We start from the raw sequence: 125,591 nt of genomic DNA on the forward strand, positions 1-125,591 counted from the left end.
CTGTGTGTGTGTGTATGTGTGGCAAAAAGTTATCTTGCTTATCGTAAAGGAGGAAGTGGGAACCAGGTGAACAATCACAAAGACTTTTAATTAGACACAACATAGAACTGCTTTTCAGCATAACCAAATATTGACACACACACACAGCTCCGTGTGCTCTCTCACTCCATTGGCTTTTCAGCCCAACATGCGGAAATCACTCGTTTAGTGGCTGCGTGCATCTCTCTCTCAAACTGGCATTTCCGGTTCCTCCTTATCCCCCTCCCGGCTGATTTGGGTAACTCAGAGCCAGGCATCCATCCTTACAGCCCGGCCAAGCCCTCCTCATCACATTATGTTTAGCATTGTGGCTGATTTATTTGTTTTATTTGACAAATGTACAAAGAAAAAAAATCTAAAGTGGGTTAAAGTCTCACCAGTTCATTTTCATGTGTTTGTTTGTGAGTGAGTGTGTATGTTTTGCACTGAGGATGTTTTAGAGTCTCACCCTGTAATTTCTGTCTGTTTTTTCTGCATTGTGGCTGATTTATTGATTGTATTTGACAAATAAATAAAATGTATCAGTTTTTTTGGTCTTTCCCATTCATTTTCAATTGACCACAAATTCCAAAGGTGACGCTTTTTTTTTAATGATCACTTAGACTTAACGAAACAAGCCCAATATATATTTTTAAATGTATGTTTAGATGCTGACTTTTCCTCCATTTGCCAAGTCTTGTACTGCTCCTATAAAGGAAACCATTTTTATTACATTTTAGACATTTATTTTGGTCAAAAATGAGCTAAATCCATAGAAGGGTTAAAACAGAATACATTTGCTTATAAAGCAAAATGACCAGATATTTGGGAAAATCAAACAAAATGTAGTTGTTTATGCTGATAACAAGAAAAAGCTATTTGTCAATGGGGTCTGAAAAAAAAAATCATTTATTCAAAGGGAAAACAAGTTTATTTTTTCTACCCCATTGGCAAATAGTTTTTTTCTTGTTTTAAGCATAAACTCAACCAAATTAGGTTAGATTTTTCTTTTTCAAAACAAGACAAAATATCTTATGCCATTCTGCTTTTCAAGTAATTTTGTCTTGTTTTAAGGATGTTTAGATATTTTTTAGACATGTTTAGACAAAAAAAAAAAAAAAAAAACTGCAAATATCAATTTACTTTATAGTCTCACACAAAGAGAGACATACAAAAGTCCACCACAGCCCACATTTGGAAAGTGTAAGTCAAAGACCCTCCTATGTGTATAAAGGGCTCACTGTTGGCTGCTTCTTAGTAGATTTCTTACAAAGTTTCCAATCAAGACTAAAAGACATCAAATCGAGCAACTGGAGTGAGAGCTTTGATAAATGGCATAACTGTAGTTTTGTCAGTAATAACCAGTACTCCAAAAAGCTCAAATGTTTAGTGACCATCTGGTTCAAAACAACAGAACCTTGCATGTGGATTGCCTCATCTTGGCATGGTTTTCTCTCTCGCTTGCTCCCATGCCTCTATTTCTTTCCCTCTTTCTAGTATTTCCATATTTCTTGGGGCTGGGAGAAGGATGATGTCATGCCTAAAAACACTCATTGCTCGGAAATGTGTAGTCATGTGCCCATCAGTTGAGTTAGAATGCTGGATGGTGAAACTTTAGATCAAGTTTGGTCTTTCAAATCAGATTGCTTATAGTGCAGTGGACTATGTAATCACTCCATGTAGAAAAGGGATATGGAATGATGCTGAGTCAACAGAGGGAAGTTTCCCAGCCTTAGATTGCTTATGGTTCTTTGCCTCCGAAAGGAAAGTGGAGACAAGTCATTGAGAACTGACTGAAGACAATTATTCATGTTCTGTCATGCACTCGTGTTCTACTTGTTGCATAACTAGTTAGCACAGACTATGTGAGATCATTCTTAATTTTTTGATTATCTTCAACATTATAGGTTTGTTTGTTCCATATTTCCAGAAGGATTTCATAGTTGTCTTTATTTGGTTGCAAATTGGGTTCCTAATTAAATGTCTTGTTTCTAAAATCAAAATGGCTTAAGTAGTTTTTAAAGTATGTTTGAAGTCCAGTAGCCCTACATGTGCTTTTTCATTTCTAAAAAGGAGAGTTTCTTCACCAATGTTTTCCTGGCTTGATGTGCTCCACTTTTCGCCTACTAGCTCTCTTCCACCACAAGAGGACGGTGTTATCCAGAAAACGCTATCAAAACCTCTAAACTACTATGAACTACTAAAAATCCAATGGTTCCATAAAATAGATGTAACACTGTGCATGCTTTCTAGTTGAGATAGTTTTGCCTCTCTATGTAGGGTCTATTAAAAATTAGCCATTTAAAATGTGCTACCTATGTTATTCTTTACAAACTCTTCTTAATTTCATATATATATATATATAAGTCAAGTTAGACAAAAAAATCATGTCAAAGATCCAGACATTTAAGGTCTGGAGCACTGTTTGAACTTTCAGTATATCCAACTCAGAGCCATATAAAGAGAGAGTTGCGACAACTCCACTGACTCCAATGGAACGTTTCTTTTTTTTAACAGCAATGGCGGCTCTTGGAGCCTCTCAATAGTTCCCGGAAGTAGCAGCAAACACCGTAGAGATGCATCAGAACAAACCGTTTGCGACGCACCTTTAAAAGGTGAGACGTTTAAAGAATAATATTATCTTATTCTGTATATTATCAGTACATCTAAATAAAAATAACTTGTAAATTAAAACCTTATAGTTGAGTATTACTCATTAAATTAGGAGATAAGGGATGTTATCGGATAACTAACAGATTAGGAAAGGATTGGAGCTGGATAAAGTTAGTAACGAACACCCTATTAATTGTAAAATCTTTGCAAATACCTCACACATTTTTTTGTTGTTGTAATTTTTATTTATATTTAGATTGCTCCTGCTGACTTGAGCCAACCATTTTTTTCTCCTCTCCATGTCAGTGGGGAAGCCATACATTCGCACACCTTTCTCTGAGCGATTGGAGCATCCCCATGCAGCACAGCAAACCATGGTGAAGACTATGCCATGACAACATGAAAGAAAGGACACATACAAAATGCTTGGCTTGCTATTTAATTTATTAGAAATGTATTCATGAATTGCTGTAAATAGTTATTGCATTTATTTGAATAAAAATACAAAAAAGTAATATCAGTAATATATTATTACAATTTAAAATAACTGTTTTCTATTTTAATGTATTTTAAAATGTAATTTACTCCTGTGATGCCAAGCTGAATTTTCAGCCTCATTACTTTTGAAGTTGTTTTAAAGCTGAATATATTGTGTCTATGAATAAGTATTGTAAAAATTATACATTAGATATATAATATTTATAATACATAAATAATTATATTACTATATATAGAATTGTAAGAATTGTAAACAATAAGCTTCATTTCACTAAATTTTACATTTACGTAACTGCTGCTAATAGTTAATAGTTCATTGGCCCATTGTGCGGTGCGAGCTGGAAATCACCTGTCACCAGCCTGTCTTTGTACTATCTGAAAAGACATAAATATGACATTAGTTACCATGAGATTAGTGAAAACAATGAACATCAGGTAACATAAAAAGGCAACAGAAACCCTAGCCTGAAATAAGTTGAGGCAAATAACGGTAAGCGAACACTAATCCTCAAATATTAGCTGATTTGAGCTTTAAAAAACAACATCGCTGTAACAACATACTCATGCTACATACATATGTTGGTGTGTTACATAAATATATAAAATAAATGCATTTATTGACTACTAATTACCAGAAATCGCAGTTCTGTCACTCTAACAGTTTGGAATGACCGCAAAAGCACTTCCTGGAACTATCTGAAGTCTACGTGAATCACGTGACGATCAAGCATTTAGAACTTCCGTTGTCGCAACTCTCTCTTTATATGGCTCTGATCCAACTAATAGACATCCTACTTTTCTATGCATGTTACTATGAACACACAAAATAGAATGTTGAAGCTAGCATAACAATGCAAATTATGTAAGTGTAATGGTCATAAAAAGTCACATTTATTTAAAAGGATAGTTCACCCAAAAATGTTTACTTAACCTCATGTCATCCCAGATATGAATGACTTTTATTATTCTGCAGAAAACAAATTAAGATTTTTAGAGGAATATTTCAGCTCTGCAGGTCCATACAATGCAAGTGAATGGGTGCCAAAAATGTTATGCTCCAAAAAGCACATAAAGGCAGCATAAAATTAATCCATACGACTCCAGTGGATTAATCCATATCTTCAGAAATTATTATGATAAGTGTCGGTGAGAAACAGGTCAATATTTAAGACAAGTTTTGCTAGAAATTCTTCTCTTAAAATGTCGCTTTTGAAGACATCGATTTTACCACTGGAGTCTTAAAAAGGAAAAGTTCACCCAAAAATGCAAATAAATGGTAGACAGAACTTTGAAGGTCCAAAAAGCACATAAAGGCAGCATACAAGTAATCCATATGACTCAAGTGGTTAAATTCATGTATTCAGAAGCGATATGATAGTTGTGGGTGAGAAACAAATCAATATTTAATCACTTTTTCCCCATACGTTCTCCTCCCTGCCCAGTAGGTGGCGATATGCACGAAGAATGCAAATTGCCAAAAACAAATGAAGAAGAATTTTTTGGCCAAATATATACATATATAAAAAAAAGGACTTAAATATTGATACATTTCTCACCCACACCTATCATATCACTTCAGAAGATATGGATTAAACCATTGGAGTCAAATAGAATATTTTAAGCTGCCTTTATGTGCTTTTAGGACCTTTAAAGTTCAGGCCACTATTCACTTGCATTGTAAGCACCTACAGAGCTGAAATATTCTTTTAAAAATCTTAGTTTGAGTTCTGCAGAAGAAAGAAAGTCATACACATCTGGGATGGCATGAGGGTGAGTAAATGATGTGAGAATTTTCATTTTGAGTTGAACTATTCCTTTAAAAACCATTCTCATATTATGTGTTTTCCTCTCTTTTTTATTTTTATTTTAACTCAACAACTCCCTTCAACAACTGTTTTTATTGAAGAACTTACAGTTCTTGAAACATCTGGACCTTAGAATAAAAAAGGCTGAGAACAATTGTTTGAAAACTTTTTGAATTAAATATCATACATGTATAAAGCTATCAGTTATTTTAACTATATGCTTTTGCATGCTTATCTGTCCAGATCTCTTACAAGCCTACCATCCCAAGTACTGCTGCGCTTGCTTTAACTTGCAGTAATTTCACATGCAAGCCATTTTTAGAACGTTTCAGATGTTTACCTTGATATGGTCTAAAAAAGTAAAGCTAATCAGATTTGACCAATATATGACGTTGAGTCTTATTCGTTTTTATGAGATTGGTGCAAGCGTTCCTGCAGTAGTTGTCTACACTAAGGAGTTGTTAACGTTGAAATTTGAATGAGGCAATGCATCGATACTTACTAGAAAAATATGATCACTTTAGATCTTCACTGCAGGTTTATTCAGAACACCATGAGATAAACCTGTCAGCGTAAATGCCTGATGCGTATCCCACCCAACTTGCGTTACATGATATGTCTCATGTCTGAATGACAGCTTGTGTGTGTGTGTGTGTGTGTGTGTGCGTGCACATGTTTGGATGTCATGTGTAGTAACTGTACATTTGCTTGTAGGGGTGTGTATCTGTGTATGTGTGTGAGCTGAGGTGGAATGGGCCAGAACGAGAGAGGCGGAGTTAGAGTACAGTGTAGAAACAAGCAGTGTTTCAGCATTTCTGTACAGATACACTTTGCACTGTCACTGTTGGAGCACTCAACTGTAAGACTGTAGGCCAAGATGAACCCCTCTCATCTGCTTGGAGCACCACAGCCATATACTTAAGCACTTAGACTCACACACAACATCTTAGACACTCTATAGACAGACTGACATCATGGGGGGATTTCAAAGCAAGAAGAGCTATGAGACAAACTCCCTAAAGCAGAAGAGCGTTAGTACGTAAGTGTTAAATTTGTACTTTTGTTTCCTTATATTTAATTATTGAATTCAGTAGGTTTTATACTATTATGATACATATATATTATTTGCATAAAGAAGATAAGACGTCTGTCACTATGCACTGTCATGTAAATGCACAGTCGGTAACTTGATGTTATTATACCTGTTTGTTTGAAGAACGGATGGCACTATGCCAGATTCATTGTATCATGTAGATTATTTGCTCACACTTCCCGGTGTACGTTGTGATAGCAAAGGTGTGGCCTGTGCTTTATTCTCCTGGAGTAGAATTCTGGAAACTGTCACTCGTTTCTATGCAGGTTTTGCTTTCAAAAGAGATCTGTGATTATAGCAGTTGTCCATCACTTAAACTGGAGTTTTATATCATAAAATGTACATTTCTCTAGTGTATTATAATACTTTGTCTGTGTAAAGCAAACTGTGGCTCTTGTTTAAATAATACAACACTTTTAAAGTACACTGAAATGTTACATGGCTCTATTTTTACTGAAAGAAGTCTAGCTGATTTAAAAACCCTTTATTTACTGGGGGAGTTACTGTATTTCATATAATATGACAGTTCATTGACAAAATGCTGTATTATAGTGTCTTTTTGTGCTTCCTTCAGTCTTGTCTCATAGCATTTGTTTACATCATTTCTGTAATCATTTACACACCCTAATGTTGTTCCAAGCTTCAAGATGCACAAATGACACATCAGCTAGTCATCAGTTCGGCTTGATGATTACATTAGACGGTAAAAGGCAACCCTTTTACAAAAAGCTTCCTTTCATTAACATTAGTTAATTAGTTTATTCAACTTTGTGGTCCCACTTTTATTAGGTGTCTTTAACTAATAAGTACTATCATTAAAATACATATAATACAATGTACTTATTATGTAACTACATTTTGTTCTGCGACATTCTCGCAAGACTTCTACTGGGGTTGAGATACGGTTAGGATTATGATTAGGGGCAAGGTAAACAGTGTAACTACAGATCTAATTAAATGCAGGTACTTTAAATGTAAGTACAATGTGACTAAACATATGTACATAATAAGCACATTCAGATGCTTAAAAGGGATAGTTCACCCTCATGCCATCCCAGATGTGTATGACTTTCTTCTGCTGAACACAAATGAAGATTTTTAGAAGAATATCTCAGCTCTTTAGGTCCGTACAATGCAAGTGAATGGTGGCCAGAACATTGAAGGTCCAAAAATAATATAAAGGTGCATAAAAGTAATCCATACGACTCCAGTGGTGAAATCCATTTCTTCAGAAGTGATATGATAGGTGTGAATGTGAAACAGATCAATATTTACATCCTTTTTTACTATAAATCTCCACTTTCTCATTCTTCTTTTTTTGGTTTGGCGATTCATATTCTTTGTGCATATCACCACCTACTGGGCAGTAAGGAGAATTAATAGTAATAGTTTATAGACATAAATATGAATCTGTTTCTCTCACACACCTATCATATCGCATCTGAAGACATGAATTAAAACACTGGAGTCATATGGATTAGTTTTCTGCTGCCTGTTTGGAGCTTCAAAGATCTAGTCACCATTTACTTGCATTTACGTACATACAGAGCTGAAATATTCTTTTAAAAATCTTAATTTGTGTTCTGCTGAAGAAAGAAAGTCCTACACATCTGGGATGGCATGAGGGTGAGTTAATGATAACAGAACTTTTATTTCTGGGTGAACTATCCCTTTAAAGACACCTAATATAAAGTGTGTCCGACTCTGTTTTTGTTTTTTCTAGTTAATAAAAATAAAATTTTTCGTTGTTAGTACATGTTATTTCATAGTTCATTAACTAATGTTAACAAATCTAACATTTGATTTGATATGTTGAAATTAACATTAACAAATATTAATAAATGCTGTAAAAGTATAGTTTGTTGTTAGTTCACGTCAACTAATGTTGACAAATGGAAGCTTACTGTAAAGTGTTAACGATTCGATTTACAGTCCAGTACTCATACTGATCTCCCGAACTCACACTTTAATACCATTTTCCTTCCTTCGGTAAGCTCAGTTCGGCATGTGGCACAATTTGTGTAGCTTATTTGCATATGCAAATGAATAGATGATTCATAATCTCTTCATGTGTGGGGTGGTTATGGTGCTTTTGATTGTGTAGTGTTAGTTGGAAATTCTCCCTTCAGTATGTGACCCCTAGTTTATCAAATTTGTGCTTAAAGGGGTCATGACATGAGAAACCAAATTTGCCTTGATCTTTTGGTATATAAGAGGTCTTTGTATCATTAAAACGTCCTGCAAGTTTAATATTTTAAGACGTCCTCCCCATTCTAAACGAATCATTTATTTAATCAAGCTCAAAATACAGCTCGTTCTGGATTCATGGTTAGAAGTGACGTGTCGGTTAGAAGTGACGTAACAGCGTTTGCATATGACCGCCTCCAGCACAAGATAACTACGCTTTAAGCGCAAGACAACTACGCTCATTTCAGTATCGCCGTCGCCTCACAAGTGTTCAGTCGATGGACAGCGAGCTCTGACAGAGACTACTTGTGCACAGGAAAATTACGATGCCACACAGATGTGCTGTTCCTGGCTGTGGTCAAACAAAACCTCTGAATAAGCTGCCGAAAGATCCAGGCGTCAGGGAAAAATGGATGCAGTTTATTTTTTGCGGACGTTCCAGTCACGGCAGTGTTAACTTAGCGTTTGTTCTGTACATTTTAAGGATGACTGTTTTGAGAACAAATCTCAATATGATGCTGGCTTTGCCAGAAAACTGTTGCTCAAAGATAAGTCCGTGCCGACTATTCTGGGAACAACGACGACGCAAACTGTAAGTAATCTATTTTAAACTTTAAACTACTTTTTAAAGCGCAATTTCATTCATTATGAATAATCACAGTGTTTTTACTTAGTTTACTTGCATATTGTTCTGGCTGGGGCGTCAATAATTGATACATAGGCACTGACGTTAGCCAATCATAACAGTGGGCGTTAACACTGAAGTCTTAAATGGAAAACGCCCCCAAAACAGACTGTTTGAATCAGAGGATAAGAAACAGGGTGGGAAAAGGTCATAAATCACTAGATTTTAAAAGTTTTTCTTAAAAAAAAATATATTAATACTATAATTGCACCTAAGGGAACATAATAATACAATAAAAAAAACCATGTCATGACCCCTTTAATACATTTTATTGTAATCAGAAAAATCATTTGACATGATATTCTGATTAGGTTAAGTTTACAGTGCTTTTAAGGATTGGATCTTATCAAGATTTGGGTTAGTTGTACTGTAAAAGGTTGTGTTCAATCAAATAAACATTCCTCTCTAGAAATGCTAATACACTCAAAAAAATATTTTAGGCTATTTTCAAGGTTTATCCATTTCAACTGAATAAAAAATGTTCATCTAATTGAATTGCTTAATCTTTAACTAAATAAAATGTATAAATCTTACAAATGTAAAAATGCAAGTTTTATTAATTACATTGTCTTCAAGACAATTAGATGGAGATTTGTTATTCAATTGAAATGGATACATCTTAAAAATAGGCTAAAATATTTTTTTGAGTGACGGGCATTCTTTCTAATTAATGTTTTTTACATTTTTTGAAGGGTTCGAGACAAGTAGTTGCTTTAGGTTGTGGGTTAGAGGGTCACAACTTAAATTATATTCCACATTACTTTGCATGTGATTAAGGATGTACATCTGCTGTAAGGACAATGGCATGCTTGTGTTAAAAAGATAGTTGACCCAAATATGAAAATTCTGGCATTTCTCAACCTTGTGTTGTTCAAACCCATATTACTTTCTTTCTTGCATGGAACACAAGAGATGCAAAGCAGAATATTAGGTACTGACAGCCTCAGTCACCATTCACTTTCATTTTATGGAAAACTATCTGCTCAGGTTTCGTTAAACAAGCTCCATTTAAGCACAAGGAGCAATTATCTTTGTATATATAGCACTTAAAGTTGAGAAGAGCCGTCAGACTCACGATTCACAGCAGTTCTTTTAAATTCAGTGTTTTGAACGTGATGTTGCCTCAGTTCCTGAGGGATTATGGGATCGTAAAGTGTCCAGTCTATCCACACTTCAGAATCTCACTGGACATAGTAGGTCATCCGGGTACTTCTCGCTTACTGCTTCATGAGTGGATTCTGACATACTATTGACTGCTATGCAGTGCTCATGATTTTAGTTTTTTTTAATCTCGGTATAGAGCAAACTATGGCCCTAACTTGCAGTTTTAGTGCTTCAATGTCTCAAATTCAAAGGCTGGACATTTTGGAACTTTGACATCTTTGAGGGTTTAAATAACATGTTTCACTACTTTGCATCTTCCTTGCATGATTTTTTCGCCCAAGAGTTTGACTAAATATTTAGGGTCAGAAAACCTACTGAATATACGTCTTGTTCTCGTTTTCCTCTTGACGCACAAACAATGCCTTAAACACAGTTGAAAGTAAAAGGTTATTCTTGTCTCTATGATAACAGCTCTTTCAACACTTCTGTAATGATTCTGGACACAGGTAGTGACAGGAAAACGAAGATGACGTGATGACCCCAAGTGCAGTTTTTTTTAATCAAACGTGGAATCCAATAACCCTAATATTAAATGTCAATCAAAACTAAACAAAAACATGAACGACTAGACTAGACATGACTTGACATAAACAAAACTTGACTAAAACTAGACTTGACGTGACTTGGCTTGAGCAAAACAACAGTTACATTCACAATACCTGACAAAACACAATGTCAAACATTAGGGCTTAAATACAAGGACATGGTTAACAAGTAAACAAGACAACCAATCACAAGATTAAACTATAAACAAGATAACAAGACTAAATGAATTTAATGAAAAGACAATACTAATAACAAAGTTATCAACCAATGAAAACAAGACACATGAACGGGGAAACACATGACAAGATCACATGAGGGAAACCGGAATCACATGACATAAAACATTTTAAAAATCAAAGACATGAAAACATGAACCAACAGAATAAACATGACAAATTCAGTTTTCATGTCATATTCATTATTCAGTCTGTTTGCTTCACAGTTAAAATAAACACATGTAAACTCTTAACACTACCCTGTCCTTGACGTAAACCTGAATTCAAACTCTATTGTTAAATGTGTTTTTTTGTAATTATTCTATTGTGCAGTATTTCAGTGCAAACAGGTAGACCATTGTCCATAATGTAATCATAGACGCTCATTTTGAGATACACCCTTACTCTGAAGGGTTGTTTTTGGACAGCTGTTCTCTATGCCTTGTGACTCAAGTAAAAATAACAATGATTATTCCTGGGCTGAAAATAGACTGGAACTCGATAAGGCTTTATATAGATTAGAAAAGTCACACACAAATCCTGTTATCAATAGTGGATAGGTGATCAGTTACAGTATTGTATAACATTTTTAGAGTTTAGTTTATCTATCTGAATCAAAACAATGATGCTTCCTCTCTTTCTGAAAATGTCAAGTGTGATTAGGCTAACTGATTTTTAGCAGCAGACTTGGCCATTTTTGGTTCTCATTAGTGCATAGTGGAGTGTAGCCGTTTGAATACATGTTGATCCTGCTGTTTCTGCCATCTCGGAAGGCTTGTTATGTAAGACGCCTCTGCTCTATAATTTGTGTCCTTTTGCCTCAGTCCAGTTCTTTCTATTCTGTTCAGCCATAGACACCTCTTATTTACATCTAATATTTCCTTTCAAGCTTAGTAACTAAATCAGCATGGTTAAAAATGTTAAAAAACTATGTTTTCAAATCATGCAGGTTAATACATTGAGGAGTTAAAGCATGTTGTCTGACTGCAGATGAATGAGTAATAACACGTAGCATAATTATCTTCTTTTGGTTTTCTATTATTCACATTCTGTGACAATATGAAATAGAAAAGTTAGAGTATGCAGTCTTTGCTACCACACTAAAATCTCCCTAGTAGCAGATGTCATCATTCACACTCAACCTAGATTGGATGCTCGGGGCTTAGGAGATCTCGTGCTGAGCCTGGCGCTGAAGACGGGAATATGACGATCTCTAGGTTGCCTGAGAGTGTCATTGTTATGATATGCTATGCTGGCCTGACATCACAAGTTAATAGGCCCTGGCAGCTGTGTCCTAGCCTGAACAAAAAAATACAAAGTGTTGATTGGCTCTCTTGTCCCAGTCAAATTCCCCAAGTCTTTGATTACTTTTTGTACTAAAAGCAAATCATCCCTGCTGAAAATACAAGTTGGCCACCAGCAGGTGTTTTGGGTGCTGGTTTCCAGTATGGGAAGCTGGTGTGCTGGTTTTTACCTGTTTTTAAACTAGCTCAACCAACAAGACTTGCTTGGTCAAACAATTTCAGAAAGAGTGTATTGGTTGACCAACTTCACCAGCTAAGTTTAGCAGGAGAATAACATACGGTCCACCAGCTAGACCAATACCAAACAGGCAATTATCAACATAAACCAGTATGGAAATTTGGGCTGATCTAAAGCTGGTCTTTTCATATAGGATATTAATTTTAATGTAAATGTAACTAATGCTATTTTGCTCTGTTGACAATCATTTTTGGATCAATTTAGACTTTAACAATGGATTCACCCAAGTAACAACAACATCTAACGAGTTGGAACATTGGCTTCATTACATTCAAGCATGTCATGAGGATTTTATAATAGTACTGTTGGAAATGGTGGAAGTGGTTTGGAAAAAGTATACTATCATTGTGTTAATCAGTGCTCTGTGCAGTCCAAGGTACACCCAGAAAACTTAAAATGTGTTCCAATTTCAAATGATTGGAATTCTGCAAATGTTTTTGTCATTCCCTATTTAATGTCTTCTTGGTGATTAACAAGGGAATTGTGTCTTTCTTTAAGCCCGATCGAGGTAGTGCACTCACAGGCTGATGGGTGGATCCACCCAGAGCTTCAATGACTTCGATCAGTGCGCCTCTGCAAATGTGGATTTTGTAATTAGAAGCACAGATGCACACTCCTTCAGGACTTTTCCCCGACTTTTCCCCAAACTGTCTAAGAAACTGCCAAATTTAGGTCAACTTGGCTTGCTTAATGTCCATGAACATCTGCTTTTCATGGTCCAGTAGAGGTTTCATAAAGTTTTGATCTTAAAGTTCACCATATCTTTGCACTCAGTACTCAGGACATTTTGTCAAAGCTCAATCCTTTTGAGTTAAGGCCTCCAGTCTCATTTTGGCTTTATTTTTAGACTGTTGACAGTGATCAAAGGATGTGGTGTTGTTGCAAGATCTTGGTGCAGTATACATCGAGTGAATGCTTGAGCATGGTTTAAATAATGAAGATGAATTACATAATTTGAATGCCAAGTGTACTTTGGACACTGTAGGATTTATTTGTGCTTTTATGTGTGTTTCTAGGCAACTGTGATTTTTAAATGGTGTGTTTTCTAAATTTTGTATAGGAAAATTTAGGGACATTAGCCAGGCCAATTAATTGATTAATTGAAGGCCAATTTGATATTTTTATGTTACCAGCACCAGTTGAAAAACAGGTTGAATCCACTATACAATCCTACAAATGAGCATTGTTGTTGTAGCTCTGAAGTCATACTGTCTAGGTTTGCCTGCTTTTATAAATTCTGATATCCAATTGTCAATATGGTTTGGCATCCAAAGACTTTTCTTTTCCACTTTTTGTTTAGTCTTTTCTTTTGAAAAGTATGTTGGTCTGAGTACAAATTAGTCATGGGAACACTGAGCACCCGAGGGACTCCACTTGGGCATTCCAAGCAGGTAGCAAAGTGTGTGTGCACATGTGTGTCTGTGTGAAAGCAAGAGTGAGAGAACAGGTTTTCCTGGTTGTGAGCCGGAGCTCAAGGCCAGAGCTGGTTAATGGAAAAAGACTGAGCAGCATCTCAGCTCTGCATTCCATACTCTCCCTACCGAAACCATGAAGCCCCCATCTCCCTCCCCTTGAGCCTCAGTTTGTGTTCCCTTCTTCTGATTTTCATACGGGAGAGGCAGTTCTGCTTTGGAAGGGAGCTACCATTCCTACACCACAGGGGTTACTGGGTCAGCCACACCAGAGGAACAAGCAGTCTCAACTCTTCTCCCCCCATTTACTTCTACTCAATAGTCTAATCCTGAAAGGGAGGGGGACGGGGAGTTATCTGGCAGCCAGCTGATCTTTGCTGTGGTATTCTGCGCTCTGAGGCTGAGAGAAAAGTAGGCAGAGTAGACTTGTCTCTTCTTTTTTGCACTCAGATAGAGGAAGTTGAAAGAAAACTGAAGATCTACAGTCGCATGAGAGGTTGCGCATGCAGCAGGAAGCAAAGATGCTTTGTGACAAAAACATGAAGCTTAGCTTTATGACCACGTGAATTCTGCCTGCCACTGAGAAAAACATCTGCAAAAGAGGAGAGTAAAAGAGGGAAGGAGAGAGTGACTCACTAGTTTGGATTCATCCAGAAGGTGTTCCAGTAAAGGTTTGGCAGATCACAAGCAAGAAGTCAGAAATGTCTTGGCTGTCACCCGTACAGTGGGCCAAATGGACCTGGACAGCAGTTAGGGGAGGAGGAGAGGAAGAAGGGGAGACGGATTCAAGGATGGACGATGAGACTTTCACGGAAGAATTGCAAGACGCTAAAACAAGAGATCAAGAGGAGGATGAAAGGTCTCATGGCTGCAGGCAAGTCTAAAACTTTGTGTTCGGTGAACTCCCCACCATGACCAAGGAAATAAGATATGCTCTGCGAAGGGATACAGAGTTGGGGGTTTGGTTGCTTTTCAGAGAGGAAATGGAAATCTGTTCTTTAGGATGTCTTTCCTAAATCAAATTCATACCTTACCCATAGTTAAGAGAACCTATAAACAGATCTAAGATCAGTCCAATCTTTGAAAATCTGCCTTCACTGCCACCTGTTTGAGTTAAATGGAGGTGATAACTGTACGGAATGCTGTGCAGACAACGACGGCTTAACTGTCAGCCACATGGATCAAGCCAGCCAAAGATCAGAGGCTCTGAATGTTGATGTCTGTTGGTGCTCTAGTAATGGTTGGTGAAAGTATTGTGCACGCATGTTTGTTCATCTGTGTGTATGTGTCTGTGGGTGTTTTCGGCAGTATTGGGGGATTTCCTTAGGAAGTGTGCATGGGTCAGGCTTTAACTGTTAGACTAATGTGCTCCTGTGCTCAGACAAAAGATCAGAATCTAACCATTCTCCTCTCCCAGCCCCCCGACAGTGACACGGCTAGTTTCCATGCCTGCAGATAACACTGTCTTTGCCTGCACTGGTTTCTTTTGATAAAGTTAGGAAACGTATTTGTCTATACATAGTTTAACCTTATACATATGTTTTTCAAATGTTTAATTTGTGGTGATTGATGAGGCATTACTATTTTTCGTGTCTTTGGTTAGGGGTTTGAACAAAGCAATAACTCTAATTGCTAGGGAATATAAAATTTTTCCATGTGCCGTTAAGTCTCCCGCATAGTAGAGTGCTCAGCTTTTTAAAGTATACTCTTTTGACTGTGAGCCAATACAGACTCAGACACATGCACACTACGACTGTTTTGTAATACTTTTGCCAATGGTGTGCAAAGATGCAGACTGTCTGTTTGTCTTGAAAAACTAGGCTGCACGCATAGTTTGCACATACTGTGTTTTTGAAAAAATTTGTGTGACGTGCATTGTGCTTGAGATATACCAGCATGTGGAAAACTAAAGAATACTGTGGCTTTAAGTTTAAAAACTTTGGTGTGTAACTTGTCCTCATGTGACTTGTTAAGGAGAGGTGTGCTATTACTTCTCTAAGCATTCTGAAGTATGATTTTTGCCTGGCGGACAGTAAAATAGGGGGTGGAATTCCCATAGACTTACACTGAAGAATAGACCAGTGCCAGGACCACAATATTACTGGGAAGGGCTCTTCTGACTTGGGCCAGTTATACACCCTAGCAAACACCCAGGTAACCATAGCAACACAATAAAAACCAATCAGATAATCTTGGCAACCGCACGACAACACCCTGTCATTTACCCATAACACCATAACCTCGTGGTGGCGAGTTTTGCACAAGGAAGTACCACCACCAATTTCATCATACAATGTAAAAATCTAGATATCTATATTTCCATTTTTAAAATGTTTAATTCATCTGTATAGTCTGGGTGAGAATTACATTTTGCTTTGGTTCCCCTAAGCTGTGTTGCTGACATCCTGTCTATGTGCTGTTGTCAGGCATAATGCTGACATTACTTTTGTTAAAGGATTCCTTTCTTTCCTCACGCCTTGCAGCCTGAGAGACTACTGCCAATTAATCACTACACAAACCTGAACGATTGCCTGAAAGATTAGCAAGATTATGTCTTTTGAATGAGAAAAGACTTGCAAATACACTTATAAAAGCACTCAGGAACCCACCCACATATGATTTAGACGGTTGCTCATTTATGTGAGTCAAGACCTGAGGCATGAATTGTGCAGGATTTTTTTCTTTAATTTTTTAACACAGTGAATTAGCGTTTTAAGTGTGGTTGATTTGTAGTAACAATAGAACATGATTGACATTTTTGTACACCTTTTCATGGAGCAACGACCAACATTTCAGTCTATTTGTTTGTATAGGCCTCAGGTTCCTCCATGGTCTATTGTTTTTGTTTCTGTGAACTGAACAAGTAACGATTACCTTCCTAATGGTACTGTGGGACTGCAGGTGGCCAGTGCAACAGGACTGGGCAGTTCTCCCAGACTTGGGACCAATTTCACACAGCACACACACATACACAACAGATTCACAATTCTTCCCTTTCAGCTCAGGCTCATGCTGTTACGCTCTCCTGTGAGAATGTTAATCTAGAAAGCTCTTCAGTGTATCTGAAAAAAAAAAAAAAAAAATACATGAGCATATATGGAGAGCAAATCATCAGAATAGACTTGTATCTAATGTACCATGATATGCAGAAAGTATTTATGTAGCAGCCAGGGAAACATTGTTATTATTTAATAAGGACGTCATGTGCTTAGACCATTTTTGTTTTGCCAAAGGTTAAAACTTTGAGCAATATGTGCGTATTGTTTTAGTAGGTATTCATGTCTTTTAATGCAAAGTGCTTAAACTGATCCTAGATTAGCACTGTCTACCAGGTTCAAATTAAGCAGTGCCAAATAACTAGTACAATGTCAACTGAGTACAGATCTGAGAACTGTTCTGTGACTAGCCATATTGTTTCTCTTCCCTTCAGTTCAGATTCAGAGGGCCAATTTGAAACACCTGAAGCTGAGACACCTGTCCATCAGCCACTGAAAGAGCCGACAGCATTGGATCATCCAGTTGCTGAGAGCACAGGTAACAGAAAATCTCATATACCTCAAAATGAGCAAGAGACATTGATTAAGAAGGTGTAGATTCAGAAGTGCCACAAAGCACCTGTCACCACACGTGTCTATTCCTCTCATACCATACAATGTTGCCATGACAACAGGAGGAGAGAATGTCTCTCAGTGTGATTTGAGCTGATCTTTTAAAATTCTCTTTTTTGCAATGTATTTTTCATAATAGCATTTCTTGTCATTCAAAAGTAGTATGAGGAAGTCTGGTTCATTTCAGTTGTTCATTTGAAAGAAACAGTAAAAAATAAAAAATCTTTAGAATCTCAGAATCTTTAGCATTCCAACATATTCTTCCAAACAAATTTGTCCCCTACAGTCTAGTGATTTACATACAGACACTTTGCAAATATTTTAATTTGAATCATTAAAAGAACAATTTTTATTTGCGATATGGACATTTAAGATGTTAAAAAGGCCAGTCAAATAAAAACTAGGTCTTAGTTAGAACAACAACAGACTGGCCTAATTCTTTTTGACCTCACATTTATGTGAGCTCTGCACCAGTCAGCTTTGACCAATGTTCTTTACCTGCTTCTTTTTAAATTTTTTTATTTTATCCCCTTTTCTCCCAATTTGGACTGCCCAATTCCCACTAATTAGTAGGTCCTCATGGTGGCGTGGGTACTCACCTCAGTCTGGGCAGTGGAGGACAAGTCTCAGTTGCCTCCGCTTCTGAGACAGTCAATCCGCGCATCTTATCACGTGGCTTGCTGTGCATGATACCCGCGGAGACTCAGCACGGGAGGCTCACGCTACTCTCCGTGATCCACGCACAACTTACCACATGCCGCATTGATAGCAAGAACCACTTAATCGTGACCACAAGGAGGTTACCCCATGTGAATCTACCCTCCCTAGTAACCAGGCCAGTTTGGTTGCTTAGGAGGAGACCTGGATGTAGTCACTCAGCACGCCCTAGATTCTAACTCGTAGTTAGTGGTAGTCAACGTCAGTACTCGCTGAGCTACCGAGGCCCACCTTTACCCGCTTCTTATGTAGAACAATTTGTTTTATTTAAAAGACACTGCAGCTTAGTGTTCTTTAAATGTTCCTCTATCCCATCATACACGTGTCTAGATTGAATGAAGTGTGCCATATTACTGTAACTATAAACAGCTGCTCTTTCCCTGCCTCTTTTTGAGGAATTTATCTGCCCATTAAAACCACATAAACGCTCTAAAATTGGACTAATCACTACCAGTAAGCTCACACATGAAAACACATGTATTTTACATGTATTTTTGTCTCTAGGTGGAGTTCTGATTACGTTCTATATTGATTTCTTCAGTGAGGGAGAGGTTCTGTGTTTCAGTTATAAGGATTTGGCAATATTAGTTCATTTCGACCCTAGTCTGAATCATAACAGCCCGGAGAGTATTAGTTATGTATGTGTAAAGGAGTGGAGGAGGTTTTGAGGTTGGAAAAGAGAGGCCCCTGACCCAGTGTGCTGTAAAACATGATAGCACCATTAAATCATGTCAACTTATTTCTTATATTTAACTCCAATTTTCATGACAAGTTTTGGATATTGAACTCAACTTTATAAGTTTAAAAAAAATTATCTTAAAGTAATCCATTGTCTTGACTACTTGTGAGTTTTGTCTGGGTTTTCAATGTTCATTTAACTTATGTCTGTAAGTTATAATTTGAAAAAGGGGAAGGGGGAGGAGGGGTGATACTGAGCGGGAAATACAGAGAAGTTGCCACCTTTTTGAGTGAGCTGGAGTAGCTGAATTTCTGTTGAGTAACAAACACAAAGGCGGCGAGGTGAGATTGTAGTTTTTCATTTGTGTTGATAAAATGTAATTACATTTCTTGCATGGTGAAAAATTCAGCACATTGACTGTGCTCTGCGAATGTGTCAGCACCAGTTCTGTAAAACATTGGAGAAACCTGGATATTATTTTGATGAAATTGATGTTTTACAACCAGTCTTTATTAGAACCTGTTGTTCTAGTAGGACTGAATTCCCAAGCCAATGTTAAAGCTTGTGTAACATTGGTCTTGTTAAAATACATTTGATATTTTTGAGCAGATAGGTTGTAAGTTCATTCAGTGTAAATAAGGAAACTGGCAAACTTGCCGTTATTAGTCAAGATGAGAAATATATTTAAGAAACAATTTAAAAACATTAGTGCTCTTAACTTAAAATGGCAATTGATATGAATATAGTTTTTGTTATCTTAACTTGAATATGTGAGTTGCAATAGTGAGGAATTGTATGTTTATTTGACAATATAAAGTGAGTTTTCTTGAATTGGTAATGTAACATAGTAAGTTGTTTTAACTCAGAGTATCAGGTTGAAACAACAAATGATCATTAGTTAAACAACTTGAAAAGCGTAACTATTTGAGTTGAAACAAAGGTTATCTTCAAGTTGAGTTTACTAAAGTTATTAAGGAAGCAGGTGAACTTTCATTTCTAAGTTTAACCAACTTGATATGTTTTACAGTGTGTGGGAACAGTGCACAGCTTGGAATTCAGGGGTTTGGTATTCAACAAAAGTGAATACCATGCTTATCAATGGCCAAGGTCATAGGACTGCAGCGGAGAACATCATGTGATTTAATTATTTTCTCTGGATAACACACACAGGCAGACACTCTAAAACACACATTTGCGTTGCATTAAAATAGGGTTAAAATGGGTTAGTTAGCAGGCTTGCTAGCTCTTGCTAACACCCATTAAACTTTCTTTTTGGTAACATTTTAAAATTAGATTGATTACATTATCATTAATTAGTGCAATTGTTAACATGATACTAAAAGCAATACTTTTACTACATTTATTAATACATGTTAATTTCAACATGTTAACATGGGTTAGTGCATTATGAACTAACATGAACTAGCAGCGAACAATAGCATGTTTATACATTACAGTTAACCAAGATTAATTAATTCTGTTTAAAATACCTAATGCATAAACAAATGTCAACGTATAAAATCTTATTGTAAAGTTGTATAGTACCTCTTTCTCTCTATCCTCCTCAGTCAACTTTATTGCTGCCATAGTTCATAAAATGTAAGCAGAGTTTTGTGACTGTTTTAAGAAGGTTTTCCTGAGAGCTGCAGTGTGCTCTGAGCTAATTGAGGCGATAGTGCTTCGCTTACGTGTCGTAACTTAGATTACTCACTCAAAAAGACGGTAACATTTTCCAGCAGAAAGCACAATCCAGTTTCCACCACAGACATCACCATCCTTAAACTGTCTCACAGATGTACACACACACACACACACACACACACACACACACACACACACACACACACACACACACACACTGTGGTACACATATTTATGGCTAGCCATGCTTTCGCCAGAACTTGTGGTTATGTAAACAGACGTCTTCATGTGTCTCCACCCAGGCACTAAATCCTGCTGCACCCGAATGTAAAGTCCCACATAAGCTCCAACTGATGCCTTCCGCACTCAGCAGATGTTAGAGAATATGAAAATGATTGTGTAACGATCATTATATACGGTCCTCCCCCCTTCTTGCCTTAGTTGCCTCCAGTGACTTTGTTAGCATTTAATGTAGTTTAATCTATTATTTACAATCTATTTATCTTTGCTACTGCATAACAATTTCAGTCAGTCATGTATTGTGTGACATTTACAATAGCTTTTGTTTGCACTTTAACATTTTTGTGATCTTTAACAAGTAATTTAATAATGTGTTGTGACAGCATGTGCATGATAAAAATGGACAAAATTCATGAAAAAAAGAAAAGAACGGGCACACTGTTATAAATGCTCCCATGTAATTTAATATAATAGAAAATACAACATTTCGACCACTTGGGACTTCGTCAGGCAGTAAAAAACATCAGGTATTGTGGGCCTATATAAATACTCACAATTGAGTGGGCAGCAAACAAGAAAACAATTATCCATTGAAAACATGTAAAAAGTAAATTATCCTGTCGAAAACAGGAGATCACACAACACCACCAGCAATACCAATCCTAAAAAGTTAATATCACAGCATCAATAATGCATTACAAAATAAAACTTAACAATTAACATTATAGATAGATTAATAACATTCAAGCAAATTAAGTATAAACCAATAACAAAAACAAGCAAACATATGACAGACAAATGTTAAATGACACTCGTTGCACATAGGTTACAATTCATGTTATTCAAGCAAGTAAAAGAATCGTTTCTCAGAATATTTTCTGAGAAATCTAAATGAATCCCTTTTGGACAGAGGTTATTGAGTGTATATATATATATATATATATTAGTCTGTTGACATCACCTCCTCTTCTAGATATCTTAACATGTTCAATCCCTGTGTATCGAAGAGCTTGAATTGATTAAAGTGAACAGCAGTGGGTTTTTTTTATCCTTTAGTCGAATGTTGCTTCTATGTTCAGCAATACGTGTTTTTAAACTCTGTTGAGTTTTTCCAATGTAAGCCAACCCACATGGACACTTTTTCATATTAATGACATTTTTGGTAGTACATTAAATTACTTTTATTTATTTTTAGTTGTTTTCCCAATTGAGGATGACTTAAAAAACTGACATTTTATTGTGAAGTTACATTGGGCACATTGCCCACATCTATAGTTGCCATCAGGGACAGAGAGAAACAAATGTACCGGGCTTTTAGGACATTGGTGAGTTCTAACAACAAACTGTTGTGTATTGGGCTACAACATCCATGCTTTTCAGCAGGATAAGCATTATGCACAACTGTCCCAGTTGACCCGAGTGGCCCAGTTTGAACATACAACCTGTCGGTTACCAGCCCAGATCTTTTAACCATTAAATTATGCTACTCAATTTTAATCAACTTCAAGGCCCAAAATGAATGACAACACTGTATTAATAAAAACTAAAAGAACTTGCTCTTCAAGATGGCATAGAAAGTATAGAATAGGATTGTGAAAGAGAGAGAGAGTGCACTCTGTTTTTACCTGAAAGTTAAGCCACTGTAGAAATGAGCACATCCTATCCATAAATGTAGAGGAAGATTCTTGACCTCTGAAAGTGATGACAGTGACGACTGCAGAGACAAGTGCTGATTAGAGTGTTTTTGGTGTTCTCGAAGGGAAAGGCTTGCTGCCAAGTTAACAGTGAAGGACAATGTAGTAGCAGATGTGTGGGGACACAAATAATAAGAGAAATCTTGACAAAAGCAAGAGGTTTGATTGCACATGGACCCTGGCGAGGACTCTGAGAGCCTGAAAGGTCTGTGGGAGAAATATTGTCACTACAATTCTAAAACCTGTAGTTGTTTCTCTTTCATACAGGCAAGACTAGTTCCCTAAAGTGCTGGTTAGAAAAGTACACGTTCGTGTTTTTCAAAGGATCATAATTCAAAGTGATGTCCAGGGCAAACCAATGTACTAGAGTAAATATATTGCTAAGTGTTGCCTTGCATACAGTGAATGAGATTTTGGGAAGTTTATTTTATCACCATACAACAAGGTCCAGTGAAATGTTTCCATGATTTTCACATGTAGAACTGCGCAATGAGGTTATTACTGGGTCAATCCCCCTAGAGCAACCTGTGGCTGACTGCCTTACTCAAGGGCACAATGGGTGTGACACATGGCTTGCTTCTTACAGGGACTGAACCCGCAACCTTCTGGTTACCAGTCTTGAGCCTTTATCACTTCACCACACAACCCAAATAAAGTGCTACAAGCTAGACTCGAACTCAAGTTGCCCACATGAGCACCACAGCTTAATGTGTTGAAGCGCTAACTGTGTAGGACTACGGCTGAAAGTCCACAAAAAAATTATCTCTGAGACACAGTCTCCTGATCAATGGACATGTACTTTCTTGTATGTAAATATTTTGAACAAATAAAAACAAGCACTTTTCACTTTTCTCAATCAAAGGTCAGTGTGAAGTCATATATCTAATTTATAAATAGACTCCTGTCTCTTAGCAACAGGCTGTTGCATCAAAACTCAAAGATGACTGCCAAAATGATGATTAGTTGATAGGAAGTCTTTGAAAATGGCTATATTAACAGTGATGACATTGTTTCAGATGTAAATTCTCAATGTGTGATGTGTTACACTCTAGTTACAGCTTAATCTGGTACTGTTGATGTGTTTTTTTCCATGTAATGACACAGAAAGGTCAGACTTCTTTCCAGTACATCCAATATATAAGAACTGAAATATCCAGCTCAATTTTTTGCTTAATTGTAAGTCATGTTGTTGAGTTTTTTTTTATGTCTGTTTGAGTCAGAGAATTGAAGACTACACTCTGAACTCTGTGCATCCTGAGTGATGCATTTCCTGCCTTTTCTGTTGTAAGGAAGTCTGTCCTTCAAATATCCTCCATACTTTGAACAATAGAGCATATGTTCTCTAAGAACATGTGGAGGGAAAAGTGGAAAACCCCTAAAAATACTAGATAGAAAGATCATATAAGGTGAAAATACTTATTATTATTATTTCATATTTAATCAGAAATCAGGATTGACTATCAGGATTTAATTTACATAAATTAAAGATCTAAATATCCAAAAACTACTTCTTCTACTGTCAACAGGTTACTCAGAAGATGGTGTTAATCAGTTGACCTCTATCATCACCCAGAACCTCACCCTGACTGAGAACTTTCCTGAGGATGCACCTGCCCCGGTCCAATGGCAGACCAGTGTCGACCCCAGCCTGACACTGAAACCCAGGAACCAGACTTCCTCTGCTGAAATGGACATGGACCAGCCTGATCCTGTTGAAGCAGGTCTGACAGTTGATGCAGAGCCCATCTGCAATGGTCATATTGAAGAACCATCCCCCAAATCACAGACCAAACCAAGACCTCCTTCCCTCAAGGTGAAGGCCCCACTTAATGGCATAGACCCCAACGAGGTGGATGACAACCCGCCGATTCTTCCGAAAGGAAGCTACAACTTCAACTCTGTACAGTTTAACGACAACATCAATCCGTTCGCCACTGGACATTCTAAGTTGCAGAACTCTCCACCTGCCAATGTCAGTATTCCCAAATCAGAACTAACAGATGAAACATCTGCTCAGCCAGTTAAGTTGGAGTTTGGATTTGATGATGGCAAAGCCAAGAAACCTCCACCCAAGAAGCTTGGAAAGAAGACAAGCAGCAAGCTGGCTCCTCCAAAAACTCAGCGACCAAAAGCTGCAGAATCAGCAGCTTCACTGCCAGAGACGTCATTAGAACAAGACAAACCACCATCTCAGAACGTAGTCCCCATGTACGTTGATGATATTCCCATTCCTAAGAAATCCTACAACTTTGACCCAAATCAATGGGATGATCCCAACTTTAATCCTTTCGGAGGAAACAGTAAACTTAGTAACTCAACGACACTCCCTAAAGGATCGTCTAATTTTGACCCTGATAACTTTGATGATTCTGTTGAACCTTTTAAGCCACCAAAGACCTTAGGGGGAGGTGACGTTATTAAACCAATGACAGAGAAGCTAAAGGACAAACACAAACCAGAGGAAACTCTGGAGCAGCGTAAGAAAGCAGGACAGTCACCGAAGAAAAACAAGGACAGAACCATTACGTGAGTGCCAATCAAGATTACTAAAGTAGATGCTGAAACTGTTGTGCATTGCTACTTTTTGTGTGCTTTCTGGTCTTGTCTATAGCTGGCTATTTGAAGTTTACATTTCTGTGAAAAATTAGCGAACAAGAGAGGTTTTCAACTACTCTTTATTCTTAACACATCAATCACGTTTACTTTTCTCTCAGTGTTTTTTAAATTGTTGGTATGCCCCCTTCATTTTCAACATCGCTGTCTGATCATGTCTTTCATGGGGCATAATCATATTTCATAGTTGTGTGTCAGTGTTCAGCCTGTTCTTGAATGACCGTTCCAGTCTACTGAAGTTTACTGTAGTTCCCCCCCGCTGTCCCTTTTTTTTTTAAATGTCTGCCCTTTTCCCTCCTCTTGTCCTCTGTTAAACTATTACATTCCCTTAACAAACTAACTCCTATTTGTGTATGAATGTCAGGAAGCTAAAACTCACTCCTACTTGTTTTCTTCATGCACCTCTCTTTCCCTCTAATGTCTTACAACATGTCCCCCTCTCCACATCCCCTCCTCTCTGTGTCTGCTTCCTCCCTTCCTCACTGTCGTACTGTCCTCAGTACCACTGAGCAAGTGTGGTTTCTCTGTTTACTATTGTAAGTATCCTCTCCTGCCCTCATTTTCTCTTACTTTTACTGTTATCTTTTCTGTCCCACTGCATGTCATGAGCTCTGCTAAAAGCTGAATTGCCCTCTGGCTCCAAATCATGTATCAGTCCTTCAAACAAACAAGGGCAGGATTTGTACTTCATTATTTATTTACTATAACTGTCCAGGCAGACAATTTGATTTAGTCCATGGGCTGTTGATAATGGTTACTGATATTTGACCCTCTCATCATGGTGATCAATATACAGATGGTCTCTTTTCTAAATACCCAAACAGTGTTAATAACAAGCAAACATCAACCTTTGCATTTTAGTTATGTAGGCTCTGTTGTTTTGTAACATCAATTACAGTTACTATTTTTATTTGTAGTTGAATGATTTCTAGAGAGCAGGCCTGGTAATTGTCAGCATAATGCTAAAATATATGTATAGTATGTAATAATTTTAAGGTGCAAATAATTTTTACTTTTCTAGCTGATTTTACAGTGGTCTGATTTGACTTTATACATCAATTGTTGTTGATGCAGCATCACTCAAAAGCAAAGGCAAATGCTATCAGTTATTGAGGCGATTGTAGAAATACCCTATTTTTTATCTTATTATGTGTGACCCATGATTAATTTCTTTCAGAACAAAAGTGATAATAGGCGTTAGCAAGATAAAGTGAGTAGCATTTGCGGATGCATGCAAAATTTCTGAAATTAAAATACTATACAGAATACTAAATTAAATATTACATAAAATATTTAAAACCAGACAATTTGCATTATCCATTGACAAAGCTGCAAACAGGTCTAGGCAGATATTTAGCCATTTTTATCATCCGATAGCAATATTCTCAAAATGACTAAATACGCCAGGATAATATATTGGTCTTACACAAATTTCTGTCTGATATACTTCAGTTTTTACGTATATGCAAGCATATGTGTACAGTCGAATGCTCTAGCCATCCAAAGTATACTCAATTTGATTGTGTGTGCATACACAGGCTGTTGACGCTATAACTGCTATGAGATTCTTGACTTGTCTTTTCAAGTGTTTCAAATCCTAATGATTTTTAAAATAATTTCAGATTCAAAGAGTGAGTCTTGCCACCATATAGACTAACTAATTAGTACAAATAATTCCAGGTGCACACACAGACTATAAAAATCAGGCCGAACACATACTGTACAGTGCTGAATCACTCTGCTGACGATTAAATTACGGCACTCGCCTTGTATGCATATGCTAGCGTACACATAAAAATGTCTCCGGTTACATGTGTAACCTCGGTTCCCTGAGATGATGGGAATGAGACATTGCTGTAAGCACTATGGGTAGTGTCCTTCACATGACCTTGTTGAAACCCTTATACAATCACGCCAATCCTCTGAGTGGCAATGGTGTCTGAGCCTGTAGGCGCACAGTCAGCCTATATAATCGGGTGCTCAGTCACCATTTCTTCATAATTTTCTGACTGAGGGACAAGAGTGAGTCACTCGTTTTATGAAACTCTGAAGTAGTAGTGGGGCCAGCTTTCGAAATGTCTTGTTCCTTTCATCTCAGGTAACCAAGACTACATGTGTAAAAGGAGACTTTCTCTTTCGATTTAGTTCACTCGACATTGCTGTAAGCACTATGGGGAACGATATCCCATCACGCCACACTATGTAATATTACACTCCCAGAGTTATAACACTAAATAGAGATATTCATTAGGAGTCACAGGCCTATGACTTATAAGTCATATTAAAGTGTATTTGTATAGTCTGGGATCTATATGAACCATATGGATATACGTACACAGTATGGTTTACTAACCCTCTCACAACATGGTTGGAAAAGTTGGTTTTTATTTCTTATGAGAGCGCTTATGACTTTTAAAGGGGCAGTTCAGCAGCATATGATTCGTTTGCTTTGTTGATTATAGTCGGTAGCCCACCCGTAATAAGGGCTTGGGCTCACCCGTTTGAATGTAAAAAGCACTCTTTACAGAGAGGACATGTGAGGAGATGGACGCCACGTCTAGGTTATAAAATCTTACGAAATTGTTTTATGAGGATCATCCTGCTGACAAATATATGTCCTGTCAGGACACACCATTTGTCCACACCCATGAAGAGGCCATGCCTGTGGATGAATGCGCTTTGACACCAATAGGAAAATTTGCCAGTGTGAGAGCTTTTGTTTGGAGATGGACATTTATTTTGTGCATCCTCCATAACAAATAAAGAGCTGATCCGACAGCCTAAACTGACGGGTGTGCTCAACATATGTATGCAATACCCTCACGGCGCATAACATATGCATAGATTGTTCTTGATCTGAATTAAATTGTGGGGGATAGATGGCTTGCAAACAAACCACCTGAACCCTGAAGGGCACTGATAAACCTTAGGCATGTAGCCTTTTCTAGGTTTAATGGTGGCTTTTGACAGATCTGGACCAAACTCCAGGCATGAGCTGTTAATCGACAGTACCTGCATGTCACACTTTAAATGAGGCCAAAGCCAATAGGAGTGTGGTCTTCAAGGAAAGTATCTTCAGCTCAACAAATTCCAATAGCTCAAACGGTGAGTTTGTGAGTTTTTTTCAGCACCAGATTTAAGTCCCAATTTGGCACCAAAGCAGGGCGAGGGGGGTTCAAATGCCTCGCTCCTCTAAGGAACTTTATGACTGGATATTGTTTGCCTATTGACAAGCCAGCTTCCAGGGAGTGGTATGCTAAGATAGTACATAAACCTTGAGTGTTGATGGGGTAAGACCAGCATCCAGCTGCTCTTGAAGGAGTCAAAATCTCAGCTATGGGCTAATTCTCTGGGTCTTAACCACGTGAAGAGCACCAATTTGCAAACATGTGGCATTTAAGTGCATAGAGGTGTCTCATGGATGGTGCTCTAGCCTGTAAAATGGTGTTCATCACCGACTGAGCCAATTTTGGTTCATCCAATGTGCTCCGTTCAGAGGCCACACTTGTAGGTTCCACAGCTCTGGCTGGGGAAGCCAAATCATGCCTTGTGCTTGAGAAAGAAGGTTTCTACTCAGCGGTAATTCCCATGGAGGGGCGTCTAATATTTATTTCATTTCCTGAGACCAGGACTGATTGGGCTGTTTCAGCATAATTAACAGAACTGTTTCCATGTCCACAGGACTTTGAGGATGACAGAATGAAGGAGGCGCAAGGGGGAAATGCATACTTGCATTACGCTACCCATTTATGTACCAAAGGGGACAATGGCCGTTTTTCAGGGAGGCGAATATGTCGACTTCCATTTTGCAGAATATTTACCAAATCCTCTATTCACTGTCTGAGGATGAAGTTTCCATTCCCCTGGTAATGCTCCCTGGCATGACAACAGATCCTTTTTCTAGAAAGACAGCCACTAATTCTAGGCGGTTGATGTGCCATGCCCATTTCGCACCTGTCCAGGTGCCAAAAGTCAGGTGTCCATCGCACACCGTGCCACAACCTGTGTTGGATGCATCTGTGGTCACCACTTTTCTTCTGAAAATTTGACCCAGCATAACACCCTGTTGGTAGAAGGCCAGCGCTGTCCATGGTGCTACAGGAGCCAGACAGTGGCGAGTAACCACGATACACATATATATATATATATATATATATATGGAAGCGGAGCACAGTTATAGCGGGAAGACCAGCAGGTGTACATCATCACATCATTAGCTGGGTAATTCCTAGCCAACCGCAAGTAAGCCATTGCTTTATAAGTCCGCTCACAATCTATCACATTGCTGTTTCGGTGTGCTAACACTGCAACCTCCACCACCCCACCACCACCAGTTGAGCCCTGTCCCGCAGGGGGCTAGGCTCCTCGCCCCTGCCTCCTATCTCCGGCAGGACATGACATTTCCGGGTACAACTCCCTCGGACTGCAGGACGGGGCCTACGCCAAAGAGAGAGACATTACCTCCCGTTTTACATCTATCAAATAAATGGCATCTCAAACTTCACTCAAGCCTGCGTGTCTTCCCGATAGAAATATATATATATATATATCTCACTTCCTGAGAAGTTCCGTCCACCTGTAAGTGTATCTCGAACAGCGAAGCAGAAAGGGTTGCAAGATGAAGTCGCAGTCTTGAAGGAAGGAAATTCTGAAGAAATGGTGACGGAGCGCCCACTTATATATTGTTCCCGCTTATATATTGCACCCGCTCAGACACCATTGCCAATCAGAGGATTGGCATGATTGTACAAGGGTTTCAGCAAGGTCATGTGATGGACAATCCCAATAGTGCTTACAGCAATGCCATGTGAACTGAATTGAAAGGGAACTGAAGTATGCTTTTGGCTTTAAGAGGAATGGAAATTTTATAAATTTGTTTCAATGTTTCATATACCCTTGCTGGCTGTATTCCTTTCTGCAGGAACTCTTGTAAAGTAAAGAAGTATGACAACCAGTCCTTAGACCTGGATGTCTGCAATCAGGTAAGATTTCAACAATAAAAGAGTATGTGTCAAATTATGATTTGCTTGCATGCTTGCATCCATGTGCATTTGTAAATTTTTGTGGCTATATATGTGACAGTATAAATGTCATACAGAAATGTTACTAGCCATTTACAGTATATAGATCCTCTAGGTTGCTGCATTGTCTAGGACGTTTGTGATTACTGCAGTGACTCAGCACATCCCCTCCTCCCTGTTTCCTGGCACTCTCTCTCTCTCTCTCTCTCTCTCTCTCTCTCTTTCCTATAATCCCTTTCTTAGCAAACCCTCCTCCTCAAAATATTTCTTAATCATAATCACTGATAAATTCTTTAGAACATCAGTGCTCTCTGAACCAGGACTCAAAACATTTCTCATGAGCATTATTGCATGTGCACCATGTGAACTAAAACAGGACGCAGGTCCCAAAGCGATCACTGTGCTCTCATGTGCTTCTCCCCCCTGAGAGTTTAAGACTAAAGGAGGACAGAGTCTGAAATGCTGTAATTAATTTTTTTAGACTACGGCATAAAACAATTAACCTGATCAGCTTTGCAAGCATGCAGAAGTAAACAGTACTGCAAGTCTATATGGCATTATTTCATATCGTTCTTATTAGGCAGTACTACATGAAATTCTGCTATTCTGATTTGTAGGAGAAAGACGTTCAGGAGGATCCTACATCTGAGTTGCCTCACCGCGTGCAGCATGCCACCGATGAGGAGAAACTTGTCATGGGGCAGAAAGATGGGGTGGATGAGTTTTCAGACTGCACCGAAACCTTTACTAAGACTGCAGATGGTGAGGGAGCTCTTTACCATCAGGAATCTGATCTTACTCAATAAAATAACAATCATATGAGGTTATTAGCCTTGAGAAGTTCGATTTTGTTAATTGAACCAAAACAACATCAAAATAACGGTCAAATAATTGGCCCCTTTCCCTGATAGCACACATTCATCACCTAGACCTCTATTTTATGTGTGTGTTTACATCTGGAAGACATATTTTTTACATTGTTTGCTCATTTGCAATACATCTATAAGACATATATCAATAAGTGTGTCTCATTTACATTTACATTTATGCATTTGGCAGACGCTTTTATCCAAAGCGACTTACAGTGCACTGATTACAGGGACAATTCCCCCGGAGCAACCTGGAGTTAAGTGCCTTGCTCAAGGACACAATGGTGGTGGCTGTGGGGAGCGAACCAACAACCTTCTGCTTAACAGTATAGTGCTTTAGCCCACTACGCCACCACCACTCCCTATGTGTCTCATATGTCAATAAGGCATACAGCAGATGTCTTTGATATGTTTATGATTATAATGTTTGTAAATCTGATCTTTTTAATATGTATAGCAGATGTAAATTAGATTGAGATGCTTTCCAGATGAAAAGATCTAAAACAGATGTCTCAGAGAATACGTGTTCTATCTGTGTAGATTTTCCTTCAGCCTTCCAGCTTCCCACATCTTAGTACCGGCTTTGATTCATACACAAATTAGTGAATGGAAACTAGAGGTTATCAGTAGTGTGCTTGTTACTGATCACATGCTTTGCTCTATTGTAGTGCTGGAGTGTTTATTTTCAGATAATATATCAATAATCATTAGAGACTGGGGCAATCTGTCACTAATGAGGTTTAACAAGCACTGCTCTGTTAAGCCAGACAGTTCAGGGGCATTGTGCATACACAGAACTCTTTTGAATGAGAAATCTTACTTTGCCTCTCTCTCCCAGGAAAAGAACAGCCCTCTGTTCCATTGGCATAGTGCACCAGGGGCAAATCTCATTTTAATTTTCCCAGTAAACAGAAACAGTCCCAAATTGTTCCAATTAAAATTAAAATTGAATCTTCTGAGCCACCAGCAGGGGCGGAATATGACTAGCAAGGGCCCCCGGGGCCATTTTTTTCTTATCAGCTCATCTGAATGATGGGGTGCGTTGCACTCAGAGGTGATCATCCCTACACCCTCTATCCTTCAAGGACTTTACCCTCCATTGTGAGAGCTTTGAAGGGCTAAAAACTGTGGGGCTCAAAAATAGTGGTCATTTGGTCATCGTTTGGGAAATTCTGTTTATCCGACCCTAAAGCTTGGCTACCATTATCATTCTTCCATCGAAAAGCCTTTTGAAAGTGTCCGAAAATCCCCTAGACTACATTACATTGACAGAATATTTAAATGGGCTATGAGTCTGTGTAAGTATGTTCATAACTTCAAACTTCAGCTGTCAAAACTTACAAACAAGCCCTTAAATCTACTTTAAGATGCTCTCTTTTTCTGTATCTTCATTTCTTTATTTCTTACTGTAAAACCTGTAAATATTTCTAACTTCATTTAAAACTATTTTAAACTTTCAGACAAGGTTTTGTCAGACCAACATTATAGTTTTTCTCAACAAACTTTACGTATCTAGTTTAATCAGTACATTTGAACCACACAAAGTAAAACATAAATATTTCATTTTTTCCAACCACATAAGCCAAGTTATTTTTGTAATGTAGGGCAAACATCCAGTTATAGCAATGAAGAGTATAATACATGTTTTTGTTCGACAGCCCTTTTATACAAATAATAAATCTTAACATATAAAGCCCAACATATTAAATAATATATATTTTGAAACTTTTTGAAAAAGAATGAAATTTTAGCACATGTTTCTTGGATTCTATAACTACTAATGAAATGTCAGTAACAATATAAATATTATTGTTAATTTTACTTCATCAAAATCAGCAAAGATTTCACATAAAAAGATGAGTGAATCAAAACATAATGGTAACTATTTTGGAAATTATTTTACAAGTTCTTCTACTTCAAAAAGAGCATGGAAACTTTCCCCAGGAGACAGTAGACATCTCAAACACATTGTAATGATGTAGAGGCTTTAGAAAGTCATAGTCACAGGGACCTGTTGAGGGGACCTTGTTTAAGCTCTGGGGCCCACATATTTAAGCATATATAAACATTTGTTTTCAAAGTTGATGGAACATGAGGACTTGCAGCCCATGCTTTTTTATTCCATTTAAATATGAAACGCTTTCGTTATTAATGGTGGAAGCATTTTGTCATGTCAAGTATATGTAAAAAAAATGTCCCATAATTACCTTTATACAAGTTAACACAAACTGCTTCGAGCGGGGAAAAAAAATCAATGACAACATAGCCTAACTTTGCACGGTCCAATCAAATCGTGATGAGGGAAAAAAACATGTTCCTCTCTAAATTATTTCCCACTGAATGTTGTTTCACTGGTAAATATTTTTTACAGACGTTGAATGCGATGCGAATGTCGTTTCACGTCTTTGAAAATAGTACCTGAACAAAGAAGTTTTACTTCAGTTATCCTTGTCCTTCTCTTATTCTCACTTGCAGTAAAATTAGTTTTACAGTAGATTCAATAGAAGGAAGAGAACTGCATTACTATAAGTTCAGCACAGCTTGCAGCGTCTCATCATTCCTCTAGTAGAAGCCTGTGCTGCCCTCTACTGATTACACAATGACTAACTGGTTCATAATTTGTCTTTGTCCACTGGCAAAGCAGCATTCAAATGTACTATTTTTTAAATGCGTCAGTGTTAACCTGTTTAAACACGAGTTGGTGTTGCAAAAGTAAGTTAAAGTCAGGTACAATCTGTCTTTCTTTCTAATCAGATCTGCCAGTGGGCATAAAGCACCAGTTTGATGAGAAGGACCTCACCTCTCCGGTAAGTTCCGATCAATTAGTATCTATAAAATATAGGATTAGTTATTCTAGCCATTCCCATATATACATGACTTCCTACAACACATGAACTCATAGCAGAGGTGCCATATCTTTGAAAGAGATTCATAATTACTGTACTGTATATCCCATTAAGAGGATTGGTGTCCACAGGCCATAATCTGCCCAAGGACAAGGAGTTTCACATGAGCTAATAAGTGGGTCAGAAGAAAGATTGTAGTCATTGTATCCTCCCATTTATTCACGATATGTGGTTTAGCAATGTTTGAATATGTTGTCAATATGTTGAATTATAATGAAATTAATAATTATTGTTATCACAACCATAAAACATTAAGTATTGCGTTGTAATATAATAGTGTGTATACTTTTTATGTGCTCTGATGCATGTTGGATTTGTTACATGGTTATATACATGCTATAAGGTTATAGTAATAATCAACTATTATAGTTATAATATACAGTATAACCAAAAAATAAAATAGCCCCTTTTTAAAGCTCATCTATGAATGTGTGCTCTGCAGAGTCCAGCTTTGAGTTCTTCAGACAGTGAGACTGTTGAGAAGTTGAGTCCAGGGCTGGATTCAATATCTCTCAGTGAGATGGACAAGGCAGCAGTGCTCACACTGATCAGAGAAGAGGTAAAACACAAACACCTGCCCTGTGTCTTATAGCATTCCAGATACACTGTTCTGAGATCTGTCCAAATCCCACCACAATATAGGACTATATGCCGACATCTCAGTCAACACATGTATTGTTTAAATACATTTTTATGTTTCTATTTTTTAAAAGGCAATATTATACTAATATATTTATTTTATATTATATTTAAAATGTTTACAGTTAAATGTAAATGAATCATGGGGACTGTGTGTTGACTTGTAATGGACTATGTGTAATTAGTGTTTTTATACTTGCAGATAATCTCCAAAGAGATCGAAGCCAATGAGTGGAAGAGACAATATGAAGAGAGTAGACAAGAGGTCATTGAAATGAGGTATGACAAGTTTAGTTTAATTCCCACGTTTTCTCATAAAGCATTCGTCACAAGAAAACAATTTCTTACTTTGTTAACTGTTTTTATCATAGGAAAATAGTGGATGAGTATGAGAAGACAGTGGCCCAAATGATTGGTGAGTGATCATGCTTGCATGAATTGTTTAATAATACTATTAAGTCCACCCCTGGAGTCGCGAGTTCAAATCCAGGGCATGCTGAGTGACTCCAGCAAGGTCTCCTAAGCAACCAAATTGGCCTGGTTGCTAGGGAGGGTAGAGTCACATGGGGTAACCTCCTCGTGGTCACTATAATGTGGTTCTCGCTCTCGATGGGGCGCGTGGTGAGTTGTGTGTGGATGCCGGGGGAGAAAAAAAATACTATTAAGTAAAATAAATACAAATAAAATAATAATAAAACTATTAACTTAACTACATGTACATTTTTAGGTTAAATGTTATCACATTTCTATGTAGATTTAAAAGCAAATCTTTCATTATATGCAATTTTTTCCCCAAGCAGAGGATGAGCAATGTAAGAACATAGGATCTGAGAAAAGTGTCCACCAGATAACTTCGGAGAGAGATCAGGCCCTAGCCGACCTCAACTCTGTGGAACGCTCGCTGTCCGACCTGTTTAGACGCTACGAAAACATGAAGACTGTCCTTGAGGGTTTTAAGAAGGTAACTGATCATCACTATATTCCAATGTAATCTGAATTAACCCAGAAATATTTGCCATAATTAAATGATTGAGATGTGCATACAGATATTCTGTTGAATTTAAGCATCATGATATGACAGTTCTGCTGTTCTCTCTTGTCTGTATCAGAATGAGGAAGTGCTAAAGAAGTGTGCTCAGGACTACCTCGTACGCGTAAGGCAGGAGGAACAACGTTATCAGACTCTCAAAATCCATGCAGAGGAGAAACTTGAAAGGTAAGATTGTTCAACCTTTATGATATTAAGTGTCTGCATCTGTCAAGCTCCAAAAAGGACAAAAAGGCACTGTCCATTTGACTTTTTTCTTACCCAGATTCCAAAAGGTCCTTAGTGCTCTTTCATCCTCTCAGTCTCTGATCTGTGTTTCTGTTGCAGAGCGAATGAAGAAATAGCTCAGGTGCGAGCTAAGTCCAACGCAGAGAGTGTGGCGCTGAATGCCAGCCTGAGAAAAGAGCAAATGAAGGTGGAGTCAATGGAGCGAGCGCTTGAACAGAAGGTAAAATCTCACACATTCAGCTTTACCAACTGGACCACACACATCTAATACAATAAAACATACTGTAACAGCAAATAAATGAACCAGCTCACTTTTCTCAAAATAAAAGAGAAAGAAATATCATTGTTAAAACTCTTCTTTCAAAATTAGTGTCTTTGTTGCCTTGAAATTTTGACTTGACATGGATAGTTGTGTTGACAAAGCATACAGTTGACTAAAATGTGTGTATATATATATATATATATATAATATGTTTTGTACATTTTAGTCAACTGTATGTTTTATATATATATATATATGCCATATGCCAACAAGATCGAAATGTAAGGAAGCCTGTTTTGTCCTTGGATTATCACTTTTTTCTATCTTGTTTCTCATGATTACAACTAGTGGTCGGCCAATATTCGGAATTGTTTAATTATCACATTGGCTGATAATATGTACTGTTTGGGCAGTGTGTTTCTTGATTGCACTGATAATGGCCTGCTTGCATGTGAAGCAACTGAGACATGTAAACGACCAGTCACAGATCATTTTGTTGTTACACGCCATCGTGTCACTACAATAATAGACCGGTGTGCACACAGTCTCATTTAAACGGTCCACATATCAGAGCTGTAGCAGATGTGTTTGACCTCATAATGTTAAAGTGCTCACCTGTTTCATTCTCCCTCTCTCTCCTCAACAGTTCCCTGTAACTTTTCTAATTATAAAAGGCAAATATCAATAAAACTTCTATTATACACCATCTGCAAATATGCACATATCTCGTTTAAACAGATTAACCATTTCTTCATGTACATAGAAATTATAAAAATTTGATGACGAAGCAGAAATCAGAAGAAACTGCTATCTACCATTTTAAATACAAAATTACTTTATATTATAAGTTAAAGTTTAGTGTAAAATTGAGTAAATATGGCGCTAAATAAGAGTTTATAAATTTTTTTGCAATTTGATGTTTAGGTTATTTACTATATTAAATTGTGTGATGTATCAGTATTGTATCGTCCTATCGGCCACCCTGCTCTCTGGATATCGGCATCTGCCACTAAAAAACCCATATCGATCAAAAATTAATTTTCTTGTAATCTCGACATAACAAATGTTGTTTTCTCGTGATCACAACTTAATTTTATCGTGATCACGACATAGTTTTCTTATAATCTCGATATAACAAATGTTGTTCACGTGATCTCGATATAACAAATGCTGGTTTCTTGTGATCACAACTTAATTTTCTCATAATCTCAATATTAAAAACCATTCTCGTGATCTCGACATAACAAATGTTGTTTTCTCATAATCTCTATATTACAAATGTTGTTTTCTCATGATCTCAACTTAATTTTCTCGTGAACGCAACTTAATTTTCTCGTGAACGCAACTTAACTTTCTCGTGATCGCAACTTAACTTTCTCGTGATCGCAACTTAACTTTCTCGTGATCGCAACTTAATTTCTCGTGATCGCAACTTAATTTTCTCGTGATCGCAACTTAATTTTCTCATGATCGCAACTTAATTTTCTCGTGATCGCAACTTAATTTTCTCATGATCGCAACTTAACTTTCTCGTGATCTCAACTTAATTTTCTCGTGATCGCAACTTAACTTTCTCGTGATCGCAACTTAATTTTCTCATGATCGCAACTTAATTTTCTCGTGATCGCAACTTAATTTTCTCATGATCGCAACTTAACTTTCTCGTGATCTCAACTTAATTTTCTCGTGATCGCAACTTAACTTTCTCGTGATCTCAACTTAATTTTCTCGTGATCGCAACTTAATTTTCTCGTGATCGCAACTTAATTTTCTCATGATCGCAACTTAACTTTCTCGTGATCGCAACTTAATTTTCTCGTGATCGCAACTTAATTTTCTCGTGATCGCAACTTAATTTTCTCATGATCGCAACTTAACTTTCTCGTGATCTCAACTTAATTTTCTCGTGATCGCAACTTAATTTTCTCGTGATCACAACTTAATTTTCTCGTGATCACAACTTAATTTTCTCGTGATCGCAACTTAATTTTCTCGTGATCTCGACATAACAAATGTTGTTTTCTCGTGATAACAACTTAATTTTCTCTTGTGATCTCAACATAAATGTATTTTGCTTATGATCATGACTTATTTTCTCATGATATCGACATAACACATTTTTTTTTTCATGATCACAACTGAATTATGTCATGATCTCGAAAAAATTTTCAGTCAAATGTATTATTAACCCTATTATGTAGTTTTCATCTTTTGTTAACTAAAGTAAGTGTTTATAAATAAATAAGTTATTACCAAGTGAAGGCGCAAAGGCTTCACATATGAGTTAAGAAGTCACTGTGTTCTGTTAAGAAATAAAAACATCTAAACTAAAAAAATCTAAACTACCTGCAAGCTTGCCTCAATTTTGCCACTCGTTAATTTCACATGCAAATAAGCTTTTGATTCGCCGCACATGTTTGCCAGAAGTTTGTATCTCTTCACTGGTAGTGGTGAACCTCCGGAAAACCTTTGGCAACAATGGACAATTTGCTATTATCAGTGGCGAATTTGCCATGAACTTTGATTTTCGTAAGGGAGAGTAAATTAACTGTGTAAACTGATTATTAACACTTACTGTAAGTACGTGCTGTCAGTACACATACAGGACAGATTTGTGTTTACACCTCAGATTGATCTGGTCACATGCGTTTTTGACCACATTTGTATTTGGTTTTTGTGATCCGATTCCAAAACGTTTTAGGTCAAGATTTTATGTTGAGATCATGAGAAAGTTACGTTGGGAACATGAGAAAACAAGACAGAATTTTTTTTTTATATAAATCATGGACAAAACAGGATTCCTAAGAAATAAATCTTCACTAGATTGATCTCAAATAGATAGAGAAGGTTATTTCAACAAGATCAATCAAGGGCAGTTTTTGTAATGCAAAATTTGATGTTATGATAACAAAAATACAAAATAATTCTTACTGTCATCCACTTCATATTTGCAGAATCAGGAATTTGAAGAGCTTTCCAAGATTTGTGATGAGCTCATAGCCAAGTTGGGCACAGCGGACTAAGAGGATGGAGAACATACTTGTATTGTTGCTTAAAATCCCTGTCTCACCCAAACCCACTCTGGCCACACCTTTAGGTCTCCCGTTGATTTTTCCTAATTGGAAATCTTAATGGAGTCACTTTTCCATGGATCTAGCTATATCAAAGATAATTCAGAAACAGTCAGCATTTTTTTTTTTTGGCATATTTAAAAGTGCTGATGTTGAACTAACATCCATATTGCCATAATCCACATGTGCGGGTATAAAATATTTTTTAATGGTGAGAGTTTTGAAAAGTGTGGTTAGAAACCACACGCATATCTCATTCTGATTACTGCTTCAGAATTTCTGCAGAGTTTGTGTACATTGAAGATTCAGCTGTTCAGCTGCGTGAATAAGACTTTGGGAGAATTCCTCTGGGGGTGTGTGTAAGGTCAGTTGTCCATATAAACATGTGGGAATGAAGGTAATTGGCCTTGTCTGTAGTTTACATGATCGCACTGCTGCTATTTGTACCAGAGGGAGCAAATCATATTATTTACAATTACAATTAATACTTGCCATGATTGCCCGCGACCCTGTACACAGGATAAGCGGTTGACGATGGATGGATGGATGGACTTGCCATGATTGAGCATTGTACTGTAATTTTGATGCTTAATTCACACTTTGAGCACATGATACAAATTTAAAGAAAATCTTTTAGCATATTCAAAATGTATATTTTAAGAGATTGCACACAGGTTGCAGTTCCATACATTGCTTTTCTTCCTCGTTAATTGTTTTTGTGCCAAATCATCAGAGCGACTGTGTGGTGTTACCAGAAGTGATATTAATGAAATCTGATTAGTTATCTTCCAATCAAATGCTCACATTGCAAAATTTCACAGCACCATTTTTCAAACTAACTGAATGCACATAAACATTCGACACAAACATTTGATTATTTAATGAATTGCATTGTATTAAAATCTGCATGAAGTACAATGTTTGTCACAGGTTAAAATCGTTTAGTTGTTTATGCTATCACATAGTCAGTTGCATAGATCCTGTCAAAGTGCTTTGGTTACTACAAAGTTGCCTGTGGACAAATCATCTTTAAACCATTCAATGAAGTCACTGCAAGAATTGACAATCATTTGCCAGACTTGCTATGTGCCTGATGCTAAAGTGATGCTAACTCCTCTGTGCTATCTTATGCAATATTTCTGCTCAGAATAACCAGCTGCCAAAAGAAACAGCTAGCCATGTGCCAAACATAAATGGGTATGTGGAGAAATACAAAAATAGCCTGTAAATTGTCATGTCATTTTGTTGTTTAAGAAGCGTTTTGATGTTCTTTACAGTACTCACTGAAATCTGAACTGTGTGTATTTTTATGAGAATATATATATATTTTTTTTTATTGTTTTATTAATGATTGTAAAGTGGAAGAGAGAGAGATAGAGAGTTGCTCAGAAATCCCATTAACTAATATATATTTTGTGAATAAGTGCAGTACCTAAATAAAAGTAATAATTTGCCTGGTTTTGTTGCATCATTCTTACTAAATATTGCAATATTTGAAACTATGGTAGAAACAATTACTAATCAAGATCTAATTTAAAGAAAAGATGCAGTCCTCATTTTACAATATCACAGTCTTAGCGACCACTTCTACACTGAAATTAGTCTCATATTGTCAGGGAGGTGCATACTGTTGCTAATGTTCGGGTGATGGGTGCACACTATGGGATTATGGTGAGGTGTTTTGTAGTTAAGACTCTCACGCTGTCCCAGGACTTCTTTCTGATACATTCTCCTCAACATGAAGGGTCTCGTAGCTGTGCTGGTTCTGTTTGTTGCTGTGCTACACAGTAAGTGCTTAAAAAGTGTCTAAATGTATGTTGTCATCTGTGTGATTTCATTGTGCTGTATTGTGGCTTTTCTAATGTTGCTGTTAAAAGTGTTTATACTCTTCAAAGAACAATAGCCTATGTGGAAAGTCTTTAAGTCTAAATTGTCTTATTTTTTTAATAATAATAATCATCATATTTTTTATTTATATAGTGCCTTTCCAGAGCTCAAGGACACAGTCAATTATTATATATCTATTTTTTTTACATACATAAATAATAGTATCAATTTCAGGATAATATCAGAGATAGAAAACCATAGAAATGAACAGGATTAACAAAGAAAAAAAGGTAGTAGTTTTGTGAGAAAATGTATGTTTTGAGCTGAGTTTTAAAGACAGAGATACTGGTGATGTCACAAAGTGACTGTGGGAGTAAATTCCACAGTTTGGTTGCCATGACAGCAAAAGATCTTTAAAAGATTTAAATGCAAAAAATAAATATAATGTATATACAAGTTAAATAAACATGTTTTAGTTCTATTTCTTTTTAATTGAACTAATAGTTGTAATATATTTATGTCTATGTATATGTATGTATATGTTAATGTATATGTCTATATATACTTTATATATTTCCATTTATCTTGTGAATTGACTGATGATATCTGTATAGAGTTTGGAGGGGTGGTAGGTGTTCAGCTCTTCATAATAATCTCAGAATAGCTGTGTTGTCTTGTCCGGTGTGTGAAGGTGAGGGACTGAAGTGTTACACCTGTGTGGCTAATAACCAGGAGGAGTGTAACCAACAGGGGTCTACAGTGTGTCCGGCTAACTCAGATGCCTGCTCTACTATCATAGGACCCCGTGAGTACATGTACACTGACACGTACAGTAAAATGGCATATGAGTTATATTGCAGTTCGCTAGTTGACCACATGGGGGTGACATCATCACTCTTGACCATGTTTCTGCTGTGATCAAATTGAACTGTTAAACTCTTTATTTCCTAAACAAAATGTTTTGCACTGTAAAGAAATGCACATTTTCTAAACAATTTTTTTTTCTATATTCTGCTTGCTGAACTACAACAGTACCTAACAACTATTTCAGAATAAGAAGGCATCAAAACCATTAATATTTGTAAATCATTTGATATATTTTCTTCTGGTGATTGATTTCTTTTTGACTGACTCTTTTTATTTATTTATTTTCTCTTTCTTTCTATTGTAATTGATTGTGTTATTGATATTTGGTCTGTTTATAAGATGTTCATAAAATAAAAAAGAACATTTTTAAACAAAATAATAATAATAATAAAAAAGCATAAAACAAAAATTATGTACAGAATCATACACATTTTTTTGACAATATATTTTAAAATGGGAGGAACAAAAAAAAAACATTTAGCTGAACCTTAATTTATATTTAAAATGTATTTATTATATTAGAATAATTATTGATATTTTACTAAATGTATTTGAGATCAAACAATATTTGGTGGACCTCTGAAAGGGCAATGCTTGGATTGAGGGAATATTTCTGTAATTGATGTGTCATTTGTGGCGTCCCTCTAAATCCACTATGTGTTTTTTTCCATTACAGACTCAGTTATGAAGTCATGTGCTTACAAGTCCTTCTGTGATATGTCTCACATGAGCAAAGGTGAGATGAAGCTGGAATGCTGCTTTAACGATGACTGTAACGGCCCCCACCAGTACCACAGCCACGGGGAGCACCCCAACATTGCCATGGCCCTGAGCTCCAGCCCTATCCTGCTCCTGGGGGCCCTGCTCATTAGAGTGGCTGTCAATTCACTGTAAACCCTAAACACTCCGACCTGGAGTACTGCACATTGAATAAATCCTCATCTGATGGATTAAAGTAAACTGTAAATGTTAACTGTAAATGTAACTGATAGCTGAGCTTTTGTCTACTGGGTGGCCATGCGTGTGCTCTTGCTGTTATACATACAAGGTTTAAATAAGCCCTGCTGCTTAAGATCTGTGTCATTTTATGTTGTGTATGAGCTCAAATTATGAATAAAGTAATAAATGACCAATATGTGGTGATAATCAAGTCATTATGTTTTTTGTGCTCCACTGAGTCCAGAAACAATGTTTCCAATAGGATGGATGGGTGGATGGATGAATGTGGATGGATGGATGGATGGTTAGGTGGGTGGATGGATGGATGGATGGATGGTTAGGTGGGTGGATGGATGGATGGTTAAGTGGGTGGATGGATGGATGGATGGATGGATGGTTGGTTAGGTGGGTGGATGGATGGATGGATGGTTAGGTGGGTGGATGGTTGGATGGATGGTTAGGTGGATTGATGGATGGATTGTTATATAGGTGATGGATGATGGATAGACAGATGGATGGATGGATTTTATGTAGATGATGGATGGATGGCTAGATGATGGCTACAGCAGATAGATGGATGGATGGATGGATAGATAGATGATGGCTGATAGATAGATAGATAGATAGATAGATAGATAGATAGATAGATAGATAGATAGATAGATAGATGGATGGATGGATGGTTAGGTGGGTGGATGGATGGATGGATGGTTAGGTGGGTGGATGGTTGGATGGATGGTTAGGTGGATTGATGGATGGATTGTTATATAGGTGATGGATGATGGATAGACAGATGGATTGATGGATGGATGGATTTTATGTAGATGATGGATGGATGGCTAGATGATGGCTACAGTAGATAGATGGATGGATGGATGGATAGATAGATGATGGCTACAGTAGATAGATAGATAGATAGATAGATCCGTCCGTCCGTCCATCCATCCATCTATCTATCTATCATATTGTATGCCTCTCTGACTGTGTGCCTGTTTGTTTGACTCTATGTCTTTATGTCTCTCTGCATGTCTATCTGCCCACATTTTATCTGTCTGTCTGCATATTTATCTTTATGACTCTATGTCTGGCTGTTTCCCTGTCTATTCATCTTTCTATATTTTTGTTTTATATTTCTTTTTGTCTGCTGTTTGTCAGAATTTATGCCTGTCTGTCTGCATGTTTCACTATATGTCTGACTGTCTACTTTCCAGTAATGATGGAACAATGTTCACATTACTTCAGCTGAGGAAATATCACACAGACTACAGGGCATCCCCAGCAGAATGAAGTCATGTGCAGCAGACACACTGGGGCGTCTGAAACTTTCATAATCTTGGAGTGAGGAATGGTTTCAGATTGCAGTGATGGTGGGAGGTTAACTCATTTAAAAGTGTGGAATAAATTCAGAGGCAGTGTCGCTGCTGCATACAGCTGAGCGTGTAGCTCAACAGAAGACTGTTACTTCGCCAGAACAAAGTTTTTAAAGGTAGTGTATGGCGACAAGCGGTTTTTATACATTAACTAGTGTTTAGATATTTAAATTCTCGTTTCAATCTGAATCGCTAAAAATATATCTTGAAATATTGAGGTTGTATCTAAATTGTTCTCTTCAACGAATATATACTAAAGCATTAAGTTTTATTTTATGACTATTCTTTTGTTTTCTATTATATCTCCGTCATTATTTGTATCTTCATAACAATGTTATCATGTGTGTGTGACTAAACTTGCGCTCCAAAAATCAATTAGAGACAAATCACCCATGATCAAGAGCTTTGAGTGATGCTTTTTGAGGGCTTATTTTCTTCTTTTTTTTCTTCTAATTATCAAATTAGATTTTGGTTTACCTTACATAAACTGCACCGACTGTTTTTCATCACACAGTCTGTTCTGCAACATGTTTGGACGGAGTGATAAGGATGTTAATGGAAATTTCAAGTGACTCGTTGACAATAACATATCAATCTGAGAGATATTCTGGGTCCAAAACATGTTAAACTCAATCAACAGCATTTATGGCATAATATTGATTACCACAAAAACTAACTTTTCCCTCCTTTTCTTTAAAAAATAAAAATAAAAAAAATCAAGGTTACAGTGAGACACTTACAATGGAAGTAAAAAGAGCCAACAATTGGAATGGTTTAAAGTGATAAATGTGAAGCTTTTAATTTTACAAAAGCATTTACAGTAATTCTTCTGTTAAAACTCATGTATTATTCGAGCTGTAAAGTTGTTTAAATAGTATTTTTTACAGTAGTTTTAGGGTTTGATAACATTACATCGTCATGACAACAAAGTTATACAATTGGCTATAACTTTACACAGAAAAGGTTAGTAAGTGATTTTATCACACAAAAATCATGTTAACATGCATATCGTTTATGTCTTGTGGCTATATTTTGAAATAGTGAGTATTTTTATGTTCACAGATTGGCCCCCATTCACTTCCATTGTAAGTGCCTCAACTGGAACCCAGATTATTACTTCTTTATTGTTTTTTTAAGTAAAGGAGGGGCAAGTCAAAAATATTTTTTGTTGAATGCTTTCAATTGAGATTAACTTGTATTGAACCAAGAATATTTCTTTGGGAAACAGTGTTATCAGTGTATCAATATCTAGTTTAGCCAAAAATCCAGAACAAACAGGAAATTGGTTTGGTGGATTAGGTTTTCTGATGTTACATTGTCTTCCCTGAATTTGTGCTTTCTAATGCTCTTGCAGGTCCCATTGAAAGCATAGCCATGCTGATCTCCTCTGCTTTGTGGTCATTCCTCAGTCTGTTGAACCTACAGACCCTGGTTCAGGCCCAGACTCAATCTCAACAGCCCAAGATCCAGCTCCGCCTAGCTGGAAACAAACGCAAGCCTTACGAGGGCCGCGTGGAGGTCTACTATAACAATGAATGGGGAACTGTCTGTGATGATGACTTCTCAGTCGAAGCCGCCCATGTCGTATGCCGGGAACTTGGGTTCCTGGGCGCCGTTTCCTGGTTACCATCTGCAAAGTTCGGGCAAGGAGAAGGTAGGCAAGAGAATGGAGATTGACACTCATAAAACTCATCATCATTGTGTATTATGAGCATATGTTATATTGAAACTCCATTTCATTTATTTTTTCTTGGATTCAATTACAAATCCCAATAATGACATATTTTAGTCATTAGGGGTATTTGATGCCAATCAGACAACCATTACCATAAGGAAAACGTATGGAGACAAGATTCAGAATCCAGAAAGGACATATTCTCATCTTTCTCAGTCTCTTTATTATAGGAAAATGATGATCTGTCTCTATAAATCTGTCCAAAGATTGTAAATCTGAGTCTGCAGTTCAGTGGGTAGTTATTGTAGAGTCCTGTGGAAGAATGACCACTGGTGTTCCACTCTTTTTCCACTTTCCACAGAGTAATCAAAATCACACTCAGCATGTACGGTACAGTACGTACTAATAATGTGTAGAAATCTAGACTTACTCTGTTGAAAAGACCATCATAGTCCAGCATGAATTTCCCTGCTAGACCAGGCTGGTTTAAGATGGTCAAACAAAATGGCTTTTGGTTGACCTGATTGACCAAGGAGGTCTTGCTGATTAAGCTTGTTAAAAAGCCTGGTTGTGATACCAGCATTCCATGCAATAGACCATCATCTAAAACACATTCAAGCTCTTTGGAAGAAACATGTTCTTTGTTCCTTCTTCCTCAGGTCACATATGGCTGGACAATGTCCACTGCACAGGAAGAGAGAAATCTCTAGCTGATTGCCCATCAAATGGCTTTGGGGTGTCGGACTGCAAACACAGTGAAGATGTTGGTGTGGTTTGCAATCAGAAGCGCATCCCTGGCCACAAGTTCATCAATACCTTGAGCAACAATGTTGAGGTACTTCAACCTTCTACATACACACTGACATGTACCGGTACAGCACACATTATTGGCTCATGGAGCATTGCAACCATTTTGGTTAATTTATGTAACTAGACAGTCCTTAGGCATTTGTAAATATACTACAATTAAGTACAGATTTGTGTTCAAGTAAACCAACTTTAAGGGTCTGCTGCTGGTGTTTGGGCTCAATGCACGAGAGCTTTGCTGAAAAACTAGCTGGTCTCCCAGCCTGATCAGGCTGGTCTGTTTGATGTTGGTTTTAAAGGGCTTTGGGCAGTTTTGGGCACTTTTCAGCTGGCCAGGCTGAGAGACCAGCTCCCAGACTAGCTAAATCAGATGAGCACCAGCTTAGCTAGGCTGGAAGACCATATATACAAGTTAAAACCAATTTAAATGACTTAAGACCAGCAGACCTGGTTTAAGTTGTTGTTGCAGAATGATATGCCTTTGAAAACATCTTTTTTTAGGAGTTGTAGGATTCAAACAACATAGTCAATGATATGCTCCAAAAACCACGCTGTATCATCAAACCACAGCCTTTCCCATCTGACAGACCAGACCAGAACCCTCCTCAAAAGCATTGAGATAATTACTGCATATCTATTTCAGAGCGTGGGAGATCTACTTTCCTTTCTTTATTTGTGAACATTCTGCCTGCCATTTTATCTCTCTGCTAAAAGGAAGTGAATGTCTGTTACTATAGGTCACACATTCCTCTCCAAAGTTTGCCACTCCAGAATAATGTATTAGTGTTCAATTTTCCTTGTTTGACATGCCAACGGTCTGTGTCTGGATGAGTTAGCTTATTAACCGATATTTGTAAATTTGGAATGTTGGTATGGAAACCAATGTAAGCAGGTTTAAAGACAGGCTCTTGAGAGCGTTCAAAGAGCCCATGGTGTGCATTTACATTTCTATGACCCTCTCAGTCTTAATGACTTTACCACACTGTATACCAATCACACCATCCTCGGGAGTTGCTGATTAATGGAAGGAATGACTGTAACACAAATTCTCTATTTATCAGAAGCAGAAAATCTGCTTTGGTTTATAGATTCAGACTGGTGAGGGTGTTATTTCTTTAGTCTTATATGAAAATCAACACCGTCACTTAGAGTTGACCTCAGCTTCCTGTGACGCCACCAGTCAGACGACAGAGTACATCTATGAATGGCTGTAAGATGTTAGCTATTGGTAGGTGTAACTGTGAGTTTTCTGGTATGCACATACTAGAGGTCTTGGACACAGGAGCTCCTCTGTGAATCGTGTTTGGGCGAATTCTCAAACGTCTGGTTATATACCGGAGTGGCAGGGTTAGCTAAGACAAGACAGTCTACCCAGATTCCCCAGGCTTCTTTCCAATGGCAATGTTTTTAAAAGTAAAAGCCCATTGTAACCCTTTACACAATTTACTGCATACACAAACGGTCTGAATATGGACCAGCTCTATCAGAAGATTAGATTCGCCTACTGAAAATAAGGAGCTCACAACAATAATGACTCACTCAGACAATGTATTAGGTTCAGCTGAATAATTATATATTTTAACCTTATTTATACCACATTACTGGAATGCATAACATGGAAGTAGAAAAAAAAAAACACAAGTTTGTGTAAAAGATTTTAATAAACATATAGAATAATTTTTTTTAATGCCAATTGTATTACCCTGTGAATTTGATTTCTTCTAGGTATTATTCTCTAGTTTCAGTTTAATATATAGAGATACATGTGAACCCACTCCAGTGAACCTCTTGAGTTTAACTTTTGAATAACAAATTTACTCAAAAAACAAACTTAGCAGGTAAATGCACTTGTTTGGCATTTCTTTCAGTTTATGCAATACAGTTCCCCATTTCAATTTGTGGAAATAAAAAATAAAATAAAATGACACAAACAACAATACAAATAAAAGAAACACAAATTAAATCTGAATAATTTCACATATGATTTCCCCCTTTTTTTTTTTTTTTACATTAACTTAGATCCCAGTTTCAAAATAAGTTCTGTGAATCAGTCTTTTAATTCTTAATTCACAACTTTGTGAATATGGCTGAAACCAGTCTTTCCTATGATTTTGATCCTCCAAAAGAACCAGAGAAATACAGGTGTATGTGTTGTTGGTTCAAATTCCTACCGTCCAACTCAGCAACGACAATGTCACTCAATTAAAGCTTGATTTTAGATCCTTGTGGCTCGCCAGCTTGATTTTAGATCCTTGTGGCTCGCCAGTCCCAACTCCCTCCACGACACGGGAATTTGGACAATTCTAGAAGTCCAAGAACTTCACTTCAGTGAACATCACTTCAATGCAACCTTGGCTCATCAGCACACAGCATTCATCAGGCAGGAGACGATGAAACCAAAAAAACAATAAACAGAAAGAAACAAACACACAAAAAAAACCCTGACCTTGAATACAAGGTCACAGAGCCATCATTAGTAATGTGTTTTTTTAAAATGATATACAAACATCTATTACCGCAGTTCACAACGATATCTAAAATGGCCGTTGTATTTTACATACGAACATTGAAGCATGCGTTCATCACCTGTGGCCTCATATCGTATATTCACCATTAATTAAATGCAACTCTTTCATTTTACATTTCAGTTATATGAACATTTATACAACAGATTAGTACATGAAATAACAGTTTTAACTCACCGAGACCACTGATGAACTTGAATATTTTAACTCAGAAAGAACTCAGATTTCAATTGATCTTTTGCTCAAACATCTCCTGAAAGTTCCACTCTCATTACAAACTCTTTCGTTCTTCATAAAACAACTGTTTAATGCGTTAGTAACACGCTATGCGTTAACGAGGCTTCTTCTCAGCAGCCGCGTCAATCTGAGCAACTAAATAAAATATATATTTTTTTTTACACTAAATCATCCATTTCACATGTTAAATCGTGTCTAAATAAATATCATTTCAATATTAATCAAATATTGCTATTTGACTAATAACATTTGTAATATCTTCAGAGTGAAATGAAACACATCTGCTCTCTTCTGTTCCGCCAAGTGAAAAAGAAGGAAAAACTCAATCGCGAGCTAAAAATGTGCTAAACACCATTCTCAAATATCATTGGTCAGTTCTCCAAAGTACAACATATTTTCATTTGCTGTCTTACTGCTCATAAAAAATAATTACCTTCTGCTCATTTACATTTTTCAGTCACATCTTAATACTGTTTGTAACCATGGTTACACCATCTTTTTGTGTATTTCTCTTATCAAAGAACAGTTGGATGTGAGAAATTTCAAACAATAGACAACACCGGCAGCAGATAAACACTTGGCATTACAGCAAAACTACTATCTACTATGTTAACTTTTGATGTTAATCTGGGCTGTAATGTTTTGCTGCATTTTATGCGGCTCATAAAAACGAAAAACAGAAGGTGGCTAAAATCCCTAAAATTGCTTTAACTCTCATCTTTGTGATCCCAAACGTCCGTATGTTCATTGCGACTCAAGAGAAATAGTTTCCCAAAATATCAATTTATCGGCACAACCCTGAATTTACAACTAGCCAAATCATATATTGTCCCGTCTTGAATGTGTCTTTGAGTAAACGGATTGCTATCTGTTTTGATATCATCTCAGAGGGACTTTACACCTGGTCTTTTTGTGATCAGATAGCTATCCAATCAGTAAAATGCATGAGGTGACCAAGTGTAAATACCTCCTTAGCGCATCACTCACTAACAGACTAAATAGTTTTCGTGCCTTAATGGTATATTGGGAAATGTTTTCACAAAAATTCCCCTGTCCGGCCAAAACTGAAAAATAGCAACATAGTGTTTTTTCTGTCATGTACATACAAACATCCCTGTTTTAATGTCTGTTTGCTTGCTTTTATTTACCTCTCCTGGGTGTCAGCACAGTCGACCAGTGTGTGCCCCACCCTGCAAACACTACCTCTTAGAGACCTCCTTAAAGATGTGGAGAAGGTAAGGAGAGAGTAGTTGTCAGACTTTCATAACCAGGCCCCTATTAGAGTATGCCAAATGATCACATTAGTTTATTATTTAGTGTACATGTAAAGATACACTTCATTGCCCTGAAAACATGAGGTTAGCTTTCATCATTCTAATTACAGAACACATGAGTTACGTCTGTGTATTTGACTAGCTGGTTTTAATGGCTTGTGAAACATTAGTTTAAGTGAGCTGATCAAAGACTCTTTTGTAGGATGACCTGTAGCAAAACCGCAAAACTCTTGTTGTGATAATGAATGTTTGTCAGATTATGTTAGTGTTTTGGCTTGATTCAAACAGATTTACCCAAAAATAAGGAAACATTTTCATTGTCGAATGCAATGCTTGAGATATTCCTGGATACAACTAGATACAAGGATTTCATTTTCAAGCATTTCCTAAAATAGTTGCCTTTGAAGAAACCTTTAAAGAAATATTTCAGATTCAATACAAGATAAGATAACTTTTGATTACCTCAAAAATATGTTTAGACTCGTCCCTTCTTTTCTTAAATGGCACCTATTATGCCCCTTTTCACAAGATGTAATTTAAAACTCTGGTGTCCCCAGAATGTGTCTGTGAGGTTTCAGCTCAAAATACCCTACAGATCATATATTATACCATGTTGAAAATGCCAATTTTTTTGTGGGAATAAAAACGAGCTATTTTTGTGTGTGTGTCTTTAAATGCAAATGAGCTGGTGCTCCCCACCCCGTATCCAGAATATGGTGGAGTTTTGACATCTCTGCTGAGAAACACACACACACACACGAATACTGTTAAAATGTTCACTATGTGCTATAACGAAACAACACACATAAACAAACATGTCCGTCGGCATTCTCCGTCAACAGTTGTGGGCAGGGCCTGTACAAAGTGACCTCACTTTGTTCAGAATCTACGAACGGCTTGTTCTGAGACAGTGCTTATGATTAATGGAGATAAAAAAAGGACTGGATGGATTTGTATCATTATAGGGTGGTTGTGTACACACAGCCAACACACATTTATGTTCAAACATGTAAAAGTGAATGTTGCATAATAGGTCCCCTTTACAGGTTCCAGTGAGGCACTTACAATGGAAGTGAATGAGGCCAAACTGTAAATGTAAAAATACACACTGTTTTAAAAGTATAGACACAAGATGTAAACAAAAAGCATTTTAACACAATGCTAAGATTTTAGTTTTCCAATTTTAATGTTTCTTTAACTTTATGTATGAATCTTTGGCACATAACTCGTCTTGCATCATTTTTGCTTTATGGACATGAATGAGAAATCTTGTGCCTTATTGAGGAGCGGTATGCTAGTACTTATCCAAGTGATCAGGATTAAAAAATTTTGCCTGATGGACAATATAACAGCTGAAAAATCCCATATACCTATATTGAAGTAGGGACCTGAGCCATATCATATCATAGAGACTTGGGGGTGGTCCCTTTTGACATGAGCCAGTAAGCCACCACCTAGCAAACACCCAGAACACCCTTGCAACCGCATAGCATCATACTTAAAACCACTCTTAGCATTGTGGCATCAAATTTTGCATAGGTAAAAACTACTACTGACAATCTAGTTGATGTTTTTGCTTTAATAAAAAGAAACTACTAGTGTGATCACTTGTTTTAGAATTATCTGATCATCTTTTATTTTTTTTTAAACATATGGAGATATTTGCATTTCTCAATTTTCCCAACATATTTTTTGCCACTTAAGCATAAACTGTTTTGACATTTAGTCATCATCACATGCTGTTCATTGCAGCTGGACACTAATTTATTGCCTAAACTCATAAGACAGAGAAAAGACAGACTCACAGACAGAAAACAGAGGTTCATTCACAACCTCACAATGTTTTGTTTTCCTGTAAACATTCAGTGGAACAGATTTATTGCTTATCGTTGGGTAATCAATTGAATCACCACCAAACACAAGTTGCAACAACACATGGAAACAATCGAGGGCCCAAGGGGTGTTTACTACATGTTCTGAGAGTTTGTGCTTGATTTGACTTCATGTAGTTGTGGCAATTAATCAGCTAATTATTGTATAATTAATTTACATGTATGTACAAAACAGATGCTTTCCTACAAATGGAACTTTTAATACAGTGCACAAATCAAATTTTTGGCAAAGATGAGGACAGTCAGCTGAGTGTACACACATACTTTGCATGCTTGCTAGGTAAAACCCTTTTACAACATTATTTCATCACTAATTACAGGATTGCTGTGGTCATGAAAAACCTGGAAATATCAGGTTATTTAATTATTATGATTTCAGCCCTGGAAAAGTCCTAATATACATTTTAACAATTATGCTCAGCTCTAAAATATTTCGTTGGCTGTAATATCTATTAAAATATTTTTAAAAGTACTTTGCAATCAACTAGAAAGATCATAAAAGGTCCTGGAAATTCACTGGTCAACAGAAGTGGGAACGATCGAACAATTATGAAGTAGTTCTTTATCTAGTTAGAGGTTGTAACTGCTTTTAACTTTGATTTACAATTCATCTGGGCTGATCGCTATAACATTATCAGGTCATGTTCATGATGCAAAATGACAGGACTTATATATGATGAATTGCTTGTAACGGAATTGGATTTCTCTTTGTCGTGGTGATTTATTAGAATTTACAATTCAAAAGAATGCTCTTAAGCCAACAAGCCAGCACTCAGTCTTAACCAGTTGTCTCAACAGACTGCACCAGTAGTGAACCCTCAGTCTATATGTATCTCGAATAGGTCAAATTTCAGGATTTTCCACCAGGGAATAGGGTGTTGGCTTTCCCTCGCATTCCATTTTCTACAAGAGTGGGGAAATTTGAGATACTTTGTGATATCTAGACAATGAAAACTGTCAGATTCAAAAGTAAACCAGGAAAGAGGGGTCAGATGTGAGTTCAGGATGTCTTTAAGCGATTGTATGGGAAGCCACTCATTTGGTTTGGAACAACAAAACTTTAAAAATGTACAACACGATCACACAGAAACTAGTACCCTGACATAGACCCCATATCCCCTCAGATATTTTTTCATTAATTTAGATTTGTATTTTATTTTTTTAATTCAGTGTGTTTTTCCTGTTGCACGACAGATAGCATGTTGCACAAGCAGCCTCAGAGACAGGTTTTGTTCCCATCGAAACCAAGAAATGCTTGCATTCACATAATCAATAATTAACATGTTTTGGAGGTTGCATTTGGAGGTTAAAATTACATTTGTAGTCCACTGATGGTAAGGTTTAGGGTTGGGGTTTCCTGTATAACATCATTCACAACTAAAAATACAGCTCACTTTTGGCACCACTCTGTGGACATTTCACCCAGAAACTGGAGCTCACATATGCCAGTTCAACAACACTTCCAGCTTCGGCCAGTAGTTTGAATTTCAGTAAGCACAGACCGAATTCAGCCTCAGAACTTTTGACCTACTATCACCGAAATCACTGCGCAGATCAGTCTGACTGACGACCCATGGACTGAAATGTACTTCAGTGCCTCACAGCCTTGTTTCCATTCACGCAGGTTGACTAAAGCTAACTAAGGTATTGGTTTTGCTCTTGTCAACTGTTGTCATGTTTTGTGATAGTGACTGGTTAAGTTGTCGCTTTTACTTTAACCTTACTATAGCTCATAATATCTAACTAAAATCATTCTCAACTCTTGAGAACCCAAGACTTGTTCAAACCAGTTCTATTATCCAAACTGTCCACAAACTGTTTACTTCTGTTTCTGATTTGTGTAAGACCAGCTGTGTGTGAAGACTCTCCAGGGCTAAACATAAATGTGCCATTGGATGCTCTTTGGAATCACATCAGGCTAGAGTGTTTAGAAATGGCTTGTTCATGGGACCCTTGTGAACATTTACAGCTTTGAAAAAGTTCTCCATTATTTCTGTCATGATTTCTTTCTCCCTTTTTCACATTTGAACACACTCACAGAAGTAAGTGATGTCCTGACACAAAGCTGACCCTGAGGACAAAAGACTAGCTGAAAATAGCAAAAGGGAGAGTTGTAGTCCGCCTGTGTTTCGAGTGGTGGTGTGAATATGTGTCATGTTAGTGTGCATCTGGGTGACGACACTTTGAAATTTGGAAGTGTCATGTTCCTTTGGGGCTGTGAACAATAGTATGTATGTTTAGGTTTGGCTATATGTGTGAGGGCTACATTTTTGAAAATGTCCTTAAATATATGGTGAGGACATCTGATGATGTCATCTCAGTTTGAAAGTCTCCAAACTGTGTTGGAAGTCCCCAAACTGGGGCCAAATCATGTTTTGCTTTAATCTAATAATGTCATACTTAATGTAGCTACATACTTAAGGGCTGCTCACGCCACACACGTTTTTGTGTCCATAGGCACTCTTTTTCAATTGATCTTCTATGTAAGCGTGTGCTACATGTACCCTTTTGACTATTGCGCTACATCCAGCTGATTTTTCAGCGTCTTGTACAGGAGCACCATGTATTTTTGACGCCATTTCAGGTCAAATAGAATAAGAACCTCAGCTGTTCCAAGCGCGTCTTGAGATACCTGCATTATGTTATGTGCGTCATGCTGCAGCTATTTAACTAGCTTTTTTTTTATTATTCTTTTTTATTTTGTTCTTGCAAATGGCCCCTTAGTTATAGTTTGGGATTCAAAGTCTCCTTAAAAGTGAACTAAATCTAACACCGTGTTATGAACTGTTCTGTGTATTCCCAGTCTTCAAAAAACTCTTATGTTAAAATCACCTTCTGCACTACATTTCCCAAGATGCCCAATCATCTACATCACTTGTCCTCCATCATTGTGTTCAGCTGTTTTGCATTTGCCTTCATTTGTGCCCCTATTTAGATTGTGATGCCCATAGTAGCTTTGAAGCTAGTGGTTCCTTTGTTCTTCAAGCCTTGTGTTAGATGCATTTGTATATTCGTCTTCTTCATTAAATACTCCATTTGGGTCCTGGCTCATTGCTGACACAGCCTTGTAGGATGTCCTTATTTGGAAAAAAAAAATATTTATAAGTACTTGTTTTTTTGTTTTTTTTGTCCATAGTGATTATAATTAGCATTACAGTATATTGACTATATTTTATGTAAACTACACTCACATAGCACTTTATTAGGAACACTATGGTCCTTATCAAGTACACAACATGTTCTTCTGCTGTTGCAGGTGGGTGGCCTTAAGGTTTTGACATGTTGTGCAGTCTGAGATGCTGTTCTGCTCACCACAATTGTACAGAGTGGTTATCTGATTTACTGTAGCCTTTCTGTCAGCTCGAACCAGTCTGGCCATTCTCCATTGACCTCATCAACAAGGTGTTTCCGACCATAGAACTGCCGCTCTCTGGATGTGTTTTGTTTTTGGCACCATTTTGAGTAAACTTTAGAGACTGTTGTGTGTGAAAATCCCTGGAGATCAGCAGTTACAGAAACACTCAAACCAGCCCGTCTGGCACCAACAATCATGCCAAGTTCAAAATCACTGAGATCAAAAATGTTCCCCATTCTTATGGATGATGTGAACATTAACTGAAGCTCCTGACCCATATCTGCATGATTTTATGCATTGCACTGCTACCACACGATTGGCTGATTAGATAATCGTATGAATAAGTAGGTGTAATGGTGTTTCTAATAAAGTGCTCAGTGAGTGCATGTTTATATAATCTCCATTTATAAGCCTGTGAAGCTGATGTTTTTCATTCAGCCCCTAAGGACTACTTTAATATCAATTGATATACCAGCTACCAAATCTCTTCATACTTTTACTTCCTCAGAAGGTGTAGAAACGCTCCCTGCTCCCTCAAACTTTCCAGTTTTCCTCAAAACCACAAACATGCGTGATCAACAAGCATCTTCACATAAAGTTTCTGAAACAGGCACGTGGAGGGCTAACGGGAACCACGAGGCAGGAAGTGAATAAGAGAGGAAAAATGTGCAGTTGATTTTAACCGCACACTAGACACCACCACCTCTCCCTCATTCACCTCATGAAACCAAACTGAGTAATAATAACGGCATGTAAATATTTTGATATCTGGATTCTGTGCATGTGAAATGAAGGTGGTTGTCTCAGCTGGCATGTCAATGAATGAGAAATGTAGGAATGTCTGGACTATGAGGCCCCCCACCCCATGCAGTCTCACTGCTACTGTGGAGCTCCTGCTCTTAAATGTCAAATGTGCTCAAGCTTTCTCACTAGGAGTTAGAACATGCGGTTGTATATGAGCTGACAGACAGCAATTACAGTAAAGTATCAAAGATCTTTTTGTACACGCATCTAAATGGAGAGAAAATTAAATTAAAGATGACTTCTGTGTTGTTGTACATATTGAGATTATTAACAGTTGGGGCCGTGTTTCAGGAAGTTAGAATCCTATTTTCTCTGTTAGTAGCTGATCAGGCATGTGAGGACTGTTAGCTATAGTTGCTGGCTCCATTACATTATATTACATTGTATTACATTACATTACATTTCATTAATTTGCCAGACACTTATATCCAAAGCAGCTTATAGTGCATTCAAAGTACACATGTTATTAGTATGTGTATTGCCTGGGAATTGAATTACCTTGGCCTTGCTAGAGCTATGCTCTACCTATTGAGCTACAGGAACACAAAAGTAGATTTGATGTAAATTTAGCTCCAAAAGCAGATATGATGTACATTCAGATTTCTAGGTATGCATTCAACTCTCTATTTTACAATTAAGCAGAATAGAGCCAGTCTTCTTTGGCATTTGTGGCAGATTGCCAAGAATTACCCCTAAAGAAAATCTTGGATTTGAAGTCCAATCTTGATGGCTTCTGTCAAACTTGTCATTCTGTCAGTCAAGGAGATCACAAAATTGCCTTCATTGTTGGTCACTGCATGTTAGGTCTTGGACAAGCAATTCAACACACTTAAAAAGTCACAACTTGTTTTTTCTTTTCCAATTTACTTTTCTATACCAAGAACATTCTCTCTCAGTCTTGTACTTCATTCCTTTAAAGCTGCCCTATTTAACACTCCACACCTGTAGGGGATTATTAATGGTTTCAGTACTATGTTTGGCATCTCACATTTCATTTTTAATAAACATTCCAACAGTTTTTTTTTCACTGACATAGCAGGTTGATGAAAGGTAAAATGTAGCGGCGCCATCACGGTAGATCAATCTGTTGGAATTCTTATAGTATGTGGGGAAAACCTGAGACTGATCAAACAGTTGTACGGGAATAGATGTAGACTCTTCCTCACAGCTGGCTGGATGACCCCCGATCTCACCCTCACTTTGAACACTCTGTCCTTTGGTTTTCTCCAGACTTCCTTTGCTAAAGAAAACTATGATGTGTCTGCTTTGAGAGCCCACTTCAATCCATTTATATTGCCCTTTATATAGTAATATTTACATTGTACTCAAATCTTGCTTACTTTGCGTCTAGAGAATTTAGGTTCTTTTACATTCCATGAGGCTGCCAAATTCCTCTTACTTTATCCTTCTGGCCAATTCTCCCTAAATTACAAGCCACAATGTCCTTCTTTTCCTGGATTATGATTACCATGGTCAGTTGTAAACATGTCCAGAAACCACCTTGTTGTTGGTAGTACAACATTATTGGTAGTATACTACATCTAAAACATTCCTTTTAGTTGATATCATGGCAAAAAACACTTGAAGGGTTATAGGCACATGTGAGGGATATTTTTGCTGCCAACAAAGATTCCTTTGTATTTAATGGATGTTTTTATCCTTCTCATATTCTTCCAAACTATAGAATGTGCTGTGCATTTGTGGTCTGGAGTCTGTGAATTGCTTGGTTGACAGATTCATGTGCCGTTCTAATTAAAGTGCACATGGGGTCAAAGAGAGGGTCACTCTACCTACGGAGCCAAACTGAAAAGACCATCTTAGACCATGAATTTCCATGATAGTCCAAGCTAGTTTATGTTGGTTAGGTGCTGGTCTACCTGTATCTGGTGGACCATCAACAGCATGACAATTAGCTTGTGAAGATGGCAAATCGGCATTGTCTTTCTGGTGAAACTGGAAATTAGACAAAGGAATCTAATTTCAGCCATGAACAACATGAAAAATTAAGCATGTTAATGTGGGTATGATATTATGATAGGATATTGGTCTTTTCCAAGTATGGAGACTTGCTGCTTCTAAACATACACAGACATGCTGAGTTAAGCATGTGGACATGCTGCTGCTGCACAAATAGGCATAGATACAATCCCCATGTAGCAGATCTAGACAAGTGGAACTGCAGAGGAGGAGGGTTTCAGAGAAAACTCTTGCAGTGCACTGAAGTGAAATCGACTTTCTTGCAAACTGAGCAGAATTATATGTTAGGCAAAGAGATTGGCTACCCCATTACACATCAAAGGAGCCGAATGGCTTGACATATCACATGTGGGCGAGCTGATTGGCTAACTGATAACGGGTTCAAAGAACCTGTCAGCTTGTGCCATTCAGAGTTTCATGCCTAAATTTAGTAATTTAACCACCACAAGACTGCTTAAGAAGATATTTAAAGCATTTCTGAAGACTTTTGTCAGTAGAAGTGATATTTTTGGTCAAATTCTTAATTTAACCTTGTTTTAAAGCACATCATGTCAACCTTGTCAAGTGTGAGCCATCCACTATCTGACTCTTCAGTTTGACCATCAAATTCCATCCTGAAGAAGTGGAAGACACCCAGACATATCTCCTAGTGACCCAGTTATTAAACATCCTAAGAACTTCCAAGTGATCTACTGTACATGCACAGAAGTTATGTCATTATATCAGCCTGATCTAATGAAAATTATGTGAATGTGTCAAAATTTATACAAAAAGATATTACGTTTCCTTAAAGCTGAAGTATGTAGTATGAAGTCTTTTTCAGCGTTGAAATACTTTCTCCTGAAATACAATTTTCTCAAAAACTGTAAACACTGTGTCTCTATGGCACTATAAAAATCCTGTGTTTTCATTGATTGGCCCACTTTGACCCACTCCTAACAAAATAATCAACTAATGGCATGAGTTGGGGTGGGACTATCAGACTGGTAGAACAACTGCAGACAAGGGCTGGGCGATAGGACAATGTAATCGGATATCGACGATGTCTTACAAATCTCTCGATGCCGATTTCGACACTCACAGATCTATTAAACAGTAGCCTGACCCAGAGTGTTAAATTTGTGCTTTTTAAAGCAAAATCAAAAAAGCAAAAATATTCAACATGTCTAGGCAGGGGGTTGATGATATAATCGGATATCACGATATATATAAACCGATTATCGCTAAAATATTTTGTACATGTTGCCCAGCCCTACGAGGAGCATATTCAGAAAGACATTGTTTATTTTTGCAATTCTGTTCAGTGGTGCTAGTGTCCCAGAAATGAAATACTTTAGCTTTAAATGTATCTCGGCAGTTTTGAGGTGATATTGTATGTCCACTGAGTGGCACTAAAAGCGAGCTCAATTTTCTCCCACACATTTTTTTTAAGTTGATGCATTATCAAGTGTTTAATCAACAAAACCTCTACCTTCATCCCCTAAAACTTGAATCTAAACCTAACCGATAGTGCTATAAAAAGCAAATGTGAGATGAAAAATGCAACCACATAATTTTGAGCCTCGTAAATGCATTTAGCATAACTGTTGGTAAAGTAACATTATTTTTATGAGACCAGGTTGAAATATATTCTCTTATATATAATTTCCAACACTAAAGACATGATAAAGGTTACTGAGACAATGTTAGCCATTCTTGGAATGTATACCTGATGTATAGCACATATACTTATGGGAAATATGATAATGACTGAAATGCCTCTTTTGTTATTTCCTCCTCAGACTCTCGAAGAAAGGGTAGAAGAAATACGTATGCGACCCATTTCGTCCCATCTCAAGCGCATACCTGTCACGGAGGGCTTTGTGGAGGTGAAAGTTCATGGAAAGTGGCGGCAGATCTGCAATGAGGAGTGGACACACATGAACAGCCGAGTCGTCTGTGGAATGTATGGATTCCCCGAAGAGAAGAACTACAACAACAAAATCTACAAGTAAGAAAAAGTCCCTTTTCCCATAATGAAATCCAGCACCAAACTACACAACTTTCAGATCAGATCTACTGTGTCCTACATGTGACATGTACTGTATTGCTTAGAAAAGCATGAGCTTGTAGACATCAAATTAATAACTTTTTATTCCCCTTTGAAAAAAATCAATGTGCAGGGCTTTGAGATTAAAATATAGATAGGATAAAAAGTAAAGGAAAACAGACCAGAAAGAAACCAGAGAACTAACTGGTATATTGTGTGTCAGAGAGAACAAAAAGCAGCATGGAGAATTTAAGGTTTCCCCAACTGTACTATTAACTTTGTGAAATGTAATGTTACCATGGACACATACCATGCCAGAGTTATTGTGCACAGATGCATGTGTACTCCTCCCCTATTCTTGTGAATCATGTCCAGATTGTTTCCCCAACATAACTCTTCTTGGCCGCTTCCCATCTCGCAGAGAACATTGTGTTTCCTCTGTTACGTTGTTAAGGACTATTCAATGTAGAAATGCCTTTAAAAGATGGTGTTTATTTAGAAAGGGGCCCCATTTTATGAATCTATAGTACATGTGTGGTTATAACACACAAAATTCTTCATCCATTCCATAACCAATGCCCATATTTCTGCATACATTTTTAAAAACAGAACATTTTAGGAAACAAACATTCTAAACATATTTGGCTTATTTCTTCAGTCATTTTTAGGCATTTATTTATAAACTAAACCCCTGAACCAAACCATAAGCACTGACTCGGTGATATGTAAAGGTGAGGTTTGCATTTGCATTCTTGTATGTCTGAATATTTTGTGAAGGTGGAGTATTTAAACTACTGGGCATGTGACCTCCACAAGTGAGTAGAAACCACTCAAACTACATGTACCTATTCGTCCAACTGCTTGTTTAACCCTTTAAGTTTGAATTGGATACTGTATCATTTTAAAGCTTAAAAGCTGTACTTTACAATGCATTATGATCAAAACTGAACAAGTGCTTTGGAATCTGCAGACAAATCAGAAATATTCAGTTTTGATAATTTTATAATAATTATTGTAATCGGTAAAAACATCAAACTGATCAAATAGACATGTGTCATATGTTGTTTGAAAGGTATCAAAGAGTTTAATACAACCAGCCTATTTGTTAAAATAATGGCTAAGTACATGTTTTTGGACATACATGTTACATAAAATTTCACATAACATTAGTTGGAGTAGGGGATTCCTGTTAAAACAAGCCCACAAACAACGTAATGACTTCATCTGAAATGATGTAGTATGTTGTCCAGGGTCATGGAAATCTAAACCAATCGAATATTGATTCAGATCGTGGAAGTCATCCAAATATGGGCAGAGAGGATTGTTCGCTCTAATGCGAACAATATGGCCACCAGGAGATGGCACCAAGTACATGACACAGACTCATTGATGGCTCAAATGACACAGAATGGTACTGAATGAGATCTCGTTACTCATGCCTGTATGCTTTGAGAGAGAGAGAGAGAGAGAGAGAGAGTGAGCATACCTTTAGTCATTGTTGTATTTGCATGTGTAATTAGTTCTTATGAACAATTATTATGTTTTTATTTGTTTGTAGAGGCTTTTGGACACTTGGAGATGTTTTTGGACACTAGGATAAAAAATGTTTGTATAACTATTGTTTGCTTTGTCGTATCAACACAAAAAAGTTACATAATTGGTAACAAAATAAAAGCAGTTTTTGGAGCTACTTTATTTACACCCTGAGATATATATTAAAAGCAGAAATGTGCAGCTAATATTTTTATTAAAATGCTTTTTATTATTTCTTCGGATGAAAAATATTAATAAAAGTATAATTTGAGCTGGAAAGTTGTCTAAATTGTCCTTTTAGAAGTGGGACTACTTTTGTAGGTGTTAAAATGTCTAATTATGTAAACCAATGTAAAGAGTACCCTTCTGGTATCTTTACACATATTGTGCAAAAGTTACCAGGTTTACCGGCTTTACATAGTCATGACACGAGTTGAAAGATTAAATATAACATTGCACAAACAAGTTTAGTATGCAATTTTATCACAGTAGACATATAATATTTAAAGTGCTCTCAGTCATTTTTTGAATATGAGATTAAGCGAGTAGTATTCAACTGACCATGTGATCTCAACATGGCAGTCTCCATAAGTGGACCCTCTCCGTGTAGAATAATATAGCTATTATAAGGTCTCTGATATGAGTCTTCATCTCACATGAGTAATCATGATGTTATATATTTGTTTCAAAGTTACAATTAATTTCTTTAGAAGTACAATTTTAAATAAGGATGAAATCACTGAGTGCACTTTAAAGTCTTATGGCTATACCTTCAAAACAGTGTGTATTTTAACATTTACAATGGTGCAATGCCTTGCCCCATAGACTTCCAAGTGCATTACAGTATACACTATTTTTATGTTTTTTTTTACAAACTGAGGGATGAGTCAAATTTATTTTCTGTGGTCATTGCCTTCGTGACATGCTGCCAATAGTTCTTAACTTGTAATGAACTCAAAACATTCCTTTATTCACATATTGAAAGAAGCTTTGCATGCATATACGAGAATTTATACCTCTGTTATAAAGCTTTAAGGCTTTAATTGTTGGACAGGGTGTACTGAATAAATGGTATGCTGATCTGGAAGAAAGGAACCATGTGGGCCCAACAGACTGTTGGAGTCAAGACATTTGGTGACCCTTGCTAGAGGACAGTGGGATAATGTTGTTCACTGTATTAACATTGCACAACGTTACTGCCACAGGCGATGTCTCTAATAATCGAAACAGAAGTTAATATGGAATTTTTTTTGCAATAACAGATGTCCCTATTAGTTGCATAATCCAACAGCTATTGCTGTCATTAGTAATTAGGTTTGTGATATCCTGCAAGAACTAAATAAAATTGATCATTAATAATTAATGTCATAATTCTTAATTATCGGTTATCACATAATTATCTGTTTATTTTTTGGCAAAACTGACAGGTTCTGCTTTTTTCATTTTGATTCTATTTCAGGTCGCTGTTAATGCGGAAGAAAAAGAACTACTGGGGTTTCGCTGTGAACTGTACAGGAAACGAGGCACAACTGTCCAGCTGTAGACTGGGCAAACCTCTGGAGCCAAAGCGCAATGGCACATGTGGACGTGGCCTGCCCGTGGTTGTCAGCTGTGTGCCTGGAAGAGCTTTTGCCCCCTCATCTTCCACTGGCTTCCGAAAGGCCTACAGACAAGCGGTTAGTTGCATGCACAGGAAATTAATAATTGTCTTCTCGCTCACATTTCTAGAAAGAATCGCTTCCCTTTCTATTCTTTTTTTGTGGATCTTCATGCTCATTCAATCTGGAAATGTATTATAATAAGTCATGCATTCCCTTTTGGATGGAAAGGACATTACATTATACTGAAACAGCCCCAGAGTGCTGATGTGAGAATGTTTATACAGATGATGAACACAAACTCATCCTAATGGCTGATGACGGTTAACTCGAACAGATCCATAAACAGACAAAGCTGGACTAAACAAACATAACCATGATTTAAGGGCTTCATTGACATGGTTGTTTACTCTCGGCAGATGAAATCTGGCAGCCTGTGCATTGATCTAAAATGGTCTTGAATAGTCCTTTGACTGATTTCAAAAGAATATTTTTTTAGAATGAGAACGTTAGTAACACTGTAAACTTTTCAAACTTCTCATAAGCTGGTTTTCTATCCACATATCTTTATGCACATTTTGAGATATTGCATAAAAACTGCAGGATGGAAATACCAAGATGTGAATAAAATCTCCAAAATGCCCATAAAAAACATATATGCTCGCTTGAGAAAGATACATTTCTTTATTCGATAAGAAATGCGCATAAACTGTGATGGAAACATATTTACTGAATAAACTCCTATTGAATTTATTAGGAATAAAAGAAGCACATCAAAAAAGTCACATGACAAGTTTTTTTGTATGTGAGCTATAAACCATGAGTATTTTAATAATAAAAGAGATACAGTGGCTACAATTTCTCTGGAAGTGACGTATTTTGTTTTTTTGAACACATGGGATTTAAACCCGGCTTTATTCACACATTGTTTTTCGCATATATTAAATTCGCAACTCTGATGGAAACATAGTATTTTGCTGTACTTTTTAGACAAGCATTACTGTTATTATTGCTCAAACTCCAAACCAGAATTATTAAAATTCTGCACATAACTCATCTTGCACCATTTGCAATGTTGGGTGTAATCCCATTACTAATTAGTTACTGTATTCTAATTACTTTTAAATCAAACCAGTAAATTTGTGATTAACATTTAGGAGGAAATATAGACATTATTTTGAAATCATTGAGCAGAAAAGTATTTATAAACTTACTTCAAAGTAAAGTAATTAGTAATGTGATTACTTTGTCAATGAAATAATAAGTAGCGAATTCTGATTAACATTTTTAGAAAAGGTTATAGTAATTTATTGTTTATTACTTTTTGAGTAACTTACTCAACACTGACCATTTGTGCTACTGATGTGAATGATGCAAAAGGGACACCTTTTCAGCTGACAATAAAATGGGCAAAAACCACCAGATTTACATACGAAGGGAAATCTAGTGACCAGAATATCATATAGAACTGATGGTAGGCTCTTTTGACTTGGGCTAGTACGCAACCACCTAGCAACCACATGCCAACACACTTAAAACCACCCATAAATTTAAATGTAAAAACCTAGCTTTTTTACTATGTTTTTTTTCTTTCTGATGAACCCTACTAATGTCCTCCATGTCTGATTTTCCAGCAACCCCTGGTGCATCTGCGGGGAGGTTCGAATATCGGTGAGGGTAGAGTGGAAGTACTAAAGAACGGAGTTTGGGGAACAGTGTGTGATGATAATTGGAACCTAAAGGCTGCAACTGTAGTGTGTCGAGAGCTGGGCTACGGGAGCGCTAAAGAGGCTCTCACTGGAGCAAAGTTAGGCCAAGGTCAGTCTTACACCAACTAACGATATGTTATTCTCTGACACAAATATGAACTGCATTGGTTATTAAGAATCATTTGTTAGTAAAAAGAACTGCAGTCATATCGAGTGCAGCGAGGTTAATCCTATTTTATATGGATAAAAAATATTTTTTTATATTGAAGAAGAATTATTTATTATATCTGAGTCTCGGAAACCTTTAATATATACATTTCAATATGAAAATTATAATATAATGCAATTAAGCAGGATGTTTAGTACAACAAAAGTCATGCATGATTTCCTTTTCAAAACACTTTTGAGAGGACACCACCTACAGCAGCCTTTGTCTCTGGCATTCATGAATCACTGCCTTCTTACTAAAGTCTCTTTGATCAGACATGAGCATTCCTGGTCCGACTCTTGGGAGCTTTGTATTCAAACATCTGTTCTCAAACTGCAAGCATGTGCAGAGAGCTGCTCCTCAGCTGTTGTTTTTAGAAGATACCAACCTCCATTTACATTTACATTTATGCATTTGGCAGACGCTTTTATCCAAAGCGACTTACAGAGCTCTTATTACAGGGACAATCCCCCCGGAGCACCTGGAGTTAAGTGCCTTGCTCAAAGACACAATGGTGGTGGCTGTGGGGCTCGAACCAGCGTCCTACTGATTACCAGATTACCAGTTATGTGCTTAGACCACTACACCACCTACCTAGTTTACCTACCTAAGAACAATAAATAGGCATTTATCCAACCAGTTTGGATTCACTTTAAAATGAATTTCTCCCCCAAAAAAGGCATTTTCTTCCTTAATTTTTATAGCCAAATCCTCTGGTTTCTAATGAAAAGGTACACTTTTTCTGGTTCTTTAGTAAATGATATATGTGTGAATATGAAAAACATTTGCCTGATGTTTACTAGTTGAATCTGCTATTAAATTTGATGAGTGAGGTTTCTGTTAAGTATTGAAAATATACCAGAGATATGTATGTGTTTCCACAGGAATGGGTCCGGTCCACATGAATGAGGTTGAGTGCTCTGGTTTCGAGAAATCTCTTACTGACTGCTACTTCAATAATGATGCACTAAGCTGCAGCCATGAGGAGGACGTTGCTGTACGCTGCAATGTTCCTTCCATGGGTTTCCAGAAGAGGGTGAGAACTCGTCAAAATTACCTCAATATTCAGCTATATCACCATTTAAACATTAATAAAAAAAAGTTGATGATAAACATGCAATGTAAAAACCATACAATTATTTCATTTTACCTCAACAGATTCGTCTAAGTGGAGGAAGACACCCCAGTGAGGGACGTGTCGAGGTTCTTGCTGAGAAGAATGGTTCACTGGTTTGGGGAACCATTTGTAGTGAAAACTGGGGGATAATAGAGGCAATGGTGGCCTGCAGACAGTTGGGATTAGGCTTTGCCAGTCATGCATTTCAGGTAAATCAGCTATGAGTTTTCCCATTCTCATTTTCACTCTAATGGGGCATATTCTACCTTGGAATGATGCACCATCAATGTCCACAATGCATTGTAGTCATAAATGTGTCAACATGATTTATCAGCATTTTTGGATGTTGTTCATTGTTTTTGGATATTGCTGTTGTTCACAATATACATAATGAAGGCACATACCAGATGATGGTGTAGTAGGCTAAAGCAGATAACTGTTAATCTCTGGTCTCTGGTTCGATCCCCACCACCATTGTGCAAGGCACTTATCTCCAGGTTGCTCCAGGGAGATTGTCCCTGTAATAAGTATACTGTAATTTGCTTTGGATAAAAGTGTCTGCCAAATGCATAAATGTAAATGTAAAATGTAAATCACAACTGTCCCAAATCAAGTGCTGCCATTCCTTTGCAATGATCGTACTGGAGTTGGTTAATTAACTGCCCAATGGCAAAGTAACTGTAGTGATACAGACCTGGAAACTATATATATATATATTATAGAATAGTTTGATATATTTGGTCGGTTTTATGAGTGGAAATTGTGTTTCACAAAAAAGTGCTTCTACGGGCTAATACCATGATTAAGTGCTATTATAGTGGCTGGCTGAAACTCGCAACTAATTGAAGCATATGGCCGTATGTCAAGGCTTTATGGCTTTAATGATAAAATATTTCCCTGTTGAAAAGACCAGCTTAGACCAGCATGAATTTCCATGCTGATTGATGCTGGTTTGGTGCTGGTCTAGCTGGTGGACCAACATACCCCTTCTGTTCTTTCTGGTGAAGCTGGTTGACCAAGTGTTGCTGGCTAAGCTAGTTAGGAAGCCTGGTGAGGACACCAGCACACCTGCATCCAAAACACAACATATGCTGGGGACCAGCATTGCTGGTCTTTTAAACAAGGTTGCGAAATGTCTAAAAGAGAAAAAACATGATTGTTAGATTTTTACTTTCTGTTAATGAGCTTTGGAGCTTTTGAGGTTTTAAAACAACGTGTGGCTATTAATGCATTAACTGCCTGAGGAAGTTTGTGCACTTTGAAATGGTCCTGGTAGCTTGTCACGTTTTCTGTCATCTTGTTACCAAACCTCAAAAAGAGCCAGATACAGATTCCAGATGGCAAAGTGGTCATTAAACATGATTTGCCTGACAGTCTGGATCAGTTGCTCTTTCCAGACTGCACGTGTGGAGGGTTTTCAACAGGCAAAGGGGAGAAAAGGTGGGAGTGAAGGGAAGAAGGAGAGCATATGGAAAATCTGACAGAATGTGCCCACATGCTTTCTCCCAGCGGTGCAAGTCCTGTGAATTTATCTTTCAGTCTAGTGGGGAGGTGATGACTCAGCTCTGCTGAGTCAAAGACAAAGCTCATCGCTAGGATAAAGGAACAAAATGCTAGATGATTACTCATCATGAAGACTTTCCCGAGTTTGTGGGGAACATGCCGTCCTATGTTTCAAACCTCTAAACAAGCTCTAATGAGAAACAATCTTGAAAGCAAATGCTAAATTCACATTCAGCCACATTCAGTCAATCTGGAAAACCACTTACATATTGCCATCGTTTGGTACAATGGAGTAATTACACCCAGATAGTCCTCTTCAATGGTTTACATTAAGACAAGTGAAAAACTTTCGTGCATTAAGTCAAATCACAAAAGTCCAAGGGGTTTATTGTCATTTCTATCCCATGTGTTAGAAGAATAAAAGATAGAAAGTGTATCCAGGATTCACAGCGCAAAGCATTCTGAAGTGCAGTTATTAAGGACATTCTTAGGGGCTGTTCACACACCAAACACATTTCAGCACACTGTTTTTTAATTGTATTCTTAATGTAAATGTTTGCTAGATGGATGTCTTTAACAGTTAAGGCCAAAACATTAGGCTTGAGATATTCTGATTATTTTCCTGATGATTATCGCTATAACATGATTTTTTCAGATATAAATTGGGCCGCTTGTTACACAATAGTCATGGTCTTTTCAAAAGAATTTCTCAACACAACTTTGGTAGGGTTCATTAAAGTGGGTCGCACAACGGACGTGAAGGTATGCACACACCGCCAACGCTCAGCATAAAAATTCTGCAGTACCACGGAGCGCAACTTGCATAGTTTCACATTAAATCGGACCCAAATCATTATCAAAGGACAGAGATTATTTCCTCTAGTCATTGCTGGATTATATATTGTGTTTATGCATCTTTCATAAAGCACAATATATTTTCAGTTACAAGTGTGTAGGTCGACAACTTGAATAAAGACCTACTCAAGGCTACATACAGAGAAATTGCATAATAAACGTTGCCATTTCTAATAATTCAGTTTGCAAATTTACATCAGTTTCATACACAAACCTGCAAACTCATCGACGTCACTTTGTTCATTTTTGAGGAAACATTTGTAGCTTTGAGTTATGAATTGTGCTCTGACACATTTCAGAGCACAACATGTGAAATCGAGCTTGCATTGCAAAGTGCATCTCCGTTTACACACTTGCATAGTGTACGTTTCGGCCTTTTTTGTTTTTTAAGTGACTCGTGCTGGAGCGCAACGTTTTTTTAGCCGACATGCCAAGTTGAAAAGAACTTAAAGGTGCTATAAGCAATTTTAGTCATTCTGGAACTTCCTCCAGACATGCTGTTGAATTAGCTTTTCTTTGCAAAACACACGTGCTCACGTATGAACACACTTGAAGACTGTTGCATTAGAGCAGATTGAGGGATTGAGATTGCTGCTGCTCAGTGATTATTTCTGAACTTTACATTCATAATAGTCCAAAACACAGAGGTAGCAGGCATTTATAATAAGTTTAGGACAAAATAAGTTTATATTTATATTTCTCATCTCACTTATATTGGTCGGGCGGTTGTACACAGTCTAGTTGCACAAGTTTAAATATTTCAACGCAGCTAAAGCTCAAATCGGATTCGAAAATGTCCGATCCGGAGATGTCTTAACCCCACACAGCCCCGTGCAACTCTGCATTGCTTTACAGAAACAGGAGTGAAATTTCATGGCACATATTTCAATGAAATCTGACAGACAATAAGGACATTTAATTCATGTCATTTAATAAAAAACCTATTAAAAATGTGTCCAGACACTTGCTGTTCTATTCGTAGTGATGCGTCAAGCTTTTTAAGCACAAGGAGGCATTCGGTGTGAATGGCCCATTACAGGACAAACACTTTTAACACCATATTGAATAGACGTGGGCAATAAATTCTAACAATTTCACAATTAACAATAAACTGACAATATATGCAGATGGAGGGCCATATACTATATAGATGTTGAGGTACATGTTGTTGTGCAAAGTGGGTAAAATATGCAGAAAATTTGCATGGTGATTGTGCTTAAGCGTGGGTTCAAATCCGACTGAACCCACCCCCCTCTTGTCCTATTGTTTCCTGTAACCCCCCACCCCTATTATGTGACTCCTACATACTGATGTGTAATGTGTGTTTGTGTAGGAGACATGGTACTGGGCTGGAGATGCCAGTGTGGATAATGTGGTGATGAGTGGGGTCAGATGCTCAGGCTCTGAGATGAGTCTCGCACAGTGTCTCCATCACGGCAAATACCTCAACTGTCCTAAAGGAGGCGGACGCTTTGCCGCTGGAGTCTCATGCTCAGAAAGTGAGACAATTACCTTCTATTGATAAGTGCTTTTTAGAGAAGTGTTTTAATTGATCTTTTGTCAGTTACATTTGCGTTGTATGTCTTAAATATATGAAATCTAATTATAGTATAAAAAGTCAATTGAAAAGTATGTAGTGATTTTTGGTTGACCAAAATGCTAAACCGGTGCATCTAATAATTATAAAAATTGTCTGTAGCAAAAAACTCTGTAGCAGGACTGACTGTCCTTGTCATAAATACTATAAACTACCAGGTATTCTTTCCATATGATCTACTAACCTGGCTGTCTAGACTGACGTGCCTGGAGGAATGTGCTCTTTCTGACCTCTGCTTTCATCAATTATAGCGGCCCCTGACCTGGTGCTGAACGCTGAGCTGGTAGAACAGACAACCTATCTGGAAGACCGGCCCATGTATGCTCTGCAGTGTGCTCTCGAGGAGCATTGCTTGTCCAGCACTGCAAGAAAAGATGACCACAGCTCGTATCGCCGCCTGCTCCGTTTCTCCTCCCAGATCCACAACGTCGGCCAATCCGACTTCAGACCCAAAATGGGATACCAAGCCTGGACCTGGCACGAATGTCACAGGCAAGAATATTTAAAATCTTAACCTCTTGTACACATGTACACCACCAGAAATTACAAGACATACAGATGAAGTCAGAAGTTTACATACACCTTACATACATTTAAACTAAGTTTTTCACCATTCCTAACATTTAATCATAGAAAGCATTCCCTGTGTTAGGTTAGTTAGGATCACTATTTTAAGAATGAGAGATGTCAGAATAATAGTAGAGAGAATTATTTATTTCAGCTTTTATTTCTTTCATCACATTCCCATGGGTCAGAAGTTTACATACACTTTGTTAGTATTTTGAAGCATTGCCTTTAAATTGTTTAACTTGGGTCAAACTTTTTGGTTAGCCTTCCACAAGCTTCTCATAATAAGTTACTGGAATTTTGGCCCATTCCTCCAGACAGAACTAGTGTAACTGAGACAGGTTTCTAGGCCTCCTTGCTTTTTAAGTTCTGCCCACAAATTTGAATTCAGATTGAGGTCAGGGCTTTGTGATGGCCACTCTCAATACCTTGACTTTGTTGTCCTTAAGCCTTTTTGCCACAACTATGGAGGTATGCTTGGGGTATTTGTCCATTTGGAAGACCCATTTGCGACTGAGTTTTAACTTCATGGCTGATGACTTGAGATGTTGCTTCAATATATCCAAATAATTTTCCTTCCTCATGATGCCTTCCTCATATCTATTTTGTGAAGTGCATCAGTCCCTCCTATAGCAAAGCACCCCCACAACATGATGCTACCACCCCCATGCTTCACGGTTGGGATGGTGTTCTTCAGCTTGCAAGCCTCCCCCTTTTTCAAACTGCAGTCTGGCTTTTTTATGGCAGTTTTGGAGCAGTGGCTTCTTCCTTGCTGAGCAGCCTTTGAAGTTATGCCGATATAGGACACAGTTTTACTGTGGATATAGATACTTGTCTATCTGATTCCTCCAGCATCATCACAAGGTCCTTTGCTGTTGTTCTGGGATTGATTTTCATTTTTCACACCAAACTACATTAATCTCTAGGAGACAGAATGCGTCTCCTTCCTGAGCGGTATGATGGCTGCGTGGTCCCATGGTGTTTATACTTGCGTACTATTGTTTGTGCAGATGAACATGGTACCTTCAGGTGTTTGGAAATTGCTCCCAAATGAACCAGACTTGTAGAGGTCCATAATTTTTTCCTGATTTCTTGGCTGATTTATTTTGATTTTCCCATGACATGATTTTATGGAATTTTCCAAGCTGCTTAAAGGCAGAGTTAACTTAGTGCATATAAACTTCTGACCCACTGGAATTGTGATAAAGGAAATTTAAAGTGAAACAATCTGTCTGTAAACAATTGTTGAAAATGTTCAATTCAAATGCACAAAGTAGCATGTTACAAATATTTAAAAAAATATATTATTTTCGTGTAATACAGTTAAAATGTGAATTTTTATGTTCACATGTACATCTGTGTTCATCTGTGACAGCTGAAGGGTGTGACAATGAACAAGGAGAAAATAGACATTTTTAATTTGTTGAGCAAAAAAATACAAAAGTGTTTTAGAAAGTAACTTTTAAAGTAAATTAATTAGTAATGTGTTTACTTTTTCAATGAATCAGTAATCTGATTATAATTTTAGAGAAGTAGTTATTAATTTGCAGATGATTACTTTTAAGTAACTTTCCCAACAGTGCAATTACACAGTTAAAATCATAATTGTAGATTACATTTTTGAGGTAATTTAATCTGATTACTTTTGGATTACATGTTGCATGTTTTGATGAAAATCATTAATTGTAAGTACAATTTACACACTTTTTCATTGAACATCAGTAGACATGGAATCAGTGGGTAATGTACTTGATATGTAATCATGAAATCCATACAAGTAATCTGATTACACATTTAAAATATACTCTAATTACAAGTAATTGCTTTTTGTAATCTAATTATGTAATCCAAATTGCACGTAATCCATTACCACCCAACTCTGATGATAGACTCACATTGCACCAACTATTTAGAGATCGACATTTAAAGCAACCAATCACAATTTGTTTTTACATGCTGTTTAGGGCAGTTTGTCCAGCATTTTGCGTTTTTGCTTTAGATCCCATATCAAGTTAAAAATACTCCACGCCTCAAGACACCTGTATTCGCAAGAACGTGTTTGGTCTGAACGGCATTAGGTCAGCCAATCACATCAGATCTTACAAGGTTGAAAAAAGTGCTTTCCAGTTTCGTGAATGGATTGTGGGTGATCTGTGGGAGTGCCAACTGAGGCTGAGGCAACATAAATGATGACAATCTCATTGTTGTCTCTTTGTACAGGCATTATCACAGCATAGAGGTTTTCACACATTATGACCTGTTGAGTCTTAACGGCACCAAAGTGGCGGAGGGTCACAAGGCCAGTTTCTGTCTGGAGGACACTCAGTGTGATGAGGGTAAGAGATCACATGACTGTTCAGTACTGTTACAGCCAAATGTTTATGTTACACCACACTTAGACATACTACAGCGAACTGAAACATTATTGGTGGTGCTTGATAAGGAAATTATCACTGTAATTTCCATGGGAAACGACAACTTGCCAAAGTAAAAATCTAGTTCACTTTCATTTTTCCATCAGTCTCTATAAATGTTAATGAAATCTCAATATATAATAATTGTCTGTTATTTTCATTCATGCAGGTATTCAGAAACAATATCTTTGTGCCAATTTTGGTGAGCAGGGCATCACTGTTGGCTGCTGGGACACTTACAGACATGACATTGATTGTCAGTGGATCGATATCACAGATGTGAAACCAGGAGACTACATATTCCAGGTACCATTTACACCACTTCTCATGCGCAATCAGAATCTATTTCAATGTCTTACTGAAGTGACTCTGCCTGACAGGTTATAATCAATCCAAACTATGACATAGCTGAATCAGATTACACCAACAACATCTTGAGGTGCAAATGTCGCTATGATGGATACAGGATATGGACGTACAACTGTCATACAGGTGAATCAGTGAGAAACACCGTATTCAAAGTCATGTTAATTTTTTTTTAAACCCCTCAAATGTAAATCTCTACTTTGCATTTCCTCTACTGAGACAATTAAGAATCAATGACAAGCATTGTATGCCAACAAACTCGAACCTTTGATACTTTTTTAGGTGGCTCGCGGAGTTCAGACATGGATGAATACCCTGGAATGAGCAACCAGTTGTTCCACAGGTAGAGGAAACTGTCAAGAAAGACAAAGGCTCTCGGTGGCGAATGCTGCAAGCTGTCACTCAGACTTTTACATTTGATAGACCACTAGAGAGACTCACAACTGTGCTGGGAGCAAGACATCCAGCACTTTAAGTGCAGACACTGACCTCTGCCATTTTTACAGACCTCCAAGTGTAGATTCACCCTTTAGGTTGAAAGGCAGATCATGTTTTTGCATGATTCCTACTACAGTATATCACGCTTGCTTTGAACAGAAAGTATGTCACTGATTGCATTTGTTGCTTAGTCTTTGCAAACTGATGCCATGAAGTATTGTTTAACCTGTCATGCGAATTGGGATCAACATCAATGCTTCAATTCTTCCAGATGCTTTTTCTCTATTGTAATATAACTTTAAGGGATAGTTCACCTCAAAATGAAAACTTTCATTCACTCTCCCTCAACACGTATTCTGGGAAACACAAAACGCAGCGTTAAAGTCATACAGGTTTTGAACAACCCATGAGTAATTTATAAAATTTTTAGGTGAACCATCCCTTTAAAATATTGCAGTTTCATTAAATCCATCTTTAACTTCTCATGTATACAATTACTTGCAGCTATTTTACACTTATGTGGTTATTCATCAAGCATGTCAAGTAATTTATTACTGTATGTTCAGTCAGGGATTGTCTTGTCAACGTCAAATGTATGCAATGTGAAACTGTAATTTGTTGCTAATTTTTTTAAAAAGCTCCCTCCGTTTTATGAGGGTAACTATGACCAGTTAGTTGTTTTTAAGGTATAGTGTGTATATGACTGAATGAAACAATCTACATTGTGAAACCATTGCATTGTTTTCTATAGCAAAAGAATGGACTAAACAATTAATATGTTGCATGGAGACATTTTTTTAATGTTTTAAATTTTGTGAACAATAAGAAACGATTTCATAAGTGACAGCAATAAAACAAAACACACATAAAAATGCAATAATAAAAAACAACAGGTTAAGGTATCAAACAATTTTACAACAATAAAACACGTTTTAAATAACTGTCAATGTTTATAACTCTCTCCTTCACTTCCATTCCCTTTATTTTAAATTGTATTGTAGTGCAGTTTGTATTGTAGAAGTTACTTTCTTTAAAAAGAGTGTGATTAAAAAAAAAACAGTAAGATCACAAATAAATAGACAAATTGATTAACTGTAGAAACTAAACCAGTTGCAATAATAAGGAATTCTCTAGATTCTGCTGTACATCTGCAAATACTACTAGTCTTAAATATCTGATGTGCCAAAAAAAAAAAAAAACAGGTGGTCTCCATTCCAATCGCAAATGACACATCCCAAACATGAGATCAATTGCAGTGTTTAAAGCCCAGGTATGGAAAAACAGAGCAGGCTAAAGCAAACAAGCGAGTTAACGAAGCCACATTTTACGCTTAAAAAACAAGAAAGAAACTCATTTAAATGAGTATGAGAAAGCACAGAAGGGCAGAGAAAATTCAAACAAAACCGAAACACTTGTGGGATGCCACATACATTTTATGGACACCTATGTTTGAGCATTTCCACATATGCCATAAAACCATAAAAAAGATGCATAGCTTATTCATAGCCTTTCCTTTCTTTGTGCTCTTATATATACATCTGTGGGAATGGTACAAAAGGAGGAATGGTACATATCGGCTGTTGTTCTTGACATTTAATGGCCAGGTTTGCTTTCGGTGGTGTAGCAGTTGCTTAGGTTAATGTTGCAGAGAATTCTGTCAATTTAAAAAACAAAAACAGTGTAGTCTAAATGTGAAATGGAATTCTGTAAGGCGTTTTCATTGAGAGTCAGAAGCGTTTCCCCCTTGAGCCTCCTCTCAAACCCAGCGCTCTGGTCACCATCCTGCGAGCTACCACTGTGTCTGTACGTGGCCTCTCTTTCACCGGCTGAATAAACTCTGTATCAGAGACAAAACATAATATTTGTCAATCAAATCTTAGGGACACTGTAGTTTACATACACTTAGGTTGAAGTCATTAAAACTAATTTTTTAACCACTCCACAGATTTTATATTAGCAAACTATAGTTTCGGCAAGTCGTTTAGGACATCTACTTTGTGCATGACAGTAATTTTTCCAACAATCTTGACGGACAGATTTTTTCACTTTTAATTCACAATTCCAGTGGGTCAGAAGTTTACATACATCAAGTTAACTGTGCCTTTAAGCAGCTTGGAAAATTATGTCAAGCCTTTAGACAATTAGCTTCTGATAGGAGGTGTACTGAATAGGAGGTGTACCTGTTGATGTACTTTAAGGCCTACCTTCAAACTCGGTGCCTCTTTGCTTGACATCATGGGAAAATCAAAAGAAATCAGCCAAGACCTCAGAAAAAAAAAAAAGTGTGGACCTCCACAAGTCTGGTTCATCCTTGGGAGCAATTTCCAAACACCTGAAGGTACCATGTTCATCTGAACAAACAATAGTATGCAAGTCTAAACACCATGGGACCACGCAGCCATCATACCGCTTAGGAAGGAGACGCATTCTGTCTCCTAGAGATGAACATAGTTTAGTGCAGAAAGTGCAAATAAATCCCAGTACAACAGCAAAGGACCTTGTGAAGATGCTGGAGGAAACTGGTAGACAAGTATCTATATCCACAATAAAACGAGTCCTATATCGACATAACCTGAAAGGTTGGTCAACAAGGAAGCCACTGCTCCAAAACTGCCATAAAAAAGCCAGACTACAGTTTGCAAGTGCACGTGGGGACAAAATATTACTTTTTGAAGAAATTTCCTCTGGCCAGATGAAACAAAAATTGAACTTTTTGGCCATAATGATCATTGTTATGTTTGGAGGAAAAAGGGTGAGGCTTGCAAGCTGAAGAACACTATCCCAACCGTGAAGCATGTGGGTGGTAGTATCATGTTGTGGTGGTGCTTTGCTACAGGAGGGACTGGCATACTTCACAAAATAGATATGAGGAAGGCATCAAGAGGAAGGAAAATTATGTGGATTGAAGCAACATCAAGACATCAGCCATGAAGTTTAAGCTCAGTCACAAATGGGTCTTCCAAATGGACAATGACCCCAAACATACCTCCAAAGTTGACAACAAAGTCAAGGTATTGGAGTGGCCATCACAAAGCCCTGACCTCAATCTGAATTCAAATTTGTGGGAAGAACTGAAAAAGCAAGGAGGACAAAATTCCAGCAACGTATTGTGAGAAGCTTGTGGAAGGCTACACAAAATTTTGACCCAAGTTAAACAATTTAAAGGCAATGCTACTAAATACTAACAAAGTGTATGTAAACTTCTGACCCACTGGGAAGTTATGAAATAAATAAAAGCTGAAATAAATAATTCTCTTTACTATTATTCTGACATTTCACATTCTTAAAATAGTGATCCTAACTGACCTAAGACAGGGAATGTTTTCTATGATTAAATGTCAGGAATTGTTAAAAACTGAGTTTAAGTGTATTTGGCTAAGGTATAAGTAAACTTCTTACCTCAACTGTATGCCTTGTGATGCACTGAAATGAAACATCTTGGCTGAAAACCACAAAATGCATATTTTCTAGGCTTGGAATCAATGCCTTTTTCACACACATCGACAATCAGAAAATTGTCCAGGAGATTATCATATATATATCAGCCTTTTTCCAGATATAAATAAAGCTGCTCATCAAGCGTGAGCAGAAGGGTAAATTAAAAGGGGTCGCACAAGGGACACTTCTGGTGGAAATTCTGTAAAAATTCAGAAGCGCCATGGAGCTCAAGTTTGCGCAGTTACACAAGTTTCATACCTTCAAACTCATCAATGTCACTTTGTTCATTCCTGAAGTACAAAAACCATCATAATGCCAGCATCAATGCGTCCTGTGTTGTGAGACCTATGCCTTGTCCACTTGTCCCCTGTGCCTTGTGGTCTTCCAATGCTTTTACACTAGACTACACGAAACATGGCCAACTGAGTGAATTGGAAAGCATGCAAATTAGATTTCTAATTTAAATGTCGACTTGGGTTAATACATCAATGCCTCAAAAATATATTGATTACATAATGTGCCAATCAATATTTTATTAAATGCCTAATATTTTCCTAATACAATTGTTTTTCTTGTACCTGTCCATCATCCATGTTGTCAATATATATATATAATAAATTGGGTTTGTCCCCGACAGGATCCCTTACAGATTCAGTTTAATTTGAAACGTGTGAATTTTCACGCATGGTTGAGAGGTTGAATTGAACAGGTGTTTTGACACCTACGATGTAGAGTGCTACTCGAACAGTAGATAGGGATATTTTACCATGGTGTTTCAAGGTGGCTCATACTAAACAGCCTGACAAGTTCTGTACAAGCACGAGGAAATGCTCTTTATTAATGCACTTTTAACCAATAGAAAGATCGCTTCACTTCTGGGGATGTGGACTTAAATGTGCAATTATGAAACTGAATGTGCAAATCGCATTAGAAAGTTTACCACAGTGTGCTCCATAAACTCCACTGAGTATTTTTGTGCTGTTATGCTCGTTCATGTGGACGCACACACATAGCGGTACACAAGGGAATCCCTTAGAGGACGAAGCATGATATTCGTAATGAAATCAGTGAAATTCAGGAAAATGAAAACTATAGTAATAAAACATAACTTTGGTATTTTATAATAAAACCATAATAACCACAAAGTTTAAATGTAGACTGTAGTAACCATAGTTTATGGTGGAAATCATGGTTTTACTATAGTAATATTGTATTAACCATGACTGTTGTAGGCTAACCATATTTTGTTTTTAGTTTTATGGTGGAAACAATGGTTTTACTAAAGTAAAATTGTAGTAACTATGAAAAGTAGTCCAAGCTTTTTTGGCGGCCGAGATTTCCGTGCGTCCCTGTAAAGTCCATTTGACTCTAGTCCCCAGAAACTTCAGATGGCTCCGACATGACAGAGAAAAGATCAACGTTGCCCCCATAAACATACAAAAAAGATACCATCCTAGTACCAGCCCTGGTGTGTTCAATGGGTTGTTACTCAGAATAGACGCCATTTTTTATTTTTTGTGATTGAAAAATACTCCATGAGGGATAGATGTACAGTACGTTCATTAGGTTGTGCTAAACTTTCTAAATATCACATCCTATGTTTTCTGGAGATTTCTGTCAACGGGATTTCTTTTAGTATGAGGTATTTGTAGTGTTTTGTCAGATGAGCAATCGACACTGTACACAACTTATTGAACAGACTGTACGAACCATCACTGAGGTCTATTTGCAATGTAGTTGCGATCGGCACAAAACCATGAAAAACGACATCTATTTTATATACTATGACAAAGTGGTTGTCAGGGATTCTCTGTAGCTCAGCTTACCTGCTTGTCTGATTGCTTTCCACTTTGCTTTCTGGCTTCCTTCTGAGAGAGTGCAGGCCTTTAGTAAAGGATGCTTAAGAAAGAGAGCCTGTGTAGCTGAACAGAACCAAATACAAGTAAGTCAGACATACTGTACGCGACACATAAATAGATTGGACATAGGAATGCTTACTAAAATAATACCTGCAGATTGACTTGAAAATATGCCGAGTGCATGAGTGTTATCCACCCACTTGATCTTCATCCTCCCCTCACTGTAAACAAACAAAAGCAAAAAACTGTCTTGTTTACGGACCATAGAAAGATGGACTACATTTTTACATAAAGTACAACAAATCATATGTACCAAATGTGCATGCCAGTGGTGCATGCATATGTGCATTTTGCCAGTACTATCAACACCAAATCTCTACAATATTTTGGTACCTTGCTTGGCTCTATTATTTAATGTAAATCTATGGTATTTTTTCCCAGTCCTCAACTAGCCACTAACTTGTCAACAATCACAAATATTGCTGAATGAGGTACATGCTGAAGCAAAGTCTGAGCTATACTAAAAGAGATGCTTGCCTGAAAGCAAACATATTACCTGCAGCCGTCAAAGGCATCGAGGAGGTCATCTGTTTTAAACATGGCGGGAAAGTCATAGATCTCAATAACATGTGCAAACTCCTCTTGATTGAGCCAGATATTTGCATAGCCCGAGTAATCATGGCAAGTGTTCTTTATGACGATGTCCCCATGTTTCAGGTTGGCTTTGATCTAACACAACCACAACAGAATGAAAGACAAACTACAACATGTGAGTGAACAGACCAAACAGAGATAATGGCTATTATATTTAAGAGCTCCAATAAGTTCTAGTACACTGGTTACCCACCTCGGAGTGCAATTTTTCAGTTTCATAACTGCTCTTTGGCTGGATGGTTGCATCTGAGTTGTCAAAACAATCTTCATCTGCTTGGTCATCTAATGTCAAAGACATGATGGCAGACACTGTCCGGTCCCAGTCAGGAGGCCACGGAGATGGTCCAGACCTTGAAAGCAGCACAAACTCCTGATCATCCAGTGATTGGTGATTACTGCCCGCCCCTGGTTTCTCATTGGCTACAAGTGGTCTGTCCACAATGTCAGATCTGGTTTCCTCTGATGATGGGTTCAGATTCTGCTGCTCCAGATCTGTCGAGTTTTCAGACCCCTTCGGTCTCATAGCCAGTGGAACATAAATATGCTTGTCTGGCCTTCTGTCGTCTCGTCTGTTCTTGGATCTAGGCACCTTTGGTCGACTGTTGCCTTTGTCCTCCATTTTCCTGCCCCGACTGTTTGCTCGAACATGAGAAATACCCTCTGTGTCACTACTATCCTCTTGTGAATCCAGCCTGACAGACACACCACAATAATGAGTCACCAGAATTCAGTCTCTTTAAACTGTCAAGCACACACTACAAGAATGAAGCTTGCCACCCTGCACCATTTATAACAGTAAATGCTTTACCTGACATTGGAACAGCACACTACGACCCTACGGGACCAGCCCTCGCCCACAGAGAACGTGCTGAGGTTGGGGTGGTTTTCAGCAGTTTTGTGAGTCAGAAAACGAAGTCGGCTCGGGAGAGGTGGGAAGAGCAGGACACTACAACAGAGAGACATTTTAATGACAATGACAATATTTCATCAGGCCAAAGTTTGAAATTTCAAGCATTTACAGCATGTCATCTAAAACTAAAACGTTTTTATGACCTTGTATTTGTTATACTGCAAAATCAGTGAAAATTAATGAGTGAGGGAAAAACCAAAAGGTGAAAAACTTAAAAGAAACTTTTCCTTACACACATGTAAACATTAAGTCAAAATATTGATTTTGAATAATTTACACACACACACACACACACACACACACACACACACACACAAGTTTGGAATAATGTACAGAATTTTCTCTTATGGAAAGAAATTGTGATCGGTTGAATGCCACTTGGTGAATAAAAGTACCAATGTTTAGTCAGGACATTAATAACATGAAAAATTATTATTACAATTTGAAAAACAATTCAGAACTTCTTAAACTCTTTAAAGAGTTCTCATAAACAAAAATCCTCCATGTGCAGCAATGACAGCTTTGCAGATCTGTGTCATTCTAGCTGTCAGTTTGTCCAGATACTCAGGTGACATTTCACCCCACACTTCCTGTAGCACTTGCCATAGATGTGACTGTCTTGTTGGGACTTACACACCTTACAGTCTAGCTGATCCCACAAATGCTCAATGGGGTTAAGATCCATAACACTCTTTTCCAATTATCTGTTGTCCAATATCTGTGTTTCTTTGCCCACTCTAAACCTTTTATTTTTTTTTCTGTTTCAAAAGGGGCTTTTTTGCAATTTTTCCCATAAGTCCAGCACCCCTGAGTTTTCTCTTTACTTTTGTACATTAAACTGGTGTTAAGTGGGTAGAATTCAATGAAGCTGTCAGCTTAGGACATGTGAGGTGTCTATTTCTCAAACTAGAGACTAGAGATATACTTACCCTCTTGTTTAGTTGTACATTTGGCTTTCCACATCTCTTTCTGTCCTTGTTAGAGCCAGTTGTCCTTTGTCTTTGAAGACTGTAGTGTTCACCATTGTATGAAATCTTCATTTTGTTTTGGGCAATTTCAAGCATTGTATAGCCTGACTATAATTTCTGATCAGTTAAATGCCACTTTGCGGTCACAGGATTGGCTCATTAGATAATCGCATGAATAAGTAGGTGTACAGGTGTTTCTAATAAGGTGGTTGGATTTTTATATATATAATATGGACATTTAATATGTTAACCACACTGATAAAGTGATACTGTATGTGACTGTTACCTTTTCTGGTCATGTCTCTGCTGAAAGCGTTCCAGTTCCTCAAGGACTGTATGGATAAATTCATTTTCTTGTTTGGGACGGTAACATCCATCAATGCAAGGAAGAGCCAGGGTGAAGATTATCTTGTTCAACAAAGACTTAAACTAGTGTCTGTCCTGATTTCAACATTAAAGAAATAATACAGATTTAGCTGCAGATCAGTAACATACAGGCCAAGCATGACTTATTTAAGTCATGTGTATATATATAAAGAAAATAATTAACACAGCTTGTATTCGAGGCCAACTAAGTCATTCATTCACCTGTAATTGTCGTAATGAAACCCTGTATTAAGACATTAAAAACGTTATTTCAGTTTAGTGTTAGTATATCAAGTATAAAACTTATATAAACAGTATATAACGTTATAGTATTTGATTAAAGTATGATTAAATTACAAAAAGAAAAAGTGTATCAATAAATCTGATCGGACATTTAATATTAAACAAATTTGAATTAAACATTAGCCAACTAGCTTAGCACACCAGTTTAATTCAACAGTACACCCGCTTGAAGACGCACAACATTTAGACTCGTACCACGGATAAATGAGCTTGAAAAAAGCGACGATTAAATATGTGCGTTAAAATGTAGTTAGATCGACAGAAATACTATACAGACGTTAACTTTACCGGATTTCTCTGACGTCAAAAGGATTTTCAGTGCGTAGCGCGCTCTGGTGGTCAGAAGCTGCATTACAATACAAGAATAAAACCTGCTTTACAGAAATGACATTTTCTGCTGCATGTTCACAGACGGCACAAACGGAATTAATCTGTTCATGAAAACCTTTATTGGAATATACATAGCTTAAATAGGTGTCAATTTTTTTTTTCAAAAAGACATTGATACAACACTGATAACAGGATTTACACAAGAAAAAGGCTGAACTGACAGCAGTTAGAAAATACAAGGGTATGCAATATTAAATGCAACCAAGGTGTTTATGGCATTTATGTGTAATAAGGACTATATCGCAGACCCCAATAAAAGTACAGAAGTCCACTTGTAAATATAATAAAATGTAGTGTTTAAAATGCATGGAATAGAAAGCAAACAGTATTGTGTAGAGGGGCACTATGAAATGGAACAATGATAAATTCAACAGATTTTTACTAAAAATCATTAAATACAGAATCCATTTTATTTCCATGTACACAAAACTGAAGCATCTTTATTATTGTTAGAATAACAGTTTTAACAAGTACAAGAACGCAGAAATCACAGAACATCCAAACAATCATTATGCAACAGCATTGTGAATGAACATTGTGCACTTAAATCTACACTTCTCAATTGAGAAGTGTGTGTGTGTATATGTATATATATATATATATATATATATATATATATATATATGAGTTCTAGAGAAATAATCTTAAGCACAGCCTTATAAAATAAAGGCACAACACAAAATTAAAATAATTCAGTTAAGACACTGGAGAGCTGCTAACTGAGGGACAGCTGATTTGGAGAATTTGGGTAAGGTACTTATAAATATTACTCTCTCCCTCTATAAAAAATAAAAATTAAGGAATAAGCTGAAAATAAACAACATACACTATCTTCAGTTTAGCACAATCAGGTCTGGTATGTTATGGAGATGCAGGTTGAGTCCAGCAGGCCAATAATCATGTTCCACACATGATCCTGTGGAAAGAAATCATGTATTGCATTAAATGCAGGAATACATATTGCATCTATTTCAATTCACTTCAAAACTAGATATAGCATGTGACCGAATGCAAAACAATCTATTTGAAAGAGTGAAATATGAAGCAAAACATTAACCTGTGGTGTGTTTTATCTTGAGCCAATACTTCTATCCTCAAAAATAGTGATCTCCACCTTTGAAAGCTCAGGTTAAGGAACACAAATTATTTTCCATTATCATCAACTGCAGTACGTAAATATATTAACCTCATCAACTAATCGATGGGCATTTTTGGGCTGCCGCCTGTAATTTTTCACACTCAAATTTAAAAGCTCGCAATTTACACATACTGAGCACAACTTTAAAAAAAAAAGTCTCAAATGTTATTTTGAATAGAATAAAAAAAAATTAAGCATGTAATTCTGGTCCTTTTCATTCCATCTCCCTCCAAATAGTCTTAATTTATTCCACTAGCAGGCAGCAAGCACTAGATTTTTTTTCTTCTATAACCGGTCACAAAATGCCAATCTGAAATGTAGGTGGCACTATAATGCATTTTAGCCCTCACAGATGTGCTCGTCCATAGACATTCAGTCTAATTTTCAGTTCATGCACCAACCTCATTTGGTCTTTGAATACCTCGGCCTCTGATTGGACTAGATGCTCAATCTACGTGTCATTAAGCTGAGATCCTCCCCTTTATGATGATACATAACATTTTATCATCACTAGTCAATAACTTATTTTAGCATGCTTTTCCTGCTGGATGGCATATTTTGTTCAAGACATCTATATAATATTGGATTATTCACACAAGCAAGCTCACAGACATGTAAAAATTGCTATTTTTTTTTTTTTTAAATAGCCCAAGATAAAAGCTTCATACATGTTTCAGTTTCTAGAAATGTACCAGACAAAAAGATTGCAGACCATTTTTCTCATTGCTATTATTCAGCACAAAACCACCCAAATATAGTGCAGAAGTTATTGGGAAGTTTTTAAGTCTTTTGCAAGCTTCATTAAAGCTTTAATATGCCTTTCTGGTATTCTCTCTTTTGAAACCTGGATGGCCTCAGATAGATCGCTGACTATTGCTTTGATATGTTTTGATCTGTGACATGTTTTAATTTTGCTCCATAGCCAACATCTGGGAAGGGATATATTTTACAAGCTTTGCATTATAATATGGTAAACATTGGATGAACTAATTTTGCTGTGCACCTCAGTTTGTGCCTCCACTAGAGGGCTCTGCTTGCTCAGGTAGAAGACAATGCAGATGCAGCATTTTGTTTTAATATCACAATTTCAATTAGTGATTTCATAAAATTTTAAACAGAAATGTAGTAGGCTAGTCTAAAAATTAAGACCATTAGAAAACAGTAAAAAAAAAATAGATATATTTATTATTAGGGCTGTCGATTTAACACGTTAATAACGTGCGATTAATTTTACAAAAAATAACGTGTTAAAAATGTTTTACACATTTAATCGCAATGCTTTCCTGAGTGATTCAAGCTTGTAGTAACACCTGTTTACTCCAGAGGGCAGTAAGTTAAATTTCAGCTGTATGAGCAACGCACAGTTTATACAGTGAAGAAAACATTAACAACTCTTCAGCGGACACACAACATAAATGTGCGAACCAAGGGATCTCAAGATGTGTTTAAAGATTGAGTATTAAACTATATTTAACTTGACACAGTGACCAAAACATTTTACTTTGATGCAACACACCTGAGACACGACCATATAGTTTATATAGTATTCCAATAGCCAAATTCAATATTAATTGCCACTGATAAAGGGCAAATATTTGTGATGCATTGCCTTGCATTATGATGTACATTAAACAAGAGACAAATGACTGGCATTCACAAAATCAACATTAGCCAATATAGGCATGTTTGTTGAAGTGTAGGACCAATAAGAGAAAATCTAATAAAAAACTAAAAGTTATTGAAACCCAACATATTATAAGTCAGCACGTTGTTGAAAATAACAGGTAAGCCAAGTCTAAATAATGTGCTGAAATGGTATTTTGCGACGTGCATTATGATCTACCACAAAAGATGGCAGCTGTTTTGGATTAGAAAGTTAGCAAATTTATGATGTAAAAACTAATAATAAAAGCTAGGAAAGAAAAACAGGCTATGAGAAACATCACCCTAATATATTGTCCAAAAATATGACATCCACTCCCAGATTAAACATTTAAAATATTTAACACCCGGCACTTTTTTGAAAAGTAGGCTACTTGAAGAACAGTGTAAAAAAAATATGTGGCCTTCAAAGCCATTTACATACGTGTTTTATTGAGTGAAACGAAAGTGGTCCAGTGAAAGACGGGACATGACTAACCTGAAGTGATTAATCCCCCTACACCTGAAAAAGCCCACTCAGCTGGAACAGAGGTTGCTGGCAGGATTAAAGAGGAATCGAGTGTGAAAACACCCCTACTGATACAGTAGCAACTTGCAAGCCAATGTTTAGGAAATCTACTACCCACGCCACCACCAAAGTGATTCCAATTTATACTTTTCTAGTGTGAGGGGACATTTTTCTATGTGCGCTGTGAGTCGAAGGGGAAAGTAGCAAGCTAGCTCTGGAACAGCAGTGGCACTATCCAAGGGAAGGTTAAATTACACTTATTTGGGTGAAAATTGCTTATCAATAATGCACAAGACCTGGTATTAAGCCCCAATGAGATATTAACACACACACCCCCCATTACTTTTTAAACTGAATTACACAATTCACGTGGGGTAACATTTTTAGGTTGGAAAAAACGGAATTCCGGATTAATCCGCAAGAATCACATCCCTGATTCATATTAATATTTCTAATACATAACTCTAGGTGGTGCTGATTGGAGATGTGAATGTTTTCAGGCCTGATTTTGTTATTTTACAGTATGAAACAAATATGAAAGTGATGGTATTCTCTGAAAAATTCAGATTCTAAGCCTTCAAATTATACCTCATATGCCTGACTTTTGCATTAGGAGACTTGAACATTTTAAGTGTAAACTTTTTTGCAACATAGTGCCTCCATTTGTACTCACCGGGGGTCCGCAGTTGAAAAGTTTATCAAGTGAGTAGTAAACCTGACTCTGACATTTTCTTGTAAAAAAGGATACAACTCTGAGCCCTCTTTCTATGGGATCCGTGAGGAGAAGCCCAAGAGGAGCATACATTTTCTCATTCTGCTCCTGGATGTACTTGCCGATCTTTTTCAGCACCTGAATGAAATTAACAATAGTGTCATATTGATCAAATGTCTTAATGTCTCTACTAGGCTTCGATTATGAATGGTATACTGCAAATAAGTCAATGTAATCCAGTCAGAAACATCAGGCAAATACCTACAGTCTATGAATGTATAAGTGCACATTTACTTTTTCATAGTGGGTTTCCATACAGAGGAAGATTGAGTATGCAGTTAGACAGGCCAGACAGCCTTCCAGATATGACCGGCCTCCAAGCTTCTCTGCCTCTGCAAATAGATTATTCAGGGTCTGCATAGTCTCTTCAAACTGCTGCTTGTCAATCTGGAACAAAAAAACAAATATCACATCATGTTTAAAACAAATGTAAACTTGCACAATAACAGTAACACAATTTTTGCAGTTTCTACTCACCCTGCTCTCCAGCTCTGAGGGGAACTTGGTCTGAAACTTGCAGATGGTCCCAGAGGTGTAGTCTCTCTGAACGAATACCTTGGAGGCGACGGCTGCTTGCCGGAGGTCCTGCAAGCTGTGCGTCTGTATAGATTTATTTTTATTTTTTTACATATTAATCACCCAAAAAATGACAATGGTAATCATCATTTACTTGGTTGTTGCAAACCTGTATGACTTCCTGTCTTACGTGGAATACAAAGGGAGATGTTAGGCAGAATTTTAGGGACTGATCTTGTCTTCCATACAATGAAAGTGAATGGTGACAGAGTGAATACTCAGCCGAACATCTCCTTTTGTATTCCTTGGAAAAGAGAAAGTCATAAAAGTGTGGGACATAAGGGGGTGAGTAAATTAGGACATATCTGGGTAAAATATTCCTATAAGATACATTTAAAATAAAATAAATTAATAAAGCTCATATAAAAACAAAGTTAAAAAACACAGTAACGCAATGATATCACAATCAAGTGTCCAAATTAAATGTCAAATCTGGTGACAACCAGACGCTCATTTCAAGAATGTGACATGGTTTTGGATTTATACGAGTATACTGACAAAAATTAAATGAAGGAACAGAATAATCGACGTCGATCTCATCTCGATCCGCCACTGGATAAAAAATAATAACAGTTTTATTTTGAGACAAATGAATGATTCAAATGGTTGAGAAAACATTATTACAACATGTTAACTTCAAGCGTTCATATTTCGTCGTGAACAAGGGGAAAGTATTTTGGAAAATTGTTTATATTCGCGTACCTCCGCCATAGTGGCTCCTGCTGCTCTTCCTGTTATTCAACCTCCTGTACTCCTCTAAACACCGACCGGTTGGAACCTTTTGCTACATTCATCAGTTCCGTTTAAACACTTAATGGCGTGCCCCCTCAAATGTACTGCAACGGCTTACTAATATTACTAATAACGTTTGTAACCACATGGATTCACAGGTAACATGATAAAAGATGTGTGAATATAATGGTCCTCTTTGGTAGTTTAATATAGTAAAGGCGTTGAATGCAATTATTTCCGAAAGGCTTGAAATGTGATAAAGGCCCAACATTTTTAATTTGGTTTTGAAAGATACATGTATTTTTAAAGTTCACACAGTAAAAGATAAAACTGTGTAGGCATTGCTAGAAATTTGCCTGTTTTAGTCATCTTTTCTTTCTTTTTTGTGCTCTCTCGAAGAAAAAAAGGAACATTTTCATCGCTGATGTATCTGTAAAATGACATGACTGTGTCAGCTGGCTAGCAAAAAGAAAATACACAAAATTATTTATGGTCATCAAGTTGTCCTTCACTGTTTCCTCGGGGTGGAATCTTACCACACTATTTTCTTCAAGAATCCTAACGCTGCTCTTTTCCATACAAAAACACTTTATTGACCACTGCTCTCAAGGTCCAAAGAGAAAAATATAATCATTATAAAAATACCATAAAAGTAGTCCATACACCCCATAGCTGTTGTATGGCCCCAGAAAGCTTGGAATATAGTGCACATGTCATATAGACTACTGTTATGATAATAATATTAAACAATAATAGTGCTTTATAGTATTTGTCCTTTATGAAGTTTGAAAGATCCTGCTCATTATAAACAGTTTTTCTATGGAATAGAGCTGCTTAAAACATCTATTTTTATGTTCTAAGAAAAAAACCCAGCATGTGGGATTTGAACAACATTAGGGTGAGTAAATGAGGTCTGGGTGATCTGGGTGAAAACGCTCCATTTTGTGTTTTTTTAATAAATAATTTTCTTAGATAATGTCAAGAGAATTTTCTAAAAAAGCTGCTTCAAAAGCTTGCCAGATTACCACATTAATTCAGTTCCTTTACAATATACACACATTTGCTCTTTGCCTGATTCGCTGAAAATGGCTCTGTTAATGTTTTCACATTCCCAGTTATGAATGAGAAACAAATCACATTCTGTACATGACATATTTTATATTCAAAACGGCAAATTTTGCCAAATGGTGAATAGTTTGCACCACTGGAAATTACTGTCGGTCTGTACAACATTTCAATCATAAAACAGTGGTCAAATATTGCATGTTTAGTTAGATACTTACATCTCACGTGACACAAACACTCTTAAGCTGAACTCTTGATGATGTGCGGTGCTGGGATAATTTTACATTTACATTTATGCATTTGGCAGACGCTTTTATCCAAAGCGACTTACAGTGCACTTATTACAGGGACAATCCCCCTGGAGCAACCTGGAGTTAAGTGCCTTGCTCAAGGACACAATGGTGGTGACTGTGGGGTTAGAACCTGTGACCTTCTGATTAACAGCCCTGTGCTTTAGCCACTACGCCACCACCAATCCACAATGTTCCCGTTTTTGCTATCTCATATGAGCGTGATAGACTACTGAGTGCAGGGATGGATTACCGACCGGGCCAATGGGGCAAGTGCCCATGGGCCCTTGACTGCCTGGGGGGGCCCTGGTCTTTAAGGTTGCATGATCCAGTTTGGCGATTCCCCCCGCTTGAAAACTCTTCAACCATGAAAACGAAAACACCCCCTATTAATAAAGTTTTCATCCTAAAAAAAAGGAATAGTATGTTTGAAACATATGTATAAAATCATGACCACTCACATTAAAATTATGACTCATATCAGTAACCTAATAAAAGCTGTATTATTCTACTTGGAGATGAGGGTCTCCTCATGAGGGCTGCCATGTTGAGATCACATGACCAGTCAAATGCTTAACCCTCCTATTACGTTTGGGTCATTTTTGACCCAGAGTTAAATCATACTTTTAAATACCACATAGTTTTTCATTTGGGAACCAAATGCAAGACTACCCAAATTAACATAAAAACAAAAACAAAATTCTTAAGATTTTTGAAGAAATTATTTTAGAGATTATCTTTATAAAACTGTTACTTCTTTTGTAGCTACATTCAATTGTGGCTTTACACATGATATTATGCAGATATTTTTGGACATTTATGAATTAGATGTTTCTTAAAAATACTTTACTTACATTTAGCTTCTTTCAAATACACTCACACACACTTTTTTGTCTCAAAATGAGACTGCATCTTGTTTACAAACCTGCACAGTATAGACATACAGACTCACACACAGAGCAGATAAAACAGATGTAACAAACATAAATAAACTATATCAAAGGAAAAACGGCCTAAAGCAAGGTGTGGTAAGAGAAAAAGTTCAAGCATACATAGTCTGATTAAGGGTTGAAGGAAGAATTTCTCCTTTTTATTATCATACATAATAAAATATAGATATTTTTACATGTATGAACAGCTAAGATGTTAAACAATGAGCTACAATATGTATTTTGAATTCATTTTATGAATGTTTTATAAGCTTAAAACTCCACCAGGTCAAAGCTAAGCAGATTGTGAACGCAGTAGGAGGGTTAATCTCTGTACCTGCCCTGTTATTGGACACTTACACTCATGGATTAAATTCTTCAACCTATTTTACACAAAAAAATTTTTTTGGAAGTAACTGTGTATGGAGTTTACTATGATAAACGTGCTTTTTTATAAGGGAAGTCACTGACTTGTTTGCGACAGGTAGGTGTCAGTTTACGGCTCTCCACGTTCATATGTATGGTGTCCGCATAACATGCTAATTGACCGTTATGCTATCTATTATGGTAAAAGCATAGAGGTTGTTATCTCAGTATAGAAGATCTCTGGTCTATCCCTCACAGCCTCCTTTTCATTTACATCAGAAATCAAAGATGGAGCTAATGTGAAAAAGGTCTTCAAATTGTCTCCATAGGAAGTGATTTCTGTTGAAAATCGACTAGAACCACCACACATCACAGGGCCTATGAGACCAGTTTAAATAAGTTTATTTCACAGCAAGTTAAAACACCCCCAAAGAAACCCCAATTTTCTTTTGCAAAAGATTTGAATGAATTATTTTTACTTCCATAATGGTCTGCACAATAATGTATTGACTGTCATTATGTCTTTAAGTGAAACTGCCATTAAGTGAGATTATGATGTCTTCAATATGGCTACAGCAAATTATCTCGAATAAATTGCTTTATTCGTTCAAAAAGCATTTCCTCTTGCATAGCTCATTCTAAAGGATTTTCATGTTATTATCTTGTTTTATAGCTCTTTCCAGGAATCCCAATGAGTCAGAGCGTGGTGTTGGAAAAGATCCATTCCCTCCCAGAAATTCTTTTCATTGGTTAGAATTAGGTTACGGGTGGTGTTGGTGCTCTTCCTGGGAATGGAGTTAGCATTGGTCCAAAGGATAAACAATTAATTTGTGTATTTAGATCAAATGGCTGCTCAAACCTTGTTTTTGGGGGGTTTGCATGTAGGTTCCTGCAAGCACCAAGCTAAATGTAGTGGGGAAAGAACAGCATTTGGTTAAAGATTGTAAAATTTGGTTGCAATGTCAGTGTGATACTTATTTTGAAACCGAGGCAATGCAATAATTCAGAATGTCTCTGTGGTAAATTCAATCTAATGTAAGCAAGAAGAAGATAATTACGATTCCTCTGTCTGCTCACTTTAAAAATTAAAAAAAGAAATGGAAATTGTGTCAGAAGTGGAATTATGTGACAAAAGCTTGTGGCAGACAAACAAATGTATTTTTCTTTTAAAATGTATAAATCCCCTTTTGAAATGCAAATAATTTAGTTTTTGCAGAACACAGATGGATTTTAGTTATGTGCTGCATGTAATTAAAATGAGAATGTAAGGAAAGAATGAATTTGAAACAGATATGATCTCACTACATACTTTAAATAGTAATCAAGTCTTTGTTTACAAGCATTAGGACAATATTGTCACAACATTTCAGAAAAAGGGACACAGATGGGGACATGGAATTGTGTGTTCCTATTTCTAACTCCTGGGAAAAGAAAGCAGCCCTACACCATGTTTGGTACCACCAAGTTCTGAAAGCAAACCAAATAAAATGATGTTCATTTATTTGTGATGATACTGAGTTTTAAAGTGATTTAATTTTAATAGTATGGTGCACTGTGCTAACTTTGGGTCATGGAGGAAAGTAGGTTAATGCCTCAAACAGTCATCTCTACTTTTCTCCATTTATCTTTTAAAATCCCACTTTGAACTTACTTGGATGACTTGTGGTGGAATAGATCATAGATAAATCTTTATAATGAGAATGCAAGGAGCAACCAATGGTTCAGTCAACCTTATTTGATAAATTATTCATTTCTGGGATCATTTATTCCCAAATGTTTCCAGAGGGATACCTAGAAGCCATTTTTCATGATATATAACAGGCTCTAACATAGACTTTTTACCATCATTCAAATCCTTTTAGACAGCATTGAAACATCTCAGTTTTATGGACATAAAATATGCTTGCAGGCCTCTTTTTACTTTAACATACCTTGTCAGTCAGTGAGATGTGCAAAACCGTAAGCCAGACCACATGAAACAATGAATCAATATAATGAGTAAAAATGTGTTAAAGTAGATGGAGGTATTTCATAGAACATTTGCTAATGGATGAAGCCTACCGATTTTCATCTTTCTTGACAAAAGCACTGTAATATTTGAAGGAAGTCAAGAGAGCAGGATCTAGATGCAGCTTGATATTTAATAGGAAATGAGACAAAATACAAAACAGGGTAAACACTGGAACAAGGCAAGACTAGGAACTGGGAACTAAAACAAACTTTACATTCTAGGTTGGCCAACTGGTAGAAAAACAGGAGCAAAACAAAAACTGACAAAGACTGAGCAGAAATCAGGGCATTAAATACACAAGGGCTAATGAGGGAATGGAATACAGGTGAGAACAATCGGGAACAGCTGACAGAGATGAGGGCAGTGCATGTTGGGAAGTGTAGTCCGGGGAAAACCGAGGATAAACACAAGGCAACACAACAGTGGATCATGACCAGTGATGCCGGTATCACGTTACTTAGTAACGCGTTACTCTAATCTGACCACTTTTTCCAGTAACGAGTAATCTAACGCGTTACTATTTCCAAACCAGTAATCAGATTAAAGTTACTTATCCAAGTCACTGTGCGTTACTATTTTTGTCATTTTCCATAGTAAAAATATATATTTTTGCTTTCTTTTTGCGTCTCGGGGAGTGAAGTCACGTATGCGACGAGTCACGCTTTCAGCATGAGGACAGTTCATGTGTACCACGCAGCGACACAAACATAAACAACAATGGAGGGAGGAGAGAGATGCACGTTTTCTAGCTGGAATACAGTCACTATTTTGAGTTTCTGTCAGCTAAAGATGGAAATATTAAGCTTCGTTGTACACTGTGCTGGTGGCGACAAAGTGCTATCTAGTTACAAAAATACTACGTCAAATTTGAATAAACATTTGGAGTCGCAGCACTGCACAGTCAAACTTACAGAGCAAGTCCCACCAGGTGATGCGAAGCAGAGAGCAGGAGATCCCCACCACCCACAGCAAAAGCTGGACTTTGGTGTAAAACCATTAAGTGGTGGAGAGTTGAAGAAGTTGGTCGGGCAGTATGTTGTAGAGGAAATGCTGCCCTTAATCACGGTTGACTCGCCCTCGTTTCGTGCAATAATAAACAAGATCCCTATTACTGTCAATGACGAGCTGCCTCACAGAATAGCTTTTTCTTCTTACATGGAGAAGGAGTATGCAGTGATGGAGAGAAATCTGAAGGCTGCACTGAATGAGGTCGACTTTGTGTCAACTACCACAGATATTTGGACTGCTAACAACAGAAGTTATATGGGAGTAATGCTCCACTGGATCAGTAGATCCACATTAGAGCGCAACAAGGCTGCATTGGCATGTTGGAGAATTTGCGGTAGACACACGTATGATGTTATTGGTGCACAAATTGAAAACATTCACTCTTCATATGGACTACTCAACAAAGTAGTTGCAACAGTGACTGATAATGGATCCAACTTTGTCAAGGCGTTTAAAGTTTATCAGCCTGTCACAGAGTCCGATGATGGACGGAGAGTCCACACCCACAGCAGATGATGATGTTGTCACTTTTTTAGATCTGTCAGAAAACCTCTCAGCTGAGGATGAAAGTGATGGCCAGCTGTCTTTATTTTATTTTTTATAAACATGTATTTTTTCAGGAAATAGTTTTTAAGTTCAACTTAAAATGTCAGGAGATACATTGTTGACATTACTGTTAAAAATGCACTTCCAATAAAGTGAGTGTTGGCAAAACAGGTTGTCATTTTTATGTTGAGGCGGTGGGGGTGCTGTCGGCAGCTGCTGAATGTAAAGTAACTTGTAATCTAACTTAGTTACTTTTCAAATCACGTAATCAGTAAAGTAACTAAGTTACTTTTTCAAAGTAACTGTTGCAACACTGATCATGACAGAACCCACCCATCTAATGTTTGGCTCCTGACGCCCAAAGAAGTCTGGTAAGGGAGGCAGGGCCAAGCAGTCTAAGAAGGATCTAAAGGGTGATCCTGAGGCCAAGGAGGGGTTAGCTGATGGTCAGGTGTCATCGAGGCTAAGAGTTCTGGATGACTGGGAAATGACCTCAGTGGTCGTGAGCATGGGCAGAGACTTGGGAAAGACCTCTGTGGTCATGAACAGTGGCAGAGACTTGGGGACGACCTCTGTGGTCGTGAACACAGGCAGAGACTCGGGAACGACCTCCGTGGTTGTGAACACTGGCAGAGACTCGGGAACGACATCCGCGGTCATGAATACAGACAGAGACTGGATGGCAGAAGCCCTTCTTTTCCTCCTCTGCTTCCAGGCGGGCGCGAACACTGACTCTAGGACTGACGAGGCTTCAAGCTCGTTGGCTGTGGCAGGTGTGGGCGTTGGCTTCTGTGATGCTGGCAATGGTGCTGAAACGAATGGAGTATTTCCTTATGGGCAAATCTGCCTGGCTCAGTTGGATGAACAAAGCTGCTAGATCCATTTGGTCAGTTGTTCTGTTACGATTGAAGATAGTCACGAGAGCAGGATCTAGATGCAGCTTGATATTTAATAGGAAATGAGACAAAATACAAAACAGGGTAAACACTGGAACAAGGCAAGACTAGGAACTGGGAACTAAAACAAACTTTACATTCTAGGTTGGCCAACTGGTAGAAAAACAGGAGCAAAACAACAACTGACAAAGACTGAGCAGAAATCAGGGCATTATATACACAAGGGCTAATGAGGGAATGGAACACAGGTGAGAACAAGCAGGAACAGCTGACAGAGGACAGTGCATGTTGGGAAATGTCCAGGGAAAATAGAAGACAGAGGATAAACACAAGGCAGCACAACAGTGGATCATGACAAGCACAAATGTGCCAATGTAGAACAATTAATTTGGCTTACTTTTATAGCAATTTGGAGTTAAAATATTAAAATATACTGTATGTAGTTTGCAAGACATTGCATATTATAAAAAGTTGTACACATGTTTTAGTTTTATAAGCGTTCAAAGATTATTTTGTTAAAGAAGCCTTATTTTTAAACGTACATATACACTCACTGAGCACTTTATTAGAAACACCTGTACACCTACTAATTGGTGCGATTATCTAATCAGCAAATCGTATGGTAGCAGTGCAATGCATAAAATCATGCAGTAACGGGTCAGGAGCTTCAGTTAATGGTTAAAATGTGATCACAGTGATTTTGGCATGAACTTGGCATGATTGTTGGTGCCAGACGGGCTGGTTTGAGTATTTCTGAAATTGCTGCCCTTCTGGGATTTATACTCACAACAGTCTCTAGAGTTTACTCAGAATGGTGCCAAAAAAACAACAACAAAAACATCAAGTGAGCGGCAGTTCTGTGGACGAAAATGCCTTGTTGATGAGAGGTCAACGGAGAATGGCCAGACTGGTTTGAGCTGACAGAGAAGCTACATTAACTCAGATAACCACTCTGTACAATAATAGGGAGCAGAATAGCATCTCAGAATGCACAACATGTCGAAACTTGAGGTGGATGCTACAACAGCAGAAGACCAAATTGGACACTTTATTAGGACCATAGTGTTCATAATAAAGTGGTCAGTGAGTGTATATCATTTATATCAGAATATTTGTATTGAGTTTACTGTAATTGAACTTCATCTGCAGTTTACTGTAACAGACAAGAGTTTTTATTTTAAAAAACTTTGTTGCAGACACATAAAGTATTATGTTATGCCGAACTTTTGCACTTCTACTACTTTAAAATTAAGGAACTCATTTAAAGTTTAACTCTGTAATACAGTTTGTTTCGAATCATTCAACTTTAATGCAGCTTCAGTTTAAGCAAACTAAACTTTATGTTTGTAATTTCCCAACAGTGAAGTGTTGAAGCTGATGTCTTTTGTTAATATAAATTGTACTTAATTATTAAGTTAAATTTTTGTAGGAAGTGTACTAATCATGGATGGAGATGAATTTGTTTACAACAACGGACACAGTACATGTGTACATTATGTAATACAAGCTGTATACTATATGCATATATATTAAAATGACTGGTGGAAGTATAGGCTGTCTCATATTTAGTTTGACATAGTTAATGTTTTCCCCATTTATGAATGTATTTATTTAACATTTAATCAACATCTTCAATATGTTCACCAAACTAACTAGGGAAACTATTGTCCCCTCAGAAAACAGAACATAAAATCTAAAAATCACAAAAGTTTTTTTTTGAATAATCACATCATATGCAGTCTGTTGTCTTAGTGTTTACAAAAAATGATTGAAAGCCATTTCAACTTCTATTGAAGCAGTACAATAGAGTTAGCCCAAAACTATGTAAGCCCAAACCCCTAAACACAGCTCCACCCTGCGCTATAAATAATTGCTTACATAGGATTCTTTACAGTATTCTGCAACTTTATTTATATTTCACCAGTGCAATGTCAATGAAAAATTTAATATGTCTACCTAATACGAGTACTGTCTCAAAAAAAGGGGAGAAATCAGATACCAGCCAAGTCATGTGTGGAGACATTCATATATCTTTGAATGCCGCTCATTTACACATGAAATCTCTTAGATTCATACAACAGGTGGTCTCACTGGAGGGATACATGGTCTGCTACCACCAAAGATGTCTTCTCAATGTTTCAATTGTATGTAGAGAGTATACCCGTCCTAAAATGATTTGCAGGTCTCCCAACTAGCTGGTTTCTGAATGGTTTGGGGCACTTGTCAGCTATTTGGGTGGGGAGACCAGCTTTTTAATGGACATTAACGAAAGCATCTTAAGTCACAACTTAAGTTGGTGTCCCATGATTGTTGGTGACATGACAACACAACTGTTTTCATTCAAATGTAACTTAATTAAAATTCTAACTTTGAGACACAATCTTGTTCTGTTTTCCCACTCAAAAAGTGACAAATACAGTACACAGCTGCAGCGCTGGGGGAGGACATGCCCACACAGACCGGGAACCAGACTTATGGTTTCCTTTATAATGGTTGACCATATCATTTGGGTAAGAGAAGCTGCCCTCAAATCAGTTTAAAAAACTAGCAACAAGCAACACAGGGCATCTCTCAAGCATCTGCATCTCAGTCCCAAATGTAAAGCCAAAAATTGCAGATACTTCCGTATAAATTCTGAAATAATGTGCAAAGGAGCCACCTGGCTTGCTTTGACTAACCGGGTAACTCTGTTATAAATCATAATGTAATTTACATCAGTGGCACCAAGTCATTTTCTGCCATTTTCACTTACTATTTACAAGTGTGTTATACAAGAGGTTTTGCATCCAAAGACTTTTCATCAAATGCAGCAGTGAGGAATAGTTTTATGGTTTCTACAAGCAGAATTTGAACAAGACAGGTTGGAAAGGGGTCCAATTCCCTCTAGAAAAAGATGTTTTGTTCACCCTGAGCCTTCATCCAAATTGTGAAGCCAGGAACTTGTAAAAACTGCCAGAGTTAAGCCTGAACCGATCCGTCAGTATTGTGCACAATGTGCCAGAACTGTCGCGATTTCACTCTGTTGTGCATGTATAAAATTGATACACATTCATTTCTTTTTTAATTATGTAGTTTATAATGATTGTTACTGGATGCTCCAATAAGAAACTTTTTGGCTGATATCAATACCGATTTTAACAAAAAACTATAGGCTGATAACGATACTGATATTTGCAATTTACATTATTTTGTCATCAGATCACTGTTTTACTTTTAAAAATACTTACAAATGTACAAAGAGGTAGCCTTTTCACTGTTCTAACAATAATTAATTTCCATTCAACATTAGATCTGTTGAACACATTTCTCATTAATATGAGGACGAGAATTAAAACAAATGAAATATTACATGTTCCAAACCTTCTACATAGTGTGGCTATTATTACTATTTCTGGATTGTGCAAGTGTGTTACTTAAAAAATAAATGTTTGAATGCTTATTACCAATATGCAGACGGTTTTATTTGGTCAATAATTGCCCAATAAATATTGGCAGCCGATACATTGGTGCATTCCTAATTTATAACCTTATGTAGTCTTTTTTGTTTTTTAAGCAATATACAACTTGTATTGTTTTACATACAATGACCCGCATTCATTTGAAATGAGAACACACACATACACCATCTTTGGCATGTAATATGTATTTTACCATGGCCTGTTTCTGTTCTGTTATTTACACTAAAACCATCTGTATATGAGGGCATTTATTTAGGAAGCTAGCAATGGGTGTGAGGATTTAATTTTGGTTTGGCAAGCTCTGGTGTTTGTGCTGATTTGCTAGTGTTCTGATGCTTTGTGTCATGTGTGCACCACAAACTCTGGACTACAGTCATAAATCTGATACACTGAAGCAATAAAGAACTTATTGTGGAGATTCCCTAACAGCTATGAAGAAGTCTGACACAAGTTGTGTCCAAAATCACTCCTTATTCCCTAGCCTACTACCTACTGAATGGGGTGTCAGCTATTTTGTAGTGTTGTCTAAATTCTATGTGAACAGTTTCATTCCCTATAAAGTGCACTTTTAAAATTGTTTATAGTGCAGCTACAACATATACACTTTCGCCAACACTAAATTGCCAATAATACTATACAGAGGACGGGCAAGCTCAATAAATGAATGAATTAATTAATGACTGAATGTTGATGTACTGCTGGTTGATAAAAAAAAAGAAAACTGTATAGAAATTTAGCAAACCAAAATGAAACATGTTGGTAATGAATAACTGATTGGTTTTTATGTTAATTAATGGTGTGTTCACACTTGTAGTTCAGTTCTCTTGGTACTCTTGGTCCGGACCAAAAATGAAAATAATAAATTTAGTCCTGGTTTGTTTAGCGCTCACACTGGCATTTTTAACACCGAACCTACGATACAAAACCAAAGGCATCAGGGAAAAGTCACGACCTGATTGGACAGCTTTTATGGTGTATATTTTTTACCGAACATCCAAAACAATGCTGGTGAAATGCACATTTTGGATGTAAATATGTATATATAGTGGTATTTTTATCAGCTGAGAACAAATGAAGAGTTATTAAAATGTGTAAAGGAGTCAAAACAACGCCAGGAAATCCTCCGTTGTACACACAAACGAAGATATGCTGCAAGAACGGCTGACGGCTGTTCCGACGCCTGTCGAACTGTAATGGGCAACATAGCTCCTATGATGAGAAGAACCAGGTATGCCTGAGGTCAGTATTATGAAAATTACTTCCTGTTTTTCATCCATTTAGACGCCATTTGTCCATGTTGCGTTCATATATTAATCAAACCGTACCAGAGTTCGTTTGGAAGCGGACCGAGACACAATTTTCAGGCGGTCTCGGTTCGCTTGTTGAGTACGCACCAAGGTTCGGGTGTCAGTGTTCATACGTGTTCAAATGAACCGCACTAACAGAACAATCGCACCAGAGTTTGTTTTAATTGAACTAAACCTGCCAAGTGTGAACACACCCTTAGTGTTTTATCTTATATAAGGATTATGTGAATAAAATGAGTAATTGAGTGTATTGAACACAAAATACTTTTAAAAATAAAAGCTCAGTGAGTATTGACGCTGACTACCACCCCTGGAGTCGCGAGTTCGAATCCAGGATGTGCTGAGTGACTCCAGCCAGGTCTCCTAAGCAACCAAATTGTCCCGGTTGTGGTCGCTATAATGTGGTTCTTGGTGGGGCACGTGGTGAGTTGTGCATGGATGCCCCAGAGAATAGCATGAATCCTCCACACGCGCTATGCCTCTGCAGTAACGCGCTCAACAAGCCACGTGATAAAATGCGCAGATTGATGGTATCAGACACAGAGGCAACTAAGTTTCGTCCTCCACCACCCAAATTGAGACGAGTCACAACGCGACAACGAGGACTTTGGGCATTGGGAATTGGGCATACCAAAATGGGGAGAAATGGAAAGGAAAAAAAAAAAACACAAAACAAATTGTGTATTACCAGTAACAGAGATAACATGCAGGCTATGTACAAATGTGAAATAATTTACCCATGGACCTTAAAAATACACACATCACTATTTTCTCAATAAGATTTTCTCATTTATAAATCAATACAAGGGGTTAATATATCAGTTTGGCTTCCTCCTGCATAAGAAAACGAGTCAATTTCCAAGAACATTGAGCAATTTTTTCTTAGTATGCCATGCCAAAGTGCGCGCGCGGTTGCATTACTATTGGCTGTTTCACTTTTTAAATGCGCTCAGTACTCTCGCGCCGCGCCACCGAACAGCAGCGCGCGACCCTCTCACTACAGGACTGCGAAAACCAAGACGACAAAGAAACCGAGATAGCGCAGCACTAACCGTGGACATCTTCGGAAAGCGTACATTTTAAAGGCTTAACAGGTGGCTATAACTGTAACTGATACATAATAATTTGTCCGCGTGCCATGAAGAACCTTCTCCCCAAGCTGTGGCTCTTCATCGTGCTAGTTTTCTTCTTCCCTTTGCTCAAGGCTTCCGAGTATGAGTACCTTAACTGGAAATCGGACGTGGTGGGGAACAGTTACGGCAAAAGTCGGCAATGCATGGACATTCCCGAGGACCTGAGGTTGTGTTTTAATGTCGGCTACCAGCAAATGTTGCTTCCCAATTTGCTGGACCATGAAACCATAGCGGAGGTGAAGCAGCAAGCGGGCAGCTGGGTTCCTCTGGTGCACAAAGCCTGTCACCCCGTCACGCAAGTGTTTCTCTGCTCGCTCTTCGCCCCCGTTTGCCTTGAGACACCCATCTATCCGTGCCGCTGGATGTGCGAGGAAGTGCGGGACAGTTGTACCCCTATTATGGAGGCGTATGGGTTCCCTTGGCCTGAAATGCTCACCTGTGACAAGTTTCCCAATGAGGATCTGTGCATTTCCATGAACAACACCAACAGCAATGAAACGACCAAACAAGCAGGTGGATATATTAAAACACAATAAGAGAGAAATAAACAATGGATGAGAAAGAAACAATGCTTTAATGTGATGCCTTTTCAACAAATAAGCAGCATTCCTGATATGTATTTTAGTTCACATTTTACATTACAGTGTCAATGTTACACATGTTACAAGTTTTATAATGAATGAATAGAAATATCTATACAATGTGTAATTACACAGCTTTACTCAATAATTACACATTAATTACGTTCACAAATTACGTAATTGCACTGTAACTTGAACACTGGAATGTACAGTGTGACCTAAGTTTATTTGTATTTCATTTAATGTCTCGAAGTTTATCAGACAGACTTTCTGGCCTATAACCTCAATGGTTTGGAAATATTATTCAAGTTGAAAGCTTTTAATAAATAATAAATATATTTTTAATATATTTGTATATTATATATGAGTTTTAATGTAAGGTTTCTGGTGTGACTGGAAAGAAATTTAATTCTGTATTTAAACACTTAATAATTTATAATGGTGTTATTGCTATTAATAAAAATGTATTAATAGTAATAATAATCATAATAATAAAGAATATAACAATAATATAACATTCAAGGCTTTCAGGGACTGTTAAAGTCATATTTAATATATCATTATTGTAACTTTGAAATGTTAGCTATTTTTGCTAATTTTTTCTTTTTGGTGTAGGAAACTGTACATTTACTTTACAATCGCTGCTCATTTAATAATCTTAAAAATGATTTAGTTTGGGGGCCTGGGTAGCTCAGCGAGTACTGACGCTGACTACCTCCCCTGGAGTCTCAAGTTCAAATCCAGGATGTGCTGAGTGACTCCAGCCAGGTCTCCTAAGCAACCAAATTGGCCAGTTGCTAGGGAGAGTAGAGTCACATGGGGTTACCTCCTCGTGGTCGTGAGTAATGGTTCTCGCTCTCAATGGGGTGCGTGGATCGCGGAGCGTAGCACGAGGCTTCACATGCTGCGAGTCTCCACAGCGTCATACACAACGAGCCACATGATAAGATGCATGAATTGACTCAGAAGCGGAGGCAACTGAGACTTGTCCTCCACCACCTGGCTTGAGTTGAGTATTAAGTAGTGGGAATTGGGCATTCCAAATTGAGAGAAAAAAAAGATTCAGTTTGTCTCTCTGTTTACAACATTTAGGCCATAATATAAACATTATTGCTTATGCATGTCAGGTTATTTTGATTCACTCTTTACTCTCTTTCCTCAGGTGTCTCTCCTGTGTGTCCACCATGTGACAATGAGATGGATACAGATGTTATTCTGGAACACATGTGTGCCAGTGAATTCGGTAAAGATTATTATCATATATCATGATATCATTGTTTTTTGCGCCAACTAATCTGGAATTTACTTTCCAAACCATCAAAAATATGGTACAACTTTTAAATCAGGTACCAACAAAATAATTAAGTAGCTTACTTATTTAGATTGGTAAATAATAACATTATAGTAATAGTAAATAATATATATATTCCAAAACAGCAAAATCTGTACATTATTCCAAACTTTTAGCCACCAGTGTGTGTGTGTGTGTGTGTGTGTGTGTGTGTGTGTCTGTGTGCGTTTATATATATATATATATATATATATAAATATATATATTCAGCTGATCACAAAGTATAGTCAGGACTTTACTGATGTAAAAAACAGCACCATCACTATTTGTTTAATGAAGCTTAACGTTGTCTTTGTTTGTTTTTGAGTTGCCTCAGTATGCAAGAGACTGGCATGTCTTAAGGTCAATATTAGGTCAAAAATGGAAAAAAAAGAAACAGCTTCCATAGAAACTCATCTGTCAATCATTTTTTTATGAATGAAGGCTATACAATGCTTGAAATTGCCAAAAAAAAATAAATTCATACAAAGATGTACAATACAGTCTTCAAAGACAAAGGACAACTGTCTCTAACAATGACAGAAAGAGATGTGGAAGGACCAGATGTACAACTAAACAAGAGGATAAGTACATCAGAGTCTCTGAGAAATATGAGAAATAGACACCTCACATGTCCTCAGCTGACAGCTTCATTCAATTCTACTCACTCAACACCAGTTTCATATACAACAGTAATGAGAAGACTCAGGGGTGCAGGCCTGATGGGAACAATTGCAAAAAAGCTCCTTTTGAAACAGAAAAACAAAAAGAAAAGGTTTAGAGTGGGCAAAGAAACACAGATATTGGACAACAGATAATTGGAAAAGAGTGTTATGGATCTTAACACCATTGAGTTTTTGTGGGATCAGCTAGACTGTAAGGAGTGTGAGAAGTGCCCGACAAGACAGCCACATCTATGGCAAGTGCTACAGGAAGTATGGGGTGAAATGTCACCTGAGTATCTGGACAAACTGACAGCTAGAATGACAAGGATCTGTAAAGCCATTATTGCTGCAACTCTTTGAAGTAGATTAAGAAGTTCTGAACATTTGTAATAGTAATTATTCACATTATTATTGTCCTGACTATAAATAGTGATCAGATGAATGCCACTTTGGTGAATAAAAGTATAAATTACTTTACATAAGAGCAAAATCTGTACATTATTTCAAACTTTTTGGCCGCTACTATATATATATAATATATATGTGTGTGAGATTATCTATCCAAGTTGCTAATTAAGACATTAATTTTATGTCTCCTGCAGTAAAAACAATGCACGTAAAATTTGCATTTATCAACAAGAGAGAAACAATTATTTTTTTTATTGTATTTACACTTTTATGCTTTGCACTTTTTTTTTCACCAAGACTACTATCAATATGCTGATCAGTAAGGCCTTTCTATTGAAACAAAGTCAAAGACTTTGGAACTATATATTTTCTCTTTATTTACATTTAATTAATAATTTTAACTTTATCTCTTTATTATTTAATAAAGGAAAATAGATACAAAATAAATAAAAGGTTAGAATGTACTTAAAGATATTTCATGAACATTTTGGAAATAATTTATTTTTATATTTCAAGCTCTTTTCAGCATATGGATTATGCAAGTGATTTTCAAATTGATTAAATTATTGGTCAGACTTTTATGACTTTAGGAAATCAAAATCTGATCGGCTGATTGCCATCATTGTGATTCCGCTCTCGTCCATGTTTCTAGTCCACACATTTGTTTCCAATAATAGTCCTGCCTGAAAAATAATATTTCTAATATTATATCTGGATTTGCACTCCATAAATATATTTCCCTCTTGAGAAAGTAAGAATGTTGCATGGAACTTACAGTGGTAATTAAAGGGATAGTTCACCCAAAGATTAAAATTCTCTCATCATTTATTCACCTTTCATGCCATCCCAGTTGTGTATTTCTTTCTTCTGCTTAACACAAACAGAATTTTTTTTTAAGAATATATCAGCTCTGTAGATCCATACAAGTGAATGGTGACCAAACTTTTAAAGTTAAAAAAGCACATAAAGGCAACATAAAAGTAATCCATAAGACTCTAGTGGTTTAATCCATGTCTTCTGAAGCAATATGATAGGTGTGAGTGAGAAACAGATAAATAACTAAGTCCTTTTTTACTATTAATCTTAACATTCACTTTCACATTCTTCTTCTTTTGTTTTTGGCAATTCGTGTTCTTTGTGCATATTACCATCTACTGGGCAGGAAGGAGAATTTATAGTAAAAAGACTTAAATATTGATCTGTTTCTCACCCACACTTATCACATTGCTTTAGAAAACATATATTTAACCAACAGAGTCTTATGGATTACTTTTTTGGCTGTTATGTGCTTTGTGGAGCTTAAAACTTTTGGTACACATTCACTTGCTTTGTGAGGACAGACAGAGCTGAAATATTCTTCTAAAAAAAATCTTTGTTTGTGTTCGGCACAAGAATATACTCATGGTCATACTCATGGTATGAGTGTGAGTAAATGAAGAGAGAACTTATTTTTTTTTTACTTAATTCTTTAAACATAACATTTGTGTACACAGCAAAACTGATAAACACTCAGTATTGTGTGGTCACTTCTGTTTACTGTTGGATTTGTGCTTTTGTTGCTCCATTCTCATTGTGTTTTTTTTAAACGCAACCTCAAAGGTTTTTCTCTTGTATATTTCATGTGTAGATTTGCTTTGATTTTCCTATCTTTGTACAATCACAAATCAATTATAGTAAATTACTAAATAATGCATAATAAATAAAGTAAATGCATATGGAGATATTTTGGATTTACAAAAAACAGAGCTACTTCTTCCATTCCAATTTCAGTTTTAAAGAATGAGTGTTGTGGTTGGAACATGGCACATTTCTTTTTCAGGGTCTGAGATGTTGTCAAAGACAGAAAGCTTGTCGATGGCAAGAAATTCATGGGACCTTTTATTTTATTGGCAGGCTATCAAGCACCAACCCAACAAAAGCTTTTTTTTGTCTCCATCCATTACAGGATTATTATGTCACTTGCAGAGATAGAAACCCAATTCTGAGACTTCAGTCATGCATACATTTTACTTGAGAATTGACAGACCTTTTGTCACAGTTCCCCCTGACACTCACAGTGCACACACCCCACGATCTCTCTCTCCCGAATTCTAATCACCTGCACCTGAAGCTTGTTCCCACATTCATCAACCTCACAGTATTTATGCTCCACTCCCCCGTCACTCCTTGTCTGGTCTCAACTACGATCACAGACTCACTTACCTGCTTCTTCCTGGAGACTCTCCGTTATATCCCTAACTCGCCTCTCCAACGAAGTCCTGTTCCTAGCTCTACTCCTCCTTCTTCCAGTTCCGGTTTCCTCGCTATTCAGTGTACTGCAGTCATCACTCAGGTTTCCTCGCTATTCAGTGAACTGCAGTCATCACCCAGGTTTCCTCGCTATTCAGCGAACTGCAGTCATCACCCAGGTTTCCTCGCTATTCAGCGAACTGCAGTCATCACCCAGGTTTACTTGCTATTCAGCGGACTGCATCCATCACCCAGGTTTCCTCGCTATTCAGCGAACTGCAGTCATCACCCAGGTTTCCTCGCTATTCAGCGAACTGCAGTCATCACCCAGGTTTACTCGCTATCCAGCGAACCGCAGTCATCGCCCAGGTTTACCCATTCCCCTATATCCCTCAATAAACTACACCTCCGGGTTTAACACTACCATCGAGTCCGAGTATCTGTTACAGAAAACCAGACCTACAAGACATCATGAACCCGGCAGGACCCGATCCCTCTGCACCTCCATTAGCTGCCAGCGCTTCCGCTATTCCTTCGCCTGGGTATTCCATGACACCCGTGGCCAACCCAGCGCCCTACTCCGGAGTGGCGGAGTACTGCAGTGGTTTTTTAACCCAGTGTTCTTTGGCAATTGAGATGCAAGCACATCGTTTTTCCACAGACCGTTCTAAGGTGGCCTTTGTGATTTCCTTGTTAACAGGACAAGCGCTACAATGGGCTCAGCCGCTCTGGGATACGACTAGCCCTGTGACCCAATCCTTTGACAGTTTCACACAACACTTCCAGTAAGTTTTTGGGTTTCCTGCAGGGGATACTTTGCTCGGTGAGCAACTATTTAATCTTCGTCAAGGAAAAGGATCTATCAAAGAGTACGCCCTGAAATTCCGCACACTAGCAGCCCCCAGCGGATGCAATGAGTCTGCACTCCTCACCATCTATCGCCTGGGGTTGGAACCTCGACTGCGCTTACACCTCTCCTCCTTTGATGACACTATGGGTCTTGAACACTTCATCCAAATCTCTATCCGGGTGGCTAAACGGATGAGGTCTTGTCTTGCGGAGCTACCTATCCTGCCTCATCCTCCAGCTACCGCTAAACCACACCCTTCTCATTCCTATGAGCCTGACAGTGATGGCATGCAGCTGGACACCTACCGCCTGTCCCCAGCAGAGCGCCAACGCTGGTTGACCCAGAGGTTGTGCCTGTACTGTGGTAAAGAGGGACACATGATCTCAGTGTGTCCCATTCAACCTCCTCGCCCTATGGTGAGTCACTTACACACTCTGAGAGTCTGCTCCTCTCCACTCTTAACTAGTGTTTTGCTTACTGCCTCTGATCTCTCTTTCTCCGTATCTGCACTCCTCGACTCTGGGTCAGCCGGCAACTTCATCTCTGACGCCCTCTGCCACCAGCTCCGCCTCCAAAAGAGGCCCTGCGAACCCCACCTACAGATCCAAACCATAAATGGAAAGCCCCTAGGTAGGGGGTATGTCCGTCACTGGGTCGGACCCATCAAACTGGGTGCCTGCACACAGAGGAGATCACCTTCCTGTACTCGACAATTCCACTATTTATATCATCCTAGGCCGACCCTGGCTCATTCGTCATTCCCCTGTCATCTGCTGGTCATCAGGTGATGTTCTGAAGTGGGGAGCCCAATGCTTCCCCACCTGCCTTCCTGAACTTCCTATTCCTCAGCGCCTTCCTACTACCAAAGAACCCCTGGTCAACTTGAACTCCACCACGATCGAGAGCCCGACCAGCTCACAATCCATAGGGTTCCCCTCCTACTACTCGCACTTCAAAGATGTTTTCTGTCCCCTTCATGCCTCACGGTTACCACCTCACCGACCCTGGGACTGCGCCATTGACCTCTTTCCAGGCAAACCGCTGCCCAGAGATAAGATCTACCCCCCTCTCAATCCCAGAACAAACCGCCATGAAAGAATACATCAAGGAGGCTCTATCCCAGGGGTACATCTGTCCTTCCACTTCCCCTGCTGCCTCAAGCTTTTTCTTCGTGACTAAGAAGGATGGAGGCCTACGCCCCTGCATTGATTATCGCTCCCTCAACAAGATCACAGTAAAGTACCGGTATCTGCTTCCCCTCGTACCTGCTGCCCTGGAACTGTTGAAAGGTGCGACAATCTTCATGAAGCTAGATCTACGCAGCGCCTATAACCTCATTCGCATCCGAAGGGGGGACAAATGGAAAATAGCTTTCATTACCCCAACTGGCCACTACGAGTACCGGGTGATGCCGTATGGCCTGGTCAACGTCCCATCAGTATTCCAAGGTTTCATGAATGAGGTTTTCCGGGAGTACCTAAATCAGTTCGTCATCGTCTACATTGACGATATCCTTGTGTTTTCTGCCAATGAATCCGTCCATCGTCAGCACATTAAGCTAGTGCTGGGTAAGCTGAGGGATCACCATCTCTACCTCAAAGCCGAGAAATGCTCCTTTCATCTGAGGACCCTCCAATTTCTCGGGTACCACATCAGTCCAGAGGGTATCCAGATGGATGAGGGCAAGGTGGAAGCGGTGCGAACCTGGCCCACGCCCACTACGGTTAAGGAGCTCCAACGCTTCCTGGGTTTCTCCAACTTCTACCGCCGGTTCATTGAGAACTTCAGCTCCCTCTCCTCTCCGCTGACATCACTCCTGATGTCCAAGCCCAAATCACTTGCCTGGTCCCCCTCGGCCTCCCTGGCATTCCAACGACTTAAGGTAGCTTTCACTACGGCACCCCTTCTCTATCACCCTGATCCTGACAAACCGTTCTTGGTTGAAGTAGACGCCTCCACCACCGGCGTGGGAGCTGTCCTCTCCCAGCAGCAAGGAAAACCAGCCAAACTCCATCCGTGCACCTACTTCTCCAAGAAACTCAGCCCTGTGGAACTCAATTATGACATCGGTAACCGTGAGCTTCTGGCTATTAAGTTGGCCTTAGAGGAGTGGCGGCATTGGCTCGAGGGCGCAAAACACTCTTTCCTAGTGCTTACCGACCATAAGAACCTGGAGTATCTCCGTGAGGCTCGCTGCCTAAACCCTCGACAAGCTCGTTGGGCACTCTTCTTCTCCCGCTTTGTCTTCTCCATCACCTATCGCCCCGGTGACAAGAATGTTAGAGCTGACGCTCTCTCCCGTCTCTATGCTCCAGAGGAGACCCAAGAGGTCCCAGACACAGTTCTCTCTCCCGACATCATAATCAGTCCCATTCAATGGTCTCTGGACGAGGACATCGCGGAAGCAACTACCACTGACCCAGCTCCTCCAAATTGTCCCGCAGATAAGACCTATGTCCCCTCTTCCCTACGTTTAACCATCATCGATTCTGTACACTCGTCCTTGGGCACTGGTCATCCGGGGAGTAAACGAACTCTCTCCCTACTCCAGGACCGATTCTGGTGGCCACGCATGGAACAAGACGTCCGTAGATTCCTACAAGGATGCGTTGAATGTGCCATCTCCCGTACCCCGCGCCGACTTCCTGCTGGCAAACTCCTTCCTCTGCCCGTTCCTCGTCACCCCTGGTCCCATCTGGGAGTGGATTTCATTACAGATCTACCCTCTTCCGAGGGTTATACCTGCGTCCTGGTCGCAGTGGACCGTTTCTCTAAGGCCTGCAAACTTCTCCCTCTCAAAAGACTCCCCACCGCCCTAGAGACTGCGGAGGCCCTCTTCAATCAGGTTTTCCGCAACTACGGAATTCCTGAAGACATCGTTTCTGACCGTGGACCCCAGTTTATCTCCCGAGTCTGGAAGGCCTTCTTCTCTCTCCTCGGAGTAACCATCAGTCTCACCTCAGGTTATCATCCACAGAGTAATGGGCAGGCCGAAAGGAAGATCCAAGAGATCGGTCGTTTCCTCAGGACCTTCTGTCACCACCGCCAAGGTCACTGGGCCCATTTTCTACCTTGGGCAGAATACGCTCAGAATTCCCTTCGTCAGTCCTCCACCAAACTTACCCCTTTCCAATGTGTTCTGGGTTACCAACCTCCGTTATTCCCATGGTCCGGTGAACCTTCTGAGCTGCCAGCAGTCGATCACTGGTTCAAGGAGAGTGAAGGGGTTTGGGATTTGGCTCACCACCACCTGCTACGAGTAGTACGCCACCAAAAGGGTTCTGCTGACACCTGCAGAGCACCCACTCCGACCTACCTTCCAGGACAAAAGGTGTGGCTATCCACCAGAGACATCAGACTGCGTCTTCCCTGCAAAAAGTTAAGTCCCCGTTTTATTGGCCCTTTCACAATCTCTAAACAAATTAACCCCGTCACCTTCCAACTCCAACTCCCGCCTGAATTCCGCATCCACCCTGCTTTTCATGTCTCTCTGTTGAAGCCTCATCACCCGTCTCTCTCTCTCCGTCCCTCGGAACCGGACCCTTCTGAGGTCCCTCCCCAACCGTTAATCCTGGAGGACGGCCCGGCCTACGCAGTCCGAGACATTTTGGACTCCCGTCGCCGGAGAGGTCGCCTGGAATATCTTATCGATTGGGAGGGGTACGGCCCAGATGAGAGATCTTGGGTTCCCCGTGATGACATCCTGGATCCCACCCTCCTCTCCCACTTCCATGATACCCACCCTGATCGTCTGGCCCCTCGTGGCCCTGGGCGCCCTCGCCGCCAGGTCACACGCCCCTCTGGAGCTGCTCCTGGAGGGGGGGTAATGTCACAGTTCCCCCTGACACTCACAGTGCACACACCCCACGATCTCTCTCTCCCGAATTCTAATCACCTGCACCTGAAGCTTGTTCCCACATTCATCAACCTCACAGTATTTATGCTCCACTCCCCCGTCACTCCTTGTCTGGTCTCAACTACGATCACAGACTCACTTACCTGCTTCTTCCTGGAGACTCTCCGTTATATCCCTAACTCGCCTCTCCAACGAAGTCCTGTTCCTAGCTCTACTCCTCCTTCTTCCAGTTCCGGTTTCCTCGCTATTCAGTGTACTGCAGTCATCACCCAGGTTTCCTCGCTATTCAGCGAACTGCAGTCATCACCCAGGTTTCCTCGCTATTCAGCGAACTGCAGTCATCACCCAGGTTTCCTCGCTATTCAGCAAACTGCAGTCATCACCCAGGTTTACTTGCTATTCAGCGGACTGCATCCATCACCCAGGTTTCCTCGCTATTCAGCGAACTGCAGTCATCACCCAGGTTTCCTCGCTATTCAGCGAACTGCAGTCATCACCCAGGTTTACTCGCTATCCAGCGAACCGCAGTCATCGCCCAGGTTTACCCATTCCCCTATATCCCTCAATAAACTACACCTCCGGGTTTAACACTACCATCGAGTCTGAGTATCTGTTACACCTTTAGGCAACTGAAAAATATTTTCTCTAAATATTTTTACACTGTTTAGATATGAGTGAGTCCCTCACACACTCTCTGTTGCTTTTTCCTTTGAAAAAGTGCAGTCATTGGCTCACTTTTACTAGGAAATCCCTAGAGAAAATATATTAATTTTAAATATATCAAACTAATTGTCTATCAACAGGGTTTATAAAACGAATCTGCTTCATATGGAAATGTGTTAGAGATTTAAAGGAATATTACGGTTGCAATACAAGTTAAGCTCGGCAGCAATTAGACATAATGTTGATTACCACAGCATTTTATTTTGACTCATCCCTCTTTTCTTTAAAAAAGGCAAAAATCGGTGTTACAGTGAGGCACTCACAATGGATGTGAATGGGGTCAATTTGTAGAAGTTAAAATATTGACTATTTCAAAAGAATAGCCTTAAGACATAAACAATATGTGTGTTAACACAATTTTAGTGTAACCTTTTCTGTGTTAAGTTATAGCCAATTTTACAACTTTGTTGCCATGATGATATAACGTCAGTAAAGCCTAAAATGACTGTAAGATATAACAACTTTACAGCTCAAATAATACACAAATTTGAACAGAACAATGAATGTAAGTGCTTTTATAAAATAAGCTTCACAATTCTGCCTTTAAATCCTCCAAAAATGTACCCTTTTCATTTCCGGTTTAATGGCTCACTCGATTTTTGCTTTTATAAAGAATAGGAGGGATGAGTCAAAAAAATAGTTTGTGTTAATCAACATTATGCCACAAATGCGGTTTGATTGAGCTTATTGAACCCAGAATATTCCTTTAAGACTTGACCTGGATTTGACCTTGGAAACTTGGTATTTGTTTTTATTTGATAAAGAATTTATTTGTACTCTGCGCAAGAGACTGGTCACAAGCCATGTGTCCTCTATACTTTAGCAAGAATAATTTTCAGCAAGAAACTAAATAATTGAAAATCATTTATGTGTATGTGTTTTACATTGAAGATACAAATGTAGTTCATGAATAACATTAGCACAGAAATCAACAGAAAACAATGTCATTTTATTGCTGTCATCTGCAATAATCATCTGTGTTGATATACAGTTGTATGCTAATGTATTGCTTGGTTAATAGCTTTCCTCTTTGACCATTCCCATCCATCACACCAGTGTACGGTTTTCACACCAAGAACACCAATAAGAAATACTTCTTATTCTGTGTGAATATGTGCAGTAACAGCCATATGTTCATCTAGTGATGTTGTATGAGGTGCCATACTGAAAATGGTTTACCATAATCTGATTAGTTTTTATTATTTTCTTATGCAATAAAAATGTTAAAACCCTCACATTCCTTCACAATGCAATCTTTGAATAGCCAGTTGTTAGAGTGAGAGCCCCAATAGCAGAGGAACAGTTCAAATGATTTATTCACAATAAATATTAATAGTCACTGAGTTAACAAAAGTCGAGGATCCTGGCACCGGCTGCAACAGCGAGAAGAAGCGAAGCGTGCATGCCATGGTCGCGTAAGGGGATATCCGTGAAGAATGTGTTTATAGATGAGTGTGTGCATTGTGGAAGTCAGGCATAGATTTGTGGAATCCTCTATAGAAGCTTTGTGAGGTGCAGAACAATACCCAGCAGGGTATAGTAATCTTACTCCCGACATGCGGGCAGAGACGAGGTGCCCTCCGTGGAAAATCAGCTGACATGCAGCAAACTGGAAAGCAACCACACACCCGACATGCAGACCCCGTAGACGACGACTGCAAGGAGATGTGGGGGTACTCGACCCAGACTAAATAATCGCTCCAAGAAGATAGATTACAGAAGGCCATGCAAAGCAGTGTCTTTTACAGCTTCTGATTCACCCCCTCCGCTTGCCCATTTGTCTGGGGGTTAAACCCAGAGGACAAACTTACCATGGCTCCCAGCTGTTGACAGAATTCTGCCCAAAAAACGTGACACAAATTGGGGGCCTCTGTCAGAAACCACATCGACCAAGAGGCCATGAATGCATAAGATGTGGTTAATGACTGCTACCACTGTCACCCTCACTGAAGGTAATTTGGGGAGGGGAATGAAATGAGCTGCCTTCGAGAACTGGTCCACTACACTATGTGTGACCAGGGTCTCAAAGGGACAGACAGCAGTTGGAGGAGCCCGGCTGGGGGTTCACAGGAAGTTTTATTGGCCGCACAAACAGGGAAAGTGGCTACGAATTGACGTACGTCCTGCACTAGTGATGGTCACCAGAATCGCTGTCTAATGAGCGTCTGGGTGTGAGTCACACCTGGATGGCAAGCAACGTTGGATGAGTGACCCCACTGTAGGACGTAGGAAAACCGCTCTTTTAATTTAGAAAATGTGGCCTCAGCTCATATAAGACTGGACAGGGGAAACAGCAGAGTTAAGACAAACAATAACGACTCCATAGAAACAGTGTTGTTTGACCAGTCTATGTGTGGCTTGTGCATTACCAATCAAGGATGCCCCAACACTACCAGTGCCGATGGAGATTGGATCAGGTAAAAGGACAACTGTTCCATATGATTTCCAGAGACAAAGGGTGATGATGGACAGTGGGCCACTGAGGGTGTAGACGGGGATGGTTCATCAAACTGGACCATAGGATGCCACCATTTAGAAGCCAAGTCCAAATCCATAACGTTCCCTTCGGCTCCGGAATCAACCAAGGCTGAGACCGTGTGATAGGCGGATCCAAGTGTCTGAAGTCCAAGGGTTTTGTCCAGTGGTGTTGCACTCGCCAGTAACCTCCTTCCTACCGATGAGCAGTGTCTTTTACGGGACAGGATGCTGAGAGGTGACCAGACTGAGCACAATGAAACCATTAATGAGGCGTCGCTGTTTCTCTCTACATGAGATTTGAGTTCTTTCTACTTGCATGGGCCAGCCGCCTGGTTAGGTGGAGAATGGCGTTGACGGCGTCTAGCAAAGATACTGAGAACATGAAGGGCTTAAGAAGGGAGTAAATTAGAGGAGAACCAGGTGCTGCTAATTAGTGGCATGATCAGCGTTCCCCTGGAAACACTGATCATGCATGCCGGTAGCGCCTGCGAGACACGAGGGAGAGAAAATAGCAAAACATACAAAATAAACCAACAAACTCACCAGAGCCATAACACCAGTGTTATAAGGAGTGCCTTAAGGTTCAGAAATAGGACCCTCTTAGTTCTGCTCAATACTAATAGAGGAATGTTGAGAGAAATTGTATTATCTCTCCATTAATTTGAGAGATTTAGAATTTGATACATTCTCTAGCATTGTATCCTCACCCAACCTCGATGAGATTGCAGACACATTGCACCACTTATTTTTGCACAATTAGCACAGAATAGCAAAGACAGAAACTTGAGTGAATTCTTGGCCTCAAATGTGAAAGAGATTATCAGAAACAGACAAGCATTCAGCATCTCAATGGCAAAGAAATACAACAATGACTGTAAGCAAAAATGTATCTCCCCTAATTGCAAGTATTTGGAGGAGTTTAAATTAAAGTTTGAAACTTACAAAACTGTTTTAGACTTGGCCCTACTTTAGACATGTATTCAGTTCAGAGTAAATTACATATTCTGATCATTGTTCCCCCTCTGATACAAGCTGAAGAATGTAAAAAAAAATTATGTTAAAATACTTTCTCAAATCCCCATTTAAAATGCAGAGACAATTGTAGGTAGATTTTGTTGAAAAGTTTAAACACTGTGTATTGTTCGTGCTATCAAAATATTCCTCAGTTTGTTTGAGCATCACAACTGGCCAGACATAAAAATTGGCTCAACTTATGGCGTTAGTTTGGGGCGGAACTCTCTGTTTTGTACAACCAGTGGCAGATGGGGGAAACCTGTTTGAAAGTTTTTTCTTTTGCCATTATATTTGGTGAAGCTAGTGGCACAGAAATTACACACTTCACCTTTAATTATGGGTTTAAAAAGTGAGTATATCTAAAATATACATCGTCATCTTTTTCTTTGTAGCAATCAAGACAAAGATTAAGGAGGTCAAAAAAGAGAACTTGGACCGAAAAGTCATTCTGCAGAAAAGGAGGAAGCCAGTGAAGCTTGGAACTCTGAAAAAGCAGGACCTAAAGAAGCTTGTTCTCTTCCTGAAAAATGGAGCTAACTGTCCTTGCCAACAACTGGAGAACACAGGGAGCATCTACTTAATTATGGGTCGCTGGGTGGGGAAACAGTATATTTTGACTGGCATTCACAAGTGGGACAAATCTAGCAAAGAATTTAAGAAGGCCCTTAAGAAAATCAAAACCCATAAATGTCCAGCGTTTGAGTCAGTGTTGTGAGGTTAATGATTCACCAATTTGGATTTGATTATTACTGAATTGTAAACTCAATATAGCATTGCATTATATTTTGTTTTACAGTACAGCATACTGTGAAACACAGTTCATAACTCCTTTTACTTCCATAATCAGACAAAAACAGAATACTCAACTAGGAAAACTATGGATTTTTTCCTTCAGGAATTGATTGGATCATAAAAGTAACACATATGAATCATTTACAATAAGGCTAGGAACATGCATTAAGAAAGTAAATAATGTATTGTTGACTTGAAGACAAGAACTATGGTAGTCAAACTACAATACTGAGATTAAACCAACAAAACAAAAATCTAGTAAATCTTGAGTTATTTGCCCAAAAAATGTCTGAACACATTCTGTATTAGACAAAAAGTGTTGCTTTAGTTCAACTTTTTAGTTACTTTTTCAAAACAATTCTATCAACATTTAACCAATCCAAGTAAAAAACACTTACAGTTATTAACATTCCATTATGCTGCAAGTACCTGCTATTCAGTCATACCTTTACATTCCCGGTTAATGTTAACTATTGCATGATTTCCACTTTTATAAACATTGTTTCTGAAATATCTTGACATTTTAATGCCGGATTAATATCTATTATAGGATCTGCCTGTTTTATGTTTCATATTAGTCACTACAGCTGTGAGGTCTTAGCCTTTTTTTTTATTAAAACCATAATACAGTACATGCACATATCTGCAGTAGCAGTTGGCTTGCATTGGATTTAAATCACAAATACTCATGCAGTGGAAAGTTTCCTCCTAAAATACATGAGGATTTACAATGCACTGTGACTGCAATCATTAAATCATTAAAAAGAACATATTTTTTACTATCTTTGACTGCATTGATTATTAATCAGAATAGTAGTTTGAGTAGTTGTGACGGTCTTTAATTTATACAGTTGTAACAGCATTAATTTGCAAGACAAAGTAGTAATTGTGACCTACCAAGCAGAGCAGCTTCATAACAAGACTTATGCAGTTAGATTACTGCAACATTACTTGGAATTGAGATTGGATTAGAGAAATCTCTGACATGTGTTGTGCGTAAGCAAACATCCAGCCAAAGTGTTTATCTTGCGTATACAAAGTGGAGATGTTTGTTTTGGATAAAGAGATAAATGTGAAATGTTTTTCCTCCCAGCTCACCTGATGAAATACTGTTTGACCGTACCCTCCTGATTTTCATTTTCAGATGTGGAAAGTTGAGGGGAGTAAATTATATATTTACCATCAAAGCCAAAACATCAGATGATAAATGTCTGTTTTGTCATTTTTTACCAAAATACTTTTGGTTCCCCTTCTGTCACTCACTCAACGTTGTGTCGATGTAGTGACACTAGGGGTCGTACTTGAGAGCCCCGATCACCTCGGATCTTTGAGAAAAGGCTAATGAGAATTTGCGAGTGGAATTTGCATGCCACTCCCCCGGACATAAGGGTATAAAAGGGAGCTGTAATGCAGGATTCATTCAGGTTTTGTGCTGAGGAGCTAAGACACGGTCCTGGCCATTTCAGCAGCTAGAAAAGGCCAATTCTCATTGGCCTTTTCTCAATGATCCGAGGTGATTAGGGCTCTCAAGATCGACCCCTAGTGTCACTACATCAACACAACGTCTCATTCCCTCCATCAGGGAACGGAGTTTATGACAGTAACCTAGAAGATTTCAAATATAATCTATCACAACAATCACAATAATGATATTAAATGCTGAAAGATGTACAAATGTATGCAGCTAAAGGTCTTCCTCAACATGAGGGTGAGTATATGATGACAGAATTTTAATTTTTCTGTGAAATATTCCTTTAAAACAAGGCCTCCATTCAATATCGCTTTTGTTTGACCAAGGTATTTTCTTGAGGAAACATCTGTGGTGTAATGCCTGCCAATAAGTTATTACCTTGATACGGTTTAAAGGGTCATATCTGTTGCTGATGAGCTGTGAAGAAATATAAGATATGTTATCTACTACTATCATGCCACAACAGACACAAATTCAAATTATCTGACTTTGCAGGAATGCATACTGCTCCTAAACTGTATTAAAATAAGTTGTTTATTTCCTCACTGTCATCCATGTGTTTTAGTGGGAATCGACTGCATGTGTTATCTAGCCATGAAAGAAGTCATACAGGAGTCAGTGAAATTTAAAGTCAGCCAATTAGAACCGTTGAAAGATGATGCCAGATAACTAAGGACAAACACGTACTCTGCAAACAATGGAGCTCTGAAGTGTAATTATGCAAGACCCAAAGTGGTAGTGCTCAATATGTGTGTGGCTTTATATCAGACTGAATATTGCCTTCGGCACTACACCTGTTTACATTCCCAGTATCATGCACCATGCAATCGAGATACCATCATACTCAGATAATGCTTTCGAATGAGTCTGCCATGAAATCATTCTAGACTGAACACAAGTGCTGCTTTAGAAGAGCATAATGTGGTCATGTTAATATGTGGATAAAATAATATTTACTCCATTCATGTGTGGAACTAATCAATTGTGGTATTAAAGCTTGTAATCAAATTTCCACTTTTCAAAAACAGAGCAAAATTTTTTATATATCCTGTTTGTCATTTGTAAATCTATAATTAAGTGCTAAATTTGACAGTAGTCAAACTCAAATTTAAATGTTACTTAAATATGTTGTTTGAAACTCCTTTTGTTTAAACATTATTGTAAAATGAACAATCAAAACATGAATGTAATGTAATTAACTTACAATGGATGTCTATGAGGAAAGGCCTTGTACCAGAATAAACATTGCAATACACGCTATTTCAAAAGTATAGCCACAAGACTAGTGTGATAGAGTTGCTTTCTAACCTTGTCTGTACAAAGCCAGTATTTGATCTCCTGTCTTGAGCATGTAAAGCCTGTAAATACAGTATCTTTCACACAATACATAACGGCCGTAACACTCCAGAAAATACTATTTAGATGGAGCAAACTCCACTTACAGGAATTACATCTGCGATGCATAACCAGAAGTTATTCTGCCTTGAATAGTAGTCCTATTGGTAAAAGGACCATTTAAGAAAATTTACAGCTCACTAAAAACTAATTTTTGCAGTAATTAATATAAATGCGTTGCCACGTTAACTTCCACTGATCGTACATTTTTGTGTTTTTACAAACTGAGGGACGAGTCTAAATTATTTTCTATGGTAATCGACAGCATGCCACAGATGTTGTCGATAGAGTTTAACTTGTGTTGAGCCCAGGACATTACTTTAAAACAGTTTAGTTACTTTTATAGACCCCACAACCTTTTGTTTTGACTTCCTTTGTGGTGGCTCAAGCCTTCATTACGTAAGCCAACTGCAAGGATGCAACCTCTAGAAAGAAAATCCATACATCTAAAGAGCAAATACCCTGTGTGCATGTAACCCCCATGTAAAGTCGACTCATCCCTGCTCGTAAAAACCTTGGTGATGGTTTATCCAAGTTAAGCAAATAGCTATTTTTTGTGCTCTGGGATCAAATTGACTGCCAGACTCTATGGGATGATCATTGGAAGCAGCTGTTGGCTGTGCTGCTGCATATTTTCCAGCTTCATTGAATAAAAAAGCCTTGCTCATTTGACTCCAGCCTTGGGGAAAAAAGTGCATTTAAAGCCATAAATAATATGATGCTCTCAAACAGGACAGCATCTGAGGTAAGATCAGCTTTGCAGTAAATATACTTCCACATGAGGTTTCTGGCAAAGTTCTCACACATGCCAACTGCAAATCCTTGCCATAGGGATGTGTAGCTCAACTAGTAGAGTGTAACTCAACTAGTGGCTCACCGGGTTGATGCTGCACACTGGTGGCGGTTGAGGAGAGACCTCTGTTCACAATGTAAAACACTTTGAGTGTAGTGTCAGAAAAGCGCTATATAAATTTAATGTTCATTCATTCAACTGGCAGAGCATGGCTCAACTGTTGCACAATTGGTAGAGCATCGCTCAACTGTAGCTGAACTGGTAGATTGTGGCTCCACTGTAGTTCAGCTGGTATAGTGCAGCTCAAGCAGCTCAACGCTAGCACAAATGGTGGAGTGTAGCATGACTGGTAGAGTGTAGCTTAACTTTAGTTAAACTGGTAGAGTACAGGTCAACTGTAGCACAACTTGTAGAATAATAGCACAACTGTAGCACACACTGGTAGATTGCAGCTCAAATATATCCCAATTTGGTTATTGTAGCTTAACTGTAGCACAACTGGTAGAGTATAGCACAACTGTAGTTCAGCTGGTAGATTATACTGTATATCAACTGTAGCACAACTGAAAGATCCCTCTTGAAGACTTCCACAACATCTAAATTGCAAAGATAGGGAGGCAGAGAAATCCAAGTACGTGGACCACTGAGAAAGCTCGATCACCCATGGTACAAAGTCTAGTTCGGTGTGAGTGGAGGGCTGAGTTTTGGGTGGTCCTTAACAAATGAGCCGAGGTCTGGACCACTGTGAGTTTGTTCAAATACGAAGGCCCCAAGTCATTTAAGATTTGAACACAAACAAGTGCACCTTATAATCCACTCTAGATTTAACAGTAAGCAAAAGTATTTATTTCAGAATTGGAGTCATATGTGAGAATATTTTAGTTGTAGTGAGAACTCTGGCGGTGCTGTTGTGAAGCATCTGTAGCTTGTTAAGGTCTTTCTTTGGCACGCCGCACAAGATAGAATTGCAGTAACCCAAATGAGAGAACACAAATGCATGAATAAGCTTCTCTGCATCAACCAGACTGGGAAATGGCCTTAGATGGGAAATGTTTTTAAGTGAAAAAACCTTTTATGCACACCATTTTGAAATGATCGGTGAAGGTCATGCCGTTATCAAGCTTAACACAAAAGTTAGTTAATACAGTCGAAAGAGGAATGATTTGGCCACCAATTTCAAGGGATAGAGGGCCTGCAGCAGTAATTTGTTGGGGGTGCCAATTTACATGGCCTTAGTTTTTGAACTGTTCAGCTAAATAATATTTTTTCAACATCCAGGCTCAAATCTCCTCTATCAGATTGTAGATATGTATCTCAACTTGTAGAGTGTATCTCAACTGTAGCACAACTGGTAGAGTGTATCCCAACTGTAGCACAAATGGTAGAGTGTATCTCAACTGTAGTTCAACTGGTAGAGTGTATCTCAAGTGTAGCACAACTGGTAGTATATCTCAACTGTAGCTCCACTGGTAGAGTGTTTCTCAACAATAGTTCAACTGGTAGAGTACAGCTCAGCTGTGGCACAACTGGTAGAGTGTAGCTCAACTGTAGCACATCTGGTAGTGTTTCTCAACAGTAGTTCAACTGGTAGAGTACAGCTCAGCTGTGGCACAACTGGTAGAGTACAGCTCAGCTGTGGCACAACTGGTAGAGTACAGCTCAGCTGTGGCACAACTGGTAGAGTGTAGCTCAACTGTAGCACAACTGGTAGTGTTTCTCAACAGTAGTTCAACTGGTAGAGTACAGCTCAACTGTAGCACAACTGGTAGATGTAGCTCAACTGTAGCACAACTGGTAGTGTGTAGCTCAACTGTTACACAAATGGTAGAGTTTAGCTAAACTGTAGCACAGCTGGTAGAGTGTTGCTCAACTGTAAAACAACTGGTAGAGTGTAGCTCAACAGCATAACTGGTAGAATATATTTGAACTGTAGCACAACTGGTAGAGTGTAGCTCAACTGTAGCATAACTGGTAGAGTGTATCTCAACTGTAGCACAACTGGAAGAGTGTAGCTCAACTGTAGCATAACTGGTAGAGTGTATCTCAACTGTAGCACAACTGGTAGAGTGTAAGTCAACTGTAGCACAACTAGTAGAGTGTAGCTCAACTGTAACGCAACTGGTAGAGTTTAGCTCAACTGTAGAACCACTGGTAGAGTGTAGCTCAATTGTAGAATCACTGGTAGAGTGTAGCTCAATTGTAGAATCACTGGTAGAGTGTAGCTCAATTGTAGAACCACTGGTAGAGTGTAGCTCAATTGTAGAATCACTGGTAGAGTGTAGCTGGTAGAGTGTAGCTCAATTGTAGAATCACTGGTAGAGTGTAGCTCAATTGTAGAACCACTGGTAGAGTGTAGCTCAATTGTAGAATCACTGGTAGAGTGTAGCTCAATTGTAGAACCACTGGTAGAGTGTAGCTCAATTGTAGAATCACTGGTAGAGTGTAGCTCAATTGTAGAATCACTGGTAGAGTGTAGCTCAATTGTAGAATCACTGGTAGAGTGTAGCTCAATTGTAGAATCACTGGTAGAGTGTAGCTCAATTGTAGAACCACTGGTAGAGTGTAGCTCAATTGTAGAACCACTGGTAGAGTGTAGCTCAATTGTAGAATCACTGGTAGAGTGTAGCTCAATTGTAGAATCACTGGTAGAGTGTAGCTCAATTGTAGAATCACTGGTAGAGTGTAGCTCAATTGTAGAACCACTGGTAGAGTGTAGCTCAATTGTAGAACCACTGGTAGAGTGTAGCTCAATTGTAGAACCACTGGTAGAGTGTAGCTCAATTGTAGAACCACTGGTAGAGTGTAGCTCAATTGTAGAATCACTGGTAGAGTGTAGCTCAATTGTAGAATCACTGGTAGAGTGTAGCTCAATTGTAGAATCACTGGTAGAGTGTAGCTCAACTGTAGAACAGCTGGTAGAGATAATTTCAACTGTAGCACCATTGGTATAGCATAGCACACATGCTGATACAATTAATGCATTGAAGGACTGTTAGTTGCTTTGGATAAAAACCATGTCAAATATGTAAATGTTATTGCTTACACTGCAAAAACTGTTTTGACAGGAAACCTAAAAATGGCTTCAGGTGGTAACATCCAAATTATCTGGTATTATTAAAAAATATTAAACATGACTAAATCAGTCTGATTACATTGAGTTTCAACAAAAGTAATTTGTAAGGGTTTACTTGGGTAGAAATTGATCCTGAAGGTAATAGCATGTTTTACTCTATGAATATGGGTGATTTTTACGTGTTTAATTTAAACTAGCACATTACGTCAGTTCAGTGAGAAAAAATATCTAAACATTCTAAAAACAAGGTATATTTACTTGATAAGTAAAATTGCATAAGATATTAAGTCTTGTTTTCAGAGAAATATGACAAAAAATTATTAAACTTTATGCTTAAAACAATAAAAAATAAAATTATTTTCCCTTTGAAACAGGTTTTTCTACCCCAATGGCAAATACTTTGTCTTTTTTTAAGCATAAACCAAGCATAAACTAAATTTAGTGAGATTTCTCTGAAAAGAAGACCAAATGTCTAATGCCATTTTGCTTTCAAGTAAGTGTATATTCTTTTGAGAATGTTTAGATATTTATACTGGAAAACAACATCAAAATACTAATTAATTTGTATTTTATTTATTATTATTTATTTTTTTGCAGTACCAATCCCTCTCAGTCAGAAGCCAACTCTCTCGCTTTGCTTAGAAATGAGTATGTCCACATCTAAAAATGTTATCATACATTTGGCCTCAACTCCTGTGTGTGGGAGTGAAAGAATGCTGTCTGGTAAAATGCTTCCCAAACTTTGGGTCCAAGAAATGTCCTGAGTAATCAATGAGATTGACAGAAGAAGGATTTATTTAGACGTATTCTATAACATGATGTGGTGATATCTGGTACCGTAAGGCTGCTACTCTTGTCAGAAAAAATTCAATACTGAATCAGTTTAATTAAAACTAGGTGCATTCACCTCTGTTGAAATGTTTCCAGAATAGATGATAACTGGCTTGGGTGTTGTGGATCATGGATTTGGCAGAGATGGTATTTGTAGACACACACTGGACTTGATTTGCTGTTGTACGTCTTGAGCCTGACTCCTACTGTGAGGTGAGGGCAGATTTTGGCAGAAGGGCAGGATGTCATAAATCAGCTGATTGCCTTTTATACCTCCTGGATATAAACACGTCTTTTGCAAATGTTGCATTTATGACATTGACAAATTTAAAAGGGAGTTATGATGTGGAATTAAATTACACTTACCCACTAACAAGAGAAGTAAATATTTTGAGTTTAACAATCGTTATGTCATCTATTCTTGTATTCAGTGTATTAATATAATATTACATTTGGTTTAGAGTTGACAGATTTGTATTTCTGAGAAAAGCTTTTTCTCCAAGAGTTTCTGCACTCTGTCTACCCATGCTACGGTTTGGCACTGCTAGCTCCCTGATGATTGAAAGCAAGAATCAGGCTCTAAATCTCAAGTCAATTCTTTCACCATGAGAAAATATGTAAAATAACAGTTTGACTAAAATTATGAGTGCTCTTTTGTTTCAGTTTCATTCTACAGGCCATTATTGTCTCAAGGGATTTTCAGTCTGTCATTTCTGTAATCAGGGCCTGACCTTTATACAGAGAGAGTTATTCACTGTGATGTCTGTAGAATGCATTAAGACAAATCAAATGTCTCAAATGCACAATGACTCATGTGACATGTTTATTTCTAATGGGAGGTATATGTAAGGAAATCAACTGATTTATCATTTCCTACCACACAGTACTACAACATGTGTGAACAATGATCATCTCCATATGCACTTACAACAAATGCCCAATAGAGGGCAGCACCTAGTTTAGCTGTTAATCTTACAGAAGAAAAATATCTGCCTGATGAACTGTTTATTAATAATACAATGGAACCTCACTTTACACCGTTTTTTTTTATATTTTTTTTACAAAAATACATCTACTTTCTAAATACATCTTTGTTTAAAATGACATACGTAAGCCTACATACACACCCAGCTAACACACGACGTACCAGTTATGTAATTTGTTCGTACTTTTTGGTAATTTCATGACTTATTAACTGGTAATGTAACTACAACGTCGCAGGCCCGTAATTTCAGTTGAACCTCATGAAGTAGGCCTACTGTTCGCGTTTTATGTCAAAATTGGGCTGACTCAGATTACAGATAAGTGTTTCTAATACAA

General features: G+C 38.0%; 5 protein-coding genes across 10 annotated transcripts; 3 read left to right on the top strand and 2 right to left on the bottom strand.

Annotated features, from left to right (window-relative positions):
• Nucleotides 1-5,776: 5,776 nt before the first annotated feature.
• Nucleotides 5,777-42,845, top strand: LOC127636806 (transforming acidic coiled-coil-containing protein 1-like). Of its 3 annotated transcripts, none has more exons than XM_052117549.1 (15): nt 5,777-5,973; nt 17,209-17,312; nt 23,884-24,883; nt 29,892-29,952; nt 30,609-30,753; nt 33,615-33,667; nt 34,209-34,325; nt 34,608-34,684; nt 34,777-34,820; nt 35,206-35,366; nt 35,515-35,621; nt 35,781-35,901; nt 38,898-40,801; nt 41,533-41,646; nt 42,385-42,845. In XM_052117549.1, exons 1-13 carry the CDS (start codon nt 5,909-5,911, stop codon nt 38,964-38,966), a joined length of 2,124 nt encoding a protein of 707 aa, XP_051973509.1. In that variant the 5' UTR covers nt 5,777-5,908; the 3' UTR covers nt 38,967-40,801; nt 41,533-41,646; nt 42,385-42,845. The 3 variants fall into 3 exon arrangements, with proteins under 3 accessions (XP_051973509.1, XP_051973508.1, XP_051973507.1); XM_052117548.1 differs by lacking the exon at nt 5,777-5,973 and adding an exon at nt 13,986-14,652 and having other exon boundaries at nt 41,506-41,646; XM_052117547.1 differs by lacking the exon at nt 5,777-5,973 and adding an exon at nt 13,986-14,652.
• A 1,132-nt stretch (nt 42,846-43,977) lies between these two features.
• LOC127636545 (lysyl oxidase homolog 2A-like) lies at nt 43,978-75,413 on the top strand. Its single transcript, XM_052117138.1, has 14 exons — nt 43,978-44,133; nt 45,372-45,671; nt 46,352-46,527; nt 60,345-60,553; nt 63,585-63,801; nt 65,358-65,541; nt 66,525-66,676; nt 66,799-66,966; nt 70,449-70,614; nt 70,964-71,204; nt 73,500-73,615; nt 73,863-73,999; nt 74,074-74,185; nt 74,342-75,413. The coding sequence occupies exons 2-14, from the start codon at nt 45,392-45,394 to the stop codon at nt 74,404-74,406; spliced, it is 2,223 nt and encodes a 740-aa protein (XP_051973098.1). The 5' UTR covers nt 43,978-44,133; nt 45,372-45,391; the 3' UTR covers nt 74,407-75,413.
• Nucleotides 75,414-75,601: 188 nt separating this feature from the next.
• Nucleotides 75,602-83,313, bottom strand: LOC127636546 (R3H and coiled-coil domain-containing protein 1-like). Of its 4 annotated transcripts, none has more exons than XM_052117141.1 (8): nt 83,284-83,313; nt 82,613-82,767; nt 81,257-81,394; nt 80,642-81,140; nt 80,351-80,523; nt 79,945-80,015; nt 79,762-79,857; nt 75,602-76,334 (listed from the first exon to the last, which is right to left on the bottom strand). In XM_052117141.1, exons 4-8 carry the CDS (start codon nt 81,065-81,067, stop codon nt 76,225-76,227), a joined length of 876 nt encoding a protein of 291 aa, XP_051973101.1. In that variant the 5' UTR covers nt 81,068-81,140; nt 81,257-81,394; nt 82,613-82,767; nt 83,284-83,313; the 3' UTR covers nt 75,602-76,224. The 4 variants fall into 4 exon arrangements, with proteins under 4 accessions (XP_051973101.1, XP_051973100.1, XP_051973099.1 ...); XM_052117140.1 differs by lacking the exon at nt 83,284-83,313 and adding an exon at nt 82,915-83,281; XM_052117139.1 differs by lacking the exon at nt 83,284-83,313 and having other exon boundaries at nt 82,613-82,841.
• Nucleotides 83,314-83,430: 117 nt separating this feature from the next.
• Nucleotides 83,431-88,803, bottom strand: LOC127636547 (golgin subfamily A member 7-like). Its single transcript, XM_052117143.1, has 6 exons — nt 88,744-88,803; nt 87,943-88,065; nt 87,700-87,852; nt 87,442-87,543; nt 84,443-84,499; nt 83,431-84,301 (listed from the first exon to the last, which is right to left on the bottom strand). Exons 1-5 carry the CDS (start codon nt 88,750-88,752, stop codon nt 84,455-84,457), a joined length of 432 nt encoding a protein of 143 aa, XP_051973103.1. The 5' UTR covers nt 88,753-88,803; the 3' UTR covers nt 83,431-84,301; nt 84,443-84,454.
• Nucleotides 88,804-101,579: 12,776 nt separating this feature from the next.
• On the top strand, nt 101,580-119,448 carry LOC127636705 (secreted frizzled-related protein 1-like). Its single transcript, XM_052117383.1, has 3 exons — nt 101,580-102,295; nt 103,526-103,606; nt 116,309-119,448. The coding sequence occupies exons 1-3, from the start codon at nt 101,788-101,790 to the stop codon at nt 116,629-116,631; spliced, it is 912 nt and encodes a 303-aa protein (XP_051973343.1). The 5' UTR covers nt 101,580-101,787; the 3' UTR covers nt 116,632-119,448.
• Nucleotides 119,449-125,591: the final 6,143 nt, after the last annotated feature.

This window comes from Xyrauchen texanus, chromosome 44, assembly GCF_025860055.1.
Source record: "Xyrauchen texanus isolate HMW12.3.18 chromosome 44, RBS_HiC_50CHRs, whole genome shotgun sequence".
Lineage (NCBI taxonomy): Eukaryota > Metazoa > Chordata > Actinopteri > Cypriniformes > Catostomidae > Xyrauchen > Xyrauchen texanus.

Excerpts from the sequence above, each read along its gene's own strand:
- LOC127636545 (XM_052117138.1), top strand. The coding sequence starts at position 45,392 with ATGCTGATCTCCTCTGCTTTGTGGTCATTCCTCAGTCTGTTGAACCTA. Across the intron at positions 60,554-63,584 it reads TACAACAACAAAATCTACAA|GTCGCTGTTAATGCGGAAGA; the intron begins GTAAGAAAAAGT and ends ATTCTATTTCAG. Across the intron at positions 70,615-70,963 it reads TGGAGTCTCATGCTCAGAAA|CGGCCCCTGACCTGGTGCTG; the intron begins GTGAGACAATTA and ends CATCAATTATAG.
- LOC127636705 (XM_052117383.1), top strand. The coding sequence starts at position 101,788 with ATGAAGAACCTTCTCCCCAAGCTGTGGCTCTTCATCGTGCTAGTTTTC. Across the intron at positions 102,296-103,525 it reads TGAAACGACCAAACAAGCAG|GTGTCTCTCCTGTGTGTCCA; the intron begins GTGGATATATTA and ends CTCTTTCCTCAG. Across the intron at positions 103,607-116,308 it reads CATGTGTGCCAGTGAATTCG|CAATCAAGACAAAGATTAAG; the intron begins GTAAAGATTATT and ends TTTTCTTTGTAG.
- LOC127636547 (XM_052117143.1), bottom strand. Across the intron at positions 87,544-87,699 it reads TGGAAACCCACTATGAAAAA|GTGCTGAAAAAGATCGGCAA; the intron begins GTAAATGTGCAC and ends AATTTCATTCAG. Across the intron at positions 84,500-87,441 it reads TAGAAAGAGGGCTCAGAGTT|GTGGAGATCACTATTTTTGA; the intron begins GTATCCTTTTTT and ends GAGCTTTCAAAG.
- LOC127636806 (XM_052117548.1), top strand. The coding sequence starts at position 14,480 with ATGTCTTGGCTGTCACCCGTACAGTGGGCCAAATGGACCTGGACAGCA. Across the intron at positions 17,313-23,883 it reads TCCAGTTGCTGAGAGCACAG|GTTACTCAGAAGATGGTGTT; the intron begins GTAACAGAAAAT and ends TACTGTCAACAG. Across the intron at positions 24,884-29,891 it reads AACAAGGACAGAACCATTAC|GAACTCTTGTAAAGTAAAGA; the intron begins GTGAGTGCCAAT and ends TCCTTTCTGCAG.
- LOC127636546 (XM_052117141.1), bottom strand. The coding sequence starts at position 81,067 with ATGGAGGACAAAGGCAACAGTCGACCAAAGGTGCCTAGATCCAAGAAC. Across the intron at positions 80,524-80,641 it reads CTGAAAAATTGCACTCCGAG|ATCAAAGCCAACCTGAAACA; the intron begins GTGGGTAACCAG and ends TGGTTGTGTTAG. Across the intron at positions 79,858-79,944 it reads ATTTTCAAGTCAATCTGCAG|CTACACAGGCTCTCTTTCTT; the intron begins GTATTATTTTAG and ends GGTTCTGTTCAG.